This window comes from Oncorhynchus keta, chromosome 24 (assembly GCF_023373465.1).
Source record: "Oncorhynchus keta strain PuntledgeMale-10-30-2019 chromosome 24, Oket_V2, whole genome shotgun sequence".
In the NCBI taxonomy this organism is placed as follows: domain Eukaryota; kingdom Metazoa; phylum Chordata; class Actinopteri; order Salmoniformes; family Salmonidae; genus Oncorhynchus; species Oncorhynchus keta.
Genome location: NC_068444.1, coordinates 14618109 through 14740004, shown reverse-complemented (window position 1 = coordinate 14740004; position 121896 = coordinate 14618109). Strand labels below are relative to the sequence as shown.

General features: G+C 43.2%; 4 protein-coding genes and 1 pseudogene across 11 annotated transcripts in view; 2 read left to right on the top strand and 3 right to left on the bottom strand.

Annotated features, from left to right (window-relative positions):
• Positions 1-2113: 2113 nt before the first annotated feature.
• LOC118402729 (cytohesin-1) lies at positions 2114-60979 on the bottom strand. 7 transcript variants are annotated; one of them, XM_035800920.2, is made up of 13 exons: positions 60665-60979; positions 22746-22828; positions 14685-14749; positions 8303-8369; positions 8079-8197; positions 7327-7407; positions 7064-7176; positions 6822-6970; positions 5505-5616; positions 4034-4110; positions 3880-3951; positions 3621-3775; positions 2114-3317 (listed from the first exon to the last, which is right to left on the bottom strand). In XM_035800920.2, the coding sequence occupies exons 1-13, from the start codon at positions 60744-60746 to the stop codon at positions 3239-3241; spliced, it is 1254 nt and encodes a 417-aa protein (XP_035656813.1). In that variant the 5' UTR covers positions 60747-60979; the 3' UTR covers positions 2114-3238. The 7 variants fall into 7 exon arrangements, with proteins under 7 accessions (XP_035656813.1, XP_052333807.1, XP_052333812.1 ...); XM_052477847.1 differs by lacking the exon at positions 60665-60979 and adding an exon at positions 45617-45843; XM_052477852.1 differs by lacking the exon at positions 60665-60979 and adding an exon at positions 33094-33356.
• Positions 60980-84429: 23450 nt separating this feature from the next.
• Positions 84430-91865, top strand: LOC118402728 (metalloproteinase inhibitor 2-like). Its single transcript, XM_035800919.2, has 5 exons — positions 84430-84901; positions 88061-88161; positions 88274-88382; positions 88965-89089; positions 89187-91865. The coding sequence occupies exons 1-5, from the start codon at positions 84772-84774 to the stop codon at positions 89382-89384; spliced, it is 663 nt and encodes a 220-aa protein (XP_035656812.1). The 5' UTR covers positions 84430-84771; the 3' UTR covers positions 89385-91865.
• LOC118402727 (sideroflexin-2-like) lies at positions 91695-98041 on the bottom strand (annotated as a pseudogene). The gene is made up of 12 exons (XR_008078170.1): positions 97778-98041; positions 97312-97315; positions 96954-97114; positions 96568-96669; positions 96376-96451; positions 96197-96282; positions 96053-96113; positions 95891-95957; positions 95652-95698; positions 95405-95454; positions 95116-95163; positions 91695-94509 (listed from the first exon to the last, which is right to left on the bottom strand). The product of XR_008078170.1 is annotated as a sideroflexin-2-like (transcript).
• A 1398-nt stretch (positions 98042-99439) lies between these two features.
• On the top strand, positions 99440-107323 carry LOC118402726 (ADP-ribosylation factor-like protein 3). Its single transcript, XM_035800918.2, has 6 exons — positions 99440-99576; positions 100106-100249; positions 100345-100461; positions 103221-103271; positions 103372-103557; positions 103644-107323. Exons 1-6 carry the CDS (start codon positions 99574-99576, stop codon positions 103689-103691), a joined length of 549 nt encoding a protein of 182 aa, XP_035656811.1. The 5' UTR covers positions 99440-99573; the 3' UTR covers positions 103692-107323.
• Positions 107324-108407: 1084 nt separating this feature from the next.
• The window catches only part of LOC118402725 (E3 ubiquitin-protein ligase TRIM8-like), a 22120-nt gene continuing 8631 nt past the window's right edge, over positions 108408-121896 (bottom strand). Inside the window, exons 2-5 of the mRNA XM_035800917.2 lie at positions 113557-113652; positions 111250-111515; positions 110717-110832; positions 108408-110597 (exon numbers count right to left, since the gene is read on the bottom strand). Of these exons, the coding sequence (XP_035656810.1) occupies positions 109924-110597; positions 110717-110832; positions 111250-111515; positions 113557-113652 (1152 nt within the window). The 3' untranslated portion in view covers positions 108408-109923. The remainder of the gene's footprint in view (positions 110598-110716; positions 110833-111249; positions 111516-113556; positions 113653-121896) is intronic.

The following is a 121896-nucleotide window of genomic DNA, read 5'->3' as shown; positions in this document are numbered from 1 at the left end:
GCACTTTATTTTAAGAATGTGAAATGTCAGAATAATAGTTGAAAGAATGATTTATTTAAGGTTTTATATCTTTCATGACATTCCCAGTGGGTCAGAAGTTTATATAAACTCAATTAGTATATGGTAGCATTGCCTTTAAATGGTTTAATGTTTCGGGTAGCCTTACACAATAAATTGGGTGAATTTTGTCCCATTCCTCCTGACAGAGCTGGTGTAACTGAGTCAGGTTTTTTAGGCCTCCTTGCTCACACACGCTTCTTCAGTTCTGCCCACAAATTTTCTATAGGATTGAGGTCAAGGCTTTGTCCTTAAGCCATGGTGTTTAAACTTGCGTACTATTGTTTGTACAGATGAACATTGTACCTTCAGATGTTTGGAAATTGCTCCCATGAATGAATCAGACTTGTGGAGGTCTACAATGTTTTAAATGAGGTCTTGGCTGATTTATTTTGATTTTCCTATGATGTCAAGCAGAGGCAGTGAGTTTAAATATTTTTTTTAACCTTTATTTAACTAGGCAAGTCAGTTGAGAACCATTTATTATTTGCAATAACAACCTAGGAACAGTTTGTTCAGGCAAACTGGTAAGGCAACCTGCCTTGTTCAGGGGCAGAACAACAGATTTTTACCTTGTCAGCTCAGGGATTTGATCTTGCAACTATTTTGGTTACTCGTCCAACGCTCTAACCACTAGGCTACCTGCCACACAGCTAGCCTAGCTTGAAGGTAGGCCTTGAAATATATCCACTGGTACACCGCCAATTGCCTCAAATGATGTCAATTAGCCTATCAGAAGCTTCTAAAGCCATGACATAATTTCTGTAATTTTTCAAGCTGTTTAAAAGCGCAGTCAATTTAGTGTATGTAAACTTCTGACCCACTGGAATTGTGATACAGTGAATTATAAATTAAATAGCCTGAAAACAATTGTTGGAAAAATTACTGTGATGATGTCCTAACCGACTTGCCAAAACTATAGTTTGTTAACAAGAAATTTGTGGAGTGGTTGAAAAACGAGTTTTAATGACTCCAACCTAAGTGTATGTAAACTTCCGACTTCAACTGTACCGTTAAATATAAACCGCCACATACACTTGAAACAAATAGCCAAACCAAAAACTGCAGACAGAAATGCTTGCTGCTACTAAAATCAGTGAAATGTAGCCTAAACTGAGAACAGAGTGAAGGGCAGAAATCTCAAGCAAGTCGCAGAAATTAAAAATGCGAAGGGGGGGAGAATTATGTTAGGGGGGGGGTTCGGCACCAACACCAATTTCAGTCCAAGTCAAGCATTAGCTTGTGGACTAGTTGACGTTGGGCTAGCTAGGCGGCCTGGCCTAACATTACTCACCCCCTCAATTGCGCCGATTGTAGCGTCCACTGGGGAATTCGCGACGTCTCCAATAAATACATTCTTTATATTGTCTTTTGTAATAACTTCTTTATCTTTCTTGATAAAATATACAGCTTTGTTTTTAATTGTTTGCGGAAACTCAAGGCTGCAAACAAGTTGGGATGCAGCATTTAGAGAAATAACAAGGCTATTGATGTCGGATTTTTCAATGAAGTTGCCGATCAAAGCTCGGGTTTCCTCCCCGGCAATAAACTTCTGCCATTTGTCAGGTTTCAACTTTAGCGCCTTTAAAGTCACGTTCTGTAAAAACACGATCCTCTGATCTTCTCCCTCCATGTTATCATGCCACAGTCAACTATTTGCTATCTATTCCTTAATATTCAGTGTACGTTAATCTTACCAGCTAACGTTAGCTACCAAGCTAAACTACAACTGACAAAACGTTGGTAATCAAATGTGAAATACGTTCCTCGTGCTCAGAGTGTTCACCCATTCCTAACGGTTTTTGTTTGGACTGTCAATCAGCGCTAAAGCCTCGAGCTATTGAATGTGGACCCTATCATTGCTGTGCCTATAGGTGGATCTCTATGACTGTCTCCAATTTTTGTCTTGTGTGGTTAAATCCAATGGCAAAACATCTCTAAAGTTGTGTGTTAACTTCACCTATCAAGTCAAATATTAAACAAAGAAAGCAAATATGCGATTAACATTGTTAAATCTGAGATCTGGTTAACTGAAATCAAATAAACAAACATATGATGACATAAAGAGGCACAAACCTTTATGATACAAAACAACTACAAGAAATTCTATGTATTATTGATAAACAAACAAACAAATAATTCAAGCCTGATTTACATTTCATAAACAGTGCATTGTGAACAAAAATGACTGATTAATTTATCTGTCAATGAAAAACACGAACACAGCCCTCCAAAGGGGTCATTGATGACAGAAATGCATCTTATAAGACAACACATTTGTAACAGACAGCATACAACTGTATAATAACACTGTGAAAGGTCTTTATAAAAATTATCCTTCTCTGCAAACTTACTGCTTCTGCAAAAGTACTCATCACAATATCAGAATAAGAGACAGAATATTTCAACCTGAGTAGTGATATATTACAATCCTTTGTTTCCCTCTCCCCTTCTTGATTTCTTTCTCCCCTCCCTCCATACCACCTCCTTCCACATGACTGTGCAGTTGTAGTAACAGAGGTATCAAAACAAGAAACTAAATTAAGAGCAGAACTAACACAGTGATGGCATAACAAGGCTTTCGGCCGAGACAGTATTTTTTTTTTAAACTATTGTGCCGACTCAGCTCCCATATCTCACCCCCCGGATCACTGACACAGGCCAATGTCCCGGAAACATTTAACAAAACAACAAAGTATCATCTCGACCCGTAAGGGGAGAAGGAGAGAGCGAGAGAGGAAACAGTGGTGGTTTGTTATGGGAACCATTCAGAAAGAGATGATGCTCTGTAGTAATGACAGCACTATGAGAAGAGGTTTATGTAAAAAGAGGTTAATGGCACCTGTTCTCTGTTCATTTTATATCAAAGCAAAATATTGCATGATGTAACTTCCTGTAGAGGGCGCTGAAGGAGGTCCAATCCTCTCTGCATCCTGATCTCCATCCTAAACCCGTGCCCCTTCAAAATCCTTTCCCTCCAGTGTTTGTGTATCTGAAGAATGCAACATGTAATCAATATGATGACAGCTTCCACCTTTCAGATTGTGGGGACATTCTGCTTTCTTATGTACATAATTCTATAGTTCCTTTAGTAATTCCTTTAGTTCAGGTCCATAGACACTGGGCTATAGAGTAGAGTGAGGTCTGCTGCTCCTGCTGAAGTGCTGGAGCCTGGGCCTTTCTACGGGCTAGTCAGAGCCGACACCTTCTTCTTCCGGGCTGCCACCATCTCATAGAAGGGGTCCCTGCTGATGGCTTTTCTACAGAGAAGAGGGGGGAGAGCAATATTGATTTTACATTTGGCTTGGGACTAGAACAGGATCGTTCATATTAAGAACAGGACAGGATGGAAATAAGAGAAGGGTTGTGTCCCAAATATCTCTCCTTTCTCCCAAAGTGTGCACTTGTTCACTTTCCTTCATGGATATGAAAGGATATTACTGGTATAAGTCCCCCTAGCCCATGTCTACACCAATCCAATGCTTTTAAAAACTTGTGCGGAGTAGTGAATGTGTGTACACTTCAGAAAGAAGAAGAGGTTATTTGGACAGCCAAGATCTCACTTGATGCTGGTGATCCATTCTTCCTTCTCCTCAGCTGTGGGGGCAGAGATTCGATAGAAGGTGTGGTTGCCCTCAACAACGCGTCCGTCCGCCTCGGTCTTACACGCCTTGATCACCTGATCCCTGTGGTCCGGGATGAACAGCTCAAAACAGTTCTGAGAGAGAGAAGGGGGGAGGTGTGACAGAGGCTTCTAAAAGGAAACAGGGAGAATGTCAGGAGAACGAGCACAGGAAAAGAGAGGGAGAGAGAGTAACTTACTGGTTTCTTAGAGTCGTCCACCTCTCTAATACTAAGATTCTCCAGAGGGATGATACCCCTAGGCTCCTTATCCTGGAGGGAGAGGAGGCTATAGCTCAAAATTGATACAAAGAAAGCAATGGAGAAAAAGCATGGCAGAAAAAGAAAAACTCACAGTAGTGTACTCAAAGTAGTACAGGCAGTTGTCTGTGAGGATGAACCATCGTCTCTTCCACGTCTTCACACGTCCTCCTGGGGGGGTTAAAGGTCAGTTCAATCAGGATTCATAGAAGCTAAATGCAAAGATTAAAGTTGCCCCTAGGCACTCCAGACTGCAGCACAGACATCAGCCAGTACCAGGCAGGAGCCTATGGGCGTGTTCCAGGTCATCTTTAATGCAGTCATGCTTCTCAGAAGGCACATCATGACGACAACAAAGTCGACCATGAACACAATGCATTAGATGGCACGTTGATTGGATGGTAGGGTTACGTTTAAAGGTTGTTTGCGTTTAGAGGTTGATAACTTTAGACCTCACAGCATGAGTAACACAGAGCAGATAAATCACATCTGGCCAACAATTAAACACCATTTCATTCTTTATAATGAAATCATAGTTAACAGTAGATTTTAATTGGACAGAGCAGTGGGTAATAGGGAAGCAGCACCCTGAAGCAAAGCACATACAGGCTGGGGAGGGTAACGTTTACAATCCAGACATATACATTTACATACCTCCTGGAGACCAAAATCACCCAAACAAAACAAATGAAGAAAAAAGACAAAAGAAACTACATTAAGCCATTAATATTTCTACTAATTTTATACCATAATTATGCTCTATTCTATACTGAACAAAAATATTAAGATGCAACATGCAACAATTTCAACGATTTTACAGTTCATATAATGAAATCAGACAATAAAAATAAAATGTATTAGGCCGTAATCTATGGATTTCACATGACTGGATATGGGCGCAGCCCTGGGTGGGCCAGGACCAGCCAATCAGTATGAGTTTCTCTCCACAAAAGGGCTTTATTACAGACATAAATACTCCTCAGTTCATCAGCTGTCCGGGTGGCTGGTCTCAGACAATCACACAGGTGAAGAAGCCGGATGTGGAGGTCCTTGCTGGCGTGGTTACACGCTGTTTAATTGCTGTTACACACTGTTTAATCAGCTTCTTTACATGCCACACCTGTCTGGTGGATGGATTATTTTGGCAAAGGAGAAATGCTCACTAACAGGGATATTAACACATTTGAGCGAAATAAGCTTTTTGTGTATATGGAACATTTATGGGATTTGTTTTCTCAACTCATGAAACATGGGACCAACACTTTTACATCCCTCAAACTCAACTCTGGACCTCAAAGACAGTTCCCCTTTATTTTTTCATTATTCCCCTCTAATTAGGGACTGATTTAGACCTGGGACACCAGGTGTGTGCAATTAATCGTAGCGTAAGAGTTGAGTACCCCTGCTTTACATGTTGCATTATATCTTTGTTCAATATATGTATGACTGAGAAGACCAAACTGGAGAGTGTAGGTCTGCATCTGTCCACCAGAGAGCAGTGGCAACATCAATAAAACTGGCTGTCCTGTTCTCCACTTAATGTAAACTGCAAAGTTGACACTTACCTAGTTTGAGAAGCCAGCCCTCCCGGTCGGGGTTGAAGAAAGTGTGTGTGAGGTCGTTCCCATCATCCTCTGGGATCTTAAAGGGTTCGTTCTTTATACTCTCATACAGGTTCTACAAAGAGAGAAGGGAATGGAAAGAAAGAGAGCGAGAAGGCGAGAAAGAGATCATGAGACGTTTGATGCAAACACAGAATGGGGGTAAACTACAATTGAAACTAGATCTACTCAGGGTTTTCTAAAGTTAACCAGCTTCAGTTAGCGTCACATTTCAGCTCAGGCTTTATGCGTACTACGACGCCGCTAACTCTAGCAGGCTTGTAACTGTGCATGCATGTCACAAGTGGCTAGTCGAAAGCCAAACTCTTCATTGAGACAATGCTGAAACATCAATCCATGGGCGAGTCAATGACACATTTTCATTTGTGCCGAAATCAAAATGAAAGAAAAGTAATCTAGCAAATTCAGTGTGATATAGGCTTGTTGAAGAGCAGTCTCTTTTATTACGTATCGTTAATGCTGTGTTTGGTGTGCTTATCATGAGCACCGTTTTTTATTAAATAAAAGTATTAAAAATAGATGCCCCAGTACTTTTGTATACTTTTTAGGCTGTAGTTCTGTAAGTAGCACCAAAAGCTGTCTCTGAAAATACAAGGGGCTGAAGCTCATTGGCTAGAACTCTAATTGCTAGGGGGCCAGCCCACGTGTGGAGAAATGCAGGGAAAATGGCACGGCACAGCTTCAAGAAAACAGTCGCTTTCAAACTAGGGATTTCGTGGCTAATTGAGGTAAGACAGTAATTCTGCTAATAGATGATGCACAGGTGAACCACACAGATGCATCTAGCCAAAAGCGGATAACTAACGTTCTTAGTCCCTAACCCGCCCGGGAGCAGGTTAGTCCTGAAGGATTCGTTGCCATAGAAATTGACCTGGCTAAAAGCTGAGCGACTTTCATAATATATGCCATTTAGCAGACGCTTTTATCCAAAGCGTGCAAATGTGTGCATACATTCTACGTATGGGTGGTCCCGGGGATCGAACCCACTACCCTGGCGTTACAAGCGCCATGCTCTACCAACTGAGCTACAGAAGGACCCGTGGTACCATTTATCCAGAGTTGAACTCAGAACTGACCAAAGTTACCTTGCTAACTCCTCAAACCACATACATAGTATAGGGCTCAGGTCCTCAGCCAATCCTAGTATACTATGGATAGAGGGAGGGACAGGTAAAGAAAAAGGAAAAGGAATAGAGAGAGCTTGGTAGAACAACAGAGGGATGGAGAGAGTGATGGGGAGGGACACAGATTGATAGATACCCTGAGTAGATCCTCAGGTAAGTCTCCGCCATCGTTGATTCCTCTGTTCATGGTGGTGAATCTCTGGTGGGAGGGTTTGTCCTTCACATTGGGGTTATGGAGACTGGTGTTCAGCATGATCACAGCAAACGACAACACATAACACGTATCTGGAACACAGAGATGGGCGGGGAAGTTAGTGTGTATGTGTGTGAGCTTGCGTGCGTGCATGCAAGTGTGTATGTGCGGTGGCCTTTCTATACCGCTGTGCTGGAAGACGCCAGGGTTACAGTGACAGTATCTCTGGGCAAACGCCTCCATCATGCGATCGATCTTCTGGGCTTCACCTGGCAACCGGAAACTCCACAGGAACTGCCTGGGGGAGAGGACATGCAAACATAAGAGTGTGTGTGTGTGTGTGTGTGTGTGTGTGTGTGTGTGTGTGTGTGTGTGTGTGTGTGTGTGTGTGTGTGTGTGTGTGTGTGTGTGTGTGTGTGTGTATGGTGAGCATATGTGTATGTGTTACCTGAGGGCCTGGACCAGGTTAAGGTCAGTAAACTCATGCAGCTCCACAAAGGCTTGTAGAACCTCAAGATTGAAATCCTCTCTACAGAAACACATACAAACAGTATTCAGGTGTATGGTCATAAAAGCGACTAGATCAGCTTTGCGTTCAGTAGGGAATACTGTAGCTAAACGTTTTGAAACCGAAAAGTAGTTTTTCTTATTGGACAAGTTCAATGCGGTTTCTTCATGTTTCAGTCCATATCCGAATGTTTCTTGCCAACTAAACAGGACCTAGGTAAGTTAAGGAGATTTATCAGAAAAAAGCTATGAAACCAGAAACATACCCAAATGGGCAAAATCAATATCACTGAGTTGAGAATGCATTAACCCAGAGTTTCCCAAACTTGGTCCTGGAGCCTCCCCTTGGTGCCAGTTTTGTTTTTTACCCTAGCACTACACAGCTGTTTCTTGCTTAATATTTTCTTAACTCTTCAGGAACTGCACTGTTGGTTAAGGGCTTGTAAGTAAGAATTTCACAGTAAGGTCCAGACTGGTTGTATTCGAAGCATGTGACAAATAAAAGTTAGATTTGATACAAATAACCAACTCATCATCAAGCTTTGATTATTTGAGTCAGCTGAGTAGTGCTAGGGCAAAAAAACAGGAACAAGTTTGGGAATCCCTGCATTAACCCACTTAATAGCTCATCCATCAATCTCTTTCAATGTCTCTCCCACACTCTCACTCTTTTTTTACTCTCCCGTTTCTCACCTCTCCCCCAGATAGTCTCCGATGGCGGTCTTGTTTAGCCCCTCCCCTTTATAGAGGAACTGGGCGATGTCATCACTGGTGTTCTTCAGCAGACCGCTGTCAATCAAAAACCGGATCCCCTGATTGATGGTACACACAGCCAAATCAGAACACAGAACCACAGCCAGAGCACCAATCACAGAACAGAGTGGGTGATAAGAGGCTGGTTTACGATTGGGCTTCACCTTCTTTGGGTCCATGTTGAACTTCTTGCACCCCATGGACACCTGCTTGTTTCTCTGCATGCTTTTCCTACAGACACAACAGTCATTAAGGTGGAACTGAGTGTTTTAGCAACATGAAATCTTATTAAAATCTGTTCATATATACCCCCTGCAAGAATGACACCCTTTTTTTACATTTTCTGACAAGCAAGTACTTAAATATGGTGAGTTTCACGTTTCCATAATTGTTTTGAATGTTTGGGAATGACGTATAGTAAGGCATTTGTGAAAATTCTACAGCAATATAGAATGGGAAAGTGGCCGTGGGTTGGACAATTAGACACTGCAGGTAATAAAACCATCTGTCTCATCCAGGACCGGAGTCCAATCAGTTCTACACTAGGCCTTTATGCAAACAAGCCATTTGTCATACGGGCCTGCAATCATTCACTTTGAACTGGACTGTGTGTTAACAGGCAGTAGCAAAAGGGCAACTTCAGCGCATTACAATGCATTCGCCAAAAGCCACAAAATAAACAAACGGATTACTGCAAATATGTACACTGAACGAAAATATAAAAACTCAACATGTAAAGTTTGTCCCACTTTAGCTGAAATAAAAGATCCCAGAAAATGTTTCACACCCTCAAAAAGCTTATTTCTCAGAAATGTTGTGCACACTTTTGTTTGCATCCCTGTTAGTGAGTATTTCTCCATTGCCAAGATAATCCATCCACCTGACAGGTATGGCATATAAAGAAGCTGATTAAACAGCATGATCATTACACAGGTGGACCTTGTGCGGGGACAATAAATGGCCTCTCTCAAATGTGCAGTTTTGTCACACAACACAATGTCACAGATGTCAATTGTTTATGGCGCGTGCAATTGGCATGAAGACTGCAGGAATGTCCACCAGAGCTGTTGCCAGGGAATTTAATGTTCATCTCTCTACCATAAACAGCCTCCAACATCTTTTTAGAGAATTTGGCAGTATGTCCAACCAGCCTCACAACATGTAACCATGCCAGCATGGTTAAACACCCACCCCATCTTTGCACAACCAAAGAATTTCTGTACAAACTGTCAGAAACGTCTCAGGGAAGCTCATCTGCGTGCTCACCGTCGATGGCCACTGGCACGCTGGAGAAGACAAATCAAATGTATTTCTATAGCCCTTCCTACATCAGCTGATGTCACAAAGTGCTTACAGAAACCCAGCCTAAAACCCCAAACAGAAAGCGATGCAGATTTAGAAGCACAGTGACTAGGAAAAACTCCCTAGAAAGGCAGGAACCGAGGAAGAAACCTAGAGAGGAACCAGGCTCTGAGGGGTGGCCAGTCCTCTTCTGGCTGTGCCGGGTGAAGATTATAACAGTACATGGCCAAGATGTTCAAATGTTCATAAATAATAATAATCACAGTGGTTGTAGAGGGTGCAACAGGTCAGTGTTAGTTGGCTTTTCATAGCCGATCATTCAGAGTTCGAGACAGCAGGTGCGGTAGAGAGAGCTCTTCACAGATGAATCCCGGTTTCAACTGTACGGGGCAGATAGCGTGTATGGCGCCGTGTGGGCAAGTGGTTTGCTGATGTCAGAGATGGTGACGGTGGGGTTATGGTATGGGCAGGCATAAGCTACAGACAACGAATGCACAGAGATACCATGACGAGATCCTGAGGCTCATTAACGTGCCATTCATCTGCTGCCATCACCTCACGTCTCAGCATGATAGAAACATGTTGGTCACACAGAAAACAAAAATGGCACAAGGATCTGTATACAATTCCTTGAAGCTGAAAATGTCCCAGTTCTTCCATGGCCTGCATGGCACCAGACGTCACCCATTGAGGTTGTTTAGGATGCTCTGTATCGTCATGTACGACAGCTTGTTCCAGTTCCCACCAATATCCAGTAACTTCGCACATCCGTTGAATCAATTCTATGCAAAGGAGATGTGTCGAGCTGCATGAGGCAAGTGGTGGTCACACCAGATACTAACTGGTTTTCTGATCCACACCCCTATAGTACCTTGTTTTTAACGTATCTGTGACCAGCAGATGCATATCTGTATTCCCAGTCATGTGAAATCCATAGATGATTAGGGCCCAATTTATTTATTTCAATTGACAGATTTTTCTTATATGAAGTGTAACGAAGTAAAATCTTTGAAATTGTTGCATGTTGCACTTATATTTTTGTTCGGTGTAATATCACAAGAGTCCTCTTACATTTGGGAACTTTACAGTCCTATTGATCAAACAACCATGTAAAAAGTAAGTTCTCTCCCTCACTTATGCCCATCAACAACTAATGCTAGGGGACATTAGAAAAACCCTCTCAAACATGTTCAGCTAGTTGCACTGATAAACGATGGGGAATAGTAGCCTGCTCGTCCTTCTGCAGCTTGCCTACCTATGTATGATTGTCCAAACCCACGTTTGAATGGGAAATTGCCTGCCTGACTATTAATTTTGATCAATGCCAAATACATTTGACTGACAACTGTGAGGATTCTGTGTTATGCACTATAGCCCGTTACCATATATGTGATTGAATATGATCTGCTGTTGGCTTGTGTGGATGTATGTGTTATGCAACATAGCTGACTTGAACCATTGTTAACAGTTTCAGGGCCATGGGCCTTTCTCATGATGGAAAAATACAGAATAACATGAAAACGGATACATACAGAACGTAGTGTAGCAAACCACAGACTGTTTTTTGTTAGAACTCAAACTTAACAATAACAGAAACCAGATATGTGATAACGGTATCTAGGGAATGAGCGCATAGATACTCGACACAGCAAGTTACATCTATCAACTGGAGCGCCCGGGGGCTGGTACCAGCTCGTACGACAACAATCAACGATAGGCTGGGTGAGTCTAAACCACGCCCAGTCTCTACTCTGACAGGCCGGCTCGGAAGCAGGAACTTTTTCTGTCAGAGTATATTTATAATATCTTTGTCAAGAACCAGTTAGTTCTCCGTTTTCCCTGCGAGGTGGGACAGAGAGCCCGTATATACGAAAATTGCATTTGCCACTTATTGCATAGCTAATAAAAAATACATAGTATACAATCGGTGACTCAATGTCATATTTATCCTGATACCAGATTCGAATTGACGCAACTCTAACCCAACTAGCTACGGGTGCGTTCATAGATTGCCTCTGCCTCCAGTGTGTTCAGAGTCATTCGTAAATTCAGAGCATTATCAGATTGAATTTACAGACAGAGTGTGTCGCTCTCCGAGCGTACACTGCACGATTAACACTGGACACTGGCCGAGGAGTAGGGTTAATCTGAGCGTTCCTCATAACGGCAGTCAAGCACCCAAGCTAACTGGCTAAAGTTGGCTAGCTTGCTAGCTACTTCCAGACTCAAACAAAAGAACGCAGCGTTCCAGACAATTTACCTTTTTTTTGCCCAAATTTACTGACATCGGTCATATTCAGCTGGTGTCGCGCATTCTTAAATTCCTCAGTTAGTCTGCACTCTGGCACACAGACGAAGGTGCTCTGAAATTATTCAGAGTAGATAGCATAGTTTGTAAATTCACTCTGCCTAACTAGTTGTTCAAATTCAGTATTTTGGGGGGACTACCAAGAAATGTATTGTAAAATTATATTCATCATGCATTGAACTGCATCCATCTATTCTCCAACAATGCCTTAGTGTACGTCATGGAATTTTGAGTCAAATAGAGCCTTTTTTTTTTTACTCTTATAAAGTTTGTTTTTAACAAACTGGGAATGTTATATTTTTGACTGATATGATTGTATAATATCTGCAAAGTAGTTAAAACGCTGTCAGTTCCACTTGAAGTCAGTATAAACGCCTGCATAGAGCCTTCGAAAACAACTCAAATGGCCTTTGTATTGCTGAGCGATTAACAGAAATGTAGGTTATTTCTAGTTGTTTTTAAACAACTAATTGACCGAAGTCAGTTCAATTATTAGAATTGCATTTTTTTTTTTATTGTGAACTCAATGCGCCGTAGTTTCTCTAGAGTAATTATCATGTCCGAACTGTGAGATGTAGTTTCCAAAAGGCCAATGTTCTACATAATTATCACCTTTTGTGCACTAAACGAACGACAATGATCATACTCCATTGTGCTGTTACTTGTCTGGTCTGGGTTTCTTTTACGCCTGCTAGGTAAAACATTCATGAGCAGGCACTACCATCATGGGCTTTTATGAAATAGTTTTTATTATGGGTTGTTGAAGCATTCAACCCACATAACGCATCAAAATGTTGTTGTTTTTTAAATGATCGGAACCAAAAATAGAAATTTGTGATTATTTATTAATAATCGAACCAAACAGACTTCAAAAAGAACTGAATCGCTCAGCACTAGGCCTTTAGAACATTGTAACGCCTTTGTAAACTGTTTAAAAAACCTTGATGAATTGTTTATAAAGCTTTTATACACACTTTATAGTGTAAAGGCCCTTCTGCCTTACTATTATTCAACCATGCTGGTCATTTATGAACATTTGAACATCTTGGCCACGTTCTGTTATAATCTCCACCCGGCACAGCCAGAAGAGGACTGGCCACCCCACATATGCTCTCTCTAATTCTCTTTCTTTCTCTCTCTCGGAGGACCTGAGCCCTAGGACCGTGCCCCAGGACTACCTGACATGATGGCTCCTTGCTGTCCCCAGTCCACCTGACTGTGCTGCTGCTCCAGTTTCAACTGTTCTGCCTTATTATTCGACCATGCTGGTCATTTATGAACATTTGAACATCTTGGTCATGTTCTGTTATAATCTCTACCCGGCACAGCCAGAAGAGGACTGGCCACCCCACATAGCCCGGTTCCTCTCTAGGTTTCTTCCTAGGTTTTGGCCTTTCTAGGGAGTTTTTCCTAGCCACCGTGCTTTTACACCTGCATTGTTTGCTGTTTGGGGTTTTAGGCTGGGTTTCTGTACAGCACTTTGAGATATCAGCTGATGTACGAAGGGCTATATAAATAAATTTGATTTGATTTTGATTATAAAATGTACAAAAGGACTGAGTGTGTACAAAACATTAAGGACACCTTCCTAATATTGAGTCACGCGCAAGCCCCCCCCCTGTCCTCAATTCTTCAGGGCATGGACTCTACAAGGTGACAAAAGCGTTCCACAAGGATGCACAGGGATGCTGCCCATGTCAAGTTGACTGGATGTCCTTTGGGTGGTGGACAATTCATGATCCACACGGGAAACTGTTGAGCGTGAAAAACCCAGCAGTGTTGCAGTTCTAAGACGCACACAAACCGGTGCAAATTGCACCTACTACCATACTCCGTTCAAAAAGGCACTTCAATATTTTGTCTTGCCCATTCACCCTCAATGGCACACACACACACACACACACACAATCCATGTCTCAAGGCTTTTTTAAAAAATCATTTTTTTACCGGTCTCCTCCCCTTAATCAACACTGATTGAAGTGGATTTAACAAGTGACATCAAGAAGGAATCATAGACTGACCAAGTGAAAGCGTTCCTAATGTTTTGTACACTCAGTGTCTATGCCCTATAAAATGTAGAAAGGGTATATCTATAAGGTGTATAAAAGCTTTATGAATGGTTTACAAAGGCTTTTAGAGTTTTAGAGTCTTTAGTTATATTAGCTCATAATACTGGTTGTCATAAGGTGTATGCACCAATTTTATCGCTCTATGCTCTCTTAAATGTAAATGTAAATGAAGACATCATACACGCAATGAACAGCCCCATTAACCCATTTAAGTGTCTGTAGCCTTGGGGCGACCAGTGTCCCAGACCCATCAGCGTCTTCAATGAGAGAAGCACACACGATCACTGACATCATCACATCATTACCAATACAGTGGGTGGGGAGGTTGGGGACACTTCACTAAGGATGATTCTACTCCCTCCCCCAACACCCACCGCCATCACCATGGTGTCTACTCCCTCCCCCAACACCCACCGCCATCACCATGGTGTCTACTCCCTCCCCCAACACCATCACCATGGTGTCTACTCCCTCCCCCAACACCCACCACCATCACCATGGTGTCTACTCCCTCCCCCAACACCATCACCATGGTGTCTACTCCCTCCCCCACCGCCATCACCATGGTGTCTACTCCCTCCCCCAACACCCACCGCCATCACCATGGTGTCTACACCCTCCCCCAACACCATCACCATGGTGTCTACTCCCTCCCCCAACACCCACCGCCATCACCATGGTGTCTACTCCCTCCCCCACCGCCATCACCATGGTGTCTACTCCCTCCCCCAACACCCACCGCCATCACCATGGTGTCTACACCCTCCCCCAACACCATCACCACACAAAGTACATACAGTACATTACTCAGTAGAGTTGCTCACAATCAAATACTAAGGCAATAACAGGACATGGAAACACACACACCTTTCGTCGGTTATGCCTAGGATGTCAATTTCATTTGTCACCTCTGCTATCTCACCCTTCAGCCTCTAGATGGAGTGAGTAAAAGAGAGAGAGAGAACGAGAATGAGTGCATGGTACAGTTAGATCTATTTGATCAGTCACTTAATCACACACAAGAGAAATCTGACCCTCCCTCAATCTCAAGGAGCGGCTTTGATCCAGCTTCAGATAATACTAATACCCAAGGCACTGAAAGGGAGGGAGGAAAAAAGGCAAGAGAGAGTGTAATTGGTGTATTTCACCAACTGGGAAATATCTGCTTCTGAACAAGGGCGTTTCCAGCGTTCTGACAGGAGACACACAGGTATGTTGATATGTTGTGTAAGAGATGTTACGTCTAGGCAGTCCTATGGGTTGTGTGCAGAGTGGGTGAATCTTCTACAGATGGTCCCCCACAAGTAACTGGTGCACCTTCTGCTAGCTGGGGTCAAACCAGACCAACCCTCCCTCCCGCAACCCTCTCTTCACGTGACCCAGATCGACAATCCCCTGCCTTCTTTGCCCTTGACACCAGTTTAACATATTTTTTCTCTCTCTTTCATATGCACTCTCGCTCTCCCTTTCAGGGTCAGGTTAGGAGGGGGCAGGTCAAAATCTAAGCCCCTGATTGGCTAATCAGAGCCGCTAAGATCAAAGACACAGAAACAGAGAGATGAAACAAAGGGGGAGGCAGTCAAACCCACTAATGAACTCAATCAATCTCTTTACACAGCAGCACTGGGCAGAGGGGGATGTGTGTATTGGGGGTTGGTAGTGTGGCTTGTTTCTCATACATACTCTCCTAATCCTCAAAGCCGTGTACGTGCAGAGAGCAGCACATACTCTCGCATTCAGATCCAGGCATGTGCGTATGTACAGTGCCTTGCGAAAATATTCGTCCCCCTTGAACTTGGCGACCTATTGCCACATTTCAGGCTTCAAACAAAGATATAAAACTGTATTTTTTTGTGAAGAATCAACAACAAGTGGGACACAATCATGAAGTGGAACGACATTTATTGGATATTTCAAACTTTAACAAATCAAAGCCTGAAAAAAATTGGGCGTGCAAAATTATTCAGACCCTTTACTTTCAGTGCAGCAAACTCTCTCCAGATGTTCAGTGAGGATCTCTGAATGATCCAATGTTGACCTAAATGACTAATGATGATAAATACAATCCACCTGTGTGTAATCAAGTCTCCGTATAAATGCACCTGCACTGTGATAGTCTCAGAGGTCCGTTAAAAGCGCAGAGAGCATCATGAAGAACAAGGAACACACCAGGCAGGTCCGAGATACTGTTGTGAAGAAGTTTAAAGCCGGATTTGGATACAAAAAGACTTCCCAAGCTTTAAACATCCCAATGAGCACTGTGCAAGCGATAATATTGAAATGGAAGGAGTATCAGACCACTGCAAATCTACCAAGACCTGGCCGCCCCTCTAAACTTTCAGCTCATACAAGGAGAAGACTGATCAGAGATGCAGCCAAGAGGCCCATGATCACTCTGGATGAACTGCAGAGATCTACAGCTGAGGTGGGAGACTCTGTCCATAGGACAACAATCAGTCGTATATTGCACAAATCTGGCCTTTATGGAAGAGTGGTAAGAAGAAAGCCATTTCTTAAAGATATCCATAAAAAGTGTCATTTAAAGTTTCCCAGGTGGCTTGTGGCAGACACACCAAACATGTGGAAGAATGTGCTCTGGTCAGATTAAACCAAAATTGAACTTTTTGGCAACAATGCAAAACGTTATGTTTGGCGTAATGTTTGGCGTAAAAGCAACACAGCTCATCACCCTGAACATACCATCCCCACTGTCATAAATGGTGGTGGCAGCATCATGGTTTGGGCCTGCTTTTCTTCAGCAGAGACAGGGAAGATGGTTAAAATTGATGGGAAGATGGATGGAGCCAAATACAGGACCATTCTGGAAGAAAACCTGATGGAGTCTGCAAAAGATCTGAGACTGGGACGGAGATTTGTCTTCCAACAAGACAATGATCCAAAACATAAAGCAAAATCTACAATGGAATGGTTCAAAAATAAACATATCCAGGTGTTAGAATGGCCAAGTCAAAGTCCAGACCTGAATCCAATCGAGAATCTGTGGAAAGAACTGAAAACTGCTGTTCACAAATGCTCTCCATCCAACCTCACTGAGCTCGAGCTGTTTTGCAAGGAGGAATGGGAAAAAATGTCAGTCTCTCGATGTGCAAAAGTGATAGAGACATACCCCAAGCGACTTACAGCTGTAATCGCAGCAAAAGGTGGCGCTACAAAGTATTAACTTAAGGGGGCTGAATAATTTTGCACGCCCAATTTTTCAGTTTTTGATTTGTTAAAAAAGTTTGAAATATCCAATAAATGTCGTACAACTTCATGATTGTGTCCCACTTGTTGTTGATTCTTCACAAAAAAATACAGTTTTATATCTTTATGTTTGAAGCCTGAAATGTGGCAAAAGGTCGCAAAGTTCAAGGGGGCCGAATACTTTCGCAAGGCACTGTATGTCTGTAATAAAGCCCTTTTGTGGGGAAAAACTCCTGATTGGCTGGGCCTGGCTCCCAAGTGGGTCGGCCTATGCCCATGGCTGCGCCCCTGCCCAGTCATGTGAAATCCAAATATTTGGAAATTATTCATTTATTTAAAATTGATTGGTTTCCTTATATGAACTGTAACTCAACAAAATCTTTGAAATTGTTGCATGTTGCGTTTATATTTTTGTTCAGTGTGTGTGCGCGCGTGTTAAAAACAAATCTCACACACACACACACGTTCAAAGGTTTGGGGTCACTTAGAAATATCTTAGGAATATCTACATGGGCGTATAGAGGCCCATTATCAGCAACCATTACTCCTGTGTTCCAATGGGAAAAATAAAAAAAACTGAAATACCTTACATAAGTATTCAGAACCTTTGCTAGGAGACTCGCATTTGAGCTCAGGTGCATCCTGTTTCCATTGATCATCCTTGAGATGTTTCTACAACTTGATTGGAGTCCACCTGTGGTATATTCAATTGATTGGACATGATTTGGAAAGGTACACACCTGTTTATATAAGGTCCCACAGTTGACAGTGCATGTCAGAGCAAAAACCAAGCCATGAGGTTGAAGGAATTGTCTGTAGAGCTCCGAGACAGGATTGTGTTGAGGCACAGATCTGGGGAAGGGTACCAAAAAAATGTCTGCAGCATTGAAAGTCTCCAAGAACACAGTGGCCTCCATCATTCTTAAATGGAAGAAGTTTGGAACCACCAAGACTCTTCCTAGAGCTGGCGGTCCAGCCAAACTGAGCAATCGGGGGAGAAGGGCCTTGGTCAGGTCAGGGAGGTGATCAAGAACCCGATGGTCACTCTGACAGGGCTCTAGAGTTCTTCTGTGGAGATGGGAGAATCTTCCAGATGGACAACAATCTCTGCAGGACTCCACCAATCAGGCCTTTATGGTAGAGTGACCAGACAGAAGACAATCCTCAGCAAAAAAAGCACATGACAGCCCGCTTGAAGTTTGCCAAAAGACGCCTCTCAGACCATGAGAAACAAGATTCTTTGGTCAGATTAACCCAAATAAAAACTATTTGGCCTGAATGCCAAGTGTCATGTCTGGAAGAAACCTGGCACCATCCCTATGGTGGAGCAAGGTGGTGGCAACATCATGCTGTGGGGATGTTTTTCAGCGGCAAGGACTGGGAAACTAGTCAGGATCGAGGGAAAGCTGAACGGAGCCAAGTACAGAGAGATCCTTGATGAAAACCCGCTCCAGAGCACTCAGGACCTTGGACTGGGGGGGGGGGTTTCACCTTCCAACAGGACAACAACCAAAGCACACAGCCAAGACAACGCAGCAGTGGCTTTGGGACAAGTCTCTGAATGTCCTTGAGTGACCCAGCCAGAGCCTGGAATTGAACATCTCTGGAGAGACCTGAAAATAGCTGTGCAGTAACACTCCCCATCCAACCTGACAGATGTTGAGAGGATCTGCAGAGAAGAATGGGAGGAACTCCCCAAATACAGGTGTGCCAAGCTTGTAGCGTCATACCAAAGACGACTCAAGGCTGTAATCGCTGCCAAAGGTGCTTCAACAAAGTACTGAGTAAAGGGTCAGAATACTTATGTAAATGAAAAAACAATTTAATAGATTTTAGAATAAGGCTAATGTTAAAAAATGTGGAAGAAGTCAATGGGTCTGAAAACTTTCCAAATGCGCTGTATATAGAGTACCAGTCAAATGTTGACACCTACTCATTCAAGGGTTTTTCATTATTTTTACTATTTTCGACATTGTAGAATAGTTTAGACATCAAAACTATAAAATAACATATGGAAACATGTAGTAACCAAAAAAGTGATTTATTTAACAAAATATATTTTTTAAAGTAACCACCCTTGCCTTGACAGCTTTGCACACTGTTGGAATTCTCCCAACCAGCTTCATGAGGTAGTCACCTGGAATGCATTTCAATTAACAGATGTGCCTTGCTAAAAGTTAAATTGGTGGAACTTCTTTCCTTCGTAATGCGTTTGAGACAATAAGTTGTGTATACAGAGTATACAGAATATATCCCTATTTGGTAAAAGACCAAGTCCGTATTATTTCAAAAACGGCTCAAATAAGCAAAGGAACAACAATTCATCATTACTTTAAGGCATGAAGATCAGTCAATACAGAACATTTCAAGAACTTTGAAAGTTTCTTTATGTGCAGCCGCAAAAACCATCAAGCACTATGATGAAACTGGCCCTCGTGAAGACCGCCACAGGAAAGGAAGACCCAGAGTTACCTCTGCTGCAGAGGATAAGTTCATTAAAAAGTTACCAGCCTCAGAAATTGCAGCCCAAATAAATGCTTCACAGAGTTCAAGTAACAGACACATCTCAACATGAACTGTTCAGAGGAGACTGCGTGAATCAGGCCTTCATGGTCGAATTGCTGCAAAGAAACCACTAACAGCCACCAATAAGAAGGAGACTTTCTTGGGCCAAGAAACACGAGCAATGAACATTAGACTGGTGGAAATCTGTCCTTTGGTCTGATGAGTGAAAATTAGATTTTTGGTTCCAACTGCCGTGTCTTTGAGACGCAGAGTAGGTGAACGGATGGTCTCCTCATGTGTGGTTCCCACCGTGAAGCACAGAGGAGGCGTGATGTGTGGGGGTGCTTTGCTGGTGACTGTCTGATTTATTTAAGGCACACTTAACCAGCATGGCTACCACAGCATTTTGCAGCCATCTGGTTTGCGCTTAGTGGGGCTATCATTTTGTTTTCAACAACCTCCAGGCTGTATAACGGCTATTTGACCAAGAAGGAGAGAAACGGAGTGCTGCATCAGATGCAGTGGTGTAAAGTTAATAGGTAAAAATACTTTAACCTCTCTAGGATATGTGGGACGCTAGCATCCCACCTCGCCAACATCCAGTGAAATTGCAGGGCGCCAAATTCAAACAGAAATCTCATAATTAAAATTCCTCAAACATACAAGTACTATACACCATTTTAAAGATAACCTTCTTGTTAATCCAGCCACAGTGTCTGATTTAAAAACTACTTTACTTTACGGCGAAAGCACACTTTGTGATTATGTTAGGTCAGCACCTAGCCACAGAAAATGATACAGCCATTTTCCAAAGGAGAGGTGTCACAAAAGACAGAAATAGCGTTCAAATTAATCACTAACCTTTGATGATCTTCACCGGATGGCACTCCCAGGACTCCATGTTAGACAATAAATGTGTGTTTTGTTCGATAATGTTCATCTTTATATCCAAAAACCTAATTTGAAATTGGTGCGTTATGTTCAGAAATGCATTGTCTCAAACAAACATCCGGTGAAAGTGCAGAAAGCCACATCAAATTACAGAAATACTCATCATAAACATTGATCTAAGATACAAGTGTTATACATACGATTATAGATAAACTTCTCCTTAATGCAACCGCTGTGTCGGATTTTTAAAAAACTTTACAGTAAAAGCACACCATGCAATTATGTTAGGTCAGCACCTAGCCACAGAAAAACATACAGCCATTTTCAAACCAAGGAGAGGTGTCACAAAATTCAGATACAGCATTATAAATATTCACTTACTTTTGATGATCTTCATCGGAATGCACTCCCAGGAATCCCAGGTCCACAATAAAATGTTTGTTTTGTTCGATAAAGTTCATAATTTATGTCCAAATACCTCCTTTTTGTTCACGCGTTTAGTTCATAAATCCAAATTCACAAGGGCAGGCACTTAGTCCAGACAAAAAGTCAAAACAGTTCCATTACAGTTCATAGAAACATGTCAAACAATGTATATAATCAATCTTGAGGATGTTTTTATCATAAATCTTCAATAATATTCCAACCGGACAATTCCTTTGCCTTTAGAAATGAAAAGGAACGCAGCTCGCACTCACGGCCGTGCGCGTGACTTAGCTCATGGCATTCTGCCAGACACCTGACTCAAACAGCTCTCATTCGCTCCCCCTTCACAGTAGAAGCCTGAAACAAGGTTCTAAAGACTGCTGACTAGTGGAAGCCTTAGGAAGTGAAATCTGACCCCATTTACACTTTATACAAACCTCAGATTCCCACTTCCTGGTTGGATTTTCTCTCAGGCTTTTGCCTGCCATATGAGTTCTGTTACACTCACAGACATCATTCCAACAGCATACTAATTATTATATCATATGCATATTCTAGCTCCTGGGCCTGAGTAACAGGCAGTTTACTCTGGGCACCTTATTCAGCCAAGCTATTCAATACTGCCCCCCAGTCCCAAAGAAGATAAACTACTACTTAAGTAGCTTTACTACTAGTAGCTTTACTATTTATATTGGACTACTTTTACTTCACTACATTCCTAAACAAAATGTTGTACTTTTTACTCCATACATTTTCCCTGACAACCAAAAAGTACTCATTGCATTTTGAATGCTTAACGGAACAGGAAAATAGGCAAATTCACACACTTATCAAGAGAACACGTGGCCATCCCTACTGCCTCGGGTCTGGCGGACTCACTAAACACAAATGCATCTTTTGTAAATAATGTTGGTGTTGGAGTGTGACCCTGGCTATCCAGTCACACTTAATATAAGGAATTATAAATTATGTTTACATTAACTTTTGATACATGAGTATATTTAAAACCAAATACTTTTACTCAAGTGGTATTTTACTGGCTGACATGAGTAACTTTCTATTAAGGCATCTATACTTTTACTCAAGTATGACAATTGGGTACTTTTTCCACCACAAATCAGATGACCTGGCCTCCACAATCACCCACTCTCAACCCAATTGAGATGGTATCGGATGAGTTGGAACACAGAGTGAAGGAAAAGCAGTCAACAAGTGCTCAGCATATGTTGGAACTCATTGAAGACGGTTGGAAAAGCATTCCCCATGAAGCTGGTTGAGAGGATGCCAAGAGTGTACAAAGCTGTCATCGAGGCAAAGATCGGCTACTTCGAAAAATAGAAAATATATTTTAATTTGTTAAACTTTTTTTGGTAACTACATGATTCCATGTGTTATTTCATAGTCTATTTTCTGCATTGTAGAATAATAAAGAAAAACCCTGGAATGTGTAACTGTGCCCAAACTTTTGACTGGTACTGTATGCACATACACACAATCCCATTTGTAGGATCGAATTCTTCCAGATCAGAGGGTAAATGCTGGGTATGGGGGAAGTGCAGTACTAGGCTAGACAGAAACACACAAACACAGCCCTAGACAGAGCCTCATCTATCATGAAAGAGTGTAACGCTCTAGTGGACATAATGCATTCTCTTCCTTCTCTTTGTCTCCTATCATGACTGGTTAGTGAAGAGGCATACTGTGCACTGCAGAAATTAGGGGTCAAGTGTAGGGGAGAAGGAGTTCCTAATTCTTTGGACATGCAGTTCTTGGATTTCACATTTCATTAAGCAATTGAAACCGCAGAGAGAGAAAGTTGACATTCCATAACAGAATCAGCTGCTTTGCATTTGGCAGTAATGGTTTGAAAGTGCCAGCGGTTTGCTACTCTGTGTGTATTACCTGTATGTCCTGCAGTAGTTCTAGTTTCCTACGGCGGATGCTCTCCAACTCCTGTCTCTCCTCGGGACTCAGATCATCAGGTACTAAAGAGGGGGGAGAGAGAGAGCGAGGGGGGAGGTGAGAATAACAGTGCTATGGGTCACCATGGCAACATAGCCTAGATCAATCAAAATAATACCTCCCCAACACCCTCCTAGCCACTGACTGGGGTGACACACACACACTACAAACCAGCCACATCCCTCTCTCTCTCTCCATCCCACCCTCTCCCCATCCCGCAAGCACACACAAGACCAACCAAAACCTTCCAGACGCCCACACAGGCCTGAACAATATATGCAGTACAAAGATAAGAGAAAGAGAGAACCACATGTCCATCAGGGAGGAAGAAAGGACACACCCATTACACCATAGGGTAGCTGAAGTAGGCTGGAGCAGGGGACCAAACTATCAGCTCCCATTTTAACATTGAAGCTGAGAATAACATCACATCCGCGAGCACACACACTCCCAAAATCCATGTGATATTTCAGGAGAGGAGGGGGGGTATTTATTTTTCTCCCTCGCTTCCCCCCTCCGCAGTGTTAGAGGCATCACTACAGACCCGGGTTCGATCCCAGGCTGTATCACCAATGGCCGTGACAGGGAGTTCCGGGTTATAGGTGAGGTTTTGGGGGGCTTTACTTGGCTCATCACATTCAAACCACTCCTTGTGGCTGGCCAGGTGGCTGCAGGCTGACTGCGGTCGTCAGTTGAACAGTGTTTCCTCAGAAACATTGGTGCAGCTGGCTTCCGGGTTAAGCGGGCAGGTGATAAGGAGTGCGATATGGCGGGTCATGTTTCAGAGGACGCATGACTTGACCTTTGCCTCTCCTGAGCCCATTGGGGAGTTGCAGCAATGACACAAGATCGTAACTGAAATTGGGAAAAGGGGGATAAAATACAACAAAAAAGTGGTCCAAAATAAATTATCTGGCTGATGTGAGCATTAAAAAATGTCCATAATTTCAGCCCAAGCAGCGAACTGTCAACCATGGGGGCCAGAGTGACAGCCAGTGAGACGGAGAATGCAGGTAATGATTAACATTGACTTAAAAAGGAAATAGTTAGTCTGTCTAGTTAACCTTTCTATTTCACATTTTTTAAACCTATGGTAGATTGAATGTTCACTGATGATTATTTTCGTGGTTTTTCAGCCCTGGGGGCCAAAGTAACAGCCAGCGAGGGAAGAGGTGGAGGAGCTGAAGAGAGAGATCTCCAGAACATCAAATCAAAGTTTGTCATGTGCGCCGAATCCAACAGTGAAATGCTTACTTACAGGCTCTAACCAACAGTGCAAAAAAAGGTATTAGGTGAACAATAGGTAAGTAAAGAAATAAAAAAACAACAGTAAAATACAGTAGCGAGGCTATAAAAGTAGCGAGGCTATACAGACACCGGTTAGTCAGGCTGATTAAGGTAGTATGTACATGTAGATATGGTTAAAGTGACTATGCATATATGATGAACAGAGAGCAGCAGTAGCGTAAAGAGGGGTTGGCAGGTGGTGGGACAATCCAGGCTAGTATTGGTTGTTTACCTCAGTTGAAAAGTAGAAAATGGCCCACTTCTAATCTTCTGGCAGTAGATTAGGGTTTCCAAAACTCGTAAAATAATAATTTATATTTTCAAAAGAATGCGAGTCTCATGTTCATATTTCAGATATGAAGATGCCCATACACAATCAAGCTAAAATAATCTACACAATCTCTGTCTCACGTCAGACATTTCTCAAACGTCAAATTTAGAAGTTGTTTTAAAAGTCAAAGTTAGAAGTGTTTAAGGTTAAATTTAGGCATTAAATTCCCATTTTTAAAGGTTAGTGTTAAGTCTAGGCATTAACTCGGAATTCTTAAGGTTAGGCAATCACTCCAAATGGTTAAAGTAAGGATTAAGATTTGGGGTAGGCTTAAAGCAAAAATATGAAAAAACTACTTTCTATTGCTAGACTCATAAATACAACCTTAGCATCTGCCTCTGATTCCAAACACCCATCCGCCATCCCCGTCCACAACGCAAAACCAAAAACTACTTGTAGCTGACGGCGTTCACTGTTGCCCCTAGTGGCCGGTTACCACATCCATCTCCCGACATCCTCAGACTAGGGCTGGGCGATATGGCCAAAATATTATAAGGCATTTTTAAGTATTTTATGATTTTGATTAATAAACGTTCTACATTTGCTTTATAAATAGTGTGTGACCCTAGGGTGGCAACACATACATTCTAAATTATTTAAATGGGTCTTTCTCCATTCTGATTGTATTGAACAGTATAAAACAATAAGCCTGAAAACAATGACCGGTAGAAACTACAGTAATTTTCATTATTGTTAGCAATGATTTCAGAATCCTTGTTAGTAAGTATTAGCTAGGTAGCCACTTGTTGTTCACCTATTGAAATTGAACTTCAGTTCAAGAAAATAAATAGCTAGCTGGCTACTTAACCCTGTTGCCCAAAGCTAATGTTATAAGCAGCCAGCTTGCTTCATCTGGCGAGTGAGGCTCGACCGGACCGGGTTATGTGGTGTGAAGCTAGCCACAAGTGGAATTTGTGGGTTGCCTTCAAAATAAAATAAAAAGTGTCATTGACAGTAATGCAAATGTATACAAATAGAATCATGCCATACTTTTATTTTGAAGGCTAACTGCAAAGTCCACTATTGTGGCTAGCTTCACATAGATGTGAACATTCAATCCACCATTAATCAATTAAGAACAGTCTTATAAATTAGGGTTATTTTAGATGACACCTAGGTATATAGTTCGGTCTGCTACACCTCTCTCCCAACCTCCTCTTTCTTTATATTGCACACCATATGTGCATTGAAGAACTGATTGAACTTTATAATATTACAATTATATTTATAATGTATGTATTAATAACACCTGGATAACTAACTTTCAATAAAGCGTTTCACATTCTCCACTGGTTGAAATTAAGTATCTCACTGAAATACTACACCTATCCTGTGTCCTCAGATTAATGCAGATGAAGGGAGTTAGATATGCAGTTTTTTTCCCTGTACATATGAATTACAAATCAGCCTTGACTTAAATCATGTTTCTGGTCTATTGCATAGTTACAATGTGTAATCATTGATGTCCCAGGAGCAGGAGTGGTAAACACTGTTGAAGTGTATATCTGTAATACATACATGCAGTCATGGCATCATTCAAAGAATGGAGTTTGATACACCTGGTATTGGATATGACTGAAAAATAATGTCTCAGAGATTCATACCTGAACTGCACCTTTATTTGCCAAGGAAGAGAACATGATCAGTGAATATATTCAATGTACAGGCTACACTGTGGGCATCTCATGAGTGATAATAACTACACTACATGTATATAGGACTTGCATCCTTGGCACAATAAAGTTAGTATATTCTACTCTATCCACTCTATCATTGATGCCATTTAGACTTGAACTCGATACAACTATGAGGTTCATTGGTTGAAATATTAGTTCAGAACCTAACGTTTTAGGTTCCATACACAGATCAGCTACATTTTTTTTTTTTTTAACCTTTATTTAACTAGGCAAGTCAGTTAAGAACAAATTCTTATTTTCAATGACGGCGTAGGAACAGTGGGTTAACTGCCTGTTCAGGGGCAGAACGACAGATTTGTACCTTGTCAGCTCGGGGATTCGAACTTGAAGCCTTTCGGTTACTAGTCCAACGCTCTAACCACTAGGCTACCCTGCCGCTACATAATGTAGCTAGCTATCCATTGGTATGAATATTAGTTCAGAACCTAACGTTTTAGGTTCCATACACAGATCAGCTACATCATGTAGCTAGCTACACATCCATAGGCATAGAGTTACTTTTATCCTCCACTACACAATAAGAAAATAAATAGTTGTACATTCAACGTGCAGTAAAAGCTTTAGCTAGCTAGATTCTTTACATCCACTGTGTCACAAGACGACCTGGTTTGCTGGTTCTCAGGAGTCCCTAAAACATTAAATCAACCTGAATTACAATGTCATACTCATGTCATAAAATTAGCTAGCTAGCTGGCTAATGTTAGCTAGTCAGCTAACTTGCTAATGACAAAAAAAATATGGACAATCGTTTGTCTCTACATGAACTAACATATTCCTCTAAATTTTTTTTTTTTTGCTTGACTCGTTATAACATTATAATTCCTGACATTTGCTTCCGCCGTAATGTTTTGTCAGCCATCTTTGCTGAAGAAAGTCACCAGGAATGAGTGGCTCGCGTCAAATTCGTCTTGATATGTATGATTGGTCATGTAAAAAGCTTGGGACCCAAATGCATAATGAACACTAACTCTCCCTTGCGGAGGTCTGTTGCAATGAAGCCGTGATGCTGGGTACCTCTAAGTCCCGCAGTGTAAGCTCGCAACTTTTAAAGGAGGAACTGCTGTACCACACCTCCTCGTGCCTTATTGCTATTATAAACTGGTTATCAACGTAATTAGAGCAGTAAAAGTGTATATGTTGTGTCATACCCGTGGTATACGGTCTGATATACCGCGGCTGTCAGCCAATCAGCATTCAGGGATCGAACCACCCAGATAAAATAAATCAGTGATAGATCAGCAAACAAAGAGATGACCTACCTATACCACGTATTTGCCCAGCCAGAGAATTAACCAAATATACATAGAGGTTCAGTGAAACAAAATCACATTGGATTGATTAAGACAAGTCACAGGCGTTTGGTTGGGAGTAGGCCTAGGCTACTGAGCAACTGCAAGTGAAGAGCAAAATAATCCGCTTGTTAAGCTACACAACAGCCTGGCTAAATGTTCTGATCAGTGTAAATAAATGAGCCAACTAGACAAGATGATCATGAGCAGCACTCACCTCATCTAACATTTCCAAAGCCTAATTCTGGCCCAACCAATATCCAAACGGAGATTCAGTGGAAAGAAAAATCTAACATTGATTGAGCATGTCCCCATGCTTGTCTCAAAGCAGCGTGAAATGGCAACCTAGACAGCACGATTTTCTTGTTTATTTCTGGACAGTCAGACATAATTTACAAACAAAGCATTTGTGTTTAGTGACTCTGCCAGATCAGAGGCAGTAGGGATAACCAGGGATGTTCTCCTGATAAGTACATGAATTAGAAAATGTGTGTCCTGCTAAGCATTCAACATGTAAGGAGTACTTTTGGGTGTCAGGGAAAATGTAAGGAGTAAAAAGTACACTATTTTCTTTAGGAATGTAGTGGAATAAAAGTTGTCAAAAATATGAATAGTAAAGTAATGTACAGATACCCCAAAAAAAGTAGTATTTTTACCTAATTACTCTTCACCACTGGAAATATTGCTGTAAATATATTCCAAATTGGATGACTTTCAGTAAGCAATAATTTGATGCCTTCAATTGCATTAGCCTACTTTATTCCAATATGTTCGTCATTCAGTAACATCTATTCCCACAGTAATCCTCTATGGATCCATCAAGTTGTGGTTAAGAAAACAGTGCATTTGGTGAAGAGATGGGTGAAGTGACATGCCTCCTAAAGTGTAGAACTGCCAGGAGGATAGTAGTAACGGGTGCTGCCTAGCAACCATCAAGAGCTTAAGAGTGTAGTGCACATATGTCAGAGTCAAGGCCCGCGGGCCACATCCGGCCCGCGAGAAGGTTTTTTACGGCCCCTGGGATGATCTTGATTTATTATTAGAACCGGCCCGCAGACCGCAGCAAGCCGGCAGCCCGCAGATCTTTTACACGCACCAATACTACATTTCCCACAATGCAACGGTGACGCACCGAGCAGTAGGCTGCTTCATTTCAATATTTATTGGCACAGCAGTTGTCAGCATCACAGTAAAATTAACTTTCAGATACCCATCAAAAATGGCAAAACGGAAGGTGGACACTGAGAACCGGGGTTTCAAACAAGGTGGGAGTCGGAGTATTTGTTCACGGAGGTAGCTGGAAAACCTGTGTGTCTTCTGTGTGGAGAAAGTGTGGCGGTACTGAAAGAGTATAATCTGAGACGACATTATGAAACGAAACACGCGGACAAAAACAAGAATATGGACATGGAACAAAGGCTACAAAAGGCAGAGGAATTAAAACGAGGCCTCAAATCTCGACAGGCTCTGTTCAAAAAGCCAAATCACAAGGCCAGGCTGCTGTCAAGGCCAGTTTTATTTTGGCAGAAGAGATCGCTAAATCAGCCCGGCCATTTACGGAGGGGGATTTCATCAAAAACTGCATGATTAAAGTTTCAGACGAAGTTTGCCCAGAAAAAGGCAACTCTTTTTAAATGTGAGTCTGAGCAGAAACACCATTGCCGAGAGAGTAGACCAGTTGTCCATCAATCTAAAAGAGCAGCTTGTGAAAAAGGGAAAAGATTTCATTGCATATTCCTTGGCTGTGGATGAGAGCACCGACATTTCTGACATTGCCCAGTTGTCAATTTTCATCCGCGGAGTGGACTCCAGCCTAAGCGTGACAGAGGAGTTTTGGCTTTACGTCCTATGCATGGCACAACTACGGGGCATGATTTGTATGAAGAGGTGTCAAGATGTGTAAATGAGATGGAGCTGCCTTGGGAAAAACTCGTGGGTTTGACAACCGACGGAGCACCTGCGATGTGTGGACACAGGAGCGGACTGGTGGCGAAGATACGGGAAAAGATGCAAGAGGAAAACGCGACAGGTGAGCTGACAGCTTATCATTGTATCATACACCAGGAAGCGTTGTGCGGTAAAGCCTTGAAAATGGAGCATGTAATGAGCATCATCACGCGCACAGTTAACTTTATCAGAGCCAAAGGTTTGAATCACCGCCAGTTCAAGGCATTTCTGACGGAGTTAGAAACGGAGCATGGTGATTTGCCTTATCACACAGAGGTGCGATGGCTAAGCCAGGGAAAGGTGCTTCAAAGATGTTTCGAGCTTCGTGAGGAGATTTGTCTGTTCTTGGACAGCAAAGGGAAAGACACAACACAACTCCGAGACGAAATGTTTCTGTGTGAAATGGCTTTTCTGTGTGACATTACGAGTCATCTGAATGCAATGAACTTGCAGCTGCAGGGTCGGGATCGTGTCATCTCTGATATGTACAGTACAGTGAAGGCATTTAAAACCAAACTGACTCTGTGGGAGACGCAGATGCGGAAAGAAAATTTGAGCCACTTTCCCAGCTGCCAGACCATGAAAGAGAAGCTCTCTACCAGTGCGTTCCCGAGCGCACAGTTGGCTGATAAAATAGGTATGCTTGCCGCTGACTTTCGACGCCGATTTGCTGACTTTGAAGCACAAAAAGCAGGTTGGAACTGCTCGGTAACCCATTTGCTGTTGACGTGAAAGCTCACCACCAAACCTCCAAATGGAGTTGATTGACCTCCAATGCAATGATGCACTGAGGGCAAAATATTCGGCAGTGGGTGCTGCGGAGTTCGCCCGTTTCCTCCCCGACACAATGCCCCAGCTGCGCATCCAGGCTGCTCAAACGTTGTCTATGTTTGGCAGCACATACCTGTGTGAACAACTGTTTTCTTTGATGAACTTGAACAAAACATCACACAGAAGTCGACTTACTGCTGAACACCTCCACTCAATTCTGAGGATTTCCTCAGCTCAGAGCCTTACCCCGAACATTGATGAACTTGTGGAAAAGATGGGACACCACCAAGTATCACCCTCAACCTCAAACAAGTGAACATTACTGTGCAATCACATATTTAGAGTTTTTACTCAGTTCAAGTTTAAAAGTTAAAGTTTAATATTTGTTTTCACTGCATGTTACTTCTCCTTAAACAAAGTGTTGTTTTTGATTAATAGATTTTTGCACTTTATTTTATTGTATTTCAATCCAATTATATTTTAAAAATATTTCAGTTGAGTGGATGATAGAAAATTGCTATTATTGTTTTTTTCTTTGAAGTAAATGTAGCCCACTTTTGCTAAAATAGAAAATATAGGCTACTGATGGTGCCTTGAATACCGGTTTCTTTCATTTAATGTTCATGTTATGGGGATTTTTATATAAAGGAAATTTGTCTTTTGTGTCTGTTGAAAATTAAAGATTACTGACAGAGCCATAAGAAAATATTGCTTTATTTATCTGATCATATTGGAATATATTTGTTAGGTTTTCAGTAGGTTCAATTAGGTTCACTAGACTATATGCGTCATTTAAAAATTTTTCAATGAACATTCGAACAGTCCGGCCCTCGGCTTGTAGCTAAATTTTTTATTTGGCCCTCCGTCCATTTGACTTTGACACCCCTGGTGTAGTGCGTGCCAATGCTGCCTCAGAATTACGGCTACATTTCATACTAAGCCGTAGGCAGGAATTTACGTCAATCATGACTAGGTCGTGCATGGCTTTGTTGCCACCAATACATAAATAAAAGAAAGTGGACACAAAGAAGGTGGGATGCTAAAGTTGGAGGACAAATGTGATGAAAGGCGTTTCTGTGACAACACCATGAATGCTGTAATGGGTTAACTAGTGCTGTATTCAATGGGTTAACTAGTGCTGTATTCAATGGGTTAACTAGTGCTGTAATCAATGGGTTAACTAGTGCTGTATTCAATGGGTTAACTAGTGCTGTATTCAATGGGTTAACTAGTGCTGTATTCAATGGGTTAACTAGTGCTGTATTCAATGGGTTAACTAGTGCTGTAATCAATGGGTTAACTAGTGCTGTATTCAATGGGTTAACTAGTGCTGTATTCAATGGGTTAACTAGTGCTGTATTCAATGGGTTAACTAGAGCTGTAATCAATGGGTTAACTAGTGCTGTAATCAATGGGTTGTAATCAATGGGTTAACTAGAGCTGTAATCAATGGGTTAACTAGTGCTGTAATCAATGGGTTAACTAGTGCTGTAATCAATGGGTTAACTAGTGCTGTAATTTACATTTACATTTAAGTCATTTAGCAGACGCTCTTATCCAGAGCGACTTACAAATTGGTGCATTCACCTTATGACATCCAGTAGAATAGGTTAACTAGTGCTGTAATCAATGGGTTAACTAGTGCTGTAATCAATGGGTTAACTAGTGCTGTAATCAATGGGTTAACTAGTGCTGTAATCAATGGGTTAACTAGTGCTGTAATCAATGGGTTAACTAGTGCTGTAATCAATGGGTTAACTAGTGCTGTAATCAATGGGTTAACTAGTGCTGTAATCAATGGGTTAACTAGTGCTGTAATCAATGGGTTAACTAGAGCTGTAATCAATGGGTTAACTAGAGCTGTAATCAATGGGTTAACTAGTGCTGTAATCAATGGGTTAACTAGTGCTGTAATCAATGGGTTAACTAGTGCTGTAATCAATGGGTTAACTAGTGCTGTAATTTACATTTACATTTAAGTCATTTAGCAGACGCTCTTATCCAGAGCGACTTACAAATTGGTGCATTCACCTTATGACATCCAGTAGAATAGGTTAACTAGTGCTGTAATCAATGGGTTAACTAGTGCTGTAATCAATGGGTTAACTAGTGCTGTAATCAATGGGTTAACTAGTGCTGTAATCAATGGGTTAACTAGTGCTGTAATCAATGGGTTAACTAGTGCTGTAATCAATGGGTTAACTAGTGCTGTAATCAATGGGTTAACTAGTGCTGTAATCAATGGGTTAACTAGAGCTGTAATCAATGGGTTAACTAGAGCTGTAATCAATGGGTTTACTAGAGCTGTAATCAATGGGTTAACTAGTGCTGTAATGGTAAAGAGTCTATGTTCAGGCCACTTGGAGTCTAAATGGCTCCTCTTACTTCTATCAATAAACACATTTAAAACAACGAAGAATCATCTTTTGTATTGTGGATATTTTACCAATCAGCATTGACCTGATACATTTGTTAAAACTAGCTACCAGTATATGACAGCAGTTCAATGTTTCTGGTGGGTATTGAGAAGGCTTGGGAGGAATAGTTTGGTTACATTGTGTAGTCTTGTCCACCCAAACAGACACACGCATGCACTGTTCTGCCCACGCACTGATAAGAGCATGCAGTTACTGTTGCATCTCTCAATCAGACCTTAACACACACACACACACACATTGCATTATCAGCTGATACAGCATGTACTATATTTTTGCTGTGTGTTTCCTGATGTCAAGAGGTGGCTGTTTCCTAGCAGTGTGACGATAATATGAGCGGGAAAAGGGGTAGACACACGGCGTGTAGTGTTCCTACCTGAGCGAGTTTGTCTCTCCCAGTCCTTCCACTGTTACCAGTATAACACAGGTCCAGAACACTTGCTTCACCCTTGAGTCCGTCTACCAGTCTCCACAGAGCGCCCACACACACACACACACACACACACACGTCTCCAGTCTTGTCTACTGTACCTGTAAAATGAATTTCCCAGGTCCAGTACCAGACACTTCTCACCCAGTCCAGCCCAGAAAAACTCCAGCTCAAAAAAAATAAAGTCCAGTCTTTGTCTAATCCAGTCTGGCAGTAGTAGTCTCTCAATAATATAGTCCAGACTTCTCTCCCAGTACAGCAGACCAGCCTGGTTCTTCTGTCCCAGTGCAACCCACCAGTACAGCCAAGCAGTATAACCCAGACAATCCCAGTCCCTCTGAGCCCTCCAATCCCGTGGTGCAATACTAAAATAACCAACACTGCCCCCCTCTCCCCTGCAACCAGGGAGACTGTCCTTAACCCTTAATTACCTGCCAAGCTTACCATCTGTCTTTCACATCACTACACTACTACAAACTTGTAATGAGAGAGCGAGCAAGGTAACAGTCTAGCTGCTCCACCACACCACAAGAGGGCGTGAGGAAGAGCACGAGAGAGCAAGTGTGTGTGAACCAGAGGAGTGTTCAGCTCAATCACTCTACCATTTGTTGACAAATCACTGACATGACAGGGAGGGAAACCCCTCCCCCGCAACTCCTCCCTCTTTCCCTCCAAGCATTATACACAGTCTCCACCCCGTGGACTCTCACACATAGCCCTAGGTATGTGTACTCATGACTGTCGGACTGTACACCAATGACCTCCAGCACGGAATATGATCTCTGACTTAATGATAAACAAACCATTATGCAACAAGGGGCACTCTGTCCAATTATTTCACTTTTCTTTTTTTCTTTTCTTTTTTTAAAATCAGGCAACATAAACAACTTGTCCTCTAAGACATGCTACAGTACATAAACCTCAGTGAGTCTATTACTCAATGTGTGCTTCCGGGTTGGACTGCTGCGAGTCCATTAGCTACAGTTTCAGTTACTGATACTAAGTTGATGCAAAGAACCTCTGGACAGACCTGATCCCAGTTTCCCAAAAGCATCAACTTCTTAAGGCGGGTGGGCAGTATTTTGACATCCGGATTAAAAGCGTGCCCACCTGTTACTCAGGTCCAGAAGCCAGGATATGCATATATATTGGTAGATTTGGATAGAGAACACTCTAAAGTTTCTAAAACTGTTACGATAATGTCTGAGTATAACAGAACTGATTTGGCAGGCAAAACACCGAGGACAATCCATCCAGGGGGCTAAAAATTGTGGTCATTGGATTTTCCGACACTTTTCTATGGGAAACCCAATTTATTAGGATCCAAATTGCAGTTCCTATGGCTTCCACTAGATGTCAACAGTCTTTAGAAATTGTTCAATGTTTTTATTTTGAGAAATGAAGAAGTAGACCTATTCTTTCCATGTGTCACTCAGAAGGACTCTAGTCTTTTGGTGCGTGTGAACAGGAGTGCGCTCCTCGTTGTTTTTCTTTGGTATTGGAAACAGATTATTCCATTTTAAATTGTATCGATTATTTACATTTTAGGGTACCCGAGGTTGGATTAGAAACATTGTTTGAAATGTTTGGACCAAGTTTACATGTAACTTATTAGATACTTTGTAGGCATGTTGTGTGAGTTGGAACCGGTGTATTTCTGAATCAAACGCGCCAAATAAATTGACATTTTGGGACATAAAGGACTTTATCGAACAAAACAACTACTCATTGTGTAACAGACATTTGGGATTGCAAAAAGATGAAGATCTTCAAAGGTTCGTTATGCATCTGTTTGGTTGGAAAATGTTTTTCGTGGTTTTGTATGCAGGGCGCCTCAGATAATCATATGGTATGCTTTCACCGTAAAGCCTTTTTGAAATCTGACAAAGCGGCTGGATTAACAAGAAGCACAGAACTGCCAGGCCCTGGATCAATAGAGATGCTCAAGTTTTTTAATCCTGTATCGACAGATTCATGGAAATAATCATTGCCTCTAAACTGTCAAGCATTATACTGTGTACCAAACTCACTTTTTTAGTGGCAGTAATAAAGCCTCTTGAAAAAGCCAAACCTTGACCCAGAAAATATTTGTAAATAATAACACACAAAAAAAAAAGTTGGCCTATCGATTCTCCCATTCCCCTCAAAAAAATGTAAAAGCTGTTGTGCAGCAACTCACTGCTTTCCTGAAGACAAATAATGTATATGAAATGCTTCAGTCGGGTTTTAGACCCCATCATAGCACTGAGACTGCACTCGTGAAGGTGGTAAATGACCTTTTAATGGCGTCAGACCAAGGCTCTACATCTGTCCTCGTGCTCCTAGACCGTAGTGCTGCTTTGACTCCATCCATCACCACATTATTTTGGAGAGATTAGAAACCCTAATTGGTCTACAAGGACAAGTTCTTGCCTGGTTGAGATCTTATCTGTCAGAAAGATCTGTTCGCCTCTGTGGATGGTTTGTCCTCTTGACAAATCAATTGTAAGTGTCACCGTTCCTCAAGGTTCCATTTTAGGACCACTATTGTTTTCACTATATGTTCTACCTCTTGGTCATTCGGAAACACACTCAACTTCACTGCTATTCGGACGACACACAGCTGTATATTTTGATGAAACATGATGAAGCCCTAAAATTGCCTACCCTGGAAGCCTGTCTTTCAGACATAAGGAAGAGGATGGCGGCACATTTTTTACTTTGAAACTCAGACAAAACAGAGATGCTAGTTTTAGGTCCCAAGAAACAAAATGTTCTGCTGTTGGATTTTCCAATTAAATCGGTATGGTTGTACAGTCGTCTGAAAAAAAAAACTGAAAGACCTCACCGTTTCTCTAGACATTGATCTCTTTGACGAACATATCAATAGCCCCCCCCCATCTTCGTAACATTGCACAAATCAGAACCTTTTTTGTCCAAACATTATGCAGAAAAGATCATCCATGCTTTTGTCACTTCTAGATTAGACTACTGAAGTGCTCTAGTCTCCGGAGACCCGGATGCTAGAATTCTGCTAGAATTCTGACTAGAACCCCAAAATGTGGTCATGTTACTCCAGTGCTAGTCTCTCTATATTGGCTTCCTGATAAGGCTAGGGCTGATTTCAATGTTTTACTGCTAATGAATCTTTCTACTCATTTTGTTAATTTGAGTCAGTTATGCCCTGGGCACACAGGACCCCCTATCGACGAACGATGACTCGAAATAGTCATGATTCTACAAGCCTCTCGTTCACATGTAGTTCACTATAAGGGGCTTATTGGAGCAGACTTGTAAAAGCGTGATTTTAAAACATTTGATTGCTAGGCATATAGATAAGATTATTTATTGGTACTTTGAAACCAGATCTAGTTGTGGCCGCACTCGGATTAGATTGTGAATGACTATTTTGGCGGAATGCATTGCTTGAAAGCCATGAGAGTGATAAGCACAATAGCGTTTGCGAACTGCAGCACTCCAAACGATTTAGAAAGAGGAAGGGAAGCGCTACTAAGGTACACAATAGTAAACTTTGGTAGATAGAAGGTGCTCTTTTGTAAAAGGGGTAAATTGGTCATCAAAAAGAAAGGAGGACCAAGGCACTCTTCATATAATTGATTAAAATGCCTTTATTAGCATGGCATGTTCAATAGAAACAAAGTTGGGTTTTTTATAAACGACGCGTTTCGGCTGCATGGCCTTCGTCAGGGAGTACAAAAAAAGAGGAATACAAGGTCCTCTTTTAAACAGCTTTTCAATTAGCCCTAATTGGAAGAGGGAGTGGTTACACAATTGATTGGACACACCTAGTAAGCAATACTATACACATTGAAATACTGTAGCTATGGTATCATAAAAATACAACTCCAAACTAGAAGTATCAGAACACTAAAATGTAGTTCTAACCTTAAATATGACTGGGAGGAGTGTCAAGAATAAGAAAGCTAAATATACCATAGTACACAGCAAAACATGAACAACAGTCTAACCATAGCTGTTGGCAATAGAGCAAAATGTCCACTAGATGACAGCAAATGGACCCATCACGACCCTACAGGAAGGGTGAGAAATCCATATCTTCATTTAAACCAGGGTACTTCGTGGCCTGTAGTTTGTAAATCCATATCTTCATTTAAACCAGGGTATTTAGTGGCCTGTAGTTTGTAAATCCATATCTTCATTTAAACCAGGATATTTAGTGGCCTGTAGTTTGTAAATCCATATCTTCATTTAAACCAGGATATTTAGTGGCCTGTAGTTTGTAAATCCAAAAACTTTCCCTTTGGTTTAACTGTTTAAGACGGTCCCCTTTTCTAATAGAGGCCGGAATAGGATCAATACTCAAACGATTTGTTCTACAGTTTGTTGAGCAGAGGCTGTGTATGTTTTTGTTTCTACAAAGCTGTGTCCATCATAACGTTCAATTAATTGCATTCATTCTTGCACCATGCGATCAATTATCAGCTTTAAACATGTACTTTTCTTCTCTATGCTGCCTGCAGCATGATCAATTTTGCCTGTGCGCACATGACAGACAGTTGTTGGACAAACCTACTCATTCAAGGGTTGTCAACACTATGAAATAACACATATGGAATCATGTAGTAACCAAAAAAAGTAAAATAATAAATCCAAATACATTTTAGATTCTTCAAAGTAGCCACCCTTTGCATTGATGATAGCTTTGCACACTCTTGGCATTCTCTCATCCAGCTTCATGAGGAATGCTATTCCAACCGTCTAATGTCCATTGCACATGTTTCTTGGCCCAAGCAAGTCTCTTTTTCTTATCGGTGTCCTTCAGTAGTGGTTTCTTTGCAGCAATTTGACCATGAAGGCCTGATTCACACAGTGTCCTCTGAACAGTTGATGTTGAGATGTGTCTGTTGCTTGAACTCTGAAGCATTTACTTGGGCTGCACTTTCTGAGGCTGGTAACTCTTATGAACGTATCCGCTGCGGCAGAGGTAACCCGGTCATCCTTTCCTGTGGCGGTCCTCATGAGAGCTAGTTTCATCATAGTTTTTGCAACTGCACTTGAAGAAACTTTCAAAGTTCCTTAAAATGTCTTAAAGTAATGGACTGTTGTTTCTCTTTGCTTATTTGAGCTGTTCTTGCCATATAGGGCTATCTTCTGTATACCACCCGTACCTCGTCACAACACAACCGATTGGCTTAAACGCATTAAGAAGGAAAGAAATTCCCCAAAATAACAGGTGTGCCTTTAAAAAAAAGTTAACTGAAATGCATTCCAGGTGACTACCTCATGAAGCTTGTTGAGAGAATGCCAAGAGCGTGCAAAGCTATCATCAACACAAAGGGTGGCTATTTGAAGAATCCCAAATATTTATTTATTTTTTATTTCACCTTTATTTAACCAGGTAGGCAAGTTGAGAACAAGTTCTCATTTACAATTGCGACCTGGCCAAGATAAAGCAAAGCAGTTCGACAGATACAACGACACAGAGTTACACATGTAGTAAAACAAACATACAGTCAATAATAAAGTATGAACAAGTCTATATACAATGTGAGCAAATTAGGTGAGAAGGGAGGTAAAGGCAAAAAAGGCCATGGTGGCAAAGTAAATACAATATAGCAAGTAAAACACTGGAATGGTAGTTTTGCAATGGAAGAATGTGCAAAGTAGAAATAAAAATAATGGGGTGCAAAGGAGCTAAATAAATAAATTAATTAAATACAGTTGGGAAAGAGGTAGTTGTTTGGGCTAAATTATAGGTGGGCTATGTACAGGTGCAGTAATCTGTAAGATGCTCTGTGTCACGTTCTGACCTTTATTTTCTGTGTTTTGTGTTTAGTTAGTATGGTCAGGGCGTGAGTTGGGTGGGCAGTCTATGTTTGTTTGTCTAGGTTTTGGGAATTTCTATGTTTCGGCCTAGTGTGGTTCTCAATCAGAGGCAGGTGTCATTAGTTGTCTCTGATTGAGAATCATACTTAGGTGGCCTGGGTTTCACTGTGTGTTGGTGGGTGATTGTTTCCTGTCTCTGTGTGTGCACCAGATAGGACTGTTTTTTGAGTTTTCACATTTCTTGTTTTGTTAGTTTGTTCATGTGTACCTTATAGCATTAAAAAGTACCATGGAAAATTACCACGCCGCGTATTGGTCCTCTGATCCGTTTCGCCTCTCCTCTTCGGAAGAAGAGGAGGAAACTCATTACAGAATCACCCACCAAAATCGGACCAAGCGGCGTGGTAAAGGACAGCGACGACAGCAGCAGCAGCATCAACAACAGAGGCCACCATCACAGGACTCCTGGACATGGGAGCAGATACTGAACGGAGAGGGACCCTGGGCACGGGCTGGGGAAAATCGCAGCCCCAAAGCAGAGCTGGAGGCAGCGAAAGCTGATCGGCGGCAATATGAGGAGCCAGCACGGCAGTGCGACAGGTACGAGAGGCAGCCCCAAATTTTTTTTTTGGGGGCACACGAGGTGTGGTACTAAGCCAGGTAGCAGACCTGAGCTCACTCCTCGTGCTTATTATGAGCAGCGCATTACTGGTCAGGCACCGTGTTATGCGGTTGAGCGCACGGTGTCGCCAGTGCGTGTCCATAGCCCGGTGCGCTATAGGGCAGCCCCGGGAGTGCCATGCGAGTGTGGGCATTGAGCCAGGGCGTATGGTGCCTGCTCAGCGGGTCTGGTCGCCGGTACGCAGTCTTGGTCCAGGTTATCCTGCGCCGGCTCTGCGTGCTGTGTCTCCGGGCGCTGGGAGGGTGCAGTGCGTCCTCTGCCTGCGCTCCGCTCGTACCGGGCAACTGTGGGAGTGGAGCCTAGGGGAGAGGTGCGTGTAGTAAGCACTAGATCTCCCGTGCTTACCCACAGCCCGGTTCAACCTGTGCCTGCACTCTGGAGGGTCCGGGCTCGAGTAGTTGTCCAGCCTGGGAAAGTGGTGCCAAGGTTGCGCACCAGAGCTCCAGTGCTCCCCACAGCCCGATCTTTCAGGCTCCTCCTAACATCAAGCCTCCTGAAAGTCTCCCCAGCCTGGTAGTTCCTGTGGCAGCCCCACGCACCAGGCTGTCTCTCAGTCTCCTCCCTGCAGGTGCTCCCGCCTGTCCGGCGCCGCTGCCGGAGCGTCCCGCCTGTCCGGCGCCGCTGCCGGAGCCTCCCGCCTGTCCGGCGCCGCTGCCGGAGCCTCCCGCCTGTCCGGCGCCGCTGCCGGAGCCTCCCGCCTGTCCGGCGCCGCTGCCGGAGCCTCCCGCCTGTCCGGAGCCTCCCGCCTGTCCGGCGCCGCTGCCGGAGCCTCCCGCCTGTCCGGCGCCGCTGCCGGAGCCTCCCGCCTGTCCGGCGCTGCTGCCGGAGCGTCCCGCCTGTCCGGCGCCGCTGCTGGAGCGTCCCGCCTGTCTGGCGCTGCTGCCGGAGCGTCCCGCCTGTCTGGCGCCGCTGCCGGAGCGTCCCTCCTGTCCGGCGCCGCTGCTGGAGCATCCCGCCTGTCCGGCGCCGCTGCCTCCTGTAGCAGCTCCACGCACCAGGCTGTCTCTCTGTCTCCTCTCTGCAGGTGCTCCCGCCTGTCCGGCGCCGCTGCCGGAGCGTCCCGCCTGTCCTGCGCCGTTGCCGGAGCGTCCCGCCTGTCCTGCGCCGCTGCCGGAGCGTCCCGCCTGTCCTGCGCCGTTGCCGGAGCGTCCCGCCTGTCCGGCGCCGCTGCCGGAGCCTCCCGCCTGTCCGGCGCCGCTGCCGGAGCCTCCCGCCTGTCCGGCGCCACTGCCGGAGCGTCCCGCCTGTCCGGCGCCGCTGCCGGAGCCTCCCGCCTGTCCCGGGCGCCGCTGCCGGAGCGTCCCGCCTGTCCGGCGCCACTGCCGGAGCCTCCCGCCTGTCCGGCGCCGCTGCCGGAGCCTCCCGCCTGTCCGGCGCCGCTGCCGGAGCCCCTCAGCCCAGAGGCGCCAGAGCCCCTCAGCCCAGAGGCGCCAGAGCCCCTCAGCCCAGAGGCGCCAGAGCCCCTCAGCCCAGAGGCGCCAGAGCCCCTCAGCCCAGAAGCGCCAGAGCCCCTGTCCCTCTGTCCAGAGCCCCTGTCCCTCTGTCCAGAGCCCCTGTCCCTCTGTCCAGAGCTTCTGCCCCTCTGTCCCGAGCTGCCCCTCTGTCCAGTGGGGTCATTGAGAGGGGTTGCCATGGTGAGAAAGCCACGGAGGCGGACAAAGACAATGGTGAAGTGGGGTCCGCGTCCCGCGCCAGAACCGCCACCGCGGACAGATGCCCACCCAGACCCTCCCCTATAGGAGGTTTTGCGGCCGGAGTCCGCACCTTTGGGGGTACTGTCACGTTCTGACCTTTATTTTCTGTGTTTTGTGTTTAGTTAGTATGGTCAGGCGTGAGTTGGGTGGGCAGTCTATGTTTGTTTGTCTAGGTTTTGGGAATTTCTATGTTTCGGCCTAGTGTGGTTCTCAATCAGAGGCAGGTGTCATTAGTTGTCTCTGATTGAGAATCATACTTAGGTGGCCTGGGTTTCACTGTGTGTTGGTGGGTGATTGTTTCCTGTCTCTGTGTGTGCACCAGATAGGACTGTTTTTTGAGTTTTCACATTTCTTGTTTTGTTAGTTTGTTCATGTGTACCTTATAGCATTAAAAAGTACCATGGAAAATTACCACGCCGCGTATTGGTCCTCTGATCCGTTTCGCCTCTCCTCTTCGGAAGAAGAGGAGGAAACTCATTACACTCTGACAGTTGGTGCTTAAAGCTAGTGAGGGAGATAAGTGTTTCCAGTTTCAGAGATTTTTGTAGTTCGTTCCAGTCATTGGCAGCAGAGAACTGGAAGGAGAGGCGGCCAAAGAAAGAATTGGTTTTGGGGGTGACTAGAGAGATATACCTGCTGGAGTGTGTGCTACAGGTGGGAGATGCTATGGTGACCAGCGAGCTGAGGGTAAGGGGGGACTTTACCTAGCAGGGTCTTGTAGATGACATGGAGCCAGTGGGTTTGGCGACGAGTATGAAGCGAGGGCCAGCCAACGAGAGCTTACAGGTCGCAATGGTGGGTAGTATATGGGGCTTTGGTGACAAAACGGATTGCACTGTGATAGACTGCATCCAATTTGTTGAGTAGGGTATTGGAGGCTATTTTGTAAATGACATCGCCAAAGTCGAGGATTGGTAGGATGGTCAGTTTTACAAGGGTATGTTTGGCAGCATGAGTGAAGGATGTTTTGTTGCGAAATAGGAAGCCAATTCTAGATTTAACTTTGGATTGGAGATGTTTGATATGGGTCTGGAAGGAGAGTTTACAGTCTAACCAGACACCTAAGTATTTGTAGTTGTCCACGTATTCTAAGTCAGAGCCGTCCAGAGTAGTGATGTTGGACAGGCGGGTAGGTGCAGGTAGCGATCGGTTGAAGAGCATGCATTTAGTTTTACTTTAAGATCAATTGGAGGCCACGGAAGGAGAGTTGTATGGCATTGAAGCTTGCCTGGAGGGTTGTTAACACAGTGTCCAAAGAAGGGCCAGAAGTATACAGAATGGTGTCGTCTGCATAGAGGTGGATCAGGGACTCACCAGCAGCAAGAGCGACCTCATTGATGTATACAGAGAAGAGAGTCGGTCCAAGAATTTAACCCTGTGGCACCCCCATAGAGATTGCCAGAGGTCCGGACAGCAGACCCTCCGATTTGACACACTGAACTCTATCAGAGAAGTAGTTGGTGAACCAGGCGAGGCAATCATTTGAGATATATTTTGATTTGTTTAACACTTTCTTGGTTACTACATGATTCCATGTGTTATTTCATAGTTTTGATGACTTCACTATTATTCTACAACGCAGAAAATAGTAAAAATTAAGAAAACCCCCTGAATGAGTATGTGATCAAAAAATTTGACAGGTAGCGTATATACAGGGGATACCGATACCGAGTCAAGGATGATGATGGGGGGGGGGGGCATTTGATTAATTGTTCAGCAGTCTAATAGCTTGGGATTAGAAGCTGTTAAGGAGCCTATGGGACCTAAACTTGGAGCGCCGGTAGCGCTTGCCGTGCGGTAGCAGAGAGATCAGTCTATGATTTGGGTGACTGGAGTCTGACAGTTTTTTGGGCCTTCCTCTGACAACGCCTAGTATATAGCTTGGCCCCAGTGATGTATTGGGCCATATACCCCAGGTCGTTGCTGTAAATGATAGTGTTCTCAGTCAACTTACCCGGTAAAATAAGGGTTAAATGAAAAAAAGTATACACTACCTTCTATAGCAACCTGTCAGGATGCTCTCGATGGTGCAGCTGTAGAACTTTGAGGATCTCAGGACCCATGTCAAATCTTTTCAGTCTCCTGAGGGGGGAAAGGTGTTGTTGTGCCCTCTTCACAACTGTCTTGGTGTGTTTGAACCATGATCGTTTGTTGGTGATGTGGACACCAAGGAACTTGAAGCTCTCGACACGCTCCAGCCCCGTCAATGTTAATGTGGGCCTGTTCGGCCCTCCTTTTCCTGTAGTCCACGATCATCTCCTTTGTCTTGCTCACATTGAGGGAGAGGTTTTTGTCCTGGCACCACACTGCCAGGTATCTGACCTCCTCCCTATAGGCTGTCTGAACGTTGTCGGTGATCAGGCCTACCACCGTTGTGTCATCAGCAAACTTGATGGCGTTGGAGTCGTGCTTGGCCACGCAGTCGTGGATGAACAGGGAGTACAGGAGTGGACTAAGCACGCACCCATTGAGGGGCACCGGTGTTGAGGATCAGCGTGACAGATGTGTTGTTACCTACCCTTACCACCTGTGGACAGCCCGTCAGGAAGTCCAGGATCCAGTTGCAGAGGGAGGTGTTTAGTCCCAGGGTCCTTAGCTTAAGGATGAGCTTTGTGGGCACTATAGTGTTGAACGCTGAGCTGTAGTCAATGAACAGCATTCTCACATAGGTGTTCCTTTTGTCCAGGTGGGAAAGGGCAGTGTGGCTTGCGATTGAAATTGCATTATCTGTGGATCTGTTTGGACGGTATGCAAATTGGAGTGGATCATTCGTTTCAAACTAGAAGAAACAGAAATGTCTACGTGTTGCAATGAACAGTAAGGTAATGGGATAATGAAACGCTAGCAATTATTGTAGTATTAGAAACGTGTGAAAGCAAAAGCAAATATTTCAAATACTTCACTCTGGTGACTCCTTGTGGCGGGACGGGCACCTGCAGGCTGACCTTGGTCATGAGTTTAACGTGTTTCCTCTGACACATTTGTGCGGCTCGCTCCCGGGTTTAGCGGGCTGGTATTAAGATGCGCGGTTTTGTGGGTCATGTTTCGGAGGAGCCCATTGGGGAGTTGCAGCGATGAGACAAGCTCAAAAAGGGAGCTGCATATTTATTTATTATGGCAATCCTCTCTTTCTACAATTTGACGTTTACACTGCACCCGATCCTATATCTGTACAGCAAATCAACAATCTGTTCGCTAGCTCAACCGACCTGTGTTGATTGACAGTTTGAAGGTCCAATCAGAGTGCAGAGTGTGCGTTTCACTAGCCAATCTGTTGCAGTGTTTTTTTTTCTTTTCCAAGGGAGATGCTGTGGCTACTGCCTCTGGCTGTGTGTAGATTAAGCCACGTACACCAGGATTCCCCCAACTGGCAGCCCGTGATTTTATTTCCCCCCCAACACTTGCTCCTTCCATGACATAGACTGACTAGGTGAATCCAGGCATAAATTAGCATTTCTCTCTCAGCCTCACTGCAAAAAGTGTATAATTGCAGGAAATGAGCTCTAAAACTGGATACTTTTGTCACTGCCGCCAACAGGATTGCTTTTAAAATGTTCAGTTGGCGACAGCACTGTTGGCCATGCTGACTGCCACGCCCCCACCACCTAAGACACATTTTGATCCAGAAGAAACACTGCAAATGTATGCAAGGTTTGAAATGATTATGTATCTGTTTGGAAGTCTTGCGGTCAATTTGCAGACTACAAATTAGTTGTATCTTCAAGTCAATCTCAAATCAAGTCATTTTATTTTCAAGTCTAAATTATTCACATTTGTCATGTGACTTGAGTCCACAACTGCTGTTTTCTACCAGAGAAGTTGTTTAAGTTTATTATTCGTATGTTCTGGATAGGCATGGAATACATCGTCCAACTAAATGCTTACTTGCAGGTTCCTTTTCGACAATGCAACGATAATAAATAAAGATAGGAATACGAACATAAAGTAAGTACTTTTATTGCCTTCAGTTGCTCTTTGTGGTAAGATTTGAATGGAGAAAGCTGATCGGAGCAGCACTGCTTTTCTTTTGATCCAATTAGTATCGACACATGCCTCAACAATGCACTTAGCAAACACTCTCGCTGCATGGTGTTTTGGAAAACGCATCTTACGTCTTCGGCTGATGTAGGAACGATGTATCGTAGACACACACGCATTATGATTTCAGTGATACACAGTGCACACACCGCTGCATGGCCTCAACTCAGTCCGCTAAATGAACCTTTTGTTCTAAGGTCGTCTGGAAATTAGCATATGAAGACCTGTTGCGCTATTGCAGGCTGGGTAAGTTATTTTAGCCAGTCAACCTTAAAAGGCACGGCGAAAACATGTTACTAATAGCCAACAGAAACAAGGTAGCAATAACTTAGAGGAAAAATAAATAGCATACAGGTATTAACTGTTTATAAAGCTAAGTCCTACATCAAATAGCATTGGCTAATTAAGTCTGGTGCTACTTACCCACTCCGTCTGCCGACTTCAGAACCATTATGTAGCCTTTCTGTAAACTACGAATCCTTTCAAAAACTTTACAAATTGCTGCTCACGTAGCAACTATTAATTGGAGCGCTCAGATATAATAATATATATATATTTAGAGGTTGACTTTTTGTCGACTTTCTATCTTAGAATGACGTGTAACGGCTGTGAATTGACTCAGAACTGGGGCGTCCCATGCGGTGAAACAAGGCGTGGTTTAGTAATAATTGCTACTGGGCAGCCAATCAGAAGCTTTGCTATTCCGATATTCGCTAAGCTCCACCCCCAGAAGTCACACATGCACACACACAAGCACCCTTGCTGCCCATGTTGACTCCAATGCTTCCCACAGCTGTGGCAACGGTCAAGTTGCCTGGATGTCCTTTTGGTGGTGGACCATTCATGATACACATGGGAAACTGGGAAGCATGGGAAACCAGCAGTGTTGCATTTCTACCATACCCTGTTCAAAGGAACTTAAATATCGTGTCTTGCCCATGAATGGCACACACACACAATTCGTGTCTTAAGGCTTAAAAATAATGATTTAACCTGTCTCTTCCCCTTCATCTACAATGTCTGAAGTGGATTTGATTTAACAAGTGACATCAATCAGGGATCATAGCTTTCACCTGGATTCACCTGGTCAGTCTGTCTTGGATAATATTTTGTGTACTCAGTTTATAGTGTCCACTAGTTACCACAGTCACAAAGTCAACATTGGAAACATTAGCTTTTTTATCTTAAATTAAGGTTAGTGTTAGGCAAAAAGTTAGCAGTGTGGTTAAGGTTAGGGTTACGTTTAAAATCAAATTTTAAGAAGAAAAATTATAGAAATGGAAGGGGTTATGACTTTGTGGTGATGACAGATTTGTGGAGCTTGACCTCTGAATGGTGAATGACGTGATGACAGGCTAAAGGACCTTTTTAACTCTCCATCATAGCAATGAAAGCGAGAGAGAGAGATGGAGCGAGAGTGCAAAGATGTGAGAGTATACAAGGGCAGAGAGAGAGAGACAGAAAATTATGTGGGTAGACAAGAGAGGAAGAGAAAGAAGAGAGATGAAGAGTAGGGGAAAAATGGGGCACAAGAGGGAGAGAGGGATTTAAAGCACAGCTGTGTGCTTGAATCAGAGCTTCATCCACTAAGTTTGGCCACAGAGAGAGGAAAACAGGATATGCTGTGAGAGAGAGAGCATTACAGGATATGCCACTGATATCTGCAGAACCAAGGAGAAAGAGTTTCTGAAAATAAGGTATACGTCTATATATATATAAGCCTCTGAAAAGAAGGTATATAAATAGTAAATCTGACTTTCTGTTTAAGGAGTTTATCAGTAAAATTATTGAAGCCATGGTGAATGGGGTATTAACCACAGTGGCAGGAGAGGACAAAAACAGAGGAAGGGACAAAAACAACAAAAACAACACCTTCAATGTAGATTATTTATTGAGAATGCTTTTTAACCTTGAAAGGATGATATGATAAGGTATAAACAACAGAAAAATCTACAGGCTCCGGATTGTGGTATTAAAAGGTGGCTATTTTCTCCTCTTCAGTCATCTCACATCATCTCATGTTGAAAACTACAGAGAGAAAAATAGAGCATGTCACAACTGCAGTATTACAGTAGTTTGAAATTACACATTAGGTAGGGTAGCACAATTCTGACAACTTTCCCAAAATGTTCATGTTTTCCAGAACATCTGGTGGGAAGATTCCTGGAATCAGGAGGGGATAAGCAGGAAATCCAGAATCCTTCAACCAGGATTTCTCAAACACCTGGGAATTTTGGGAACGTTATCAGAATTTTGTAAACCCAAACCCAGTGGGCTGGAATAACTATGTGTTGGCTGGAATAACTATGTGTTGGCTGGAATAACTATGTGTTGGCTGGAATAACTATGTGTTGGCTGGAATAACATTTTATTTTCAGCATACTGCAGTTATACTGCACTCTAATGGCAATCTTCTCCTTTTTTCATAAGGGACGTAGCCAGGAGACTTGCATGCAACTTCTGCTATCAGAATACGAAGATTGCATTGAAAAGAGAGTCTAGACTCTCAAAAGTCGCTTTGTGGTCTGACTATGTTCAGATCTGGCTGACCATTTCAGGAGGTGGTTAGGGATGCATTGTGTGTGGATTTCTTCTGTCTGGATGCTATCAGGCTACTGAAAGCACATACAGTGGGCGAAGTAATCAGCACTCCTCCCACAAGTCTCCAGAAAATGTGTGCTTTGGGACCGATAGGCACCTTTTCATTATAACATTGGAGGAAATAAGTTCCTACCTTGTGAGGAACGTTTTTGTTAGCCTCATAAATGCTAGCCAGCTAGCTAATATTTAGAATCATATATATATATATATATATATATATATATATATATATATATATATATATATATATATATATATATATATATATATATATATATATATATATATATATATATAAATAAATACATTTACTGGAGTTATGCTAAACTGTTTGCAATGCTTGCTAGCTAGCTACAGAGGTTAGCTGGCTAGTTAGCTACTGCCATCAGTTGTTGTGTTATTATCATATTTGGCCTATTCCCTGACAAAAAAAAGATTGCAGTTTGGAAACTGCAGTAAAAGGGGAGTAACTGCAGTCGAATGTGGTATTTTTGACGCAGTAATTGCAGAATAACTGCAGTGTACTGCACTCCAACTGTAGTTATACTGCAGTGTGCTCTGACTGCAATCTTTTTTTCGTAAGGGTTCCACCATTTGTAGAACGCATACTGGCATCTGAATATAGCACGGGAAAAGGGATTCCGGAAACACTGTGGACACGGTAGAAGTGTAGACACATGACACGTTCAGAATTCCATGATCAGAATACTAAAGCTGCATGAACTGTCAAGTCTAGACAGAAAGTTGAACCTCATTTTACTGAATTTCTAAACGATTTAAAAACTCTAGAATGTTATTTAGAGACCAGCAAAAACAAGCAAAAATTACCCCTGTCATTATCACATTGGTTGCTGTAGCTTCATTTATCTCAGTCACTCTACAAACACAGCCTATTAGCAATACAATTAGCCGCTACGCAAAAAAGTCACATTAACTCAGCACCGGGATTAAAAACTATAATTTAATGAATGGGTGGGGGCCCCAGAAGTTAGTGCCCATGGCCACATACCCTGTGTGCCCGGTCGGTAATTGGGCCATGATTACTACAAATTTAGATCAATGGACCGTGCAGTGCATTCTGCACGATTGTGGGACAAGGAATGCACTGCACAGTCCATTGATGATGCAAGGGAAACATACACAATGGGTGTTAATACTGTAATGACCTGACTAGATCATAAATGAACAATTGTCCAGACAGAGGCTTGAGTTTACGAATTGACGGTTTATTACACCAACTTTACACAGGCTACTGTTTGGGCCGTAGCACACGCCAAATAGATGACAGATAACCCACAAGCCAATCGTGACCTTCTCTTGTGAAACCCAGACGTAAGAGAGAGAGAACAAAGGCTGAACCTGGTCTTAACTTCCAATGCTCCACCCCCCTGCCCAACCCCCCTCCACGCCACTCCGCCAACCACCAGGATGCCCGGCATCAGAACATTCCAGGCATTCCCGTGATTGGCAGATAGCAGGTTGATTGACAGGTCGGACCCCAGGTTGATTGACAGGTCGGACCCCGCGAACACCGGGTACTGGTCAGTACAACACAACCACCTCCTAGCCTAACACATAACACACAGCTGTCTGTGCGGGTCGCTACAATACGATTCCAATGGAGTTTTATGGAGCCGGATACCTGCCAAAAGGTTTAACGTACATATCTTTAGGATCGTACGAAAATCCATACGGAAATGGTTAGGATCGTAAGAAAAAACGTAAACATTAACTTTAATCTGTGAACATACAAACACCATGTTACAACTACGGAATAACATTTTAGGCAGAACAAATATTGTGTAGTAATTCTGACGTACAATAATACCTTTCAGAGTTTTGGCATTTTCATCTCACCAACAAAAGAACGTACACCAAACAGCCTGTGAGGAGTGCTACCAGAACAAGCATAACACCGTTTTTTTTAAATCGGTATCCTGCACGTTTTCAAGTTAAAAGTCTCCATTCTCTATTACTCCTCAGTTGAGTTACTTCACATAGCTAATGTTGAAGGCATTCAGTTGTACAACTGACTAGGTATACCCCCTTTCCCCTTTAATATAATGGATTTGTTTTCCAGCACAAATGTAGATGGCACTAGCTGTATTATGCATACAACAGTGAAGTTTCAGTCCTCTAGGTGTATCTCTACAGCACGGGCATATCTCTGGGTGACTTGGGCATTCCCATGCATGCACCTTATCAAAATATGACTCATTCAATATTGTACCATCCTCATAACCAGTAAGTAGTATCTACCATAAATAATGAATCATAACCAGTAGTATATACCATAAATAATGAATCATAACCAGTAGTATCTACCAGGAATAATGAATCATAACCAGTAGTATCTACCAGGAATAATGAATCATAACCAGTAGTATATACCAGGAATAATGAATCATAACCAGTAGTATCTATCAGTTCAGTCAGTCAGTCATTTGTCTGAGTTGTAATAGGAACTAAATCAAAAAGAATAGAACAGTCTTTATTTATTTATTGAAGTCCATGTGTGTATTCAAAATGATCAAAATTGTCCAAAGATATTTAGCCTATCACTTTAATAATTCAATGTTTCATTTAGGCCGATCTAAATAAAAAAAATAGGCCTTCAACTTGTAGGCATTGCAATCATTTTGGGTACAGGTGTCTTGCGGAATAATTTTAGAACTCTATTTGTGTTTTATAACTGTTTTTATTGAAGGGCTCGCCTGAAAAAGAGACTCTAGCTCACAGGCTAAATATAGCCTCTAATTACATTTTAGACAAAATAGTTGAAAAGCACATGCAGTGGCTGATAGGGAAAACAGATCTGCCAATAAGAATAGCCTATAGATAGTCTTGATCATTTGGGACCCTTTGGCTATTTCCCTCAGGACAGGTTATAGCCAAGACTCAATCAATATTTTGTTTCGTCTCATTTATTGATATGGAAATAGACTCTGCGTGATGGGGTTGCGCACGCAAATGGCTATAACAAGTCTACATACTGAGTGAAATTCACTAGTACAACAGTCAAAATGGCTAATAAAAGGCTCCCAAATACTTGAAAATGTGTGATTCAATAGGTTACATGATCACCACAATAGATCCACATGGCTATAAAAAATGTATTATGCAATTATATGGCCATTAAATAACACACAATAGCATGGCATATTTAGATAGCAGAATAGGCCTAGCCTAAATCATATTTACTGTCTATTTTGAAGCTCAGGCAGTTATTCTAGACAAGGCTCTTCTGTATCTTTATAGTATCATTCTCACACAAGCCATTTGCTGAAGGCCCAAGCCTATGCTATGTCTTCTGCCGGTATAATGTCATTATTGAATGCAGTTCTAAACAACCTCTGGACTTTTATTTTGTAAATTAAACCAGAAGCTGCAAAGCAACTAACATCTGGGCTAGAGTTGCTTGATTGACTAGCTAACTTTGACTAGCTATGTTCGGTTCATGTCCTTTGCAGATGCCACATTACTGACTAAAGTTTGTTCTCATAAAAGAGATATGTAGCCGAGTAAAGGGAGACAAAAAGTAAGAATTGAACGTGTAAATGTTAAATCATATAGATAGACAAATCTTTAAGTTGTACCTAAGAAGGTAAGATGAACAAGTGTTTCATATTTACAGTTGAAGTCAGACACCTTAGCCAAATACATTTAAGCTCAGTTTTTCACAATTCCTGACATTTAATCCTAGTAAAAATTCCCTGTTTTAGGTTGGTTAGGATCACCACTTTATTGTAAGAATGTGAAATGTCAGAATAATAGTAGCGAGTGATTTATTTCAGCTTTTATTTCTTTCATCACATTCCCAGTGGGTCAGAAGTTTACATACACTAGTATTTGGTAGCATTGCCTTTAAATTGTTTAACTTGGGTCAAATGTTTCAGGTAGCCTTCCACAAGCTTCCCACAATAAGTTGGGTGAATTTTGGCCCATTCCTCCTGACAGAGCTGGTGTAACTCGGTTTGTAGGCATCCTTGCTCACACACGCTTTTTCAGATCTGCCCACAAATTTTTTATAGGTTTGAGGTCAGGGCTTTGTGATGGCCACTCCAATACCTTGACTTTGTTGTCCTTAAGCCATTTTGCCACAACTTTGAAAGTATGTGTAACAGTATAACTTTAGACCGTCACCTCGCCCATACCCGGGCGCTAACCAGGGACCCTCTGCACACATCAACAACAGTCACCCACGAAGCATCGTTACCCATCGCTCCACAAAAGCCGCGGCCCTTGCAGAGCAAGGGGAACCACTACTTCAAGGTCTCAGAGCAAGTGACGTCACCGATTGAAACGCTATTTAGCGCACACCACCGCTAACTAGCTAGCCGTTTCACATCCGTGACACTCACCCCCCTTTTGACCTCCTCCTTTTCCGCAGCAACCAGTGATCCGGGTCAACAGCATCAATGTCACAGTATAGACATTACGCCCGTCCCCTCGCCCCGACCTGGGCGCGAACCAGGGACGCTCTGCACACATCAACAGTCACCCTCGAAGCATCGTTACCCATCGCTCCACAAAAGCCGTGGCTCTTTCAGAGCAAGGGGAACCACTACTTCAAGGTCTCAGAGCAAGTGACATCTTCGATTGAAACGCTATTTAGCGTGCACCACCGCTAACTAGCTAGCCATTTCACATCCGTTACATATGCTTGGGGTCATTGTCCATTTGGAAGACCCATTTGCGACCAAGCTTTAACTTCCTGACTGATGTCTTGAGATGTTGCTTCAATATATCCACATAATTTTTCTTTCCTCATGATGGCATCTATTTTGTGAAGTGCATCAGTCCCTCCTGCAGCAAAGCACCCCCACAGCATGAGGCTGCCACCCCTGTGCTTCACGGTTGGGATGGTGTTCTTCGGCTTGCAAGCATCCCCCTTTTTACTCAAAATATAACGATGGTCATTATGGCCAAACAGTTCTATTATGTCAATTCGCCCATCAGAAGTCAATTAGCCTATCAGAAGCTTCTAAAGTCATGACATCATTTTCTGGAATTTTCCACGCTGTTTAAAGGCACAGTCAACTTAGTGTATGTAAACTTCTGACCCACTGGAATTGTGATACAGTGAATTATATGTGAAATAATCTGTAAAGAATTGTTGGAAAAATTACTTGTGTCAAGCACAAAGTAGATGTCCTAACCAACTTGCCAAAACTAAAGTTAGTTAACAATACATTTGTGGAGTGGTTGAAAAACTAGTTTTAATGCCTCCAACCTAAGTGTATTGTAAACTTCTGACTTCAACTGTACTTTCGTATTTATAGAGGATATAATTGCTTTTCGGTGGTTATCATGTCCTTAAATAGTGTTCTTGAATAATGTTAATTGTAACATTTAGTCACTACAATGTTCTTAAATAATATACATTTTAATCATTATTGAAGAAATCATAATTTATAGTATCTGTTAGTCCTTTGGAGCACAATTTGTGAGATATTTTGTTTGTTTGTCATTCCACTTCTAAAAACCCATATATTGGCAGATATATCGTAATCGGTGACTTTTGCCTTCCTAAAATCTCCTATTGATCGGGCTCTAATGGTAATGACGTTTGTTTGTGATGATAATTGTTAGGTGGGGGTTGCTAGCTAGCTTGACTTGCAATAAAGTTGGAGAAACAAGTTGAGAAAAATGTAACTAAACAAAACTGCAGTTACAAAGCAAAATTACTGCAGTAAAAAACAACGCAGTATTTGTAGCACACTGCAGTTATACTGAACTCCAACTGCAATCTTTTTTCGTAAAGGAAATGCTACACTTGTCCGTTCAGTAACAAGGCAAGACTGATCGAGCGAGGCGCAGTGTTGCCAACTAATTTTCAGGGTAAGTTGCTAGAGGCAGGTTGATTTGTTGCTAAATGAAGTTGTGATGTCATTGCGTGATAACGTAAAACTGCATCATTACGTTGAATCCACAATAACGTTACTCAAATTGACTGGCCATCTCGGCAAAAAATATGGTTTGACATTTGTTCAGGTACAGACTCCCATCCCACTCTTCTCTGTACAATTTTTATTGAGACATGTTGATTCATGTTGTAAGTTATGTTCAAGATCAAACATTCGTGACCAACTATATTAATTGGGTTTGGCTCATCGAATCAGTTCTACTGCTGCTGCAGTCAGCCAACAATGATTTGCAATTTTCTGAAATTGCTGCTGGCCTTCTGCTGACATCACTCACAATTCACTTTTGCAGCCAGGCACGTGTGTTGTGACCGAGTGTGTGACAGAGAAAATCGTTTTTTTGTGTCATTTAGAGGGAAAATACGTGCATTTTAGCGTTTGATTCACGTTTCAAAAGTTGCTAAAAGTTCAAAATACATTTTTTAAAGTAGCTAAATTTGTTGCTAGGTGCTGATTTGAAAAAACAAGTTGCCTGGGTAGTCTGAAAAGTTGCTAAATCTACAACAAAAATGCTAAATTGGCATCACTGGCGAGGCGTCTGTGAAGATGTCATATGGCCTAGTGAAATACGTCACGATGGGAATCGGCATATGCCGCGTTCCAAACAACCGGGAATTCGGAAAAATATGAGGTCAAATCATGACGTCAGTGATCTTCAGGTCGGAAAGTTGGAGCTCTGGAAAGAGGGCAGAGTTCCTGAGTTGGAATTCCGAGTTGGATGACCCTTCAAAACGATTTTCCCCAGTCGGATCTCGTTTTTCCGAGTTCCCAGTTGTTTTGAACGCACTGAAGTCAGAAGTCAAAGATTTCCGAGTTCCCAGTGGTTTTGAACGCAGCATAAATTCGAAGCAGCGTGTGGATGGATGCCTGTATCTCTTTATCAGAAGAACGTGTTTGATCACGTGCGTTTTCAAAACGTGTGTTGCAAAATGCGAGATCCCACTTATTTTGCCGTGGTTCCGGTGCTTTTTTCGATTCCAAGCTACTTTCTAACACCGACCTCTACTTACAAAAATATTAAGCATTTTGTACGGTTAATTTTATCTGACAGGTAGTTTATAGCAGGTAGAGAAGGGAACTCTGGAACATTCAGGGACGTGAGGGTATGAGGTCGAATTCCGTGGAAGGCACACTGTTTTGAAAATTGATTAATGTGAAACCACACTTTCTTCACTGTTCAAATAATTTGTTTTATTTGGTATTGTATAAGCATCTGTGTTTAAGCACCCAAAATAATGGCATAGATTCCGTTGTTGAAAATTAGTAAACATGAAGGCAAAAAAGGGAAGCATGAGATGCGAACCTGATACTACAACTGGTTATTGACTGACAATTAAAGCCAACGATTTACCACCGCGCCACAGAGATTTGATGAAGACTGGACAAAAAAAATAAAGTATATCTGACAATCACACACTGCTATTTATTGTTGACCAGCAGATGTCACCAATTTACATTATGGACAGATAATGTAGCTCTGCGTAATCAACCGAAGCCTTCAGAAAGCCTCGGTTTCCCATCACTACTCATACCGAAGCTACAGCCCTGTACACGGCATAATACTATTAAGTATTTAAATGTGTCGTCCGTACTATTGTCATATTCGTCTCCCTTTTAACTTCAGAGAACGAAAACCAATCATGAAGCAAGAATATGTTGCTGTGTGATGGCTGGCTGACCGAAGTAACTTCATTACTTTACTAAAAACAAGTTGTACACTTTTTAACTCTTTCATTTTAGCGATGATAGGAGTGGTGCACACATATTTACCACAAAAACAAGTAGAACAGGTTGCTATGATACAACAACATACAAAAAAGGCCAGCACTCACTAATATATAAATTACTATTTAAATTTTGTTTTACTTTCTCTCATGGCAACATAATCCAAGTGAGTGTTGGCCTTTTTCACTTTTGATGTGATAATTTATTGGCCTCAGTTTCCAAGCACCCAATCATTTGTTTAGGCAAGAGGAGTGAGTGCATTCTCTCTCTTTACAATACTATGATACAGTACACACACATTAGAGACATTGTTGTTCCCAGCAACATATCACATTCATTCTGTATTAAATTACTAATAGTTACCTGCCATACTCTGTTGAAAATCTGAAAATGCCTTGTGTGCACGCAAGAAAACGAAAGAGAAAGTTAGACAGTTTTTGTCAAGACTGGTTGTCACTACCTGGGCCAGAGGCATAGTCACAACCCCGCCTATTTCTGTAACTTCTCTTGTTGTAATCTGATTGTAAATATTACCCTAACCTTAAAGGAAAATTCCACCCAAAACGTGTCTATATCATAAAAATTCATTAAAACCAAAATGTGCTTTTTCATTTGAATTTAAGGTTAGGGTTTAAGCATAAGGTTAGAAGTGTGATTAAAGGAAAACTATATTTTGGTATTTGCTTCATTAGTCCACTGTTGATATAGTCTGAAAATGTTTTGAATGTCAGCAATCAAGTTTTCAAGAAAATTTAACTTTCAATATACAGAAATACAGCCGGTATGATCTTAAACTTGATTTCTGACATGTAAAACATTTTCGGACTTTATCAACAGTGGACTAATGAAACAAATACCATAATATAGTTTTAGGGTGGCTTTTTGCTTTAATCACACTGCTCACCTTATGCCTAACCTTAAAATAAGACAACAAACAAAAAAATGGACACATTTTTACAATATAGACAATTTTGACTTTGCCGCTGGCCCATCTAGTGGAAACCCAAGACAAGGCAGGTTTAAACAATATACAACAATAACTTGGCCAGTAAACCAGTTGTCATTATAGTGAGTTAACAATTCTCGTTACATAATTTAAAGTGTATGACACCATGTCGCAGCCCAGTCATGGACAAACAAGTTTGATTTAAAAAATATAGAAAATGAAGGAGGATGACACTATCGTGCGAACCAGAACTGTACCGTGCAGATTATAATATTATATTTACAGATTGTCCTTTCCAGCACAGTTCCAGCAACTATGGTGGATTCAGTACAGCTTGGTCTGACTTGGTTTAGCTTGGCATAGAAATGTGAAAATAGTATAGTTGAGCTGTTCTTTTTAAAGAGGCAACACACACAGAGAAGCGAGACAGATCAACAGGATGGAAGTAGAGAGGGACTTAGCAGCTGTGTGCTTGAATTAGAACTTTATTAGCTGAGTTTGGCTTCGGAGAAAGAAAATATGGCATAAAGAACAGGAGAGGGGGGGAGTTGGGGAGGCGTGGAAATTAAAATGAGTATGAGAACAGTGAGAGGTAGAGCTTCTGAAATGAAGGAGTAAAACTGAAAATATAATAAAATATATATGATTAAGCCTCTGAAAGTAAGGTATATAAATAGTAAATCTGACTTTCTGCTTAAGGAGTTTATCAGTACATTTGAGTTAAGCCATAGTGAATGGGGAATTAACCACAGTGGCAGGAGAGGAGTCAAAACAGAGGAAGGGAGAGAACGAGAGAAAGATTGAGAAAAGTAGAGAGGAGGAAAGGGAGAGGGACAGATTGGATAGAGTGGTAGAATAATGGAAAATGCAAGCAAATGAGAAGAGTGAGATAGAGGAAGAAAGATTGTGGTCCACAAGAGGCTCAAAACGTGTCAGTCCACTCATCTCACACCCACACACACTTTCTCTCTCTCATGAAATGTCACCCCCCCCACATTAGCACAGAGCACATCAACCTGAGGAGTTTCATTGAATTCTAGAAATCACCACGGCAACAGAACGTTGATATGGAACTGTCTGTGACACAACATCAATCTTTGTATATTTGTTAAGGGTCACAGTAGAGGGATTTTGATGTTTGTGATGATTTATTTTCCAATTCAACCACACATCTGAAGACAATGCATTTCAAATCATTGAGGACAACACAAAAGAGTTTATCAACTTGTTAGATGGGACTTGTAAAGCAAAAGTCCTGACTTTAAATCTTTGTCATACTTCTTCTGCATGTTACTCCTCTTATAACTGTTTAAGCTAGAAACACCATTAAAATGTGCAGACTGGTCTGGAATAGTAGGCTTGTATACAACTTTTTGATATACTATTGTATTTTTTGTCCTTCTTTTCCTTCTACATTCACTTTAAAGTGGAACTGACCGTGTTTGATCCACTTTGCAGATATGAAACAAACAAACAATCATAATATCAGCAAAAAATATACAATTCCTAGATTATACCACAAAAGCAACTTTATAGGTTTTAAAAATAGGTTCTATTTGACTCAACATTCCATGACGTACACTAAGGCATTGTTGGAGAATAGATGGATGCAGTTCAATGCATGATTAATATAATTCACCAATACATTTCTTGGTAGTTCAAAAAATACTGCTATGAGGTTGTAAATCACAGCTGGCTGGGTACATTGTTTGCTGCCTCCGTTCAGGGTGTACTGTCTTTGTTTCAATGACTCAATATTTGGGGGAAAACGGACAAATGTAACTAAGTTTGGGAATGTCAGTACAGTTAAACTAGTATGGACAATGATCGCAAGTCAGTCCTAATGTGGCTAATAGGCTAGCATATCTACAAACACTACCGTTCAAAAGTTTGGGGTCACTTAGAAATGTCCTTGTTTTTTAAAGAAAAGCTCATTCTTCGTCCATTAAAATAACATCAAATTGATCAGAAATATAGTGTAGACATTGTTAATGTTGTAAATTACTATTGTAGCTGCAAATGGCTGATTTTTAATTGAATATCTACATAGGCCTACAGAGGCCCATTATCAGCAACCATTATTCCTGTGTTCCAATGGCACGTTGTGTTAGCTAATCCAAGTTTATAATTTTAAAAGGCAAATTGATCATTAGAAAAACATTTTGCAATTATGTTAGCACACCTGAAAACTGTTGTTTTGATTAAAGAAGCAATACAACTGGCCTTCTTTAGACTAGTTGAGTATCTGGAGCATCAGCATTTGTGGGTTCTATTCTTGTTCTGAGAAATTAAGGCTATTCCATGTGAGAAATTGACCAAATTCACCAAAATTCCCAAACATTCAAAAAATGTATGAAAATGTGAAAGTTACTATATCTAAGTGCTCACTAAAATGCTGTCAGATCCACTTTAATGTGACTTTTTTCAACATTCTAAAGCTCCCATTGTGACATCATTACTTCCAACATCCATTCACTGTAAATGCAACAATGCAACTTTTGACACAAATCAGCCACTTTGACGACTTTGCCAAACACTTACACAAAACATTAGAGGGTATAACCTCTTCCTCTACTTCTCTGCTATTCAAATCTGAAATAATAACAGAATTATATGGTACCAATCAAACATTACCGCTGTTTAAGTGACTGCATCAAAAACATTTTCTGTTGCTTTTTTATAAATAACTGACATTTTGGCCACTTTCCGAACAAGTTAGACAAAATGTTAGAGAGTATGGCATCTTCGTCTACTTCTCTGCTATTCAAATCTGTCCACGGAACAAAAATATCCGATACAGATCTAATGATAGAACTGTTTTAGGAACTGCATAAACGCATTTTTACCAACTTTTTCCTTACAACTGCAGTTTTGACCACTTTTTAATAAAATAAAATAAATGTAAACGTTATTTAACTAGGAAAGTCAGTTAAGAACAAATTATTATTTACAATGACGGCCTACCCCGGGCCAAACCCGGACGACGCTGTGCCAATTTCAATTTCACTTAACCAAAAAGTTTGACAAAAAATTTGGAGGGTATGACATCTTGGTCTACTTCGCTGCTATTCATATCTGGAATTGGAACATAAATATATTGTACAGATACAACTGTTTTAGTAACGGCATGAACAACTTTCATCTTCATTTTTTGAAACAGCTGCCATTTTGACCACTTTCCCAGCACTTTAGACAAAAACTTATTAAAGGGTATGGCATCTTGGTCTACTTCTATGCAATTAAAATATGGAAATAAGAACATAAATATCTATTAAAAGAGGTACAGCTGTTTTAGTAACCACGTCAAATAATTTAGCTAACTTCCCACTGTTTAATTAACTGCCATAGACTTTTCAGAATTCCCATCATGAGACCATGAGTAAACATTGTGTCTTTTGATACAAATCTGCTACCTTGACCACTTTTCCCAACAACGTAGACAAAAACTTAAAGGGTATGCCACCTTGATCTACTTCTCTGCTATTCAAATCTGAAATAAGAACAGAAATATCTACTACCAATCAAGAGGTACAGCTGTTTTAGTAACCACATCAACTAATTTAGCTAACTTCCCACTGTTGAATTACCTGCCATGAAACTTCTAGAAACATTCAAATTATAACAATGGGGGGCGTAAATCTATATCTTCAGCCATACATGAATTCCTTTATCATACCAAATCAGTCCAACTTATCCTCATTTTATCCCTCCATCCATTAGGTCTTCTCTATCCCTGTATCCTTACTTTATTTATCTATCTATCCATGTATGTATATATTCTATTTATTTATCTATCCTATTTATTTATCTATCCAGTCATAACTTCCTTTTAACATCTTTATCATTTGATTAAGAAATTAATGTATGGTTGAAGTAAGGGATAAATGCTTGGGATAAAAGAAAGTTTTACAATTGCCTCCTACTCTGTTATTACAGTTTGCATATCCTGTGGTATTCTAGTAGGATGGTGTATAAGAGTGTAGTAGGCTAGTCTGAGTCTAGTTGTTTATGATGAAATAAGTGATCTAACTGCCCCACATTCCAAAGTAATAAGGTTGATAGGTCTTTTGAAGTAATCAGACCATTTATTTTACTAAATTCACTTTGACTATATTTAACTTCTTGGCTTAAGTAAAACGTTTTATACTTCTTCCTCTACCACAAACATACTTGTAAAGAGTTAAAGCAAGTCCCATCAATTTTCCATTGTGGTCCTCTTGTTTTGCCAGGAAATAAACTTGTTTCTGTTATCTTGGATGATTAGAGGTGACCTACCTTTAGTTGCTGCAGGTCTGACTGTTGGACAAAGAAATGCCTGGAAACTGGAAGCACACAGCTCACTAACAGTCCCCATCATTACACTGTGTCTGTGTGTGTGAGTGTTGAGCTAGGTGTTGAAGCTGTGTTCCGATGTTCTTATAGCGCCTTTCCTCTTTTCTCTGTCCTCTTCTTTCTTCCCTCTCTTCACTGTCTCTCTCTTCTTGTCTTGTGACTGTCTGTCCCTACAGGCAGCACCACTCCACACACAGGTTTATCAATCCCACCGTCGAGGCGCAGTTCCTGGGTTCAGCTCACTAGGCGCTCCCCTGAATGATCCAACCTCCAGTACTCTCTCCTGTCCTCTGCCAAACACTAATTCACTCTCCTATGAGTGCTCTCTTTTCTCTCTCCCCCCCACTCTCTCTCCTCTTCACTGTCAGTCATTTACTTGACCTCCCTCCTCTATTTTTCAGTTTGTTGCTTACTCACTCTCTTTCCAACACCCCCTCTCCCTCTTACAGTTGCTGAAGTATTCTTAGAACTGATTACATATTACACAAGCGAACACACACACACACACACACACACACACACACACACACACACACACACACACACACACACACACACACACACACACACACACACACACACACACACACACACACACACACACACACACACACCTTCTGCTCCCCTCTCCACAGTGGTGTGTATTCATGGATGCCAAGGGGGAGCCAAGCTTCCCCCGCAAAAATGTACCTTTTTTTTTTTTACTATTCAAATAATGTATCTTTCGTATCTCTGTGTTTCATAATTGTCCTTGAATTTGCAAGAGGCTGAATGTATTGCACAGGAGAAAGCATCCGAGTGAGTGAAACAACACCCCTCTGTCTCTCTACGTGTAGGCCATCTACAGTATCTGATGCTGTCTGGTCCGAATGAGTATGACATTGTTGCTGGCCATAGCATTGAATGGAATGCAAGGGAAGCCAGCGAGCATTTGGCCTCCCTTGATGAAAAAAGTATAACAAATTTGCCAATCAGTGTTGAGCTAAACTGAGCGAGGACAACTGTGAATGGTCCTGGTGCACCAAAAGAAAAGTGTCAAGGGAAGCTTGCTTGGATTTTGATGTCACTCCTATCAAATGTCATTGACAGAAACAACTTGAATTGTTGCATCTCGTTGTGTTGTCCTCCAGTGGCTAGCTAACTAGCTAAGATTGTCCCTTTCCTAAATTAGCTATGGATGGAGATAGGGATTTGGACGTGGTTTTACTTAATTCTCTATACTGGCCAATGATTCTAACGGCGATTCTAATCCAACCATTAATTCATACACTTTATAATGCTATATCCTAGTAGCATTACCATCAACACCACCCTTTATAATGCTATATCCTGGAAGCATTCCCACCAACACCACCCTTTATAATGCTATCTCCTGGAAGCATTCCCACCAACAACACCCTTTATAATGCTATCTCCTAGTAGCATTCCCACCAACACCCTGTATAATGCCATCTCCTAGTACCATTGCTGTCAACAACACTCTTTAAAATGCTATCTCTAAGTAGCATTCCCACCAACAACACCCTTTATAAGGCTATCTCCTAGTAGCAATACCAACAATACCTTTTATAATGCCATTTCCTAGTGCCATTCCCGCCAACAACACTCTTTAAAATGCCATCTCTTAGTAGCATTCCCACCAACAACACCCTTTATAATGTTTCCTACATGTTTCAAGCAGGCCACCATAGTCACTGTGCCGAAGAAGGCAAAGGTAACCTGTCTAAATGACTATTGCCTCGTAAGCACTCACATCTTTAGCCATGAACGGCTTTGAAAGTCTGGTCATGGCTCACATCTAGGGCTGTTACGGTGACGGCATTACCACCACACAGGCAGCCACTATTCATGATGGCAGTCAAATTCCATGTGACCGTATAGTCACGGTAATTAGGCTTCTCCAAGCTCTGAATCTGCTGATGGTCATTTGTAGCCTAGCAAACCTGCTAACTGCCTGGTACTCAGCACTCTATTGTCCCTCTAATTACTCTGACATCAATGAAAATGTAATCGAAAAACGGAACGAACACTTAATGAGAGTCCATGATCTCATTTTGCGCAACATTTCTACAGGCTATGCAAGAAAACAGAGTGATGGCCTCTATTAAAAAGAAGAGGATGCCATCAGCATTCTATAGGCTAGGCCTACTATATTTATTTCTAAACCTTCCTAATATAAAACACATTGCTTATCTTTTAAACAGGAATTTAGCCTACCTAGCTGGCATGAGAATAAACCACAGGAAAAGCGTCCTCCATTTGCTATTTAAATGCATATTTATCCCCTCTGCAAGTTTTCCGACAGGTGCATGATAATGGTCCATTCTAAATTAAAACTAAATTAAAATATATATAATTTAGTATATGTAAAGACAAGATTAAATCAAGAACAGTTTGGTCGGTGACAATATTAGCCTATCACTTGTGAATGGTGCCCAGTTTAATGCAAACAGAGGATGTTTATTTTTTAGACTTTTTCAAATCATAGTCGCACACCTCATGTAGCATAGCCCATAGGCCAATATGTTTTGATACGGGTTGTAATCACAACTAAAGTGGCCAAATAACTACTTAAAATTAAGCACATTAATCCGCTTTACAGCAGGTGTAGAGCCTATTTGGCTTACATATGTAACGCATGAGTTTCAGGTTTGGGGAAGCTCATTTTCACCAATGTGCTCTCTGGAGTGATGAATCACGCTTCACCATCTTCCAGTCTAACGGATGAATCTGAGTTTGGCGGATGCCAGGAGAATGCTACCTGCCCCAATACATAGTGTCAACTGTAAAGTTTGGTGGAGGAGGAATAATGGTCTGGGACTGTTTTTCATGGTTTGGGCAAGGCCCCTTAGGTCCAGTGAAGGGAAATATTAACGCAACAACATACAATGACATTCTAGACGATTCTGTGCTTCCAACTTTGTGGCAACAGTTTGGGGAAGTCCCTTTCCTGTTTCAGCATGACAATGCCCTTGTGCACAAAGCAATGCCCTTGTGCACAAAGTAATCTCGACAAACCATTTTTGGGTGGAAGAACTTGACTGTCCTGTATAGAGCCCTGACTTCAACCCTATCGAACACCTTTGGGATGAATTGGAACACTGACTGCGAGCCAGGCCTGATCGCCCAACATCAGTGTCAGACTTCACTAATGCTCTTGTGGCTGAATGTTCCACGACCAGGTGTCTACATACTTTTGGCCATGTAGTGTGTGTACCTCAATAACCTCGTACCACTGCACATCGACTCAGTAGTGGTACCCTGTGTATATAGGTACAAGTTATTATAACCATTAAGTGTATTTATTATTACTTTTATTAATACGCGTTTTACTTTTATATTGTTTCTCCATTTTCTTTGTCCCTGCATTGTTGGGAAGAGCCCATACGTAAGCATTTCACAGTACACCTGGTATTTACTTAGCATTTGACAAATAACTTTTTATATTATTTGATTTAATGGTTCACTTTTTCCACATTCACGGTAAACGGTGCATATTCCGGCTCAATTGGAAATTACCTTTAAATATACCATTGATCGGAATCAGTCCTGGGCTCAGAGTGACGATCCTTTACGATCTTTTCTGCTGCGTGGGAAATATACTTAATGTGACGGCTGGTCTTGGGCTTCTCTCCTCCTTTCTCTCTCCTCCTTTCTCTCCTCCTTTCTCTCTTCTCCTTTCTCTCCTCCTTTCTCTCTCCTCCTTTCTCTCCTCCTTTCTCTCTCCTCTTTCTCTCCTCCTTTCTCTCCTCCTTTCTCTCTCCTCCTTTCTCTCTCCTCCTTTCTCTCTTCTCCTTTCTCTCCTCCTTTCTCTCTCCTCCTTTCTCTCTCCTCCTTTCTCTTCTCTCCTTTATCTCCTCCTTTCTATCTCCTCCTTTCTCTCCTCCTTTCTCTCTCCTCTTTCTCTCCTCCTTTCTCTCCTCCTTTCTCTCTCCTCCTTTCTCTCCTCCTTTCTCTCTCCTCCTTTCGCTCTCCTCCTTTCGCTCTCCTTCTTTCTCTTCCCTCCTTTCTCTCTCCTCCTTTCTCTCTCCTCCTTTCTCTCCTCCTTTCTCTCTGCTCCTTTCGCTCTCCTCCTTTCTCTTCCCTCCTTTCTCTCTTGTTCCGTAAACAGAAGAGAAGCAGAAATACAGCATTGTGTGTGTGTCACGCCCTGGTCGAAGTATTTTGTGTTTATCTTCATGTATTGGGTCAGGCCAGGGTGTGGCATGGGGTTTTTGTATTGTGGTGTGTTTTGTCTTGGGGTTTTGGTGTTGGTATTGGGATTGTAGCTTAGTGGAGTATCTAGCAAAGTCTATGGCTGTCTGGAGTGGTTCTCAATCAGAGGCAGGTGTTTATCGTTGTCTCTGATTGGGAACCATATTTAGGCAGCCATATTCTTTGAGTTTGTCGTTGGGTGATTGTCCTTAGTGTCTTTGTTCCTGTCGCTGTGTTAGTTGACACAAGTATAGGCTGTTTTCGTTTTGTTATTTACGTTCTTTGTTTTGTAGTGTTTGTGTTAATTCGTGTTTACGTTGTTTATTAAACATGGATCGCAATCTACACGCTGCATTTTAGTCCGACTCTCCTTCACACCTAGAAAACCGTTACAGAGTGAGAGGGTTGTATTACAATATTACCAAACTGACTCCAGACCAGTCAGCCAGGCTTGATTTAAAGAGCCCTGGTGGGAAACTGAATCTATAAAACACTGAAACTAAAAAACAGAATTCTGTATATGAAATAACTAGTTAATCAGATCTAAATTTAAAGTAGTCTGGCTGAAACCAAACTGACTCCAGACCAGTCAGGCAGGCTTGATGTAAAGAGCCCTGGTGGGAAACTGAAGACAACATTTCTGTGTCAAACAAACAACAGTTACCACTGGCCTGGTTGCCTGTTTCAATGAGGCACTGTGAGCGTGTTTTAAGTTTCAAGTTTTATTAGACTTATGTACATGGTTCCTCTTATAATACAGGAAGGCAAAATGTATATTCCAATATTTACACATATATCAGGAAAGGGGGGAGTTTGGGGGCGAATGTTTAATCTGTTAGCAATAGTACATAAAATTCTGGTTGTGTGTGTGTGTGTGTGTGTGTTTATGCATGCGTGTGTGTGTGCATGTGTGCTAAGGTGTGGAGAGTCAGTGCAGGTGGTCAGTCCAGTTCAAGTGTTCAGCAGTTTAATGGCTGATAGATAGAAACTGTCTCTGAGATTGTTGGTATTAGACCTCCTGCTCCGATACTGTCTGGGCCATGGTACGGGAATGAACAGGAAGTGACCTCATGCTGGTGTGTATGTGGTCGTTGTTGATGCTGAAGGACTTCCTTGCGCACCGTTTCATGTAGATGTCCTCAGTGGTGTACAGTACTTAAGTAAAAATACTTTAAAGTACTACTTCAGTTGTTTTTTTGTGGTATCTGTACTTTACTTTACTATTTATATTTTTTACAACTTTTACTCTACTACATTCCAAAAGAAAATAATGCACTTTTTACTCCTTATATTTTCCCTGACTCCCAAAACTCGTTACATTTTGAGTGCTTAGCAGGACACAAATATTGTCTAATTCACGCACTTATCAAGAGAACATCCCTGGTTATCCCTACTGCCTCTGATCTGGCAGATTCACTAAACACAAATACTTTGTATGTAAATGATGTCTGACTGTTGATGCTTGCCCCTGGCTATCCGTAAGTTCAGAAAACAAGAAAATCGTGCCATCTGGGTTGCTTAATATAAGAAATTTGAAATGATTTATTATTTTACTTTTGATACTTAAGTATATTTAAGTAGTATTTTACTAGTATTTTACTGGGTGACTTTCCATTTTACTTGAGTAATTTTATTTTACGGTTTGTTTACTTTTACTGAAGTATGACAATTGGGTACATTTTCCTCCACTGGATGTCCTGGATGGGTGGGAACACGGCTCCAGTGATGTACTGGGCCGTCTTCACCACCTGCTGGAGGGACTTGTGGTTGTGGATGGAGCAATTCCCGTACTAGGCCGTAATGCAACTGGTCAGGGGGTTAAACATTTTTAAAAGTACTCAGTGATGTAAAACTCCCTGCTCTCTCTAATGCAGTCCCATTGATGTAGATCATTGTAAAAAAAGATTATGGAAGCTATAGAAATGTATTTATAAATGTCTACATGTATAGTTTTTAATATTACAGACACCTTAATGTATACTTTTAAATTGTATAGTGTGAGCTAAACATACAAATATATATTTTTTAAACATATTAAAACATTTTCCTTAAAGCATATATTTTTTAAAGGACTGTAACGCTCGGTGAAATGAGTAGACCAAGGCGCAGCGTGATTTGGGTTCATCATAATTTATTTAAAATGTGAACCAGCAACAAAACAATAAAGAGAAACAAACTTACAGCCTTGTAGGGCTCAAAAGCAACAATACAAAAACAAGATCCCACAAACAACAGGTGGGAAAAGGCTGCCTAAATATGATCCCCAATCAGAGACAACGATAGACAGCTGTCTCTGATTGGGAACCATACCAGGCCAACATAGAAATACAAAAACTAGACTACACATAGAAATAATAAATTAGAACACCCCCCAGTCACGCCCTGACCTACTCCACCATAGAAAATAAAGGCTTTCTATGGTCAGGACGTGACAAGGACTAATGTTACTGTCCCCAACAGTGGTGGAAAAAATATCCAATTGTGATACTTCAGTAAAAGTAAAGATGCCTTAATAGAAAATGACTCAAGTAAAAGTGAGTTACCCCAAAAAATATGCCTTGAGTAAAAGTCTAAAAGTATTTAGTTTTAAATATACTTAAGTTTAAAAAGTTAATGTGATTGCTAAAATATACTTAAGTATCAAAAGTGCAAGTCTAAATCACTACAAATTCCTTTAAATTAAGCAATGCAGACAGCCAAATATTCTATTTTTATTTACAGATAGCCAGGGGAACACTCCAACAATCAGAGATCATTTACAGATAGCCAGGGGAACACTCCAACACTCAGAAATAATTTGCAGATAGCCAGGGGAACACTCCAACACTCAGAAATAATTTGCAGATAGCCAGGGGAACACTCCAACACTCAGAGATCATTTACAGATAGCCAGGGGAACACTCCAACACTCAGAGATCATTTACAGATAGCCAGGGGAACACTCCAACACTCAGGGATCATTTACAGATAGCCAGGGGAACACTCCAACACTCAGAGATCATTTACAGATAGCCAGGGGAACACTCCAACACACAGAGATCATTTACAGATAGCCAGGGGAACACTCCAACACTCAGAGATCATTTACAGATAGCCAGGGGAACACTCCAACACTCAGAGATCATTTGCAGATAGCCAGGGGAACACCCCAACACTCAGAGATCATTTGCTGATAGCCAGGGGAACACTCCAACACTCAGAGATCATTTACAGATAGCCAGGGGAACACTCCAACACTCAGAGATCATTTACAGATAGCCAGGGGAACACTCCAACACACATAGATAATTTACAGATAGCCAGGGGAACACTCCAACACTCAGAGATCATTTGCAGATAGCCAGGGGAACACTCCAACACACAGAGATCATTTACAGATAGCCAGGGGAACACTCCAACACTCAGAGATCATTTACAGATAGCCAGGGGAACACTCCAACACACAGAGATCATTTACTGGCAGGGATATCCTTGTCTCATCGCGCACTAGCAACTCCTGCAGCAGGCCGGGCGCAGTGCACATTGACACGGCTGGCTTCCGGGTTGGATGGGCACTGTGTTAAGAAGCAGTGCGGCTTGGTTGGGTTGTGTTTTGGAGGACGCATGGCTCTTGACCTTCACCTCTCCCGAGTCCGTACGGGAGTTGCAGCGATGAGACAAGACTGTAACTACGACCAATTGGATACCACGAAATTGGGGAGAAAAAAGGGGTGAAAAAAAAGCAAAGTCCAGCAAGAACCGTCAAGACGTGCACCATCCTCAGTGCTGCTATCTTATAAAAGTTATTGTGTGTCCGTTTCCAGATTACAGAGACGTTTTTACTCTAATATACAGTAAGTGGCCCTGAAAGTGAGCACAAGCTCTCTATCTCCCTCTCTCTCTACCTCTCTCTTTCTCCCCCTCTCTCTTTCACCCATCCATCCACCCCAGACACTTCTCACAAATGCATCAAGCCTAGTTGTCATGCCAACCAACACAGTTGAAAGGGAGAGGTTACTTTTGTAGAGGGAGATAATTCAAATTTACTCCTGCACTCAGATGATTGGTATTTCAAATAAAATTATAATAAAATGTATTTGTCACATGCGTCGAACACAACAAACACAACAAGTGTAATCTTTTGACTTGGGTGTAGAAGCTGTTGCCTTTTTGTTCCAGACTTGGCGCTCCGGTACCGCTTGTTGTGCGGTAGCAGAATTCTATGGTATAGAATTCATGGATGGCAGGGAGCTCTACCCTCTGTAGTACCTTGCGGTCCAGATGCCAAACAGTTGCCATACCAAGTGGTGATGCCAGTCAAAATGCTCTCAATTGTGCAGCTGTAGAACGTTTTGAGGATCTGAAGACCCATGCTAAATCTCCACAAACGATTATGTTAGGTCACCACCAACTTACCACCAAAAACCCAGCCATTTTTCCAGCCAAAGAGAGGTGTCACAAAAAGAACAAATAGAGATAAAATTCATCACTAACCTTTGATGATCTTCATCAGATGACACTCATAGGACTTCATGTTACACAATACATGTATGTTTTGTTTGGTAAAGTTCATATTCATATCCAAAAATCTTATTTTACATTGGTGTATTATGTTCAATAGTTCCAAAATGTGCAGTGATATTGCAGAGAGCCACATGAGTTCACAGAAATACTCATAAATGTTGATGAAAATTCAAGTGTTATACATGGAACTTTAGATATACTTCTCCTTAATGCAACTGCTGTGTCAGATTTCCGAAAAATGGAAAAAGCATCACCTGAGAACGGCGCTCAGAGTCCAAACCAGGCAATAGAAATATCCGCCATGTTGCGCAGTCAACATTAGTCATAAATAGCATTATAAATATTCACTTACCTTTGATGATCTTCATCAGAATACACTCCCAGGAATCGCAGTTCCACAATACATGTTTGTTTTGTTTGATAATGTCCATCATTTATGTCCATTTATGTCCAAATGGCTTCTTTTGTTAGGGCATTTGGTAAACAAATCCAAAAGCGTGTTCAGGTCCAGTCGGACAAAAAGTTCAAAAAGTTATATTACAGGTCGAAGAAACTTGTCAAACTAAGTATAGAATCAATCTTTAGGATGTTTTTATCATAAATGTTCAATAATGTTCCAACCGGAGAATTCCATTGTCTGTAGAAAAGCAATGGAACAAGAGATACCTCTCATGCGAAATGCGCGTGACTGAGAACGAGGCTGCTGGCAAACCCCTTAGTCAATCAGCTCCCATCCGGCCCCCCTTCACATGAGAAGCCTGAAAAAACGTTCTAAAGACGGTTGACATCTAGTGGAAGCCTGAGGAAGTGCAACATAACCCATATCCCACTGTGAATTCGATAGGGGCTGAGTTCAAAACAACAAACCTCAGATTTCCCACTTCCTGTTTGGATTTTTTCTCAGGTTTTTTTACCTGCCATATGAGTTCTGTTATACTCACAGACATCATTCAAACCGTTTTCGAAACTTCAGAGTGTTTTCTATCCAATATTAATAATAATATGCATATATTAGCATCTGGGACAGAGTAGGAGGCAGTTCACTCTAGGGCACGCTATTCATCCAAAAGTGAAAATGCTGCCCCCTATCCCAAAGAAGTTTTAAAGCTCTCGACCTGCTCCACTAAAGCCCTATCAATGTGAATGGGTGTGTGCTTGGACCTCCATTTCCTGTAGTCCACGATCAGCTCATATATTTTGCTGACGTTGAGGGAGAGGTTGTTGTCCTGGCACCACACTGCCAGGTCTCTGACCTCTTCCTGTAGGTTGTTTCATCGTCTGTGATCAGGCCTATCACCGTTGTGTCGTCAGCAAACTTAATGATGGTGTTTGAGTCATGTGCGGCCATACAGTTGTGGGTAAACAGGGAGTACAGGAGGGGACTAAGCACGCAACCCTGAGGGGCCCCAGTGTTGAGGGTCAGCGTGGCGGATGTGTTGTTACCTGGGGCCTGGGGCGCCCATCAGGATGTCCAGGATCCAGATGTAGAGCGAGGTGCTTAATTCCAGGGTCCTTAGCTTAGTAATGAGCTTTGAGGGCACTATGGTGTTGAACGCTGAGCTGTAGTCAATAAACCGCATTCTCACAAAGTGTTCCTTTTCTCCTGGTGGGAAAGTGCAGTGTGGAGTGCAATAGAGATTGATTCATCTGTGGATCTGTTGGGGTGGTATGTGAATTGGAGTGTGTCCAGGGTGTCTGGGATGGTGGTGTTGATGTGAGCCATGACCAGCCTTTCAAAGCATTTCCTGGTTACAGATGTGAGTGCTATGAGGCGATAGTCATTAGACAAGTTACCTTTCAGTTCTTGGGCACAGAGACTATGGTGGTTGAAACATGTACTGTAGATATTACAGACTGGGTCATAGAGAGCCGGTGTAGTAGGATGTGTGTGTATTTGTATTTATTATGGATCCACATTAGCTCTGTGTGTGTGTGTGCGTGTGTGTGTGGAATTATGAGTGTGTGTGTGTGATTACCTGTGTGCTTGCAGATCAAATCATACTATTTTTTTTTGTTAAATCTTTCTAGAAGTCTCCATCTTTGTCTGGATAACACATGACTCTAAAACCAGAGGATTTTATACACTGGCCTGGTTGCCATTTCTGTTTTAGCCAACTCTCTTGAAACCAGACTAGTGCAAAAAAGTATCAGCACTCTGTCCTGTATGCCACACGGTGCTGCTATTGCTCCAAGTGACAAGCTTTTCACCTCAACAATATATTCATTTTAAAACATATTTCCATAGATGTTTCATGGGTCATATTTGGGCTTTGACATTTTTTTATATATTTTTTTACAAAAATAAGGAATTTTTCTGAACACCCCACGACATAAAGGACATTTTTTCCCATCTCAGGCATCCAAATCCTATTATTATCTGACAGTTGTCTGAATATGATTATAAAAGATACTTGTAATAAAATCTACATCTCCCTTTTAATCATATGTCCCTAAAAACTAATTCAATAATTGCAAATGTAAAATGTACATAATATCTCATACTTTTGCTCTACTCAAGCCTGAAGTGGACACTGTGTGAAGCGACCTCAATTGTAAAAATATATATAGTTTCACTTCAGAATTTGTACTAAAAATCTATATTCTCATGATTGCTCTAAACATTTCAGACTGAGCTCAACAAACATTAACTCCATATTTCATTACCTTTCCAAATTGGTGTCACAAAATGGTAATGTAACAGGGTTGAGACTAGGGGAACAGGGTTGAGACTAGGGTAACAGGGTTGAGACTAGGGTAACAGGCCTGAAGAGACAAATACGGATTCCATATAAATTGGTTTTGTTTTCTCTAAAATTCACTCCAAGATGTAAACATATAAACCATTGTATTTCATAGATATAACCATGTAATGATATCAATAAATATACATTTGAATTCAACTGAGTTGTATTAATCCACCTGAAGTAAAATACTAAACAAACAAAAACATAGCAGGAAAGAACACTGAACAGGTCATCAGAACAGGTCAAAAGGTCAGAACAGGTCACACTGAACATGTCATCAGAACAGGTCAACAGGTCAGAACAGGTCAGAACAGGTCACACTGAACAGGTCACACTGAACAGGTCAGAACAGGTCATCAGAATAGGTCACACTGAACAGTTCATCAGGTCAGAACAGGTCATCAGAAAAGGGCAACAGGTCATCAGAAATGGTCATCAGGACAGAACAGGTCACACTGAACAGGTCAAAACAGGTCATCAGAACAGGTCAACAGGTCATCAGAAATGGTCATCAGGACAGGTCAACAGGTCAGAACAGGTCATCAGAACAGGTCACACTGAACAGGTCACACCGGACAGGTGACACTGAACAGGTCACAATGAACAGGTCATCAGAACAGGTCAACAGGTCATCAGAACAGGTCAACAGGTCAGAACAGGTCATCAGAACAGGTCAACAGGTCAGAACAGGTCACACTAAACAGGTCATCAGAACAGGTCACAATGAACAGGTCATCAGAACAGGTCAACAGGTCATCAGAACAGGTCAACAGGTCAGAACAGGTCATCAGAACAGGTCAACAGGTCAGAACAGGTCACACTAAACAGGTCATCAGAAGAGGTCACACTAAACAGGTCAGAACAAGTCACACTGAACAGGTCATCAGAAGAGGTCACACTGAACTGGACAACGGAACAGGTCAAAAGGTCAGAACATGTCACACTGAACAGGTCAACAGCTCAAAACAGGTCATCAGAACAGGTCACACTGAAGAGGTCAACAGGTCAGAACAGGTCACACTGAACAGGTTAACAGGTCATCAGAACAGGTCACACTGAACAGGTCATCAGGTCAGAAAAGGTCATCAGAACAGGTCAGAACAGGTCAACAGGTCAGAACAGGTCATCAGAACAGGTCAACAGAACAGGTCATCAGGTCAGAACAGGTCAGAAAGGGTCAACAGGACAGATCATAAAAACAGGTCAACAGGTCACACTGACCACGACATCAGAAAAGGTCAGAACAGCTCACACTGAACAGGTCATCAGGTCAGAACAGGTCATCAGTACAGGTCAACAGGTCAGAATAGGTCATCAGAACAGATCACACTGAAAAGGTCACCAGGTCAGAACAGGTCACACCCTAACAGGTCATCAAAACAGGTCAACAGGTCAGAACAGGTCACACTGAACAGGTCATCAGAACAGGTCAACAAGTCGTAAAAGGTCATCAGAACAGGTCAACAGGTCAGAACAGGTCAGAACAGGTAACACTGAACAGGTCATCAGAACAGGTCAACAGTAAAGAACAGGTCATCCAAACAGGTCAACAGGTCGGAACAGGTCATCAGAACAGGTCACACTGAACAGGTCATCAGAGCAGGTAACACTGAACAGGTCATCAGGAAAGGTCACACTGAACAGGTCAACAGGTCAGAACAAGTCACACTGAACAGGTCATCAGAACAGGTCAACAGGTCAGAACAAGTCACAGAACAGGTCATCAGAGCAGGTAACAATGAACAGGTCATCAGAGCAAGTAACACTGAACAGGTCATCAGAACAGTTCAACAGGTCATCAGAACAGGTCACACTGAACAGGGCTCCGGGCAGCCGAGCGGAAATGGAGGAAAACTCGCCTCCCTGCGGACATGGCATCCTTTCACTCCCTCCTCTCTACATTTTCCTCCTCTGTCTCTGCTGCTAAAGCCATTTTCTACCACTCTAAATTCCAAGCATCTGCCTCTAACCCTAGGAAGCTCTTTGCCACCTTCTCCTCCCTCCTGAATCCTCCCCCTCCTCCCTCTCTGCACATTTTGAAAAGAAGGTCGACGACATCCGATCCTCGTTTGCTAAGTCAAACGGCACCGCTGGTTCTGCTCACACTGCCCTACCCTGTGCTCTGACCTCTTTCTCCCCTCTCTCTCCAGATAAAATCTTGCGTCTTGTGACGGCCGGCCGCCCAACAACCTGCCCGCTTGACCCTATCCCCTCCTCTCTTCTCCAGACCATTTCCGGAGACCTTCTCCCTTACCTCACCTCGCTCATCAACTCATCCCTGACCGCTGGCTACGTCCCTTCCGTCTTCAAGAGAGCGAGAGTTGCACCCCTTCTGAAAAAACCTACACTCGATCCCTCCGATGTCAACAACTACAGACCAGTATCCCTTCTTTCTTTTCTCTCCAAAACTCTTGAACGTGCCGTCCTTGGCCAGCTCTCCCGCTATCTCTCTCTGAATGACCTTCTTGATCCTAATCAGTCAGGTTTCAAGACTAGTCATTCAACTGAGACTGCTCTTCTCTGTATCACGGAGGCGCTCCGCACCGCTAAAGCTAACTCTCTCTCCTCTGCTCTCATCCTTCTAGACCTATCGGCTGCCTTCGATACTGTGAACCATCAGATCCTCCTCTCCACCCTCTCCGAGTTGGGCATCTCCGGCGCGGCCCACGCTGGATTGCGTCCTACCTGACAGGTAGCTCCTACCAGGTGGCGTGGCGAGAATCTGTCTCCTCACCACGCGCTCTCACCACTGGTGTCCCCCAGGGCTCTGTTCTAGGCCCTCTCCTATTCTCGCTATACACCAAGTCACTTGGCTCTGTCATAACCTCACATGGTCTCTCCTATCATTGCTATGCAGACGACACACAATTAATCTTCTCCTTTCCCCCTTCTGATGACCAGGTGGCGAATCGCATCTCTGCATGTCTGGCAGACATATCAGTGTGGATGACGGATCACCACCTCAAGCTGAACCTCAGCAAGACGGAGCTCCTCTTCCTCCCGGGAAGGACTGCCCGTTCCATGATCTCGCCATCACGGTTGACAACTCCATTGTGTCCTCCTCCCAGAGCGCTAAGAACCTTGGCGTGATCCTGGACAACACCCTGTCGTTCTCAACTAACATCAAGGCGGTGTCCCGTTCCTGTAGGTTCATGCTCTACAACATCCGCAGAGTACGACCCTGCCTCACACAGGAAGCGGCGCAGGTCCTAATCCAGGCACTTGTCATCTCCCGTCTTGATTACTGCAACTCGCTGTTGGCTGGGCTCCCTGCCTGTGCCATTAAACCCCTACAACTCATCCAGAACGCCGCAGCCCGTCTGGTGTTCAACCTTCCCAAGTTCTCTCACGTCACCCCGCTCCTCCGCTCTCTCCACTGGCTTCCAGTTGAAGCTCGCATCCGCTACAAGACCATGGTGCTTGCCTACGGAGCTGTGAGGGGAACGGCACCTCAGTACCTCCAGGCTCTGATCAGGCCCTACACCCAAACAAGGGCACTGCGTTCATCCACCTCTGGCCTGCTCGCCTCCCTACCACTGAGGAAGTACAGTTCCCGCTCAGCCCAGTCAAAACTGTTCGCTGCTCTGGCCCCCAATGGTGGAACAAACTCCCTCACGACGCCAGGACAGCGGAGTCAATCACCACCTTCCGGAGACACCTGAAACCCCACCTCTTTAAGGAATACCTAGGATAGGATAAGTAATCCTTCTCACCCCCCTTTAAGATTTAGATGCACTATTGTAAAGTGACTGTTCTACTGGATGTCATAAGGTGAATGCACCAATTTGTAAGTCGCTCTAGATAAGAGCGTCTGCTAAATGACTTAAATGTAACAGGTCATCAGAACAGGTCAACAGGTCAGAACAAGTCACACAGAACAGGTCATCAGAACAGATCACACTGAACAGGTCAACAGAGCAGGTCAACAGTAAAGAACAGGTCATCCGAACAGGTCATCCGAACAGGTCAACAGGTCGGAACAGGTAATCAGAACAGGTCACACTGAACAGGTCATCAGGTCAGAACAGGTCAACAGGTCAGAACAGGTCATACTGAACAGGTCATCAGAACGGGTCAGAACTTGTCACACTGAACAGTGACCTGCAAATTGCTGCTCAATCAACTTCAACGAGAATAATTAGGAATCAAATTAAACATTTAAAATATATCTTTTTTTTCATTAAATGTATTCTTATGTATAGTCTTTTAATGTTAAATGCTGCACTTTTTATAAGAATATTTACTATTTTCTGTACGTCCTCAAAGTCTTTGTCCACCCTGTTACATTGTGGTTACTGGCACTTTAACAAAATATATATTTTCTACAATACATTACAAATAGGATATTATGTCACTTCCTTGGCTAAAAAAGCTACTGTGGTGGACCTGGTGAGTATCTAGATTTCATACTATTACATTTTCATCATCACATGTTGGTGATGTGATGTGGGAAAGCACAACATTTCCATCCTGTTAAGCAAAAATACAAAAGATGTTAATTGAATTTAATAGTTTCAAAATATATTTGTCAAACAATGTAAATTTATTTTCAAGTGGTAGCCATTATCCTAGCTTCATCACGATCACTTGGAGCATAGTTGCTCATTTTGCTCAAAATGTCCACCCTACGCAGTGGTCTAGGGCACAACATCGCAGTGCTAGCTGTGCCACTAGAGACAGGGAGGTCCGTGGGGCGACGCACAATTGGCATTGCGTCGTACGGGTTAGGGAGGGTTTGGCCGGTAGGGACATCCTTGTCTCATCGTGCACTAGCGACTCCTGTGGCGGTCCAGGCACAGTGCACGCTAACCAGGTCGCCAGGTGTTTCCTCCGACACATTGGTGCGGCTGGCTTCCGGGTTGGATGCGCGCTGTGTTAAGAAGCAGTGCGGCTTGGTTGGGTTGTGTTTCGGAGGACGCATGGCTTTCGACCTTCGTCTCTCCCGAGCCCGTACGGGAGTTGTAGCGATGAGACAAGACTGTAACTACTAACAATTGGACACCACGAAATTGGGGAGAAAAAGGGGTAAAATTCAACAACAAAAAAACAACAAAAAATGTCCACCCTGTTATCCATGTACACGTAACAGGGTGGACATGCACTCAACAGGGTGGACATGCACTCAACAGGGTGGACATGCAGGGTGGACATGCACGTAACAGGGTGGACATGCACTCAACAGGGTGGACATGCACTCAACAGGGTGGACATGCACGTAACAGGGTGGACATGCACGTAACAGGGTGGACATGCACGTAACAGGGTGGACATGCACGTAACAGGGTGGACATGCACTCAACAGGGTGGACATGCACTCAACAGGGTGGACATGCACGTAACATGGTGGACATGCACGTAACAGGGTGGACATGCACGTAACAGGGTGGACATGCACGTAACAGGGTGGACATGCACTCAACAGGGTGGACATGCACGTAACAGGGTGGACATGCACTCAACAGGGTGGACATGCACGTAACAGGGTGGACATGCACGTAACAGGGTGGACATGCACGTAACAGGGTGGACATGCACTCAACAGGGTGGACATGCACTCAACAGGGTGGACATGCACGTAACAGGGTGGACATGCACTCAACAGGGTGGACAAATGGATATCTTGCAGTAATGTGTTTCAAAATATGTTTTTTTTTCCATAAATTGTATAACATAATTACAGTATATATAAGCATGTATAGTATTTTGAGAATAAATAAATATCAATTGAATCAGGTCTTTCTGAATGAATGACACCTCTTAGTGCAGCTGAAAGACGGCGGCAATACAGAGAACGATGTAATGCTGACCCAGAAAGAAGGAGAAAGTATCTAGAGAAAGAGAGGGAGAAATGGAGGAAAGATAAAGAGACAGGGAAGAAGGCAATAGCTGAACTCGGTGACAGAGTGCAGCGTGCAGAAAGGAAGAGATGGAGAGATCCAACAAGGATACTCAGAGCCATGGGCGTTGCTGCAGTCCCAAACACCCCTCTCAACAAGGATACTCAGAGCCATGGGCGTTGCTGCAGTCCCAAACACCCCTCTCAACAAGGATACTCAGAGCCATGGGCGTTGCTGCAGTCCCAAACACCCCTCTCAACAAGGATACTCAGAGCCATGGGCGTTGCTGCAGTCCCAAACACCCCTCTCAACAAGGATACTCAGAGCCATGGGTGTTGCTGCAGTCCCAAACACCCCTCTCAACAAGGATACTCAGAGCCATGGGTGTTGCTGGAGTCCCAAACACCCCTCTCAACAAGGATACTCAGAGCCATGGGCGTTGCTGCAGTCCCAAACACCCCTCTCAACAAGGATACTCAGAGCCATGGGCGTTGCTGCAGTCCCAAACACCCCTCTCAACAAGGATACTCAGAGCCATGGGTGTTGCTGCAGTCCCAAACACCCCTCTCAACTGCTGAAAATCAGCCTGGGCCGGAGGTCATTTGTCTGATGCCAGAGCCACAGGCTATTAAACACTCTGTGCAGATGGAAAAATCCACCTGGAAGTATGTGGAAGAGCATTCGGGGTTATCAGTGTCACACCCTGATCTGTTTCACATGTCCTTGAGATTGTCTGCCGCCCCTCCAGGCTGCACATTGGCTTTATATAGTAGGTAGACAATAACATGGCTATATGCAATGGGACAAAAAAGTATTTAGTCAGCCACCAATTGTGCAAGTTCTCCCACTTAAAAAGATGAGAGAGGCCTGTAATTTTCATCATATGTACACTTCAACTATGACAGACAAAATTAGAATAAAAAAATCCAGAAAATCACATTGTAGGTTTTTTTATTAATTTATTTGCAAATTATGGTGGAAAATAAGTATTTGGTCACCTACAAACAAGGAAGATTTCTGGCTCTCACAGACCTGTAACTTCTTCTTTAAGAGGCTCCTCTGTCCTCCACTCGTTACCTGTATTAATGGCACCTGTTTGAACTTATCAGTAGCAGTATAAAAAGACACCTGTCCACAACCTCAAACAGTCACACTCCAAACTCCACTATGGCCAAGACCAAAGAGCTATCAAAGGACACCAGAAACAAAATTGTAGACCTGCACCAGGCTGGGAAGACTGAATCTGCAATAGGTAAGCAGCTTGGTTTGAAGAAATCAAATGTGGGAGCAATTATTAGGAAATGGAAGACATACAAGACCACTGATAATCTCCCTCGATCTGGGGCTCCACGCAAGATCTCACCCCGTGGGGTCAAAATGATCACAAGAACGGTGAGCATAAATCCCAGAACCACACGGGGGGACCTAGTGAATGACCTGCAGAGAGCTGGGACCAAAGTAACAAAGCCTACCATCAGTAACACACTACACCGCCAGGGACTCAAATCCTGCAGTGCCAGACGTGTCCCCATGCTTAAGCCAGTACTTGTCCAGGCCCGTCTGAAGTTTGCTAGAGAGCATTCGGATGATCCAGAAGAAGATTGGGAGAATGTCATATGGTCAGATGAAACCAAAATAGAACTTTTTGGTAAAAACTCAACTCGTCGTGTTTGGAGGACAGAGAATGCTGAGTTGCATCCAAAGAACACCATACCTACTGTGAAGCATGGGGGTGGAAACATCATGCTTTGGGGCTGTTTTTCTGCAAAGGGACCAGGACGACTGATCCGTCCGTGTAAAGGAAAGAATGAATGGGGCCATGTATCGTGAGATTTTGAGTGAAAACCTCCTTCCATCAGCAAGGGCATTGAAGATGAAACGTGGCTGGGTCTTTCAGCATGACAATGATCCCAAACACACCGCCCGGGCAATGAAGGAGTGGCTTCGTAAGAAGCATTTCAAGGTCCTGGAGTGGCCTAGCCAGTCTCCAGATCTCAACCCCATAGAAAATCTTTGGAGGGAGTTGAAAGTCCGTGTTGCCCAGCAACAGCCCCAAAACAACTTTTGTTATTGACCAAATACTTATTTCCCACCATAATTTGCAAATAAATTCTTTAAAAATCCCTTAATGTGATTTTCTGGATTTTTTTTTCTCAATTTGTCTGTCATAGTTGAAGTGTACATATGATGAAAATTACAGGCCTCTCATCTTTTTAAGTGGGAGAACTTGCACAATTGGTGGCTGACTAAATCCTTTTTTGCCCCACCGTATGAGTGTGTACCAACTCAGCTGTCACTTTCACAATTCTCAGCCCTGGCCATTGCTACACGTTGTTCTTCTGGGAACAACTTCTGTGTAACATCCTCACCCCGTAACAACCTACCAGAAAGCAGAAGTGACAGAGGAAGTGTGCAAAGCCACAGCCTCATACGATGATGAGCCTTGCCTTTTGCCTCCACACCGGTTGGTATACTTTATCACACACATCTACATTATCATCATGATGGTTAACTGCCTGTGGTGATGATGATAGTGCTGATCTTTACAAATAGACTATGATAACTTGACTACAGAGCAGCCGTCTTGTTCTGGGGTCATTTCAAAGCGAGATAGAGGAGAGCACAGAGATGACTAAACCACCAGATCTGGGCACACGCTGCACATTCTCTACATGTTTTCCCAGTTGTGTTGGTCACCACATCCATTAAAGTACAGTTGTCCGTCCGTCCGTTCCTCTCTCTCTCTTTCTGTCTCTCCCTGTCTCTCTCTCTCTCACAAACACACACACACACTGCTCATATTTTCGGATAGGGACAAATACAAACACATTGACACATTGAACAAACAGTCGTCTGATGCATTGCACTATATTGTTTCGAGCTTGCACTAATTTTCAACAACCGTCCTTATAGGCTTTTATGGAAACAAAAGTAAACAAAGAAATACATAATCAATTGAAAGTCCCATAAAATCCCATATCAGTATTATATGCACAAATCCAATGTCATACATATTTACCCCTGAAATGTACAGCATCAACTGCACCAATGGAGACATTCAGTTGGTAGTGCATTGTTATACAACACTTATAAACACAAGCACGGAAATGTTTGTGTGAGTGTTTGCAAAAGGGATGGACACATTCCATAAGGTTATAAGGTTATTTGTCCGGATTGGGTTGACTGACCACTTTTGGGGTTTCCATGGTGACAGTGACACACGTTTGAACTTCTGAACTATCTGTCATACTGTCTATATCTCGTGTGTCACTTTCAGAGGTTGCCCCCATACATGCAACTGTTGTCATAGATGTACTTCAACATATTCTGTTTTAAAGGTCAACTGTCAGTTGTAAAATCCCAACTCTGGTGACCAACAGTCACAGCATAAAAAGCCTGATATAAATCATCCTGAACTCTTGACCTTGCACAGTGGGGTCAAAACAAAACTATTCTGACCTTTCAGATGACAAAGTCTCTCTCTCTCCCTCCTCTCTCTATTCTCTCCTTCTCCTTCTCTTACTCAATATGCGAATAAGGTCAGCAGCTCTACTGGACAGAGAAGAGGATGCGATTCAAAACAGAGGAGAGGAGAGGAGAGGAGAGGAGAGGAGAGGAGAGGAGAGGAGAATAGTTGCCTGACGACTCAAACTGAACTATTCCCCTGCTTTATTGTTCGCTACATATTTCAGTCTGAGACTGCCATTATCGAAATGGTCAAAATGAGGTGTGTTGTACAAAACAAAGCATTAAAAGTACAAATCTCGGAGCATCATAGCACCATTAGCTGCAAAAACTCGACATACCCAGTTGCGGCCTACTTTTTGGAAGCAAACCACTCGATTTCGTCCCTACGTTATACCGGCATGGAACACGTCACCCTCGCCTAAACAGTTGTTCTACTCCTCTAGCCAGCACCTCGCCTAAACAGGTGTTCTACTCCTCAAGCCAGCACCTCGCCTAAACAGGTGTTCTACTCCTCAAGCCAGCACCTCCCCTAAACAGGTGTTCTACTCCTCAAGCCAGCACCTCGCCTAAACAGGTGTTCTACTCCTCTAGCCAGCACCTCGCCTAAACAGGTGTTCTACTCCGCCGGCCAGCACCTCGCCTAAACAGGTGTTCTACTCCTCAAGCCAGCACCTCGCCTAAACAGGTGTTCTACTCCTCAAGCCAGCACCTCCCCTAAACAGGTGTTCTACTCGTCTTGCCAGCACCTCGCCTAAACAGGTGTTCTACTCCGCCGGCCAGCACCTCGCCTAAACAGGTGTTCTACTCCCCTAAACAGGTGTTCTACTCCTCTAGCCAGCACCTCGCCTAAACAGGTGTTCTACTCCCCTAAACAGGTGTTCTACTCGTCTTGCCAGCACCTCGCCTAAACAGGTGTTCTACTCCGCCGGCCAGCACCTCCCCTAAACAGGTGTTCTACTCCTCTAGCCAGCACCTCCCCATAACAGGTGTTCTACTCCTCAAGCCAGCACCTCGCCTAAACAGGTGTTCTACTCCTCAAGCCAGCACCTCCCCTAAACAGGTGTTCTACTCCTCAAGCCAGCACCTCGCCTAAACAGGTGTTCTACTCCGCCGGCCAGCACCTCGCCTAAACAGGTGTTCTACTCCGCCGGCCAGCACCTCGCCTAAACAGGTGTTCTACTCCTCAAGCCAGCACCTCCCCTAAACAGGTGTTCTACTCGTCTTGCCAGCACCTCGCCTAAACAGGTGTTCTACTCCTCAAGCCAGCACCTCCCCTAAACAGGTGTTCTACTCCTCTAGCCAGCACCTCGCCTAAACAGGTGTTCTACTCCTCAAGCCAGCACCTCGCCTAAACAGGTGTTCTACTCGTCTTGCCAGCACCTCGCCTAAACAGGTGTTCTACTCCCCTAAACAGGTGTTCTACTCCTCTAGCCAGCACCTCGCCTAAACAGGTGTTCTACTCCCCTAAACAGGTGTTCTACTCGTCTTGCCAGCACCTCGCCTAAACAGGTGTTCTACTCCGCCGGCCAGCACCTCCCCTAAACAGGTGTTCTACTCCTCTAGCCAGCACCTCCCCATAACAGGTGTTCTACTCCTCTCGCCAGCACCTCCCCTAAACAGGTGTTCTACTCCTCTAGCCAGCACCTCCCCTAAACAGGTGTTCTATTCCTTTAGCCAGCACCTCCCCTAAACAGGTGTTCTACTCCTTTAGCCAGCACCTCTCCTAAACAGGTGTTCTACTCCTTTAGCCAGCACCTCGCCTAAACAGGTGTTCTACTCCCCTAGCCAGCACCTCTCCTAAACAGGTGTTCTACTCCTTTAGCCAGCACCTCGCCTAAACAGGTGTTCTACTCTGCTAGCCAGCACCTCCCCTAAACAGGTGTTCTACTCCTCTAGCCAGCACCTCCCCTAAACAGGTGTTCTACTCCTCTAGCCAGCACCTCCCCTAAACAGGTGTTCTACTCCTCTAGCCAGCACCTCCCCTAAACAGGTGTTCTACTCCTCTAGCCAGCACCTCCCCTAAACAGGTGTCTGTTTCTTTTGCCTCCAGTACAAAACAAAGTCATCAGTCATTGGATCATCTTTAACCAATCAGAGTATCAAAGCCAATGATGACTTTTCAAACACTGCTTTACCACCTGTATTCTGGCTCTGGCCTAATCGATGGGTTCCTGGGACCAATCAGATAGTTTCTAGAACTCCTTGAGAAGGTACTCAGATCCAGACTCAATGAGGAAGTTATTTTACACTGGCCCGGGTTGAAAAGGCCCATCATGTCATAGGGCCAAAGTGATGGAGGAGAGCCCTTCTCAAATCAAACAGTTATTTGTGCCATTCTGTCAACAAGGCAGCATATTGCATTGTCCAGGAACATACATCTCTTTTCCACAAAATAAATGTTTGAGTTTTCTAATTAGTTTTCATTGGGAAGGCAGATAAAGTGCATATATATATATATATATATATATATATATATATATATATATATATACGTTTATTTTTATTTTTAAAGCACTACACAAGTAAATGTGTATTATTATTATACTGTATCTGTAACCCAATTATGCCTAGTAGGTTAGGTCTACTGTCTAGCCTAGCCCTACTATGTTATATTTGTAAAACATTTTCATCATGTCTGTCTGTCTGTCTGTCTGTCTGTCTGTCTGTGCTATCACTTTTGCATAGGAAAACACTGAATCCTACTAATTACTACATGTGCTTAATTACATCACTTTTGTTTTGAGCTGACTTCGCAGGTTCCAAATCGAATGCAATCAACTTTCTGTCGTTGCAAAACACGCTTACACGGGCGCCCGGGCGAGATTAATCGAACCCCCTCAATGTGGAGAAAAAACTACGTCCATAGGCGTGGCGTGGCGTTCGGCCGGAGCAAGGAGTTTGGGCGGGTGGGCAGGCAAAGATAATATGAAAACTTTTAACCCAGAGCTCGAGCGCTTACCGCTGGACGAATCGTCACCGGGGGGGAGGAGTCCATCCTGCAGCAGCCTTAAAAGCCTAAAGCCTAATCACGGAGAAATGAAAACACACCCAAAAGATAGAAACGCGCTACGACTCAAAGTGAAGGTCACACACTTGTTTTTTTCCCTGCGAGGGACAACTAGAGGACTGGGGCTTTTCTTCCGTTATTTGGTCTTGGTTAACGGTCATTGTAGCTGTTGACACATAGCCTACCCACATAGACACAAACCTACAGCCAACTCGACGAATTTCACTCTCTATACGGGCATTCCCCCCCCCCCCGCATTTCAAAGGACGGTAAACAAACGAGACACAGCTGGAGAAAATGCCGTTATCAATTAACGGCGTACTCTGCACTCTGACGGTGCTGATTCTGTGGCAGGCGGAGGAGCTCGTTGAAGCCTGCAGCTGTGCCCCCGTGCACCCACAACAGGCGTTCTGTAACGCGGACGTAGGTGAGTATAGACCGGGAACGGCTACGCCCTCACGTGCACCTTGTTGTTTCTCTACTACAGCCTCTGTCAAGAGGTCTGGTCCTTCATGGCAGGTAGTAAGTAGTGTGCTTGACAGCTCTGTCGCGACACTGGTGGCAGCGGTGGGATAAGTCAGTTGGTCGCTTATGCAGTCTCTCAGGCTTAGGCCTATACGTATGATGGACGTGTCAGTTTGTACGTTCACATTGTAGTTTGTTCGTTCATACTGCAATTTGTTCACGTAGGTGATATGGTGCCATTTGGGACGCAAACAAAGTGTTCTTTACTTATGCATTTGCACACTGGCTGTTTCCTGTTTCACGATACAACAGGAAATGTGTAACTGAGGTGGTTGGTTCGCATGATGATTATTAACTTTGCCTGAGATCTGAAGGCTTGTCTCCACCTGACTATGCTGCAGCCATGTACAGTAAAATAGAGGACACACACACAGTCCCCTATGAGTTTCCAGTGCTTTGGGATCTGCTGTGGGGCTAGGAGTACAGTCTGGCTTGTGGACGTGGCACAGCAAATAGAAAATGAAGGAGAGGAAGCCATAAAGAGGGGGAGAGAGCAGGGGAAACTAGGATGGAATAAGCAAGGTAGTATATCTGCTAAATTCCCCCTGTGAACAAGTCTGTCACACCAGTTTCTCTCCTCTTTCTCTCTCTTCCTCTGAGGGGTGTAGCTGTGAGGAATGACAGGAATGTTTCTGGGGTTTTCCTGCTCTGCATTGACCTAATGTTGCAGGATCGTAACACAGACACACATCACTTCAAAGAGACTCAGGTGCAACACACGAGACTGTACAGTTACACATCACTGATGTATAGCCTTCTCTCAGTCACATACGAATGCGTCCATCTGGCAGCGTATGACATCTGGCTGTCAGTTCTGCGTACTCAAAAGGAAAAAGATATGAAAGTTAAGGACCTCTCACAAATGTACACGGTATCCATGAGAATGGGGACACACACAGAGTTGACTTACAGGGTGGGATCCTCTGACTTTGTCAACAGTATTCACTCCTCAGAAGTCATCTACTTCCTAGTCACTCTAACTAGTGACTATGCATACCTACAAGTACCTCTTGGTGTCGCAGTCCCACTAGGTTTAGGGCTCCTGAGTGGTGCAATGGTCTAAGGCACTACAGACCCTGGTTTGATTCCAGGCTGTATCACAACCGGCGGTGATTGGGAGTCCCATAGGGCGGTGCACAATTGGCCCAACGTTGTTAGGGTTTGGCCGGGGTAGGCCGTCATTGTAAATAAGAATTTGTTCTTAACTGACTTGCCTAGTTAAATAAAGGTTTAAATCAAATTAAAATGAGCTCCTCAACATCAGTTACTTTTCAGAGGCCAGGAATATGCTTAAGCTAAGTGCCCATCTATACTCTGAGGAAATGAGATGACTGTCTACTAAACCAATAGACAGAACAGAGTCTGTATCCTCTGTAGCCCACAGACTCTCACAGAGGAGTGACAATAACAGCTATATGATCAACATTTACCCTAGCGCGTCTACTCCAGGGGAGAACGACTGCCCCCCCATGAAGCCATGTAAGTTAAAAGTCAAACTGTACTGTAGGCATTGTTTGCAGAAGACCGGATCGGATATAGTGAGGAGGAGGGGGGGTGGTGGAAGGCAGGCCAATCTTCATGTAAATGCATATCTCGAAGATGGCGACATACCAATAGTTGCTTCTATTACACTAGATGTATGTCCTTGATCCAATTATTTTAAAATACCACACTGGATATAAGGATACTTTATAGTAGCTAATGGCAGCCTGCAGTACCCAGTCGGTCTTCGACTTGAGATGCTTAATGAGCAACACTGAGCTAGGCTGCAATGTCACTTCCTGGAGTAGTTCAAACTGCTCATGTTATGTCTACATAAATATCCCAAATGAGACATCTTAACTGACTTCCTGGGCTTCAAAGGCACTATTGAGTCTTCACATAGGAAGGAATGGAGTCACATGATCGCTGGCTTTGTCCATTCATTTAGTGTGGTGGATAACGAAGTGGAGGGTTAGAAGGAACTCAGGATGTGGTATGTGTTCATATGGGGGTTTTCATGGAAAAATGTGTGGTTCTGGTGATATGCATGTATACGTTTTCTGCATAGCTATGGTTGGCTTGAGGTGTGAACCTCCCTGTCCCCCTAAGAGATTCTGCGCTCATCGTGGATGATCATATGACCTAGTTAAGAAGTAGCAGGGGGGAATGAAGCCTATTTAGGAAAACATGATTCTGGAAAAGCCATTAAACAGGCAGCAGTCCCAAATCACTGTTTCCCTGAGCTGAGTGTGCTGTCTACCCTGTTCTATTCCCAGTGTTCTTAGTGCTCATTAGCTTCTGGGTCTGAATGAGGTCAGGAAGCAAGAGCGAAGAACTCCACAGAATGCAGGAGACGGGGCCAGCCAGGTTCTTATGCTGGTGCTCGGTGTGTTTGCATCACCCACCGTGAGCTCCCTCTATGAACTTGGGAAGTGGTTACATGTGCAGAAAAGCATGCGACCCGGACCAGGGGAGAGATGAGGGAGTCGGGACGTTAACTCTGCAGTGAACCCCTCCCATGTCTGCTTCTGTTTCACGCCAGAAAGGGAACCCGAGGGAACAGGGCCCTGTGGAGTGTGTGTACATTGTATTTTTTTCTTCTGTGATTTTTACGTTATTTTGTATTGCTCATATTTTCCCTTCCCATGACTAAAGCATGATGTCGTTTGTGAGGCTTTTAAAACACAGGAACTACAGCTTATACTTTATCCTACTAGGTCTGTCCTCTATCCTTCAGTGTCACTATGTTTTGCCTGCCTGCCTTGTGGTCTCACTGACCGAAACATCTCTCCCTATCCATATGTGCTAAAAAATCGTGATGTGATCTGGGGCATGAACATCTGGAATGTTACTGGCAGCCTGTTCACATCCTGAAACGGTCAAAACAACAAAGGCTGTTTTGACTCCGTGTATTGTGGGTTGTTGGTTTATTACTGTGCTGTAGGAACGCCAGGCTGTTCAGGCTGACTGGGCACCATCTGCAGGTGGTTAACTAGATGTGGTGGGTGAAGGAATTCAAACAGAAGCTTTGTTTTTGGGACTTGTGTGTGTTATGTTCTCTGATCCTGTCTCCCTGCAGTGATCCGAGCGAAGGTGGTGGGGGAGAAGGAGATAGATACTGGGAATGATATCTATGGTAACCCCATCACCAGGATGCAGTATGACATCAAACAGATCAAGGTGAGACTACATCCACGACCTCTAACCCCCTCTGACCTCTAACACGTCACCTGTGGTTGTGTAAGATATGAGACCTGTGTTCATCTAACCCTGACCTGTTGTTGAGTTGTAGATGTATAAGGGTCCTGACCAGGACATTGAGGAGATCTTCACTGCTCCGGTCTCCGCTGTGTGTGGCGTTACCTTCGATACCAGTGGCAAGAAGGAGTACCTGATCTCAGGTGAGGATAGTCTGTTGGACCTTACCACACACTGATGGCGTAGTTAATCTCCCTCCGCTCTGTGCTAAAAGTAGCCTGATCCCAGAGCTGTTTGTGCTGCCTTGCCAACTCCTTATAACACTATTAACTGTAAGAGTAGGCAAGACGACACAAACTGATCTGGGATCAGGCTGTGTCAGAAGGTGCCGAGTGAGCACAACTGGAGCAGACATGGGCTAGATGTAAAGCGAGACACAGAGGGACATTAGATCATGTGTGCTCTGGTTTCCCTACTTGTTCTTTTACACACACAGCCTAATTACAGGGAACACCAGGCCAGGGACTGCTGAGGCTAGTGTTTCCTCCTTTAGAATTCCCAATGTACCTCGTCATGGTGATAACCATTTTCTGTAAGACTAGCCTTTCAATGACTCATTCTTCTCCTCACCCTCACATCCTCTCCCTTTTCCAACTGCTGTCTGTCCCCATCTAAGGAAGGGGGAGGAAGAGAAAAGCATGTCTGATTTTGTGTTTCAGAACCACATTTCTTTTGCGTTTTTTAAAAAGAGGATCTCTTCCCTGCCTTTATATTTTATTCTGCAGGCAAGGTGGAGGCAGGTGGGAAGATGCATGTGACCCTGTGTGACTACATCACTCCCTGGGAGTCTATGAGCCCCACTCAGAAGAAGAGTCTGACTCAGCGCTATCAGATGGGCTGTGACTGCAAGGTATGGAGGTGGTGGGGAGCAGGATGGGGATTTGGAGGAGGTAGAGAAACATCTACTGTGACTTGTCTTAACCTGGTGTGTGTGTGTCTCTGTGTAGATTGTGCGCTGCCCCTCCCTGCCCTGTGCCATCTCTGCTCCAGAGGAGTGTCTGTGGACAGACCTGATGATGGAGAAGCAGGTGTACGGTCGCCAAGCCAACCACTATGCCTGCGTTAAGAGGGCCGACGGCTCCTGTTCCTGGTACCGCGGTAATGCTCCACCCAAGAAGGAGTTCCTGGACATCGAGGACCCCTAGTCACTTCCTTCCAGCTGCCCACTGCAAAGCCTGATTTTGTTTTTATTTTTAAAGATAAATGCATCTAAACAATTTGGTGAAATATTAGAAGAAAACAAGTTTTGTGTGAAAGGGCAAGATTAATATGATACACATAAAATATAAAGAGGCAAAGCTGATTGATTTGAGTGAGATCAGTGAAATTGTTTACTGGTTCAAAAACAACTCCTAGCTACTATCCCCTTCTGTCTGCAGATCTAAAGGGACCTGATGTATTCATAGTATGGTGATGGCTTTCACAGGAGGTTGGTGACACCATAATTGGGGAGGACTGGCTCGTTGTAATGGCTGGAACGGAATAAATGATACCATTCCATTGACTCCATTCCAGACATGAGCTGACCTCCCCTCTGCATCCTCCTGGGTAATCGATCCACATAGCTCTCTGAATGTTCATTTTGTCAAATTGCTTACACATACTTGGTTCCTTCAGGTCATCAAACAGAAGGTTTAGAGGCTAGGGGAAGGATCCAGACTGGCTCAGGGTGTTTGTAGCGATTTAGGGTCATGAGACTGACTTGTCGAGTGATTTTCACATCCCCCTGAGGCTGGCGTCAGGAGGACTGATTCTTTAAACTATGGGTGTCTCAAATGGCACCCTATTCCCTATAGAGTGCACTACTATTTTGTTTTTGACCAGCGCCCAGGTAGTGCACTCTCTAGGGAATAGGGTGCCATTTTGGACAGAGTCCTGAAAGAGAGGTGCACTTGATTTAATTCCTTTTGTGCACCTTCTGGGCAGAGAACTTACCTCTTGACCAACTGTATGGAATGGCTGCCCCCACCTGTTGGGTTGGTGTCTAAATCAAGTGTAATTCTTTGCCCCTAAACTCCTACCTCTCAAACTACCCAGGTATGAACAACCCCATATCTATTCAATGATGGCTAGACAATGTTTCATTTGGTTTGATTCAAGTCCTATTCCAAGTCGCCTTTTTGTTTTTTGTTTTCTCTCTCTAGTTAAATGCTATTTGATGTTGCTTCTCATGCCCATGTTATCACCAATCAGATTAATGGTGAGGCGGGACTTCCCAGATTATTGTAATTGACATTTGGAAAGAAAATAGTTTAGTTTTTATAAGTTGCGTTCATCAACTCTTAAGCATCCCAGTCAGAGACAGATCTGTGAATAACATTTTAAAACCTTCTAGAATGCGTGTCTCACCAGCCCAGTCTATGGTGTATGTGAGATGATGGTATCACATTTTACCCCTGCCATTCCCCACTCTCCATAACCCTCACCCCTATGCCACCCTCCCCTCGACAGTCCTTCTAGACTCAACACCCACATCTGTCTCCACCCACTACCCCTTCTCTCCCTTGATGGCTATACAGCAGTGGAGGCTGGTGGTAGGCGCTATAGGCTCATTGTAATGGCTGGACTGGAATTAATGGAACGGAGTTGAATGTGGCTTCCACGTGTTTGACTCCATTCCAGTCGTTACAATAAGCCTTTTCTCCTACAGCTGCTCCCACCAGCCTCCACTGCTGTATGGTACCTATGCGTAACTCCTCCCACAGCCTCCAATGAGGCATCTACTTTTGTGTTTTTATAATTATTACTGTCATTAGAACTCAATTTTATACTTTTTTTGAAGAGGAATTCCAGTAGAGGTAGAACAGTGTGATTCTCTGTAGTGTTCGTCATATAGTACCCCAGACAGGAAGATGTGTATCCCAAATGGCACCCTATTCCATTATAGTGCACTATATGGGTCTTGGTCAAAAGTAGCACACTGCATAGGAAATAGGGTACCTTACAGGACACGACCAGACAGCCGCGTTCCAGGCAGTCTTAACTGCAGTCCGTTGCGGTGTACAAATGTTCAGATCTTACATTGCGGCAGGTAGCCTAGTGGTTAGAGCGTTGGACTAGTAACCGAAGGGTTGCAAGATCAAATCCCCAATGCCTGGTGAAGTGTTTAACTTCTCAGGAAACCACGTCCAATAGGATATAGTGTCTTAGATGGACACAGACTCCTAACATCTCAAAATAATGCTATATATTCATTTGGATTTAAAGTATCAGAAGCATAATTGTACGAGTGGGCTGTTTTCCATTTTGTTTACATATAGATTTTCTCCCTATTGAGTCTCTTTAAAAAAAGAATAATGAAGTGGTGAATGTCTTTCGCTGGGAGCACGTGAGAGAATTTCACTCCTAGCCACCTACTTGCAAGGAAGGCACTTGCATAGATCTAAAGAAGCTTGGCTTGATATAAACAGACTTGTCTTTTAGACGTATCTTTTCAATGCCTTGGTAATACCATATTTCTTCTACCTTATCCAATGCTTTCTGATGTACACATTGTATGGAGGGGGGATAAAGGGGTTGAGTTTGAGTACATCCAGACTATGCATGTTTAATCCTTTGTGGACGTTCAGTTGCTGGACAAAAATATACGACAGTATTATCAAATAAAACCAAACTTTTTGAAATAACTTTCTCTGTGTCTGTGCTGCTGGTAGTATCAATCCTTGATTTTAAGTGTTGCACCAGTGGAGGCTGCTGAAGGGAGGATGGCTCATAATGTCTGGAAAGGAGTGAATGGCATCTGATGCCATTACCACAAGCCTGTCCTCCCTAATTAAGTTGCCACCAACCTCTTGTGGTTAAGGGTGAAGGGTGCTGACTAAATAAGAGAACAGCCTGCTTCCCAAATTGCACAGTGTACTTAGAAGTACTTTGCCTGTTGAATGAACTTTCAAGTACAAGGAGTGAAATTTGGACTGGAGTATGCTTGATGTTGAGCATAAAGGATACCACAGTTTAGATCTTAACATGGTTTTTGGGCTGACTATTATCCCTGCTGTGGTCAACAATGTGGCGTTCTGAAGATTACTGCTTATTGGCAATGCATCACAATGAAAATGCTAACATCGATTACAACCTATTAAAGACATTTCCTGCGCAGGAAATTGACTGACTCAATAGCTACAGTCTGGAAATGTTGAAAGTGATCAGTGTTTTTATCTGACAAAATAGTATGGAAATTTGAGACATTATGGGGTGGCATTGGTTAGAGCATTGGGCCAGTAACCGACAGGTTGCTAGATCGAATCCCTGGGCTGACAAGTTACACATCTGTTCTGCCTCTTAACAAGGGAGTTTAACCCACTGTTCCTAGGCTGTCATTGTAAATTTGTTCATCACTTACTTGCCTGGTTAATGTGAGGCAGCCTCCACTGCTGAAATAACTTGGTTTATTTGAAAGATAAGGCAGACCATGCCCATTTCAAGCTTAACTCAACCATAAACACCTACATTTAGCTTTGTTTATGAACCAGAAAATACATTTATTTCAGCTTGTTTAACAAAGTTATCTGGCTAAGTCATTGAACCTACCTTGTAGTATCCCCCCAGGTCCTAGCCTGGTTCAAATACTACCTCAAAGTTATTTTTGTTCAGAACACCTTTATTACAACCGCCAAATGCATATACATCAGTTGTACAACTTGAGCAGGTTATATAGGGCTCTGGTGTCCCAGGTCTAAATCAAAACCTAATTAGAGGGAAACAATAAAAAAATAAAAAAGAATGGTCACAGGCTTCAAGGTCCAGAGTTGAGTTGGGCATTACTACACTCCCTGGTTTGAATTCAGGCTGTGTCACATCTGGCTGGGATTGGGAGTCCCATAGGGCGGTGCACATTTGGCCCGGGGAAGGCTGTCATTGTAAATAATAATGTGTTCTTAACCGACTTGCCAAGTTAAATTACTTTTTAATATAGGGAATAGGGCTGCATCTGGGAAGCGGGCGTTTCAGTTTCTGTTGCTCTCTGTCAAGAAGACATTGTCCCCTGGTGGTACGTTTGTATTACCACAACTTCTACATCAGTAAGGATGTAACCTAACATAGCAGGCGTAAAAGAAACGCCTTAAACTAGGGCTGCGTCCAAAATCCACCTGGGAATTCGGACTTCTGAAAATGAGCTCCAACTGTCATCCAACTCGGAATTCAAGATCGTAAACTCCGGCATCTTTCTACAGCTCCTACTTCCCGACCTGAAGATCACTGAAGTCATGATTTGACCAGGTTTCCCCCCCAGTTCCCAGTTTACATTTACATTTACATTTAAGTCATTTAGCAGACGCTCTTATCCAGAGCGACTTTGTCTCGAAAGCGCCAGTGATCCCTGACTTATGGTGCTTTAGAGACAACTGGGAACTCGGAAATAACCGTGGTCAAATCATGACGTCGGTGATCTTCGGCTCGGAGCTGTGGAAAGATGCAAGAGTTTCCAACTTGGAATTCCGAGCAGGACGGACGTTCAAATCAATTTTTCCCAGTCGGAGCTCGTTTGTCTCCGAGTTCCCAGTTGTCTTGAACAAGGCAATACTGATCTTGATGAGAGAAGAAAAATGACGGGAGAGGTTCTCTTCTCCACTGCAACCAATACAGTAAATGTTACGGAGTTAAGTTGAGTGTCGGCTTGTTAACATCCAAAAACGGAAGTCGCGTCACAAGCTCTTTCCATTTCCCCTGAAAACTGGAACATCCAGTTGTTGAGGACTTGGCACAGGCTAATTCCATTAGAGAAGAATCACAGTGTATAATACCCATGTATATCCCAGTCTTTCAGTTCTTGACTGACTGCAGAGAGGGTGGAACTAGAATCCTGAAACAAAATGCACCAAGACAGTTTAGTCAATGAGAATTATACTTGTCAATAGAAATCTGGTGGCATCAATGACTTCTTCACCACTCAGCCAAACGTACATTGGCTAGGCTCGCTTCACTTCAGCGTATGTGAACACAAGCATTCTAGAACAATAAACTGTGGAACCATAGACTCAGAACACTGATGCATAGATCTTAGGGCAAAACCACAGAACCATCTATAGAACACCTGCATGATGGCTTTAGTAAACGTCCATTCCTGATATGGCATCACATTGTTTGGGCAATACACTACACTTCATTTGCACTGAGATATGTACACACACACACACAGTTGGTTATAGTGACTCTTGACCTCAGATTAAACTAACACAGGCTGCTTCTGAATGGGATCCAAATGAAGGCATGCGTGTGTGTGTTCAGAGGCCCTTGTTGAAGTAGACATTTTGTACACTGCCCATGGAGCTGAAAGAAAGTGAGAGGAAGACAGAGTGAGATCCAGACCACGTCTAATATGTTACTGTAGGTGTGATCTTGAGCACTATCCTATGTGATGGAAATGTTATACTTGTGCTTTTCTAATAACTAATTTCTGTGTTCACGCAAGTGACTTATTGAACAAATCCTCACTTATCAATATCTGCAATTTGGCAGTACGCCCAGACCTTGTTTTGAGAACGAAAGATATTTCAGTTTCAAGGTCTCACCTTAGAGAGAAGAAGCCTCGTGAGGTATTGGTCAGTCAATGAAGCAAACGTTAATGATTAATTCATGTTGAATAAGCTAAATCATGTAAATATGACTTGCCCTGCAGTATGTAAGAGAACTAAGAGGACTGCCCCGTTAGAGCTTCTGCCAGACGTTCATTATGGTTCATCAGGCTTGTTGGAACCCCTTCAGCGCGCTGACAATAAACAATGATTAATTTAAGATCGACTTCGAGTGTCCCTGTGTAAGAATTTCCACATCACCTACAACATGCCGTAGCTGATCGTGAAGATGAGATGCTAAAACAGCTACTACATCGTGGAGGGGCCCTACTGAACGCTGCCCAGTCGACAAGCTACTTACCATTGCTGAGAGAACAGGGACCAGGCTACCGGCACCATGAAGACCAGGCTTCAAAACAGACATGCAGTGTTAGGTGACTGTGCACAGTAAATCAGAGACAAGTACGTTTGCGTCCCAAATGGTAACCTATTCCCTACTACACGGCACACTACTTTTGGCTAGGGCCCCATAGGGCTCTAGTTAAAAGTAGTGCACTATATAGGGGACAGGGTGCCATTTGGCAAACCCTGAGAAATGTAGTACCAAACAACAATCTTCATGGTGAAAGCTCCTAAACAGTCCTACTTACAGCGCTCCCACCATTATCACTTGTTAAGGTCCGTGGACAAAGGTGATCCTCTGTTAACAGAAAGACAGGGCTGGGTAGCTCACCAAACAGCACCTCAATCTGCACTCTAAGCACGCTTAGTCAAGAACAATGTAACTGGATATTTAGTCAACAGAACTGTAACTCTGGATGTTTATTCGATAACATTGTAGCTAGTTAGCCTATGCATGTCTAGTAGCAGAATTTGGTGTTTTGATTAAAGGCCCACCTGCATAAACTTGTTATCCTCCAGTCTCTGCATGATGGGGAGAATGACTGGGAGAAGAGAGGGGGAAAGAAGAGAGGGAGCACAGGAGGAGAGAAATTAGATAAAGGAGTGGCAAGTGGAAAAAGGAGAGGAATGAGTCATTGTAGGGAGTAACAGGATCACGCTCCACTTTCCATTGTCTATGGAGCGAGGACTGATCTCAAATTCTACAGCCCTCCCTCTTAAACCTCTGACACTACTCATGCCCGGTGCTGCCATGGTAACCTGGGAAATGACCACCTGGGTGATGCCCTTCACAGCTGCTTTCTGTCGCGAGGAAGAGGAAAATGTTAATTTTTCTGCTCTTGTATAACAGTCAGAAATACGATATTTAGTAGAATATTTAATTATTCAGACATTACCTTGGAATGACCCAGTTTGTTTCCATTCTCCTCTGTTAGAGCGATGCCATTCAGGAGCTATCTGAGAGGAGAGAAGGAGATGGTCAACAACTCACTGTTGTCTTCATGGGGATGCTAATACACTAGGAGCACAGATGAACTCACCGTTGCCTCATCATTGGGATATTGACACAGTTAGCTGATGCCACCGCCGCGAATGGAACCCAGGGCGCCACCAGGGGAGGAGCTTTCTACAGGAAGGGGCAGAGACAAGACAGGAAGGGGAAATGGAACATGTAATCAATCAAACCAGTGTGTGTGTGTGTCTGTGCATCAAACTGTACCTTTGTGTAGAGGTTGAGTCCCACAGCAGTAGTTAGTGCAGTTCTAGTTGCAGTTAAATAGGCCACTCCTATCTGACTGAAGAGGGAGAGCAGAGATAGAGTGCAAGACATTTAAATGGCTCTTGATATTCTCCTTGTGCATTACATTACATTCAGCGTAGCTGTGTGTGTGTGTGGTCTGCATGGTCTTATTTGGAGGTGATGGGGGAAGCAGCGTTTCTGTTGGTGTAGTTGACTAGAACGTTAAACAACTGATTCACTCACTGCCAGAACACTACAGCAGGGACTGTCCGAGAGAGAGAGAAAGAGAGAGACAGAGACAGAGACAGAGAGAGAGACAGAGAGAGAGACAGAAAGGTTTGAAATACATGACTTGAAGTCATTGCACCAAACACACCTATCTTTGGTTCATCTATAGATTGATAGTATTGTCAGAAATATATATGTGTGTGTGTGTGTGTGTGTGTGTGTGTGTGTGTGTGTGTGTGTGTGTGTGTGTGTGTGTGTGTGTGTGTGTGTGTGTGTGTGTGTGTGTGTGTGTGTGTGTGTGTGTGTGTGTGCGTGTGTGTACGTACCTGTAGAACTATAGCTTACCGCCTGTTCTGGCCATCCCTCCGGGCACTTGGAAGGACATTCGACCAATCAGGTTCATGCAATCGCCGGTGTCTGGGTGAAAGGCGGAGTCATAGAGCTTCTTGGCGTAATGCAGCTGTTCCTCTGTGGGGGAAGGGAAGCTGCTCTAGAACAGGAGAACCACACATAACCCAGGTTCTCATCATAAGGAACAACAACTGTAGATATAACACTGCAGAGAAATTACTACTTCACAGTGGTATAATTAAACAATAAGGCACGTCGGGGGTTTGTGGTATATGGCCAATATACCACGGCTAAGAGCTGTTCTTAAGCACGACGCAATGCGGAGTGCCTGGATACAGCCCTTGGCCGTGGTATATGGCCATATACCACAAACCCCCGAGGTGCCTTATTGCTATTATAAACTGGTTACCATCGTGATTAGAGCAGTAAAAATACATGTTTTGTCATACCCGTGGTATACGGTCTGATATACCATGGCTGTCAGCCAAACAGCATTTAGTGCGCGAACCACCCAGTTTATAATAATAATTATATAATTTGGTGGGTGCTTAATTATATTTGTCCTATAACACACTTGTACAAGTGTGTATTTGAAATGTGTTTCTAGCATATCACAACTCCGAGACACATGCAGAGAGTTGGGGTCAGAGCCAGGGTCCACTATTTAACCAGCGTCCCTGGAGCAAATAGGGCCTTGCTCGAGGAATTCGAACCAGCGACCTTACGGTTATTGGCCCACCACTCTAACCTCGAGATATCTGTGTGTGTACTTCAGTGGTGTGTGTGTGTGTGTGTGCATTACCTGCAGCTCTCCACCAGTGCTTTAGACTCGTCCAGTCGTGGCAGTAGTACTGTCCTCCAGTCTGTGATGTTGACAAAGTGCTTCAGTCTGCCAATAAACGTGGACTGATCCCACCGCGGCGCATCTATGTCAAACCTGCTAACAGCCATCGTAACCCTCCGTCTCACCACCTAGGTCTAAAGTCACAAACAAGGTCTCCAAACCACCTCGGCTGTCCCAAACTGAGTTGAGTCTGCAGTCCCCGTTTAGCTCTTTGTTCCTGTACCAACATCAACGTGGTCCAATCAGGCCCTCCGCCTTTCCCTGGAAGAACAAAAAGACATGTCGATTCTTTTTCTTGTTTTCAGTTGTTAGAATAGCCCTCTTTAGTATAGGCCTAATTTAAAATAAAAATATATTTCACCTTTATTTAACCAGGTAAACTAGTTGAGAACAAGTTCTCATTTACAACTGCGACTGCTCAGATAGCTGATGTTTAAAGTTAGTGAGGGAAATGTAAGTCTCCAGCTTCAGCAATTTTTGCAATTCGTTCCAGTCATTAACAGCAGAGAACTGTAAGGAAAGGCAGCCAAAGGAGGTGTTGGCTTTGGGGATGACCAGTGAGATATACCTGCTGGAGCGCGTGCTACGTGAGGGTGTTGTTATCGTGATAAGGCGGAGCTTTACCTAGCATAGACTTATAGATGACCTGGAGCCAGTGGGTCTGGCGACGAATATGTAGCAAGGGCCAGCTGACTAAAGCGTAGGTCTAATCTTATTTTATCTAATCTTATCTAATCTTAATTTATGTTATTACAGCATCATATCATTCCCATTTTCCTTTGTAAAAACAATCTCCCATCCCAGAGTTCAGTGGGTAACCTACTTTCCAACCAATCAAACCTGCTCTGACCAGTTAGCCATAACCTTTGAACCCAACCCTGGGGCAGACCTCCCTGAGGTACCTGCAGTGTGTTTCTATCGCTCACGCAACAAAGTGAACTGACCAATGATTTAATTTATAATCAATTAATTTATCATCCACCCTTCCAAAGTTATTCAAATGAGCATTTCCTGCATATTTCAAACAGCCAGAGATAGGATATCAGAGGGTGGAGGAGGAGAGGAGGCCAGTCAAGACTTTTGAGATGCACACAGGCCCAGGGAAAGCTAGAAGCAGGCTGGAACCAGAGCTGTTTGTTTGAACAGCAGGGTCATGGTATGTACTCTCTCTGCTGCAGCTTCACACTGACTGAGCAGAATAGCATCTAGCATCTGGTACATCAACATATGAAAAAAACATATAAATATATAAACAAATTAATTCATTAGTAAACGTTTGGTATTGTGTGAAGAGAATTAGAGAGTAAGGGCAGAGGGGGAGAAAGGTGCAGGGAGGAAGATCCCACCGGGGCAGCTCACTCTCTCTAGAAAAATAATTTAAGGAATAAATCAATTATTATATGAACTTTATGTCATCTCATCCTTTAAAATATGCACGCAGCAGATCTTGACTTTTCTCTTTCTAAATCAAACACAAAATACATTGCAAATAAGAACCCATTATCATACATGTGCGGTGTTGTTATTTATGCCTCCGTTAGTACACAATGTATTTCAATCGTGGGACCAATTTACGTGGGGAATTGTTAGTTGACAGAGCTAATAGCTAAAGTGGCTAATTATAATGCTAAGTAGCGTGCCCTAGTTTACGCCCACAACTGTTGTGTTCTCGCGTGAACTTGTGTCCCACGTCATCGCCCCCTACTAGGGGCCCTAGTAACATCGGTTGCGTCTTGGGGAGATAAAGCAACAAGATGGTGAGTTCAATTTATTGCGATAAATAGCTATTATAATGTAGATCGAATCAAATAAAGGCATAATTAACAATACGATTGTTCTAAAATGTTGCCACTGTACCTTCTAAGACATTCATAAAGTGGTGAAAAATAAAGATTTTGGGGGGGAAAGCTGACTGCAGCGGTCTTGTTGCTTTGTTGGTTTATCATGAGATTAGCAGCCTAGCATAGCTAAACCCTTTGAAACTGTTGCTAGCGACATAATTAGTTAGCTCAGTCGGCTTCAGAACGCTTTCCCTATTTGTTACCACGGTGAATTTCTAGAGAGAGAATAATTAGTTCGAGAATTATCTTCTATTTTCTGTGTTCCTCTCTGCACATCCTTGAGGCTCGAGTCGCAGGCAATTGATCAGCCTGTTGTGGAGTGATGCGAGTAGCCAGATCGCTAGTTACTGTAGTTAGCTCATTTAGAACGCAGGTATGCTCCTGTTGCTGCTCCATTGCTCATGTCACGAGTTGGGATAACGGATCGGGTTTTGATATTTAATAGGGTTTGCTGTCAATCCTTCGGAAGCTAAAGAGCACGCCAGATCAGGAGGTTCGGATCTTGTTGCTGGGTTTGGACAACGGGGGAAAGACCACTCTGCTGAAACAACTGGCTTCCGAGGACATCAGTCACATCACCCCCACACAGGTACAGTACTACTGGGGAACACATACGCACATCACTAGGGGTTTGGGGGGTGTTATTTGTGCTAGACTATCACTTAAAACACTCTCTCTCTCCAGGGCTTCAACATAAAGAGTGTTCAGTCTCAGGGTTTTAAGTTGAATGTGTGGGACATTGGGGGACAGAGGAAGATCAGACCCTACTGGAGAAACTACTTTGAGAACACTGATGTACTGGTGAGTGGCTTAACCATAGCTTCCTTCATGGGGGTACCTATTTATATATATATATATATATATATATATATACACACACACACACACACACACACACACAGTTGAAGTCAGAAGTTTACATACACTTAGGTTGGAGTCATTAAAACTTGTTTTTCAACCACTCCACAAATTTCTTGTTAACAAACTATAGTTTTGGCAAGTCGGTTAGGACATCTACTTTGTGCATGACACAAGACATTTTTTCCAACAATTGTTTACAGACAGATTATTTATTTTATCATTCACTGTATCACAAGTTTACATACTATACTATGTTGACTGTGCCTTTTGAACAGCTCGGAAAATTCATCTGTACAGTCCGCAAGTATAAACACCATGGGACCACGCAGCTGTCATACCGCTCAGGAAGGAGACGCGTTCAGTCTCCTAGAGATTAACGTACTTTGGTGCGAAAAGTGCAAATTAATCCCAGAACAACAGCAAAGGACCTTGTGAAGATTGTGGAGGAACCGTGACAAAAGTATCTATATCCACAGTAAAACGAGGCCTATATCAACATAACCTGAAAGGCCGCTCGGCAAGGAAGAAGCCACTGCTCCAAAACCGCCATAAAAAACATACTATGGTTTGCAACTGCACATGGGGACAAAGATCGTACCTTTTGGAGAAATGTCCTCTGGTCAAACAAAAATAGAACTGTTTGGCCCTAATGACCATCGTTATGTTTGGAGGAAAAAGGGGGATGCTTGCAAGACGAAGAACACCATCCCAACCGTGAAGCACGGGGGTGGCAGCATCATGTTGTGGTGGTGCTTTACTGCAGGAGGGACTGATGCACTTCACAAAATAGATGGCACCATGAGAATGAAAATTATGTGGATATATTGAAGCAACATCTCAAGACATCAGTCAGGAAGTTAAAACTTGGTCACAAATGGGTCTTCCAAATGGACAAAATGTCAAAATGGCTTAAGGACAACAAAGTCAAGGTATTGGAGTGGCCATCACAAAGCCCTGACTTCAATCCCATAGAGAATTTGTGGGCAGAACTGAAAAAGTGTGTGTGAGCAAGGAGGCCTATAAACTTGACTCAGTTACGCCAGCTCTGTCAGGAGGAATGGGCCAAAATTCACCCAACTTATTGTGGGAAGGCTACCCAAAACGTTTGACCCAAGATAAACAATTTAAAGACAATGCTACTAAATACTAATTGAGAGTATGTAAACTTCTGACCCACTGGGAATGTGATGAAAGAAATAAAAGCCGAAATAAATCATTCTCTCTACTATTATTCTGACATTTCACATTCTTAAAATAAAGTGGTGAACCTAACTGACCTAAGACAGGGAATTTTTACAAGGATTAAATGTCAGTCATGGTTAAAAACAGAGTTTAAATGTATTTGGCTAAGGTGTATGTAAACTTCAACTGTATGTGTGTGTGTGTGTGTGTATGTATGTACATATATATGTGTGTGTGTGTGTGTGTGTATATACATATATATATATACATATATAATACCAGTCACACCTACTCATTCAATGGTTTTCCTTTATTTGTACTATTTTCTACATTGTAGAATAATAGTGAAGACATCAAAACTATGAAATAACACATGGCATATCACTACAGAATGCTGTAGTAGTCATGCCGGTTCAGTCTGCCTTGAATTCTAAATAGATCACTGATAGTGTTACCAGCAAAACACCATCAAACATCCCCCTCCATGCTTCACAGTTGGAACCACACATGCAGAGATCATCCGTTCACCTACTCTGCGTCTCACAAAGACAGCAGTTGGAACCAACAATCTCAAATTTGGACTCATCAGACCAAAGGACATATTTCCACCCATCTAATGTCCATTGCTCATGTATCTTGGCCCAAGAAAGTCTCCTTCTTATTGGTGGCTGTTAGTGGTTTCTTTGCAGCAATTCGACCATGAAGGCTTGATTCACGCAGTCTCCTCTGAACAATTGCTGTTGAGATGTGTCTGTTATTTGAAATCTGTGAAGCATTTATCTGGGCTGCAATTTCTGAGGCTGGTAACTCTAATGAACGCGTCCTCTGCAGCAGAGGTAACTGTGGATCTTCCTTTTCTGTGACGGTCTTCATGAGAGCCAGTTTCATCATAGCGCTTGATGGTTTTTGCGACTGGACTTGAAGAAACTTTCAAAGTTCTTGCAATTTTCCGGATTGACTGACATTCATATCTGTTGTTTTCTTTGCTTATTTGAGCTGTTCTTAACCTAATTTGGACGTGGTCTTTTACCAAATAGGGCTATCTTCTGTATACCACCCCTACCTTGTCTCAAAACAACTGATTGGCTCAAATGCATTAAGAAGGACAGCGATTTCCACAAATTAACTTTTAATAAGGCACGCCTTTTATTGAAATGCATTCCAGGTGACTACCTCATAAAGCTGGTTGAGAGAATGCCAAGTGTGCAAAGCTGTCATCAAGGCAAAGGGTGGCTACTTTGAATAATCTAAAATATATTTTTATTTGTTTAACACTTTTTTGGTTATTACATGATTCCACGTGTGTTATTTCATAGTTATGATGTCTTCACTATTATTCTATATTATGGAAAATAGTGCAAATAAAGAAAAACCCTTGAATGAGTTGGTGTGTCCAAACTTTTGACTGGTACTGTATACACGCACACACACACACACACACACACACACACACACACACACACACCACCAGAAGTGTGCTACTAATACTTTTGAATGGAAACATTATTGCGTTTCAGATTTACGTCATCGACAGTGCAGACAGAAAAAGATTTGAGGAGACTGGGCAGGTGAGTCTTACCTCAAGTGATGTTTGTGTGCTGTGTAATGTGCATATTCTACATACACACAGGTTTATGTTGGGATCCCATGCTGATGTGTGTGTTCTAGGAGCTGGCTGAGCTGTTGGATGAGGAGAAGCTGAGTGGGGTTCCAGTGCTGATATTTGCCAACAAGCAGGACCTGCTGACGGCAGCCCCAGCCTCTGAGATCGCTGAAGGACTTAACCTGCACACCATCCGGGACCGCGTCTGGCAGATCCAGTCCTGCTCTGCCCTCACCGGGGAGGGGGTACAGGTGAGATGCAACAGAGTTTAGGGGCAATTTGTGTTTTCAATTCAGGAAGTTGTTTGGAATGTAATTTTCCTCCCATCTGTTTTCAGGACGGAATGAACTGGCTCTGCAAGAGTGTCAATGCTAAGAAGAAGTAGCACAGATGTCCGTTTTCACACACCCTGAGCCTTTGGGAGGACAGGGTGTACCTGTGAATGTACACACTACATCAACATGGACTTGAAGAGAGTTTTTAACCGCCTGGCTGGCCTCTACACATTGTTTACTAAACTACAACTCTCTCTAGAACTACAACTTCCATGTTGCTCTTCAAAATGGAGTGGGGGTACAAAGGGAACTCATCCCAGGAGACCAGAGACGTCCCTCCCTGTCCTAACCATCCCACCTCCACCCTGTCAAGACATTCCACCTCAGCCTAACCATCCCACCTCAAACCCTGTCAAGACACTCCACCCCAGCCTAACCATCCCACCTCCACTCCTTCAAGACATTCCACCTCAGCCTAACCATCCCACCTCCACTCCTTCAAGACACTCCACCCTAAGACACTCCACCTCAGCCTAACCATCCCACCTCCACTCCTTCAAGACACTCCACCTCAGCCTAACCATCCCACCTCCACTCCTTCAAGACACTCCACCTCAGCCTAACCATCCCACCTCCACTCCTTCAAGACACTCCACCTCAGCCTAAACATCCCACCTCCACTCCTTCAAGACACTCCACCTCAGCCTAACCATCCCACCTCCACTCCTTCAAGACACTCCACCTCAGCCTAAACATCCCACCTCCACCCCTTCAAGACACTCCACCCCAGCCTAAACATCCCACCTCCACCCCTTCAAGACACTCCACCCCAGCCTAACCATCCCATGCCCACTCCTTCAAGACATTCCACCCCAGCCTAACCATCCCACCTCAAACCCTGTCAAGACATTCCACCCCAGCCTAACCATCCCACCTCCACCCCTTCCAAGACATTCCACCCCAGCCTAACCATCCCTCCTCCATCCTGTCAAGACACTCCACCCCAGCCTAACCATCCCACCTCCACCCCTTCAAGACACTCCACCCTAAGACATTCCAGATCTTGATACTGTCCTTCACCACAATATTAGCCTATTCACTCACTCTTTACAGGTTGCCCTGGAAACCCAGCTCTCTCTCTCTCCTAGCTTGGGTGCCAGTTTCGTGAGCTTACATTCCACTCCTTGTACTCTGTGTCATATTCCAAAGCATGACAGGACTGGATTGATAGCCAAAGAGACTGTTATCCAGACTACCTTTCTCCCCCTCTCATCCTTTCTCATCACTCTCTCCCTCATATTCTCCTCCATTCAGTTGTTGTTTTTAATTCCATGACAAGCTCCTTTCTTGCTGCAGTTGTGTTTGAAGTGAGGTATATTTTTGTAATTCTTTATTTATGGTAAAGTAGAGGGTAATAGCGTACTGTGAGATGCTCGCAAACAACAGAAACAGTGTGTGGTTACTAGGACGACAGGGAAACATTGAATACTGTGCTTTACTCCCCCGTGTAAAGGTTACGTGTGTTAATATGTTTTAAAAAATACAAATAAATAAGATATATAACAAGACAAATAAACACACTTTAGGGCTAATCTGAAATGGCACCCTGTTACCTAAACAATGAACTAGTTTCGGCCACAGCACATTTGAGTAGAGCTCTACATAGCGAATAGTGTGCCATTTCGGACAAAGCCGATTCAATCAAATGGAAAAAATCCACATTTTTTGATGATCAATTAAGCAATAAAGCACGAGGGGGTGTGGTATATGGCCAATATACCACGGCTACGGGCTGTGTCCAGGCACTCTGCGATGCGTCGTGCCTAAGAACAGCCCTAAGCAGTGGTATATTGTCCATATATCACAAACCCCAATGTGCATTATTGCTATTATAAACTGGTCACCAACGTAATTAGAACAGTAAAAATACATGTTCTGTTATACCCGTGGTATACGGTCTGATATACCATGGCTGTCAGCCAATCAGCATTTAGGGCTCAAACCACCCCGTTTATAATTGTATATAACCATATAACCCCTATTCATATGTTATGTGCATATAGTAGAGTGCGTATTAGACCTGTACTATGTAATCTATCATATCTGCATATGTCATAGGTGTTGATCGATTTTAACAGGGTGTATGACAAAGTTTTTCTCGGTGTGATGCATTGTCTTTGGTTTTAGAGGGCATTTTCACAAAAGGCTTTTTCCTCTTGAATGTGATCTGTCCAAGGATTGAAGGTACGTGAATAAAATGTGAGGGGGAAAAAAGAGAGCATTGTTTTCTGACCTGTAGAGTGGTAGTATAAAGAGGCCCCAGCCAAAACACACATAGTTCTGTGAGATGTCCTGTGGAGGACTCCACCACTTTACCCAAACAACACCGCCACCTGCCCAGACCCATGTCATTGCCAGTCCCTGGAGATCCCACACCAGAGCCCTCTCCAAAACACTAGTGCCACACACACGGCAGGTGGGGTCAGCTGATTTTGACATTTACAGGGCCCAGCTGGTCGGGCCCATGAATGGGCCTGCTCTCTCTGTGTGAGTGTGTGTGTGTCGTGGCTCGCAGCCTTTACAGTTAGCCTAACCACTCTACCACATTTGACTCCTACAGGCCTATGTTTAAGTACTAAAGTCAGACCATAGCTGTTTTTTGGTTGGTTCAGGCCTGCTGCACATAGTTGTGGGTGTGTCACATCTGCTACAGGGGAGAGAACACTGGCCATAAAACACTGAAGTCCAGCTGTGTGTGAGCGAGAAATGCATTCTGAGGGCCTGTGGCTGTGGGACTATAAAATGTCTCTCCTCTTACAAAGACTCATTGTGAAACTCTTCTTTCTCTCGCCTCTTCTCCATTCCCACATGGGCCACAGGCACTGTGTGATTTCATATGCTGCTAACTGAATGTGAATTTCCGTCAAAGTGTCTGATAAATGAGATCTTTATTGTTTGCTTAGAGACGTTAATCAACATGTCTTTAAATCTCTGGGCACAGAGAGGCTACGTCCCAAATAGCACCCGATGTCCAACCCTATGGGTTCTGGTCAAAAGTTGTGCACGACAAAGGGAAAAGAGTGCCATTTGGGCACAGAGGCAGGGAGAAATCTAAGGCCTGTTATCTTCTACACAAGTCTGTTTGAAAGCTCTGAATGAGAGAACACAAAGTTCTGTGGTTGTTTTATCTGTGCATAGAAGTCGTGTGTGTGTGTGGGCAACGTGAGGAGCCAGACGGGGGAGTGTGATGCCTATCTTTGTGAGGCGACAGGATTGCTGCCTTTTTCTCCTTGTGAATCAGACAGCTGTGTGTGTTTGAGAGAAAGAGAGAAACCAATCACCACGCTTCACACTGGCCCCTTTCTCTTCAACTCACCATGGCTGAGTTACTATGATGACAGATGAGACAAGAAACAGATTTCTTATCCCACCAACAGATAGTAAATAGGTGGGAGTTGCACAGAAGGTGAATACATAAGAATGTGCATCACTTTAAAGTGTGTTAAGATAAATCAAACCATACACTCATTGTTTAGTGGTAATACAGTCTTGGGGGTAATGGAGTCTTGTGAGTGAAGATGTGTCCATTGTCTTTCCCACTGGTCTCCTGGGCTTTTTGCTTCCTTTGTGTTTTTGGTATGTTTTAAATTGCATGGTTGTGAATATATTCCTGGGCCAGAGGCCACCCTGAAAAGGAGAACTTGTGAAACCATGCCTTAATTAAATAAATGTTTGAAAATCAGTCCTTTTGTTGACTGCCTCTACTTCAGCACATATCAGACTCATGTGATACTGCTTGTTGGCCGGGGACAGCCTAAGCTCCGCGCCGGGCTGCAGATCATCTGATCTACAAATCACCTCGCCATCCAAACACATCACGCATCAACTAGCTCTGGTCCAGGGCATTAAGTGGGGCTTGGTAAAACTGAGCTCAGTGTTAGCAAGCCGTAACAACACCCTGGACCAGAGCAAGTTATCAAGGTGCTGATGGAGAGATGAGTGAACCTGCACATGGCTTAGCACGGACTATTGGTTTAAAGAAACCTTTTAGTCAAGCCAAACCTTATCGACAACGAGGCGATAGTATTGTAATATTCTCACACACACAAAAACCAACACCAACAACCCCACCCCGATAAACATCTTCCTCTCTCTGATGTGCTGCCACTACACATTAAGTTTCCACTGCAATAAAAACCTAGGCATATTGTACTGCTGATGTTAGTATGTAGTTCTGTTGGTGGCAGCAGGATCTGTTTCTCTTTTGACTCATTTCTCGAGTTAGCAGATGACTGTGTGTGTGAGCTGTAGGGTTGAGGGGCGGACAGCGAAGGTAAGACTGACCCAGATTCAGCCACCCGGCCCCCAACCTCGCCTCAAATCAGCTGACTTCTCAGATGGAGAGCTTGTTTACTGGAACTCAGCTCTCTCCTCAAGATCTTACCAACATCCCCAACCCAGCCTCCACAGAGCAGAAGGACTTTCTCCAGAGTGTGAGATTGAGTGAACGAGTGGGGGGGCTGGGGGGGCTCCCACCCCTGACTCTTCACCAGAGAAAGAGGACAACTTTGACTGTGTTTTTCTCCCACCTCTCACCACAGGGTTTTACTCTCAGACTAACACCCAGTAAATAACAGGCTTAGTTGGATGTCTTCCCATATGGGTGTTGGTTGTATTCTTATGAGATTCTCCCTTCAACCCACTACATGACATTTAGTTCAGTTGTGGATTATTAACTTAACTGTTTTAACAGATATGAATACAAAGGCTGAATGGGAGTGAAAAGTAAGAAGCCTCTTGGGCCATGATGACAAGAAATGGAAAACTGAATTAAATTATTTCATTTATTTGGAACCCTCCTCCAAATGACATGTCCTTAATTTTTCATTTCACAAAATATTTACAAAAAAGATAGTTTTCCTTTTTTTAATATGTTTTATATTGGTCGACTGTTCTTGTAACAATGGGTTCCTTTCCAGCGTTTTTAACCAATGGTTGCGTCAGGCAGTCCAGTTCCTCTTTAGAAAAAGTTCATGAAAAAACCCTCAACCAGTACTTTCACTCATCCTTTTTAAAACGGTTACTGATCTTTTTAAAATTTTTATATTCCAGAGTGCTTTATAAAACTCTTCCCCGCATGCTTACAGCCGCAAACTTGAAGCAGAGAGCTTGTGTGCTTGTTGAAAGGACGTGACATCACCCTGCAGGAAGTACATCATTAACGCATCGTCACCGTCACACCCCTGGATGCTTGAGCTGATTTGTTTGGTCTGTCCAGTCCAGCCCAGGCCTTATAGTGGCTCGGAGAGCCTCAGTCGTGTCTACCAGGCCAACTTGCTTTAAGACAAACATGAAACCTGCTCATATGGAGTTATTACTCATATGGCAATAACTCACGTGTCATGATTCCTATATTAAGAACTAGAAAATAAAAGGAGACAGTCTCTTAGTCTTTCAGACGGAAGAATTTAATCCGAGGGGAAGCCTGACAGCAGGAGGGAAGGGGTTTGGATCCCCTTTCCAGTGACATGGGCATAGAGAACAGGAACAGAGAAGGTCTATAAACGGAGGAGGCTTACAGTTACCCCTACATCCTGATCTAGGGTCAGTCTCTGTCATTTGACCCTATGATGTTTAAGGTTAGGATTGGGGGGGTAAACAGATTGTAGACCTGTGTCTACGATCAGGGCAACTTCTACACAGAGTGAAATCCCAACACCCCCAAAGTGCATGGAGGGAGTCCCACACACACACACAGAAGAGAACCTGGAAGCATGAGTGTGTGTGTTCAAGCTGTACAGTACATTCCTGAACTCAGCAAGGAGAGGAGACAAAAGTGCTGCAACAAAACCAGAGCTTTAACAGTAATAAACCATCCTTCTGTTCACACATCCATCAGATACCCCGTGTCCAACAGACAGAAAATAATCTGAACAGTAATAACAATATTATAAGGCTAATCGATCTCACTACGACAGGGAGGGAGATGTCGCTAAAACATTTTAGTTGAGCCGAAATGCTTCAGCGGCAACAGTTGCTGCACAAACACACATATAATCATCATACAGTAACACTGTCTGTCTGTCTGACGAAGAAAACATAGAAAACTAATATATCAACCCTGCCCCCGAGTGTGGTGTGTGCGTAAATGCGTCTGAGTTGTAACATGGTGCTAAGCAGAGGATTGTCCGTATAACCAGTAGAAGTGTACTTCTGTGTGTGTAGCGGTATACATGTTCCGAATGCGTGTATCTCTGTAAGTGCATCTAATTGTGTGTGTGTGTGTTTTAACTAGTAGCCCAGTGCTAACCGGAGACCTAATTGCTTGTAGAAATGTGTGTGTTAACTGGTGACATAGTGCTTGGTGGAGGGCTGCCCATACAGCCCATAGAAGTCTGTGTGTCGGTGCGTCTGCTGTGCGTCTATCCAGTCTCTGACAGCAAGCCCTTGCATGGCTGGAGCTCCAGAGGCTAGGCCAGGGGGATGGGGATAGTCCTGGGCGCTTACCCAGGGAAAGGAGCCTGAACGTGGGTAGGGCGGGTGGCCGCGGTGCCCTGACACGGAGGGTACCCCGGAGCAGTAGCAGTTATCCATGGTACACACCAGGATCTTACGCCCGCCATACTGGGGGAGCACAGCCTGCTGGGAAGAATGGGAGGAGCTACTGCCGGCAGGGGGAAAGTGGGAGGGACCAAACACAGACCCTGAATGGTGATTGGTCAGAGAGCCACTTCCACTTCCTGTTCCGCCACCTTCGTTCATGTGGGAGGGGCCACAGGGACCCAGAGGCTGCTGATTTGAGGATTGGCCCTCTCCAGGGGCGGAGTTTGGGCCCTGGTAGGGCTGCTTAGAGGAGGAAGATGAGGAGTCCTTGAACCCGGAAGCAGTGTTTTTCCCGGCGCTCCCGTTGCCTTCTGGGAACGCCGAGGAGTGTTTGCGTTTCTCCACCCCCGAGCCAAGGCCGCTAGGAGACGCAGGGACGGACTGGAGGAATGAGGAGGGAGGGGTTAGGGGGGCTGGAGGGGGGGTGAAAGAGGTAGAGGAAAGAGAAGAGGGGATCAGAATTACCTTGATCCACTAAGACAAACCAGATAAGGCTGTGATGGTTCTGTAAAGATAATTCTCTCAATCCTACCTTCCATTGTTTTCCGTAGGCTCTTCTCTCTCTTGGAGAGTTCTGACAGGAACAGCTTAGAGTTGAGACTTCCCACCTTGTAGGGAGGGAGTGCACTGCCCACACACCCTTGAGACCTGCAATACACACACACACACACACACACACACACACACACACACACACACACACACACACACACACACACACACACACACACACACACACACACACACACACACACACACACAAATAAATATGAATGTATAGTATAGTTGCAGGACCGGAGTCTAGATGAGTGGTTAACACTCTTGACTCCGGGACCATACGATTCCCCCTGTGGCGAGGATCCCAGTTCAATCCTTGAATGAGCCCTGCGCATTGCTACTGTTCATATCCTGTAATAAAAACATATAAGGAGTCTGGAACTTCACCCACCCTATAGTTGCAATGTGTGTAACAAGCATGACCATTCTAATATGATTACAGTGGTAAAGTGTGTAATCTCCTTTTTGTATCTGTAATAACAGGTTTGTAATGGTCCTGTCTCTCACCGCTCCATGAGGATCTTGACAGGCTTGGTGTTCTTCATGAAGCCCAGCTCCTCAGATTTGCCAAAGGCCGTGTGGACTGAGCTAAGCAGCTTCTGGGCCTCGTGTCTCTGTTCTCCCAAAGCTAGAACCTGGCCCGCGTTTTCCTGGCAGAACCTAGAACGGGCCCGCTCTAGAACCTCCAGCGTACGGGACAAGTCTTCTTCCAAGAAGTGCTGCATCCGCAGATACTGCACACGCACCTCCTCTTTCAGCTCACACACTCTGTCCTGTAGGAGAGAACACATACTGTTAGACACACATAATTATCTCTATGGTTATATACTGAACTAAAATATAAAATGCAACATGTCAAGTGTTGGTCCCATGTTTCAAGAGCTTAAATAAAAGATGGCAGAAATGTTCCATACACACTAAAGCTTATTTTTGTTAACATCCCTGTTATTGAACATTTCTCCCTTGCCAAGATAATCCATCCACCTCACAGATATGGCATATCAAGAAGCTGATTAAACAGCATGATCATTACACAAGTGCACCTTGTCCTGGGGACAATAAAAGGCCACATATTTCTCAAGTTGAGGGAGTGTGCAATTGGCATGCTGACAGTAGGAATGTCCACCAGAGCTGTTGCCAGAGAATTGAATGTTCATTTATCTACCATAAGCCGCCTCCATAATTTTACAGAGTTTGGCAGTACGTCCAAACGGCCTCACAACCGCAGACCACGTGAAACTACGCCAGCCCAAGACCTCCGCAGGTGAAGAGCTGCCAGTCGAGGACTTGTGAGGCGTATTGTTTCTCAAACTAGACACTAATGTACTTGTCCTCTTGCTCAGTTGTGCACCGGGGCCTCCCACTCTTTTTATACTGGTTAGAGCCAGTTTGCAATGTTTTCTGTGAAGGGAGTAGTACACAGCGTTGTACGAGATCTTCAGTTTCTTGGCAATTTCTCGCATGGAATAGCCACTATTTCTCAGAATAAAAATAGACTGACGAGTTCCAGAAGAAAGGTCTTTGATTCTAGCCATTTTGAGCCTGTAATCGAACCCACAAATGCTGATGCTCCAGATACTTAACTAGTCTAAAGAAGGCCAGTTGTATTGCTTCTTTAAATCAGAACGGTTTTCAGCTGTGCTAACATAATTGCAAAAGTGTTGTCTAATTAGCCTTTTAAAATGATAAACGTGGATTAGCTAACAACGTGCCATTGGAACACAGGAGTAATGGTTGCTGATAATGAATTAGAAATAAACCACAGAGTGTCACCAGCAAAGCACCCCACATCATCCAACCTCCTCCATGCTTCACGGTGGGAACCACACATGCGGAGATCATCCGTTCACCTACTCTGAGTCTCACAAAGACAACAGTTGGAACCAAAAATCTCAAATTTGGAGTCAAACCAAAGGACAGATTTTCACCAGTCTAATGTCCATTGCTTGTGTTTCTTAGCCCAAGCAAGTTTATTCTTATTGGTGGCCGTTAGTAGTGGTTTCCTTGCAGCAATTCAACCATGAAGGTCTGATACACACAGTCTCCTCTGAACAGTTGATGTTGAGATGCGTCTGTTACTTGATCTCTGCAAAGCATTTATTTGGGCTGCAATTTCTGAGGCTGGTAACTCTATTGAAACGTATCCTCTGCAGCAGCCATAACTCTGGGTCTTCCTTTCCTGTGGCGGTCCTCATGAGAGCCAGTTTCATCATAGCGCTTGATGGTTTTTGCGACTGGACTTGAAGAAACGTTCAAAGTTCTTGCAATTTTCCAGATTGACTGACATTCATATCTCATAGTAATGATGGACTGTCCTTATTTGAGCTGTTCTTGCTATAATATGTACTTGGTCTTTTACCAAATAGGGCCATCTTCTGTATACCACCCCTACCTTGTCACAACACAACTGATAGGCTCGAATAAGGAAAGAAATTCCACAAATGAACTTTTAACAAAGGCACACCTGTTAATTGAAATGCATTCCAGGTGACTATCTCATGGAGCTGGTTGAGATCATGCCAAGCTGTTATCAAGGCAAAGGGTGACTACTTTAAAGAATCTCAAATATATATTGATTTGTTGAATAATTTTTTGGTTACTACAAGATTCCATGTGTGTTATTTCATAGTTTTGATGTCTTCGCTATTATTCCAATGTAGAAAATAGGAAAAATAAAGAAAAACCCGGGAATGAGTAGGTGTGTCCAAAACTTTTGACTGGTACTCTGTGTATGGATAGATGAGAGATAGATCATAGATATACACACATACATACATACACACAGAGAGAGAGAGTTTGAGAAATCAGACGTACCTCCACCACACACTTGTCAGAGTCGAGTTTACAGAGCTGCTCATCGATGTCCTGAACTCTCTCCTCCACCCTCTCCTGCTGCCGCAATAGATTTTGCTGTGGGAAGGGGAGAAGGGGGAGGGAGAGAGCGACGAGACAGAGAGAGCGAAAGTGAGAGAGAACGTGAAATGGTAAGTTCATAGTTTGGTTCGATAACTCTGAACAAATCAATATGATGAGTGAAGACAAACTCCACCAGCCCACTACCAAGCCTCCAGCAGACTGAGCCATCTAATTTAGGCTCCATCTAACAAACACGCCATTTAAGGGGAGGAAGGGGGCTGTCATGGCAACCAAGATATATTTTCTGGTTGCATGTGTGTGAGGTATGAAGGGATGAACTGGGAGGTTAGCCAGATAAGACTATTAAAAAAAAAAAATTAAGAACAAATTCTTATTTACAATGATGGCCTACCCCGGATGATGCTAGGCTAATTGTGCAACGCCCTATGGGACTCCCAAACACGGCCAGATGTGATGCAGCCTGGATTTGAACCAGGTACTGCAGTGACGCCTCTAGCACTGAGATGCAGTGCCTTAGACCACTGCGCCACTCGGGAGCCCTTTGTTTAAGCTTGGACACCTGTTTGCTGCGCAGCCTGCACGACTCAGGAGAGGGTGCGCACTGCAGCAGGGCGGGGGATGGGCATGGGCTGGTGGTATGTTGACATGGGAGGGAGAGAAAAAGTAGCCACTGACTCGCGCTAGTTAGACAAACTTATAAATGCCATAGGTTAATCTATCATCCCATTTGTCAGCAGTATACCACCCTGTATCCCACTGCTGGCTTGCCTTGGAGGATAAGCAGGGTTGGTCCCTGGATGGGAGACCAGATACTGCCAGAAGTGGTGTTGGGGGGCCAGTAGGAGGCACTCTTACCTCTGGGCTAGAAAATAATAATCTCAATGCCCCAAGGCAGTGATTGGGGACATTGCCCTGTGTAAGGTGCTGTCTTTCAGATGGAACGTAAAAATGAGGTGTTCTGACTCTGTGGATCCCATGGCACTTATTGTAGGGGTGGTGTCCTGGTTAAATTCCTAATCTGGCCCTCATACCATCATGGCCATGTAATCATTTCCAATTGGCTCATTCACCCTCCTCTTCCCTGTAAGTATTCTCCAGGTTGTTGTTGTAAAAGAGAACGTGTTCAGTCAACTTACCTGGTAAAACAAATATGTGGCTGTCTTTACTAATCCATGCTTTCGTCACTTCTAGGATAGACTACTGCAATGCTCTACTTTCTGGCTACCTGGATAAAGCACTAAATCAACTTCAGTTAGTGCTAAATACGGCTGCTAGAATCCTGACTAGAACCAAAAAATGTGATCATATTACTTCAGTGCTAGCCTCCCTACACTGGCTTCCTGCCAAGGCAAGGGTTGATTTCAAGGTTTTACTGCTAACCTACAAAGCATTACATGGGCTTGTTCCTACCTATCTCTCTGATTTAGTCCTGCGGTACATACCTACACGTACGCTACGGTCACAAGAAGCAGGCCTCCTAATTGTCCCTAGAATTTCTAAGCAAACAGCTGGAGGCAGGGCTTTCTCCTATAGAGCTCCATTTTTATGGAATGGTCTGCCTACCCATGTAAGAGACGCAAACTCGGTCTCAACCTTTAAGTCTTTACTGTAGACTCATCTCTTCAGTGGGTCATATGATTGAGTGTAGTCTGGCCCAGGAGTGGGAAGGTGAACGGAAAGGCTCTGGAGCAACGAACCGCCCATGCTGTCTCTGCCTGGCCGGTTCCCCTCTTTCCACTGGGATTCTCTGCCTCTAACCCTATTACAAAGGCTGAGTCACTGGCTTACTGGGGCTCTTTCATACCGTCCCTAGGAGGGGTGCGTCACTTGAGTGAGTTGAATCACTGATGTGATCATCCTGTCTGGGTTGGCGCCCCCCCTTGTGTTGTGCCGTGGCGGAGATCTTTGTGGGCTATACTCGGCCTTGTCTCAGGATGGTAAGTTGGTGGTTGAAGATATCACTCTAGTGGTGTGGGGGCTGTGCTTTGGAAAAGTGGGTGGGGTTATATCCTTCCTGTTTGGCCCTGTCCGGGGGTGTCCTCGGATGGGGCCAGTGTCTCCTGACCCCTCCTGTCTCAGCCTCCAGTATTTATGCTGCAGTAGTTTATGTGTCGGGGGGCTAGGGTCAGTTTGTTATATCTGGAGTACTTCTCCTGTCCTATTCGGTGACCTGTGTGAATTTAAGTGTGCTCTCTCTAATTCTTTCTTTCTTTCTCTCTCTCTGAGGACCTGAGCCCTAGGACCATGCCTCAGGACTACCTGACTTGATGGCTCCTTGCTGTCCCCAGTCCACCTGGCCGTGCTGATGCTCCAGTTTCAACTGTTCTGCCTTATTATTATTGGACCATGCTGGTCATTTATGAATATTTGAACATATTGGCCATGTTCTGTTATAATCTCCACCCGGCACAGCCAGAAGAGGACTGGCCACCCCACATAGCCTGGTTCCTCTAGGTTTCTTCCTAGGTTTAGGCCTTTCATGGGAGTTTTTCCTAGCCACTGTGCTTCTACACCTGCATTGCTTTCTGTTTGGGGTTTTAGGCTGGGTTTCTGTACAGCACTTTGAGATATCAGCTGATGTACGAAAGGCTATATAAATACATTTGATTTGATTTACTGTATCAAATCAATGTAAAAAAGCTAAGGTTAGCTAGATGAGGATATTTTGATGCGCTCCCTGTCCTCGTCTACAACAACTCCATTCGGATTAAACAGACTACCTGTCGGTTGCTCGTTGTAGTCTAATCCTCATTTAGCCAATTTAATTCTGTCATTTTAATTATATTTTACACTAATTAGAGATCTCCCACATCACGTTGCTACACATGGAGCCTCTGACTGGTGCCAACAACAAGATACACGCATGAACCTATGTAGGCTACACAGTCTTTATATGGGACACACGTCAATAAATCTACATTCAAAAGTTAGTTGGTTTATTGAATTAAGAATTTCAAATGTCATGGTATAGCTGTGTGTGGCAATGTCACAAAGATCATTTCAATTGAGACAAAGACTTTTCATTGTTGAAATAAACCGATTATTAAAAACTATTCGAATATTAACGTCAGTTTGGATATTTGAATAACCGAGCCCATCCCAAGGGTGGAGAGAAAGGCGAGCGGGAGAGCAACTGGGGGGCAGAAAGAGAGATTTTCCTACTCAGGAGATTTTCTCCTGCTGCTCCTCACCTCTTCCTCAATACTCTTTCTGAGCCCCACAAACACACATTAGGCCCACTCATGATACCGTTGTCACAACACTGGTTATTCTGGGCTGGCGTTAGCATGACTACAACACACACGCTCAGATTGGCCAAACCAGAGTACCAGGCCAGCCGGCACAACTGACGCCAAACTAAGGCCAAAAACACAAGATAAGGAATTCCCAGACTTCCCAATCCCAAATAGAGTTCGAGCCTTTACTCCCTAGAATCCTCTCTGGATCTGAAATGTAGGATTTTGATTTGGGATTCGGCAGAGGAAACAAGACAGAAATTGGAACATTCCACTTCCTGGGGGAAAGGTTATAAGTAGGGCAATTCACTCCTTTAGCATCGTCACACACACACAGTGGAGGTCTGTGATCTGAATGCTAGGAGTTCTTCACAGGTCCAAGAGACCCGAAATTCCAAGATCCGACCCAGGACTTGAGCAGGTCCGGGGTCCTAAATTCTGACTTGGGTCTGGTCCGATATAATTGCCATGTGTTTCTGGACACATCCTCTGTTAAGATAATGTGTGAGGTGATGAGAACTGCGCGAGCTTGTTATCTGTGTCAGTCAATTGCAACTCAAAACGTATAGTTTATGTCCAGCTGAAAGTGGTTGATTTAAATGTGTGCTTCACAAGTAATACAGAACGGATCTATTACCGGTGTGATCATACAGCCTACCTCAAATTTTGAAACAGATTTAAAAAATAAAAAAGGCCCGAACAACAATGCATTGTCAGGGCAATTCCAGCAAAGCCAATATGCAGTGTTAATGTATTGGGCCTCTAACAAACCAGTACTGTTTTTAATTGGTTAATGTTGTATAGGCTTACGTTTAAGTCATGTTAAAATAAAATATGAGCGGTAGATCTCAGCTTGCATTTTGACTCAGAAGGTGATCTTGACTCAAAAGGTTGGTTATCGCTGTTCTAGAGTTTTTCCCTGTTAACTTCTTATGGCTGGGGGGCAGAATTGAGGAGCTAGGATGAATAAGGTGTCCAGAGTAAACTGCCTGCTACTCAGGCTCAGAAGCTAAGATATGCATATAATTAGTAGATTTGGATAGAAAACACTCTGTAGTTTCTAAAACTGTTTGAATGCTGTCTGAGTATAACATAACTCATATGGCAGGCAAAAACCTGAGAAAAAAATCCAACCAGGAAGTGGGAAATCTGAGGTTTGTAGGTTAAGTCTTTGCCTATCCAATTTACTGTATAACATTTGGTCCGGTTGCACTTCCTAAGGCTTCCACTAGATGGCAACCGTCTTTAGAACCTTGTTTCAGGCTTCTACTGTGAAGGGGGAACGAATAAGAGCTGTTTAAGTCAGGGATCTGGCAGAATGCCATGAGCTAAGTCATGCGCGCGGCCGAGACCCTGCTGCGTTCCTTTTCATTTCTAAAGTCAAAGGAATTGTCCGGTTGGACTATTATTGAAGATTTATGATACAAAACATCCTAAAGATGGATTCTATACATTGTTTGACATGTTTCTACGAACTGTAATAGAACTGTCGTCTGAACTAAGTGCCTGCGCCTTGCGAATTTGGATTTGTGAACTAAACGCGAACAAAAAGGAGGTATTTGGGCATATATGGTCTTTATCGAACAAAACAAACATTTATTGTGGAACTGGGATTCCTGGGAGTGCATTCCAATGAAGATCAAAGGTAAGTTAATATTTATAATGCTATTTCTGACTTCTGTTGACTCTACAACATGGCGGGTATCAGTATGGCTTGTTTTGGTCTCTGAGCGCTGTTCTCAGATTATTGCATGGTGTGCTTTTTCCTTAACCTCTTGCTCCTACCTGACACGCAGGCGTCCCATCTAGACATCTGGAAATGCAAATGCGCTACGCTAAATGCTAATAGTAGTAGTTAAAACTCAAACGTTCATTAAAATACACATGCAGGGTATTGAATTAAAGCTACACTCGTTGTGAATCCAGGCAACAAGTCAGGTTTTTAAAATGCTTTTCGGCGAAAGCATGAGAAGCTATTATCTGATAGCATGTAACACCCCAAAAGACCCGCAGGGGACGTAAACAAAATAATTAGCATAGTCGGCGCTACACAAACCGCACAAATAAAATATAAAACATTCATTACCTTTGACCATCTTCTTTGTTGGCACTCCTAGATGTCCCATAATCACTATTGGGTATTTTTTTCGATTAAATCGGTCCATATATAGCCTAGATATCGATCTATGAAGACTGTGTGATAAACGAAAAAAAAATAGCGTCTTATAACGTAACGTCATTTTTTCAAATTAAAAAAGTCGACGATAAACTTTCACAAAACACTTCGAAATACTTTTGTAATGCAACTTTAGATATTAGTAAACGTTAATAAGCGATCAGATTAATTACGAGACGAAGTGTATTCTATAGGGGTACGTCTGGAAATAATGTCCGGGTAAATCTCAACCAAAATATCCGGTCGGAGACCTGAAGAAAAAGCCTGTCTCTTGTGCGTTTGACCAAGAAACAAAGACTAGGCAAATGACAAGACTGTTGACATCGTGTGGAAGCTGTAGGTACTGCAACCTTGGCCGCATTTATTGTGGTTCACCTTTATCAATCGGTTGAAGTCGCGCATGGATATATTTTTCCATTTTCAGTGATCAGATTTTCCTGCACTTTTCGATGAAACGCACGTTCTGTTATAGTCACAGCCGTGATTTAACCAGTTTTATAAACGTCTGAGTGTTTTCTATCCACACATACTAATCATATGCATATACAATATTCCTGGCCTGAGTAGCAGGGCACTGAAATGTTGCGCGATTTTTAACAGAATGTTCTAAAAAGTAGGGGGTAGGAGTAACAGGTTAAAGCTTTTTTGAAATCTGAAACAGCGGTTGCATTAAGGAGAGGTATATCTTTAATTCCATGTATAACACTTGTATTTTCATCAACATTTATGATGATTATTTCTGTAAATTGATGTGGCTCTCTGCAAAATCAACAGATGTTTTGGAAGCAAAACATAACGCGCCAATGTAAACTGAGATTTTTGGATATAAATATGAACTTTATCGAACAAAACATACATGTATTGTGTAACATGAAGTCCTATGAGTGTCATCTGATGAAGATCAAAGGTTAGTGATTAATTTTCTCTATTTCTGATTTTTGTGACTCCTCACTTTGGCTGGAAAAATTGCTGTTTTTCTGTGACGCTGACCAAACAATCATATGGTGTGCTCTCGCTGTAAAGCCTTTTTGAAGTCGAACACTGTGGTGGGGTTAACAACAAGTTTATCTTTAAAATGGTGTATAATACTTGTATGTTTGAGGAATTTTAATCAGATTTCTGTTTGAATTTGGCGTCCTGCAATTTCATTTTTTTGTTGTCAAATCGATAATGTTAATGGGATTTCAGCCGTAAGAAGTTAACAACATCAACGTTTCCCTTTACTGTGGCAATTGTGATCGAATCAAAGCAATATTCGCCACTTTCAATGCAACATAACAATCTGTAAAAGTATAACAAAAGCTTTAGTTTCTAGACTGTCTTCCTCTCAGGCTTCCATGTCTTCTTCTCCCTGGACCTCCTCAATGTTCACCTCTTGAACATCAGACTGAAGCCTCATCTTCACGGTCCCTTTCCAAACTTGTTGAAGATGGCTCTTTGTCAGGCCCAAAAAGCCTCAAATTTGCCCGGATGGCCACCAATTTTTCAACCCTTGTACTGGTCAGCCTGTTGCGTGCTTTGGTGTTTGTGTTCCCAAACAAGGACCAGTTGCGCTCTGAGCTGGCCGATGTTGGTGGGATTTGGAGGATGATGGAAGCAACAGGGGAGAGGGCCTCAGATCCAAAGTCCCTTCCACCAGGTGGCTGATGAGATATGTTGGCATGACCGCCATATTGCATCTCCATCGCAAAGCCCTTGCTTGGAAGTGTACTCGCCAGACTGCCAAGAACCTTGCCCTCATACAGACAGGATGCTCTTGCCAGCATACTTGAGTTCCAACATGTACGCTGCGGCATGTATGGGCTTCAGGCAGAAGTCTTCATGCTTTTGGATGGATTTCAGCACTGCAGTTTCCTCTGCTTGGAGCAACAGTGAAGTGGGCAGGGCAGTACGGATTTATTATTTTACTTAACATCAGACAGGATGGCATTGTCTCCCTCAATCCGTGCAATGGCTACTGCTATAGGTTTCTGGTGTTTCAGGCTGCTTACCACTCTCTCCCAAAATACATCCAGGAGGATCCTCTTGATGGGGCTGTTCATATCGGCAGACTGTGTTATGGCCATTTCTTGGAGACTCCTTCCCCTCCAGGAGACTGTCAAACATGATGACAACACCACCTCAACAGGTGTTGCTGGGCAGCTTCAATGTGGTTATCTTATTCTTCTCACTTTGCTACCATTGTTTTCAGTGCCATGACGCCGTGGAGGAGCAGGTTCAATGCATGAGCAGCACAGCCAATGGGTGTGATGCGAAGGTAGGACTCCTCCACTTTAGACCAATCAGCCATCACGTTCTCAGCAGTCTGTCACCAGTGCAAATACCTTCTGTGGTCCAAGGTCATTGATGACTGCCTTCAGCACATCTGCAATGTAGAGACCGGTGTGTCTGTTGTCCCTGGTGTCTCTGCTCTTGTAGAATACTGGTTGAGAGGTGGATATTTAGTTAATTATTCCTTGCCCAAGAACATTCGACCACCCATCAGAGATGATTGCAATACAGTCTGCTTTCTCTATGATTTGCTTGACTGTCACTTGAACTCTGCATCTGGCAAATTAGTAGATAAAGCATGTCTGGTATGAGGGGTGTATGCTGGGCGAATAACATTCATAAATCTCTTCCAATACACATTGCCTGTGCGCATCAGAGGTGAACCAGTTCCATACACAGCCCGAGCAAGACATTCATCAGCATTTCTCTGACTAATTGTGACCTTAAATAGAAGTAGAGGCACTTTTGTCAGAGGTTGCTTGTTGTGAGCGCTGAGGGAACTTTATGCACTTGGCCAAATGATTCTGTATCTTTGTTGCATTCTTCACATATGATTTGGCACAGTATTTACAAATGTACACAGATTTTCCTTCT

Bases quoted from the DNA above. Each gene is read 5' to 3' on its own strand.
- LOC118402729 (XM_035800920.2), bottom strand. From the start codon at position 60,746: ATGATGGGGACTGTTAGTGAGCTGTGTGCTTCCAGTTTCCAGGCATTT. The intron at 22,829-60,664 runs GTAGGTCACCTC...CCCCCTCTTTAG, and splicing joins CAGACCTGCAGCAACTAAAG to TACCTGATGATCTGAGTCCC. The intron at 8,198-8,302 runs GTGAAGCCCAAT...ACCATCAATCAG, and splicing joins TCAACATGGACCCAAAGAAG to GGGATCCGGTTTTTGATTGA.
- LOC118402728 (XM_035800919.2), top strand. From the start codon at position 84,772: ATGCCGTTATCAATTAACGGCGTACTCTGCACTCTGACGGTGCTGATT. The intron at 84,902-88,060 runs GTGAGTATAGAC...GTCTCCCTGCAG, and splicing joins GTTCTGTAACGCGGACGTAG to TGATCCGAGCGAAGGTGGTG. The intron at 88,383-88,964 runs GTGAGGATAGTC...TTTATTCTGCAG, and splicing joins GAAGGAGTACCTGATCTCAG to GCAAGGTGGAGGCAGGTGGG.
- LOC118402726 (XM_035800918.2), top strand. The intron at 100,462-103,220 runs GTGAGTGGCTTA...ATTGCGTTTCAG, and splicing joins TTGAGAACACTGATGTACTG to ATTTACGTCATCGACAGTGC. The intron at 103,272-103,371 runs GTGAGTCTTACC...TGTGTGTTCTAG, and splicing joins GATTTGAGGAGACTGGGCAG to GAGCTGGCTGAGCTGTTGGA.